Source organism: Bos javanicus, chromosome 6 (genome assembly GCF_032452875.1).
Source record: "Bos javanicus breed banteng chromosome 6, ARS-OSU_banteng_1.0, whole genome shotgun sequence".
In the NCBI taxonomy this organism is placed as follows: domain Eukaryota; kingdom Metazoa; phylum Chordata; class Mammalia; order Artiodactyla; family Bovidae; genus Bos; species Bos javanicus.
In genome coordinates, this window is record NC_083873.1 from 17,536,987 (window position 1) to 17,645,153 (window position 108,167).

The following is a 108,167-nucleotide window of genomic DNA, read 5'->3' on the forward strand; positions in this document are numbered from 1 at the left end:
TTTTTTTTAAGGTAGGCTGATCTCTTGCACTGTGCCTGGTGTGGCTTTTTCTCCCCGTGAAGGGCTCTAGGTCAGAACCTCAGGTTTAGAAAAGTGGCTTCCCTTGTGGCTCAGCTGGTAAAGAATCTGCCTGCAATGCGGGAGACCTGGGTTCGATCCCTGGGTTGGGAAGATCCCCTGGAGAAGGGAATGGCTACCCACTCCAGTATTCTGGCCTGGAGAATTCCATGGACTGTGTAGTCCATGGGGTCATAGAGAGTTGGACACAACTGAGTGACTTAAACTTTCTTTCACTTTCAGTGGACAGAGGCAGTGTGACTTTTCCTGCCTCAGCTTCCACTGCTCCCCAGACATGCCTTTTTAGGCTCAACTTGACTAATTGTGATTACTCTGCTGGTACAAAGAATTGTGTCTCAGGTAACTTCTTTCAGGTTTTGTATTTTTTCTGTCACCTCCCCATCTCCCGTCCCTCCCTCCCCCACCTTTTTTTTTTTTAAAGAAAAGTATATTATTTGATTTGCCTGTAGGCTCAGGCCAAGTCCACTGAGTGTCATGGTTCTTAACTTTTACACTCTGCACTTTAAAGCAATTAAATCATTGTCCTATCAACTTAGAGGCTCTGGCCGTCAAGGGGCGGTTTGAAGGAAGTGGAATCCGTTGCCCTGCCTGTGGGTCCCACCACCTCTGGGCCGGAGGCTGGAGGGGAGGCCAGGATGAGGCCACAGGCGCTTTGGTGCTGTGCTCTCTTTGAGGTGAGGTCCCCTCCTGCCAGGGGCAAGGGCAGCAATTGTTTGTGTCCTTGAGGAGGCAGGTCCCCATTGTGCTGTAGGTCCTGTGTCCTGACCACTGGACCACGGTCCTCAAGCACAGCCTCTTCTTGCTCACCGGCCTCTCTCCCTCACTTCTCCTTCCCTTCTCCAGTCCAGTCATACCTTTCTGTCCATAATTAAAACAAGAGAGTAATTAAAATAAATATGCACAGTAGACATGAATGAGAAAGAACCACCCAGCCTTTAACAGGAAGTGAAATGGAAGCAGTACACCCTAGAATTGGGAGCACTGGAGTGGAAGCGGGACTCATCCAGAGTGTGTGCAGGCGTGAGTGGTGTGGGCTCTGGCCCATGCCTCCTACAGCCACTGCCCCTGTGCCATCACCTCTGGCCAGTGGGTCCCCCAGAGTGCAGCCAGTTCTCTGGGAGTTGCTGACAACAGACCCTGGCATTTGGGAAGTAGGAAGACGTACTAGGAGACTGCTCACAGGGGGCCTGGAGTAAGTTTTATGTAAACACACACAAAGTGTCAGTGTTGTTGTTCAGTCATGCAGTCGTGTCCGACTCTTTGCAACCCCATGGACTACAGCACGCCAGGCCTCCCTGTCCCTCACCATCTCCCGGAGTTTGTGATGTCATCCATCCGTCTCATCCTCTGACATCCTCTTCTCCTTCTGCCCTCGATCTTTCTCAGCACCAGGGACTTTTTCAGTGAGTCAGCTCTTCACATCAGATAACCAAAATAGTGGAGCTTCAGCTTCAGCATCTGTCCTTCCAGTGAATATTCTGGGTTGATTTCCCCTCAGATTGACTGCTTTGATCTCCTTGCTGTCCAAGGGATTCTCAGGAGTCTTCTCCAGCACCACAGTTCAAAGGCATCAATTCTTTGACATTCTGTCTTCTTTTTGCTTCTTAGAAGAAATGTAGTAGCCCTCATAATCAACAAGAGTCTGAAATGCAATTCATGGATGCAATCTCAAAAACAACAGAATGATCTCTGTTTGTTTCCAAGGCAAACCAGTCAATATCACAGTAATCCAAGTCTATGCCCCAACCAGTAATGCTGAAGAAGCTGAATTTGAATGGTTCTATGAAGACCTATAAGACCTTCTAGAAATAACACCCCAAAGAGATGTCTTTTTCATTATAGGGAACTGGAATGCAAAAGTAGGAGATCAAGAGATACCTGGAATAATAGGCAAAATTGCCCTTAGAGTACAGAATGAAGCAGAGCAAAGGCTAACAGAGTTTTGCCAAGAGAACACACTGGTTATAGCAAACACCCTCTTCCAACAACACAAGAGAAGACTCTACACATGGACATCAGCAGATGATCAATCAATCAGATTGATTATGTTCTTTGCAGCCAAAGATGGAGAAGCTCTATACAGTCAGCAGAAACAAGACCGGGAGCTGACTGTGGCTTAGATCATGAACTCCTTATTGCCAAATTCAGACTTAAATTGAAGAAAGTAGGGAAAACTACTAGACCATTCAGGTATGACCTAAATCAAATCCCTTATGATTATACAGTGGAAGTGAGAAATAGATTAAAGAGATTAGATCTGATAGAGTGCCTGAAGAACTATGGACAGAGGTTCATGACATTGTACAGGAGGCAGTGATGAAGACCATCCCCAAGAAAAAGAAATGCAAAAAGGCAAAATGGTTGTCTGAGGAGGCCTTACAAATAGCTGAGAAAAGAAGAGAAGCTAAAGGCAAAGGAGAAAAGGAAAGATACACCCATTTGAATGCAGAGTAAGCCTTCCTCAGTGATCAGTGCAAAGCAATAGAGGAAAACGATAGAATGGAAAGACTAAAGATCTCTTCAAGAAAATTAGAGATAACAAGGAAACACTTCATGCAAAGATGGGCTCAGTAAAGGACAGAAATGGTATGGACCTAACAGAAGCAGAAGATATTAAGAGGTGGCAAGAATACACAAAAGAACTGTACAAAATATATTTTCATGACCCAGATAACCACAGTGGTGTGATCACTCACCTAGAGCCAGTCATCCTGGAACGCAAAGTCAAGTGGGCCTTAAGGAAGCATCAGTACAAACAAAGCTAGTGGAGGTGATGGAATTCCAATTAAGCTATTTCCAATCCTGAAAGATGATGCTGTGAAAGTGCTGCACTCAATATGCCAGCAAATGTGCAAAACTCAGCAGTGGCCACAGGACTGGAAAAGGCCAGTTTTCATTCCAGTCCCAAAGAAAGGCAGTGCCAAAGGGTGTTCAAACTACCGCACAATTGCACTCATCTCACATGCTAGCAAAGTAATGCTCAAAATTCTACAAGCCAGGCTTCAACAGTACATGAGCCATGAACTTCCATGATGTTGAAGCTGGATTTAGAAAAGGCAGAGGAACCAGAGATAAAATTGCCAACATCCATTGGATCATCAAAAAAGCAAGGAGTTCCAGAAAAACATCTGCTTTATTGACTACGCCAAAGCCTTTGACTGTGTGGATCACAACAAACTGTGGAAAATTCTGAAAGAGATAGGAATACCAGACCACCTGACCTTCCTCCTGAGAAATCTGTATGCAGGTCAAGAAGCAACAGTTAGAACTGGACATGGAACAACAGACTGGTTCCAAATAGGGAAAGGAGTACATCAAGGCTGTATATTGTCACCCTGCTTATTTAATTTATATGCAGAGAACATCCTGAGAAACGCTGGGCTGGATGAAGCAAAAGCTGGAATCCATAAGATTGCCAAGAGAAATACAAATAGCCTCAGATACACAGATGACACCACCCTTATGGCAGAAAGTGAAGAAAAACTAAAGACCCTCTTGATGAAAGTGAAAGAGGAGAGTGAGAAAGTTGGCTTAAAGCTCAACATTCAGAAAACTAAGATCATGGCATCTGGTCCCATCACTTCATGGCAAATGGATGGGGAAAACAGTGGAAACAGTGGAGAGACTTTGGTTTTTTGGACTCCAAAATCACTGCAGATGGTGACTGTAGACATGAAATTAAAAGACACTTGCTCCTTGGAAGAAAAGCTATGACCAACCTAGACTAGACAGCATATTAAAAAGCGGAGACATTACTTTGCCAACAAAGATCTGTCTAATCAAAGCTATGGTTTATCCAGTAGTCATGTATGGATGTGAGAATTGAACTCTACAGAAAGCTGAACACTGAAGAATTGATCCTTTTGAACTGTGGTGTTGAAGAAGACTCTTGAGAATCCCTTGGACTGCAAGGAGATCCAACCAGTCAATCCTAAAGGAAATCAATCAGCTCTGAATATTCATTGGAAAGACTGACGCTGAAGCTAAAACTCCAATACTTTGGCTACCTGATGAGAAGAACTGACCCATTGGAAAAGACCCTGATGCTGGGAAAGACTGAAGGCAGGAGAAGGGGATGACAGAGGATGAGATGGTTGGATGGCATCACCGACTTGATGGACATGAATTTGAGCAAGCTCCGAGAGTTGGTGATGCACAGGGAAGCCTGGGTTGCTGCAGTCCATGGGGTCACAAATAGTCGGACACAACTGAGCACCTGAACTGCCTTCTTTATGGTCCAGCTCTCACAACCATTTTTGACCATTGGAAAGACCACAGCCTTGACTGTATGAACTTGGTTGGCAGAGTAATGTCTCTGCTTTTCAACACCCTGTCTAGGTTTGTCATCGCTTTCCTGCCAAGAAGCCATCGTCTTCTGATTTCATGACTGCAGTCGCTGTCCGCAGTGATTTTTGGAGACCTAGACGAGAAAAGCTATTTCCACCTTTTCCCCTTCTATTTGCGACACAGCAATGAGGCTGGATGCTATGATCTTAGTTTTTTTAATATTTAGTTTTAAGCTAGCTCTTTGACTCTACTCCTTCACCTTCATCAAGAGGCTCTTGGTTCCTCTTCACTTCCTGCCATTAGAGTGGTATCATCTGCATATCTGAGGTTGTTGATATTTCTCCTGCCTGTCTTGATTCCAGCTTGTAACTCATCCAGCCCAGCATTTCTCATGATGTACTTGGTGTATGGTTTAAACAAACAGGGTGACAGCAGACATCCCTGCTGTACTCCTTTTTCTATCTTGAACCAGTCAGTTATTCCATACAGGATTCAGGCTGCTTAAAATCCCAAACAGTGCCTTGCAGTTTTGCTCTGTATGATCTATAGATACCTGTTACCTAAAGGGAAATGGAAAATTTGCAAGGTGTCAAGTGCTACATTCTCCAAATTAGATCCTACAGTCTGAAAGTGTAGATGTCAAAATAAATTGAGGCCATGCTCCTTGTTTTCCATCAGAAGACCAAAACACACAGTGTGCATGGTGGTTATACAGTGTTACCTGTGTTCTCCCTGTGGACAGTTAGTGTTTCTGTAAGTGTGAGGGGAGGCTGAAGAGACTGAGACAGACTGACTTTTGATGTCTTGCTTTATAGACAGGATCATATGATGAAGGTTTCAGATTCCTCATATGACAGAGTGGGAGAGTGTGCATGTGAGGTGAGGAGATATCTGTGTGGAAAAGACCTGTGGAAATTTTGCATTAATAAATAGCACTTGGACTCAATGGCAGAATATGCCACAAACTATGAAAAAGGGGTAAGTTGGGTGTTGAAGCTTACTGGTGAACATTCCCTTTAACTGGCCCTGGAGAAGAGAAAGGCTGGGCAAGAGGCCACTTCATTTTGGATACTTGGACAGGTTTCATGTAATGTGAGAGCAGGACAGGAAAACAAAAGTTGGAATCTCGTTGCAGCCACCAAACTCCAGATGGATTTCTGCAACACGTGGTCTTCTGCCATTTAAAAATCAAAGTTTACATTCTTAACATTTTCATTCTCCACTGTCTGAAATATGAAATATATAATACTGTTGCTGTTTTGCTTTTACTTGATTTTTTTTCCCCTCCTTCCCCTTTGTTTTTCAGTGGCATGCCCTCTCTCGTGAAGAGCAGGCTAAATATTATGAATTAGCGCGGAAGGAAAGACAGCTACATATGCAGCTCTATCCAGGCTGGTCTGCAAGAGACAATTATGTAAGCGCCTTCTGCACACCGACGGCTCTCTCTTCTCGCTCGTGCTCTCCCTGTGTTGCTCTCCTAAGGGAAATGTGTTGTAGAGTGGAACTAATGCTGGCATTGTTTTCTATTTTTGAAAGTTAATGAACTTTGTAATAAAGACTTCATGGTTATATTTCATTTTGAAAACTGCGCTGTCATAATTTTTTGGCTATATGCTAATGACATTTTTTAAGTAAGATTTTTTCATCAAAAAAATCCTAATCATTAAAATGTTGGTGAAAAGATTGTTTTTAAAGCCGCAGTCTCATCATGTAAATAATGATGAGATTATTATTATTAATAACTAGTTAACTATCTTCCAGTATATTTTCTGTGCATATTTTTCCATTTTTACTTGGATGTGTGTTTGAGGGAGGGTAGGTGGGTTTGTATATACATACACTTTTGTGCCATGCTACTTGCTCTTATATACAATACGCGTTTTTTCTGTTATGGCATAGTGTTTCTATGTATCAGTTTTAATAGGTATACAATATACATTGAGTGAATGTCACAATTAACCATTTTTCCCTGATTTTTAGATATGTTATTTGTTTTTAATAAGTGGAAATAATCCTGCGATGAACTGTGCATAATAACAGGGTTTTTTTCCCTGTATTTAGGACTTATTTTTATAGGATAGATTCAAAGTAGTGAAATTGTTGAGTACAGATTATAAAGGCTTTTGATATATATTAGATTTCTTTCCAAAAAGGATTATGTTATTTTACACTTATTATAGTGTATTCATGTGACTGTTTTGCCACAGACTAATTAGAGCTAGGTAAAAATCCACTTTTTTGTTTCATATTAACATACCCTGATGTCCATTATATATTTTATTTAGATGGAGTAGGTATTATCATAATTTTCAGTTCAGTTCAGTTGCTCAGTCGTGTCCGACTCTTTGCGACCCCATGAATCGCAGCACTCCAGGCTTCCCTGTCCATCACCAACTCCCAGAGTTCACCCAAACTCATGTCCATCGAGTCAGTGATGCCATCCAGCCATCTCATCCTCTGTCGTCCCCTTCTCCTCCCTCCCTCAATCCCTCCCAGCATCAGAGTCTTTTCCAATGAGTCAAGTCTTCGCATGAGGTGGCCAAAGTATTGGAGTTTCAGCTTTAGCATCAGTCCTTCCAAAGAACACCCAGGACTGATCTCCTTTAGAATGGACTGGTTGGATCTCCTTGCAGTAAGCACCTCATTTTTATTTCCAGTTGTTTTATTACTTTATAGTTTGAACATCTTGTTCTTGTCTTGATACAACAAAAACTACTTCTGAGAAAGAATATTGTAAGTGATATCAGTTGTATCCTATTTTATAGAGGGGAATGTTTTTGGTCACTTAAGCTCTTAATTTAAAAATTTGAAGATCATTTTCATGTTTCTTGTGAGGCTCGCATTCAAAGTGCCAGCTAGGACAGTCTTCTTATTAGATGTAGTTGTCCTTTTTAAGAACGGTGAATCCATGAATCAACATGTAGATTACCGTGTGGCCATTGCTGTGCATGATCCTGTGGGGCCACAAGTATGAGGTCATACATCCCATATAATGAGGCACAGAGACTTTGGGAACACAGTCTCCTGTAACATGTTGGAAGAAAAAGTCCCTACTGGTCAGGATTTGGAGCCTCCTCATTGGATACAAGTCTGACATAGGAAGTAAGAGTCCTGCTGTTTGTGACTTGGGAGCAGCAGCTTCATCGACTCTCCTGGATTGTGTCTTGGTTGTTTTAGTAACTGCTGCATGCCAATTGTCAAGAACTGTCTTAAATGCTTTGTGTGTTGTTTTCTAGTCCTTAGGATAATCCTGTGACATAAACAGTATTGTTACATTTTACAGATGAGGGAAATTGAAGAGTCAAGAGGTTAGGTAACTTGTCTGGGGCTATGTAGTGGCTAAGGAACAGCCAAGTCCCCCAGACTGCACAGTCTATGCCATTTCCCTCCCCCAGACAGACCAGCTTGGTCTTCCAGGGCCTCCTTAGGAAGACAGCTTGAGTTGAAGAGTTTCCTCTCAGAACTGGGCTTCTGTTCTCTGGACTATATTTTCTGGATAGAGCCTCTGTGATGCCCTTTAAGTGGGAAGATCAATCCCCCACCTAAACGGTTTCAGTCCTAAAGTATACTCCTTTAACCCTGTCCTGGGTCTCTTCTGGATGTGGTTGGCCTGTAGGGAAGAATGGTCTTCCTTCTTTGACCCCCTGGGAGAGCTTTGCTGTGCTGAGAATTTACATAGATTAAGTGTTGCATGTTGAATGTCTTTTTTTTCTTTTTATGTTATTGAAGTACAGTTGATTTACAGTGTTCATTTCTGTTGTACAGCAAAGTGATTCAGTTATCTGTGTGTGTGTATATATATATATATATATATATATATATATATACACTTTTTTATATTATTTTCCATTATGGTTTACCACAGGATACTGAATAGAGTTCCCTGTTCTGTACAATAGGAACTGGTTGTTTATCCATCCTCTACGTAATAGTTTGCATCTGTCCCAAACACCCAATCCTTTCCTTCCCCACCTCACCCACCTTGGCAACCAAAGGTTCCGTATGTCTGTGAGTTTATTTCTGTGTCATAGATGTGTTCATCTGTGTTGTACTTTAGATTCTACATACAGGTGATATCATGTCTTTGAATGAAGTTTCTGATCCTTAAAGAGTGAGTTGCCACTTATAAAAAGAGATAAAAGAAACATATGTTATTTTTCTCTCTCTACCCTCCTCTCCATGTGGAGAGATGGGAAGTAGTTTTTAAGGAAGACCAGTGTAATGTGAATTTTCCTTTAAAGATTTTCCTTGGCACAACTTTTAAAGGAAGTTGTTTGCACAGTTTGACTTTTAGGATCTCTTTGAATGAAGGGGAACCCCAGCTTTGTAACTTAAAATTTTTATAATAATCAAAATAAGCCTGTTAATTACTAAGGCAAACAGAAGTCAATCAAGTGGTATCAATTTAGCTAAAGATATTACGGAGTATTCTTAGAAGTACAAGAATACAGTCTAAATAAGATATATGCCCTGTAACTTAGCTTTTCATTGTCAGAATGCTATCCTAATGCTCACTGAGATCATATTAAATATATATCTCAATATTTAATATTAAAATGCCCTAAGGCATCACAGATTGTAAAGCTTCAATTTGTTTTTATAACTTTCATTTTTATAACTGGCTTTCATAAATCAACAGTGAACATATATTGTTAGGTGTATTGTTATATTTGTATTATTGGAGCTTCTAAATGTAGTGCTTAAAACCCCAGTACTATTTATGATTTTCATGAAAAGTTTATTTACTACACATGAAATTTTGTTTGTTTTTGTGTATTCTAACACAAATATATCCAAACTCCTTAATTTTGTCTACCATAAAGGTAAGTTCTCTTGAAGCACAGGTGTATTCCTAGAATATAGTACAGGTGATTTCACAAAAGCAACATTAGTCTGACATGTCAGGCCACAGTTGCCTGTTCTAAGCACGTGCTAGGCACGTGCTGGGTGGCAGAGACGAGCGGAGGGTCAGGCAGTGCTAACAGCCCTGTGATCAGCGGCCCAGGGACACAACTCATCATGGCCCCTGTGAGGAGTCAGGCTATGGTGGGAAGCTCTCAGAGAAGAGTCCTAAATGACACTGGAGATGAATCTTAAACGGGTGAATGGGAGCTTGGAGGAGGAGGAGGTGAGGAAGAAAGCTCCGTGTACGTGAAACTACCTTATTGCGCCTTCTGAAAACCATAAGTCATCGCATCTGAAAGGGAGACAGTAGATGCCTATGAGGAGCATGTGCTTCCTCTGTCCGCTCCCCTCTCCCTGGAGTACCTTAATCATCTTAAAGACGACTCCACTATTTTTGGTATGCTATTTCCCAAGGCTACTAATATCTGTTGTTTGCCTTAGTGTTTAAGAGGACAGTTTCAGTCAACTTTCCCAAGATCAGGTCATGTGACACGGAAAAAAACTATCTTGAGGTGCATAAAAATACATACTTTTATATATGTATAGAATATACTCAATATAATCTTATGGTTTTATTTTTTGTGAATGTGATTATTACAGCAGACAGAGAAACTGGATGTGATATGTGTTCTGTTATACTTATTTGAAAAGACCATCCTAATCTAGGTTGGCCATTTACTATTCATATAAGTGGAATACATACTGTGTCTATGCCTTGTTACAGTTATTTTTGAGGGGAAAGTAATTATGAAGGAAAACAGAAAATTAAACCAGGATAAATAGACCTAAAATGCAAATATGTGATTAAGATGATTTTGAAATGTATTTTAAATTGCAGGCATATTCATGTTATTATGTCTTTTGGGAAGCAAGGTCTTTAGCTGCCATAAATAAGTCTCTACAATTACCTTTTGAGTTTTCTCAGGTTCTGTCTTACCCTCCTACTGCTGTCTCGGTTATGTCGTGTCTGTGCCACAGGGGCTGAAGATCCTGTTAACATAGTGGATTTTTAATTACATGGTCGAATTCATAGTAAGGAAGATTTATCATCACCTCTACCAGAATTGGATTCTAAGTGCGATGGTTAGCAATAAAAGGAGTACCGGAGTACCTCCTTATGTGGGCTTTCCTTGAGTGGGAGGTGGTGTCTGTGGCCACAGCCCTTGTTGTTGTTTAGCTGCTAAGTCGTGTCTGGCTCTCTGCTACCCCGTGGACTGTAGCTGCCAGGTTCCTCTGTCCATGGGACTTTCCAGGCAAGAATCCTGGAGTGGGTCGTCATTTCCTTCTCCAGGGGATCTTCCCGACCCACGGACTGAACCTGCGTCTTCTGCGTTGGCAGGTGGATTCTTTACCCCTGAGCCACCAGGGAAGCCCACCACAGCCCTGGGACATCATTATCCTGTGTGTGTATGGTCACTTACAATATTAAATGTGAAGCCAAAAAGACAAAGGTCACAGATCAGAATTGTTCTCTTGCTCTCGGTTTCTAGGTACAGATGGTAAAGAAAGAGATATTGAGGTGTCTTAGCTCTCGGTTGACTGCCTGCCTGTCCTTTTGTATCACGTGCGTCCATGTGCTCACAGTGCAGTCTGTGACAGTGTGCCTGTCTTCTTCCAGGGTAAGAAAAAGAAGAGGAAGAGAGAGAAGCTACAGGAATCCACATCAGGTAGGCCCCGTGTGACTTCCCAGCCCGCTCTGCTTCTGAGGAACACCTTTAAAGCAGTCTGCATCTTTCTATACACTGCTTTATTTTTCAATTATACTGTGATTCCTAAACTCGGCTTTTCTTCCTGAAATTCTTTTAAAATGTTTGCAAGACCTTTCTTTTAAATGTGACTATGTGAAGGTACCTCTAAAAAGCTCCCCCAAACCCTGTTACCGGGAATCCTCGTTGTTAACTGTGATTGTTTTCTTTTTTCCTTAGTTTTGTTTTTGCTTTTGTTGTGTGTCTTCTCTTTGCTTTAACACTCCTGTTCTTCTAGTTGCATAATTCCTCACATTACAGTTTTTTATGATGACCCTGTGATATGCCACCTTGTATCCCCTGGAGAATCTTTTCTATGGTTTGGGGTTATTTAAAAATATAAAACATGATGCTAGGGTTTATCTTTCCTGTACAATAATTCAAGGCATCAATCAGTGAGGTCCTATTTATTTCCCCTTTTCTTTCATTAAAGATAAGGCCTCTACTTGTACTGCACAAATAAAAAATGGCTGGTATAAGAACCATAAAAAATAAAGAGGTCCACATTATATTGTAGCTACTACGTATTTGGAATGTACAAAAACCTCTTCAATAAAAATTTGTTAAAGACACAATTTTCTGCAGGTACAGGTCCAAGAATGACAGCTGCCTACATCTGAAACATGGTAAGAATGACTCTCTGGTCCTACTGACGTTATTTATAAACAGAGGCACTTGCTTGTGAATCTTCTTGCTTATACTGATGCCGTTCAGCATTGCTCCTTTAAAGAGGAAAGACCACCAAAATCCAAGCAGTGCTTTAAAACATCTGATGGTTTTTATACCGGCTATAGACTTGCAATATAGTATGTGTCTCTCTTCTTCCCTTTTTTGCCCCTTTAATCTTTCTCCATTCCCTTTCCCCTAACTCTTGTCAAACATTCCTTACTAACCAGTGGCAATCTGCCTGCTTAAAAGACAAATAACAAAACCCAGCAAAATGCCATCTTACTCTGCAAACCGGGGGCTGTGCTGGAGGAACTCTGGCCCACACTGGCCCAGGACTTGGAAGGTTTTGCTCTGTAGAGACTTTTTCTCAGTTGGGATGATATATAGAGGCTGACAAGTTACGTATTTATTTCTAGGGAGAAAGAGGCTTCATTTTTTTCTATTATTTAAATATATGGCTCGAGGACTTATTAACCATATTGTACTATCAAGTTCGTTACTGGTAACCATTGCTAAATCTCGCTTTCATCTTTATATCTAAATTTATTTCATTCCTGCTTATTGTAGTTATTTGATTTTTGACCATGTGACCAGCATCCCTGGTGGAAACCCAGCTTTGTAAACTGCCTCATTCTTTGCTAGGCTTCGATTTCATGGTGTGTCTGTGAATTCTCAGTTCTTCTCAAAGGCGCTCCCTTTGATTCTCTTCTCTCTCGGAACCCGCATCCAGTCCCTTCAACTCGGTCTTTGGGGTCTGTCTTGAGTCTTTCCTCTCACACTCAGCAGTCCACAGCCTCAGCTCAGGTGCTCTAACTTTCCATCTGGGTTACTGTACTAGCCTTTGGATAACTGTCCTGCTGCCAGACTTCATTTCTGCCAGTTCTTTGTGTTGCTCTCAGAGGGATTTGCTGAAACACGAATGGTCCACTTCCCTGCTTGAAAAGGGCCAGTGCCTCCCCGTCTGAAGGACACAGTGCAGACCACGTTAGCGCTGGCCTGCATCTACCCTCTGCTCGAGGTTCCGTGCTCTGCCTCTCCTCACCTCCAGCCATGCGTCCTATGCTCCATACAAGCAAAATCATCTGCATCCCCCAGACAGATGGAGGTTGCTGCACATGCTGTCCCTGTGCTCGGAAAGCCCATTTCCTCTGCCTGAGTGTGGTGTTTCTCAGGAGAAGAGCATTAGCTTGTGGGTCATTTAGTTCTTGACTAGAACCAGATGACCACTTAAACTTTTAGAACTTAATTTTGGTGCTAAAATTTCAATGGGCTTTCCTAGGAAAGCCTGCAGAGATTTTGGTACCAAATAGATATGAATTTTACATCCACTGTTTGCCCAGCTTGAGGTTCTTAATCTTCATTTCCCTCCACTCTAAAATGGGAACAGTAAGCGCCACCCCTTAGGGTTCTTTGCTTATCATCAGTGGCCTCCCTTCGTCCCTCCATCCCACACCAAGACCCAACTCAGCTGTCCTCTTCTCTGTGAGCCTTTCTTCATCTTTATTCAGAGTCCCAGAGTTCTTCACAATTTCATCATTGTTTTATGATATCAAAAGTCTTATAAAGTAGTAGTTAGTGGCAGGCTTTTCTCCAGGTATAAAGATCAGACCTTCATACAGGTGACCAAACAGGTATCAGCAAAATAATGTCACAGTTGATGTTCATATTTAATTTAGCTTAATAGCTATTACTGAGGACCTCTTCTGAGCTGGCCTTGTAGCTGGGTTACCAGGGGCACAGGCCCAGTCCCCGGGTACTTAGGGCATCATAGTTTAGAAATAGTTCTAGTAGTAAACACGTATGCTTTTGTACCTTTTTTGTCACGTTTTATTTTTTGAAGACTATTGTCCTTTTAATTACTGAACACCTGGGTATGGATAGCAGCCCCTTTAATGCTTGGTTCTAAATGGAAAACCCTCATAAGCACAACATGCTAAGGACTGATAATGGTCTGATTTACTCTGTCCTCTGTTTGCACCACCATCTTTAATGCTGTTTCTATTCAAAAATCATGCAGAAATGTGTTTCTATACTTCAGACTTTAATATTTGGTTTTGTGTCCTTTATGATTATATAGTATTTTAGATTCCAAGATTAGCTAAATGCCTTTTTGTCCTAGAATGTACCCCAAATATCTCCTTTTTAAAAAATAATGTTACAGTGATCATTATGCTTCCTTGTCACTTTTGTGTTTGCTTTTTTTTTTTTTTTTTTGAGGTCAAGGTGTCCCCTCTGCCCTGCTCCTGAAAAGCACAACAAAGCTTGCCTTCCCCCAGCCCCAAGAGAAAAATTCTTGGCTCTTGTCAGCTGGGCTGCACTTAATCAGAGTCTTGAGTGTTCCTCTCCCCTCTCGGTGCTGGATCAGTCATGCAGCCTTTGAAGTCCTGTCCTCCACACTATCCTATTTTAGAGAACTGCGCTGCCAGTCATTTGATAAGAGTTACTAAGCAGAGAGGAGGTCAGATTTGCATTCATAAAGATTTCAGCAAATTAGGAATGATACTACCCCTACTGTTTCCCCACCCCTTTCTTTGTTTTAAGAATTCAGAAACTTCTATGGGTAGCAGTTGACTTGTTTAGTTACTATCCAGCATTTATTGGGCACTTTATAAATGCCAGTTAGCTCTGTAATACCTAGAAATACACACCATTGAACGAGGCTCCGGAGGTCCCTGCTCTGTACTGCTTACATTGCTGGCAGGGCAACTGATTAAAAACAGAAACGTGGAAGTGCTGTAACACAAGTAAAGCGGAGTGACGGAGGGTCGGCTTTGGAATGATGATGATAAAGGGCCTTCTGAGGAGGTGACACTCAGTAATAACCGATTATTTTCCATGGAGGGTATTCTGTGTATTGTTCTAAACGGAAGACCAGGGCAACAGAGCATCCCGCTGTTAGAAAGAGCTTAGACTGGGAGTGAGGCCACCCAGGCTCTCACATTAGCCCTCTCTGTGCCATGTGATGACCTGGGGCATTAGGTTTAAGTCAGGAGCCTCCGGTCCCTCAGCAGAAGGCAGAAGTGAAAGAGGACTATTTCCTGGCCTCTAAGCTCCCAGCTGCCTCCAGTTCCAGCTTTTCCTGGTTTGCTTTGTGCTTCCGCGGGCTGCCCTGCCTCCCAAGTGTTAGTAAAGGGACTCGAAGTCTCTTTTCTGTTTACTAATCTGTCCTCATTCTAGGTCTGGGTGGAGCGGCTCTGTAGAACTAATAAGGCGCCTGTATGATCTTGAAAACAACTTGTGCACGGTGTGCTTGCTCTTCAGTCCTGTGCAGGTCACCTCCCCCCGCCCCCGGAATGAGCGACAGATGCACTGCCTCTCATTCGAGGCTTCGCTTCCCTACTGATGCCGCCACGTGGCCTCTTGTCTGCCAGACTTCAGTCCCACTTGTGCTGGCTCCACCTTAGAGAGGAGCCCAAGACAGATGGAGTCTTTGGTTAGGCTCGATCCTGCCCACAGTGTGTGTGAGGTCTCTTAGGGCTTGCTCTCAGCTCTGAAGGGAAATCCTGGAGTCAGGCTATCCCTGCAGGAAGGCAAAGTTGATGGAACGCAGTGCCCAGACGGGGAAGATGCTGTGACTCCAACGTGAAGAGGTTTTTGAGAGGGTTTCTCTCTGTACAATGAATTTACCATTACCCTACTCTCCTTAAAAGAAATTCCCATTAAATTAGATCACTGAGCTTAGAAGTCTGTGATGTACCTCAAATGGTAGGGAGCTCTCATTACTCTGAAATAGCATGGGATATGGTGGATTATAGGAAAAAGACTCCTCTGTGAACAAAAGCCGTCTGAGAACTTGTCTCTACTCCTTAAAAGACACGAGCTTCATTTAATGCTTTCACTTTGTCGGTGGGAAATGCCATTGGAGTTGCTTCATACACCCAGCTGTGTCCCCATCTGCCTATGTGTTTCAACTTTTGTGCATTATATAAAAATAGTCATTCTGGTGAAATCAAGTTGAAACAAAGAAATTAGCATTAACCCAGTCTCAACATCTTGTAGCCAACTTTAGGAATAATTAGAATTAGGATCTACAAAAGACATTCCTCCAAATCGGAGGTGATTTCCAAGCTGTGGGATCTTTGAAGAAATCCAAATTCATCCTTAGCTTTTTTTAAATTGACTCTTCACTTGCGGGAATGCCGGGAGCCCAGGGCCCCAGGCAGTGAGACTGCACACACACTCCCGTGAAGGCCAATGTCCTAAACGCCAACTGTTTGTTCACTTGGTGAACATCCAGTGAGGTCTACTTGAGCAAATCAAGAACTGCTTTAGGCAGTGGGGTGACTTGCTAAATGAACCCTGCCCATTCCCAGAGGAACTCTCTGTTTAAGAGGATACAGACGTATAAATGAATAATTACAAAATAATATGTGCACGGTAGAGAGGAAGCACATACAGCACACTGTGTTAAAGAGAACCAGAAGTGTTAACACACAAATCAGACGAGATCAAGGAAGGCTTCCTGGAGTAGGAAGTCACGCTTGAGCTGTCCAGTCATGGAAGAATTCTTGGGTTTGAAAGAACAATGATCAAGTTGTGAGTTTCCAGTATTCTGGTACATGTTCGATTTGAAATACGTAACATCTCAAGGTTGTCAGAAGTCAAAGATGATCATCAAATACTTGCCTTTCTTCCTGACTTAAGATTCATGAGGAATTGAAGCAGCAAAGAATTAAAAATTTTTGAAAAGGTGGAGAAGATTATTATTCTCCATTTACTAACTTAAAAAACATTACTGATTGGTTTACTAATATTTACTTTAGCAAAACATATAAAAAGTCCATTATCTTAAAATTATATAGATTGAAATTATGATATTTCAGTGTATTTCCTTTGATCATATAACACCAAAAGGCTAGTTTAAAAACAAGCTACCTTTAAAAAAAAAAAAAAAAGAGTTAAGCACACCAAGAGACACAGACAGGCACCCATATGCAGACACACTACACTATGATTTTGGCCTTGGAATAATCTTTACCTTATACACTTGCTAAACTGAGAATTTAAAATATTTTTTCCTAAATGAAAACTTTAGCCTTTATTTTCCTGGGCCAACAGGTGTGTGGGAGAAGTAATTTCTAGTATAGTAGACAGCACAATAGTTAATTGTGCAGTGCTTGGATTTATATCTTTTAAAAATTTTTCTAGCTTTCCATTTGATTGGACTGGAGTCCTCCTCAGAACTGACTGAAGGTCTTCCAGGAGACTTGCCTCAAGCCTGAGACTTGGCTGTGTGCTCCTAAGAGTCAGGGAGAGGTCTAAATATTTTCAGGAGTCTCCTTGAAAAAAACATTTACTTCATACAGTTTTTGAAGCTCACCCTAGTGAGTTTGACACTTTTGCCTAATCTTTGCCCTGAACTCTGTTCCCCGAGGACAGATGTAGTCACCCACATTAACTATCAGTGAGCCTCTGGTTCCCAGATTGGCTGGTCAAGTTAGAAAGCAAAGCCAACTGTTTACAGACTAGTAAAACTGGAAATACCTAGGAAACAGGAAGGCTTGTCCAAAGTCTCAAAGTAGAAATGAAGGCTTTGATAATGAGAAAGTGAAAAAACCAGGGGTGTGTTGGCGTTGGAATAGTCAAGAGGGGGGCAGGCAGATGGCCACCTCGGTGCACTATGCACCGGGGGCTGAGCTGTTAGTCTACCGCACGTGGTGATTTATCTCGGCGGCTGTACGCTGGTGAAGGAACAGGGAGAGGATCATGCTTACAGTGAAAGCTCTGAAAATCTCTGCAGTGCCACAGTGTCCTTCCCATCAGTTCTGTGCCGCTCTTGAATGGTCAGAAGAGCTAAAATCAGGTTTAAGTTGCCTTGGGAAACAAATAGGAAACTGACCCCTTGGCTAGCAGGAGTGATCACGTGCCATTAAAAAATGATAGTAGAGAGAAGAACAAGGCTCTTACAACCCTCGAGACACATGGTCTTCAGTATTGTTCATGGAAACCTGTGAAATTAAGATCCAAGCACTTAAGAATAGTTCACAGAATAAAATATTTTGGACAAATTTGGTATAACAGTTTCCTCACTGAGTTGTCTGAAACAGAATTTTCCTTCTGGCTAATGGAGTTTGCTAGCGAACTCTAGGTTTACCTGTTTAAGTATCAAAACATGTACTTTTTAACTCTTGTGAGTACTGCTCTTTGTTCAGCAGAGTACATGTTATTTAAATGTTTTTTAATACCTCATGCCATTATTCTGTAATGTACTGTATGGTATATGGCAACAAGGAATTGATGGTATCTGACACTTGTAAATGACCCCAAATAATAGGGGATTTCTAAAGATCTGCTCTTTTGAATTTACTGTCTTCTCATTCTGACTAGGGACTGTACCTCTCCCTGACAGTAGTAAATATGTTCCTTCAGATCCATTTTGTGGATTTGGGAACCAGAAAACAAAGCTTATTTGAATAATATATACATTAAATAGAGTCTGAGTTGGCGTATGGAAGGTGCTCTTATTAGGAAGGGTACATGTGCCTTTTTTTTTTTTTTTTTTTTTGCATGAATCTTTTGTTACTGCAGTGAGAGCTTAAGGCCCTTCCACTTCCTCAGCTGTGCTCTGTGGGTCTGAAGCTGCCAGGTCTTAGATCCGAGGAGTGAGTCTAATAATCTGAGGTGATCCTGCCTTAGCAAAGTCACTTTTTTTTTTTTTGACAGAATGAGGGGGAAGAAATGAAAGCATTTCAGTCAAACAGTAGTGCCAACTTTTTTGTTTAAGTCCTAAGTCAAATCTAACTTGAAGTTTTCTAAATTTTTAGATATATCCTCTGTAAATATAACAACAAAATTTTTGCTGCCCTTTGGTATTACTTTTCCCAGGTAACACTGCGTTTCTGTAGACATTGTAGAAGATATTTTATAATACATTTGATAAGAGAGACTTTGCAGAATTCTCTATTCTTAATTTTCCACCAGAAATTCTGTAAATAATACAGCAGTTGCTCTTACCCCCAAACGTGCCACATGGGGTCGGAACAACAAAAACGGAACTAACACTGCTGGACGGCGCGCGTTCCGTCCTGGATGCGCTAACAGAAGCCTCTACGCCCCGCTTTGTGGCAGCCCTGAATGGGGAGGGGTCTTGGCGCTGTGTGAGGGGTGAGAAGATGTCAGTAACTTGCCTAGGGCCGTGCGGCCGGCGTGCAGCGGTGTCAGGCTCAGACCTAGCTCTGTTTCTCTTTAGCTCACGTCTCCACCCACCACAGTAACCAGCACTCACTGCACCGTTCAGATGCTAGGCATGTAATCTGTCACGGGTGATTATCTCCTTTCACCCCCCTCAGCGTACATTATGAGGTGTAATGATGGACTATCGCTATTTCTATTTTACAGGTGAGGAGACTGAGGTTTTTACGTAACTTGCTGAGGATAACTCAGGTGATGTGATAGAGGCTGGGGTTCACCCAGCCCAGGACTGACTATTCTCAGAGCTCGTGCTCAGAACCCGTAACGCATTGTCACCTCCCTAGTGTACTTACGACTCACAGACGCCTACACGTACAGAAATGAGAGTGGAAAGAAAAAAGAGCCCGCTAGTTCTGTTGCCTCACTTTTAGAAGGTGAAGTTAGCATCTTTAGTGTAGGAGAGCTTGTAGAGAGAAAAGGTGAACTGGATAAAGAATTTAGAAATGGGTATGCGTCTCCATAGATACTGTCCTCCTGAAGCACTTTGATATACAGAAGTAAAATGGATTTTGAGGCTCTCTTATTCAAAACTTTCCTCAAGAATATTTCTGCAGTGTTTCCCGTGGAGGTAAGAGTCTAGGGTGGGATCTGTGAGGCCCCGCCAACCAATGTGATGTACTTCCTCACAAGGGAGAGGCAAAGGGCTGATGAGAAGAGAAGCCAGTAGCTGCAGATGGAAATAAGAAAGTCCCCTAGAGCAGTTTATTAATAGTTACAGGCCTGCCTCAGAGTCATCTTAACATTGCCAAAATCTGCTTGCCCAGATAATGATTCACTCTGAATGACCACAAGGGAAGAAACCACACAGATGCAGTGACCTTGCCTTGGTCTATATGACCTGCGTCCAAGCCCAAGGCCAGTGACCCCTCATGGCCCTGACCTCTCCCTCCTTCCTCCACGTTGTGGAATCATCTTGCATCAGAGCTTATAGCTGGGGACTGGGGGCCGGCTAGCTTGATGCTAGGACTTAAGGACTAACTCCACTGTAGAAAGAATAGACAGCACCAACCTTCCCAGCCACACATTATCGTTCTTTCTTTTTCTCAAATACTGGGTAATCCTTTCAAAGACCTGAACCTGCCTTCTGTAGGTGATACTTTAAATCTTAGAGATTTAATTTCCCAGTTAATTTCCCATGCTCTTTGTCCTCCACCCTGCTCTGAGAGCAGGTCATCTTGGGGTGGACAGTGGTCTAGATGTAGACCGCCACCACCTCCACTGTCATAATAGTGCTGTTGACTGGCTCATGGGTATGGCAGGCGGGCAGGCGAGAAGCAAAGGCGTGATAATTCCGCTCTGCACTACGGTGGAAAGAAATTGGGTTGAAGGCTCAGAAGCTAATTCTGCCCCCTATGGTGACCTTAGCCAAGGCCTTTCGCCTCACACAGCCCGGTCCTTCTCTGCAGATGGGCCGAAGTCAGCGGAGCCGTTGCGGTTGCATGACGCCGTGTCTGTCCCAGTGCCTGGTGCCGCCGGGCTCAGCCCACACTGTCCCTTCCTCCTCACCAGCTCCTGTGACCTACGGGGAACCAGGAGCCCCAGCGAATCTCTAGGGGTCCCTCAGACCAGTCACTGATGAGCAAATGCCTCCATCCCCTCTAGAAGGACAGGGCAGACCAGCTCTGCCATGCTTGCTCTCTGCTCTAGAAGTCTGCTGTGTAAACACATGCAGAGGGGCACCCGCCCCAAGAGAGCAGGCTTGTGTCGGTTTGCCCAGAGGTGAGGCGGGAAAACTTGGCCGTGCCCAGGGGGTGTGTGGTGTGCTGCGGAGAGGCAGGCGCTCTTTACAAAGTCTCTGCTCCTGTTCACCTTTCACAGACTCATCTCTGATGCTCTCTCCTCAAACTTCACATCATAACTAAAAACGTTTTAAAGTTCCTGCTCCTTGCTAGTAACATTTGGGAGGGGAAGGATCTCTTATTCCAACCACCTTTGTGTGTTCCTCACTGTTTCTGTACGAGGAGGTGCTGTTACATGACAAGGCATCTCTCAGTGTGTTGTGCCCACGTGGCAGCATCTGACCGGGTGGGTCCTCATCACGTGTCAGGCCTCCTCTTCTCCACCTTGGCCCTGCTGATGGGCTTGGTTCCTTGCCCCTTCTGCTGGAGGACAGACTTGGGGGAGGGCTGGGCCACAGAACCCCAAGGATAAGGGCTGACAAAGCACTTGGCTTCCAATAGAGGCTGATGTTTGCACTTAAGAAGACATCTCCCCTTTCCCTTTCTTCACATCTTTTGAGCCAAGGTCATCTCCCAGACACAGGTCCGTCTTGAAATTGAGATTTCCCTTTAGCACTTGGGCTCTTAATAAGCAACTCTGTCTGGGCTCCTGGTTCCATTTGGTTAGCAGGATATTCTGTCAAGACTGGAGTTCAGTCCAGGAGAGAGTGCTGGATTTCAGCTGGATGGTGGGGGGAGGGTGTTTTCTTGTGCCTCCTTCAGAGTCACTCAACAAATGGCCCACGTGGTGACTCCTCGCGGAGGGAGCCCAAGCCTGACATGTAAGATGGGGCTCCAAGCTCCCTTTGAAGCGGGCACAGTAATTGCAGCTTTGATTGCACCGACTCCGCTGCTGGGTTGGGCTGCACTGGGGCTTGCCTGGCCAGCCCAGCCTCAGCCACAGGCCCCCCAGTGAAGCCTTAGATGTGGAAGTCTCCAGTCTCCCAAGCCTCATGCCTGTGGTTTCTTGAAAAGAATCTTGATTTGACCTGTTTTATATATCTGTAAAGCAACACTGGAAGGCCCCCATTTTTCCCATTTGGGGTAAAACTGGTCTCCCCTGACAACCTTATATTTTAAAGGACCAACCAGATTCAAATAAGGTGTTCATTTGATAGACAGTCTCTTTACCACTTTATTTAAACACTAGTTACACTATTAGAGCATCCAAGGTGGGAAAGAGGCGCTTTTTGATTGGAGTTGTACAGAGCACCTCTGGAACCAGCTTTCCAGGAGGATCCTGTAAGAGGATACTGTGGTAATAAAATAATGGTGGGAATGTGTGACACTACAGAAAGAACTGGCTTTTTTAGGAAATGGACCTGGCTCCGGGAGTCAGGGGTGCCCAAGCACCCTGTGCCTAGGAATCTGTGGGCAGTGCCTCCACCCCTTGCCCAGGCTCTGCCCGTCTCCTTGGAAAGCCAGGCCCTTTGCAGCGCTTCCATCCTCCTGTGTGAAGCATCTGTACTCTGCTTAAACTTTTAAAAACCACAGAGCTGTAGCGTGGTTTTCCTGTCAATTGGACAAAGGGCAGTCTTGCAGGAGAGGAATTGAAACTGTCACTGAAGACCTCGCTGTGTTGAAGGCAGCATTCTGTGGCTGCTTTCCTCCCCTCGTGCTTCCACTTGCCTACTCACTAGCCACCAGATAAACATCTCTTCACAGTTGTGATGACGCGTCGTCTTGAGGGACAGCACTGGTGGTGGTGGCCGTAATCATAACGCTGACACGTAGCTGGTCAGAGCCCTAAACGCAGGGACTCACTGTGCTCCGCGCGTCCCTCCAGGGTACTGGCTGCGCCCGTCCTCACCACAGCCCATGGCACCGCTCCTCCCAGCCCCTGGGCTCGGACCGCTCTTCTCTGAACACCACCATGTGGATTGGAACGCACCATCCTGAGTTTAGTTTCTCATTATTAAACTATTTCAAAGTTTCCTTTTACTTCTCCTCCAAGGTTTCTTTCTACTCAAAAAGCATAAAGGAATGCACTCCACTATTTAATTTTTTTTTCCAAGGAAATGTTTGCTAATGAAAGGACGTTGCAGCACAGACGGTTGAGATTCGTCTGAGCTGCCAGGGGACCAGGTGGGGGAGGTGACCTCCCTGCAGCTGGAAGAGGCCGTCTCCCCAGTTGCAAAGGAGGGGCATTGGATGTGCTCCACAGAGGAGCTGAACTTGGGGGTGCTTTTGCTTTCCTTTCGTCTCTGATTCTGTTGCAATGTTTTATTTGTAATCACTCTTTGGGTCTAAGATTATTAAAACTTTTGGGATTTAGGGATTATCCTTTCTGAATGCTCTTGTCATTAGCAACATCTTTAAATACTTGTTCAGTGTACATCCCAAGCATAATATTAGAGATCCTAGTTGTTATAAAGGGAAAAAAAAAATACTGAGAATTGAAGCCTGAATATTGGAGAAGCTTATGCTCCTCAGACTGAATATGAGCGGACAGAAGACATCCCGGCCGCACGGCTGCTTGTTGTGGGAATGTGGGGCACTCACTCACTTGAGTGTGCTTTAGTCTCCTGTCAGGGTCGCAAGGAGTGTGGCACAACTGAAGTGACTTAGCACATACGCACGTGTGCAGAGTCCTACAACAGCTCCCCACAGTGGACTGAAAAGACCAAACACTTTAGAATGACAGACCCTCCAGAGCTGGCCGTGGCCCGCCATTACGGTTCATGTTTGGCCATTCTCTTCTGACGTTTTTCAGAGTTATTTTTAAGAACCGTGATCCAAAGTATTATGCGTATTTCCCATCATAACTCTGTACATATATATACGTTACATGGAACCAAGGTAAACACTTGAGTAAAGTACACTTATTCTCTAACGTAATCTCAGGATTTAGGGCTACCTTAGGGCAATCTGTCTTAGCTATCACCAGATCAACAAAGAGGATTAATTAAATGCAGAGCTCTTAAGACGTGCTGTATGCAGCTGAGGTTCAAAATCCGTAAAGGTCTGTGGCAAATGCGCATTAACAGCATTTTATTTGTTCCTTCTCGAGGTGGAAAACGAAGTTCATTCCCAACGTGCAAAGCCAAGGCAGCGACCCCGGGACCTCTCCTGGAGATGGAAGCTTGTTGAAAACCCAGTCTCCACGGCTTGCCCAGTCGACCCCAAAGGAGAAATGACACCAACTTCACCCTGAGGTCACTGCTAGAGACGCTGATCCATAAAGACAATCACTGCCAACCCCCTTTCATCTACTGCAAGAGCCAAGTTCCACAGTAAAGCATATAAGGTTTTTTTAAAAGAAAAAGCACGAGAATGCTAGCAGGCCCTGGGTCAGCTGAGCAGCTTTCCTCCCCCCTCCGCTGTGCACTTCCCAGAGCGTCCTGCATCCGTATCTGTAACCTTCTGGCAAGGACAGTAACCTGGCTGCTTCCGCCTGCCCCAAGCACCTGAGCACTGGGAGCAGCTGCAGCAGAGCCTCCAGCGTCCCCGCAGGAATGTGGGGAAGAGTTCCCTCTGTTTCCGGCTTCGTGTTTCTTCTTCTCCTCAAGCTTTTATTTAACAGTGCAAAAGGATCTGTCTTGTTTGCTTCTTTTTTTAAACTTGAATTTTTTTAAATTGACACTTCTTTTATTTTTCTTGTATATTTTGCTAGCTATGAGCTTTTTAAGTAAAATTCAAAGATCTGGAACTGTTTGAAATAAAAACGAAATGAAAAGAAGCCGCCTCCTTTTGAGAGAGATCTCGTCTGCTGAGTGGCTTCTTGTGAATTACCTGTAACAATAGTGGCCTCTCTGTCTTTGTAAGGTGTCTGATAGAGCTAAATAAACCTAACAGCCAGTCCACTCTGTGGGCAGCAGTTGGCAGTCCTCTTTATTTTTCTTATGATCTTTTTTTTTTTTTAATGGTAACCTTAACAGATACTTTGAGCAGACCAGTTTGCAGTGAATTTTCATTTCTTTCCTTCTCACCCCCTTGTTGTAAAAAGCCCAGCACTTGAATTGTTATTACTTTAAATGTTCTGTATTTGTATCTGTTTTTATTAGCCAATTAGTGGGATTTATGCCAGTTGTTAAAACGAGCATTGATATGTACCCATTTTTTTTTTTTTTTAATAACAAGGCACAGCCTTTGCCCCAAACTGTCAATCTAACGTTTGTCATTCCAGTTTGAGTTAACGTGCTGAGCATTTTTTAAAAGAAGCTTTGTAATAAAACATTTAAAAAGTTTTTTTTAAAGAGTGAAATTCCTGATGCTCTACAGTTGGTTATGGTGACCTGCATCCACAGGCCAGGCCAGGGCTGGGGCGGAAGGCCTGCCGGCCAGCCTCCGTGAGCAGGCCCATGGCCGCCCCCTCCGCGGGCCATGAGTCCTCAGAGGCCCTGCGTGCGCGGCCTGGACCACCGCCGCCGCCACGCGCAGGGCTCGGGGTGAGTCAGGGCCGCGGGGTTCAGCCGGGAGCCTGCAGGCACCCTGACGGGCTCTGCCGGCAGCGCTCAGCACCTCTGCAGCTGCTGCCCACGGTCAGACCCCCTGCTTCTCAAACTGGGCTCCCCCGTCAAGGGTCCCTGTGTCTAACTCCCACTCACCTCCCCAGATGGACAGTTTCCCAATTTGGAGTCCAGAATTCTCCCTCCCTTAAGCTTCTGATACTATTATACAGCCTGGTATCAGGTTTAGCAGATCCTACATATTTTAAGTTTAAAACATCAATAGTTCATGATCTTCCACAAAGGTTCCACAATCCATTGAGCTACTTTGAGAACCACTGACACCACTGGTCTAACTTCAATCTCCTGCTGAAATTCTAGTTCTGTTTCCTTTTTTCAACCTTCAATACAGCTGGATAACAGCTGGCTACCATACTTGTAATAACCCTCCACATACTATACTTGAAGATTGCCATTAAATCACCCCTCAAATTTCTCGTCTCCAGGCTAAGTAATCCCAATCCCTTGAACCTTTCATCATTGGTCCTTTAATCATTTTCATTACTATCCTCTGGACCCTCTCCAATTCCCCCTCATTTAGTCCTAAACTTGAACCAGGGGAAAATATCTATTATGTTCAGGGGATCTACTTGTTAAAGGTTTCATATTCATTTGAAATTCTCTCCATTTTCTTAACATACATGAACCAAGTGGTTGTAACTGTTTAAAGCTGCCACTATGTTCTCTCCAGAATTAACTAGAAAATGCTGTGGAAGTGACACTGTATTTTGGAGGGGAAAAAGGTAGAAGCAACACATTGTCCCTTCTGAGCTTTAGAAAGAAACTGATTAGCAGTAAGTCTGTCCACCAAGCAAGGAGAGCAAGGGTACAAGTGTGACTCGAGCCTCAGCCAAAGCCAGTTGAGTCTCCTCTCCCGGGTTCCTCCTCTGCATTTTTATGACACTAAAAATGAATAAACGATATTGAAAGAAATGGCTTGTTTGAATCTCCTGAGCCAGTTGTTTCTTCCACAACTTGGTCCCTCCTAGTTCCCTGGATTTCCTTCAGAATAACTTTTCCCAGGTAACATGGGTGCCCACCATGGCCCATTCTACCCAAATCCTGCTTCTGCGGGCAGGAGAGTCCAGAGTGCCCTGAGAGGCACACGCAGGCCAGGGCTTCTCTCCTGGGGCATCTGGGCAGAGGGACTCCTTTCCGGCCCCTGCTTCTCTTCAGTCTTGCAGTGAGCTTGCCTCCTTCCCTGCAGTGAGCTCGGAGCTGGCCTGGGCCAAGAGGAGGACAGGCCCGCCTTCCTGTGAGGGTTCAGCCTTTTTCAAGGTCGTGGCTGGTCCCGATGGATGGGTGCTCTCCTCCTGGCTTCAGTTTGTTTGCTTGCAGGGTTGCCAGCAACCACCTGTTTAGCTGGAAGAGATCTTCAACAGTTTCACTGTCCTAAATGTCACTTGTTTCCTCCATACTTTGGTCTAAGATTCCAACAATATGTCTGCATAGGTTTCCTTTTAAAGGAGAGAAGTCACGAGGGAGAGAAGAGAAAACAAATTCCACATGACACAGTAGTTGTACAAATTACTACATCTGCCACAGGATGTTACTGTTCATACACAGAAATTTTAAGAGCTGCCCCGTGAAACCTAGGGATACATACAGATACATGCACACAAGATTTGAACTACTTTTTAACAGAAATTGAATAGACTAACAAAGGTCCATCTACTCAAAGCTATGATTTTTCCAGTAGTCATGTATGGATGTGAGAGTTGGACTACAAAGCTTGAGCGCCGAATTGATGCTTTTGAACTGTGGTGCTGGAGAAGACTCTTGAGAGGCCCTTGGACTGCAAGGAGATCCAATCAGTCCATCCTAAAGGAAATCAGTCATGAATATTCACTGGAAGGACTGATGCTGAAGCTGAACCTCCAATACTTTAGCCACCTGATGCAAAGAACCAACTCATTGGAAAAGACCCTGATCCTGGGAAAGATTGAAGGCAGGAGAAGAGGACGACAGAGGATGAGATGGTGGGATGGCATGACCGATGCAATGGATATGAGTTTGAGTAAACTCCAGGAGTTGGTGATGGACAGGGAGGCCTGGCGTGCTGCAGTCCCTGGGGTCACAAAGAGTAGGACAGGACTGAGCGACTGAACTGACTGAACTAAGTTAAGCATCTTAATACTAATAGAAGAATGTGGTCCTCAGCAGTGTCATAGGCATAGTAAACCAGCGTTAAACACAAATGGTTGATGCACTCATCCAATACCTATTTACTTGCCCATGGGCTCTATTGAAATAACTTGCCCCCTAGGAAAATGTTTTTTGCTGTTGGTAAGCTTGTTCACCACCTGGATTTGTTATAACACAGGCATCCTTCTCTTCCAACAGTAAACTTTAAATATCAAGTTCTTATCATGGAAAGAGGTTCACAGTGGGGAAAGCCCAGGTTTGGAGAGCTGGATGGTGTCCTCCAACCCTCAGTTCACACCTCCTCTTGGGCTGAAGACCACCTCACTGACCTCTACAAACGGACAGTGAGTGGAAAATGAGAGATGCTCCACACACACAAAATAACTAGCAAATGAATTTTCTTTGAATTGCTTCATAATCTATTATTAAACAGGTTCCCCCCCCCCCAACCCCGCCAATGTAAAAAAATACTTATAAGCCATAGAACATGGGAACATATTTCTTCTATCCATGGAAGCAGTTAGTAACCAGACCTAACTATTCTCTTTTGGACCAAAGACCAAGGAAATACTTATACAAAGGGGGCAGAGTCTGGATTTTATTGGGTCATTTACACTGGTGTATTTATTATTGTTCTTTACCTATAATATCTTGAGATTATTATTAACCACCTAAGTTAATTTTTCGGAGAAGGCAATGGCAACCCACTCCTGTCCTCTTGCCTAGAAAATCCCATGGACGGAGGACCCTGGGAGGCTGAAGTCCATGGGGTCGCTAGGAGTCGGACACAACTGAGCGACTTCACTTTCACTTTTCACTTTCATGCATTGGAGAAGGCAATGGCAACCCACTCCAGTGTTCTTGCCTGGAGAATCCCAGGGATGGTGGAGCCTGGTGGCCTGCCGTCTATGGGGTTGCACAGAGTCGGACACGACTGAAGCGACTTGGCAGCAGCAGCAAGTTAATTTTTGATCTCCATTAAATATATGGAAAATCTGGTAGGAGATGTATTATTTGCTGAATGGAATGAGAAAACGGCCTACAAACAGACAATCACACAATGGTTTCTCTTTGTAGTCACAGAGGGATTAGTAGATTAGTCTCTTCTGTTTGTAACTTAATTGTCTGAGAATTTGAACTGAGTAGAATCAATGACTTATGTTCTACACTGTGATCATATTTTCTCCCATCAGGAAAATGGTATAAAACAAGCAAAGTAAAACAGAGCCTTATACAAAATGGCCTGTAGTTCTGACAGATCCCATCAACCTTGCTCAACTGGAGAAAGGCAACCCACGGTTTTAAAATCTAGCCCGCTCAAATACTCAGTTCTAGCCATCAAGCTGCACATAAAGCAAAGCCTGTGCAGTGCTCAGGGGGGCTTTACAAAGCCCAGAGGTACCTGCTGAACAGCTTCATCTGTTCCCATGCCAGCATCTAGCACAGACTGTGCCTGCTCCAATTCCAATGGTCCAGTTAGCTGGCATTCTTCCCTCAGTGCCTGATCTCAGAGAGCGCCAACCCATCCAGGCACCGCTTACAAAAATGGCCCATCTTCCAGAAGACCTAAACAAACCTCTTCAAAGAAATACAGATGGCCAATAGGCAGGCATGTGGAAAGATGCTCAACACTGCTAATTAACAAAGAAATACAAATCAAAGCTACAATGAGGTACCACCTCACACCACTCAGAATGGCCATCATCAGAAAGCCTACAAATAAATGCTGGAGAGGGTGTGGAGAAAAGGAAACCCACCTACACAGCTGATGGGAATGCAAGTTGGTGCAGTCACTGTGGAAGAGCGTGTGGAGGTTCCTTAGAAAATTAAAAACAGGATTACCATATGAGCCAGCAATCCCACTCCTGGGCATATATCCAGAAAAAAACTGGATAATTAAAAAATATACATGCACGCCTATGTTCACAGGAACATTATTCACAACAGCCAAGCCATGGAAACAAATGTCCAATGGCAGATGAATGGAGAAAGAAGATGCGATATACATATACAATGGAATACTACTCAGCCAGGAACAGAGCAAAATGCCATTTGCAACACACGGATGGACTTACAGGTTATTCATAATAATGGAATTCAGAAAGAGAAATAAAAATACCATATGGTATCACTTACGTGTAGAATCTGAAATATAACACAAAGGAACCTAAGAAACAAACACGCTCAGGGACAAGCAGAATAGACTAGTGGGAGAGGGATGTGGGAGAGGGATGGAGTGGAAGGTTAGGGTTAGGGGATGTAAGATTTTATACAGAGGACAGATAAACAACAAGGTCCCACTGTATAGCACAGAGAACTATATTCAATATTCTATAATTAACCATAATGAAAAAGAATATAAAAAATGTAACTGAATCACTTTGCTGTACAGAATTGTTCAGTCGCAAAGTCATGTTCAACTCCTTGCAACCCCATAGACCCTGGCCTGCCAGGCTCCTTTGTCCATGGGATTCTCTAGGCAAGAATACTGGAGTGGTTTGCCATGCCCTGCTCCAGGGGATCTTCCTGACACAGGGATCCAATCTGAGTCTTCCTATGTCTCTTGCATTGGCAGGGAGGTTCTTCATCACTGGGCCACCTGCAAGCCGACCCCCACCCACCCAAAGGGCAGCAGATTCTCTCTAAACATCCCCACACGCGTTGGTTCTCAGCCTAGGATGTGGGGCATCTGCTGAAGCTCTGCCAGGTGTGCAGGCCCCCTCTCACGATGACGGCTTCCCTCCCTCACCCATCACCTTTTCCCTGACGCCAGTTAAGCAGGAGCGTCACCTGGGGGCACTCAGGGCGGACAGCCTCTCCCCTGGACGCGGCGGGAGGATGGAAGGCCACAGGACCAAACGGGGCGCACCCGCTCTGGCTGCCTGGCCTGCCCGAATCCATGCCAGGCAGGCTGCTGCTGTACCTGCACACTTCCCTGCAACTTCAACACGAGCGGAAAAGCGCTGGAAATCCACCTCCCAAGAGCAGGTGGTGAAACCTCCACGGGGCTCCAGAGTTCAGCCCTTCAAACACCGCGACCAGAAAGCTTGGCTCAAACACGCCTTACTCCCCAGGTCTGTTGGGGATGCTTCTGTTTCCTGTCTTCTAAACCTCAGGGAGGCAAGTGATTATGAGTTCTCTCAGGTTTTCCCTTCCGGCACGTGCTCGCGCGCCTGAGAACAGGCTACGTGTTTCTGGCGGGCACGAGGCCTGGACACCCAGCCCCACCGCAGCCCTGTCCGCGTACGGCCTGCTCTTCGCTCTGCCTTGCTGACCAGTGGCCTTCGCATTGCTCCTGTTTGCATACCACCCCTGCCCTGATTTCCGTCTCTGTTAGGAGCCTTTTTCCCGGGGTCTTAAATCATCCTCAGTTTACCAAACACAAAACATCTAATACCTAGGAGACAGCCGCCTCGCCTGCTCGCTAGAAGCTTCCTGCGAGTTTCTCTTTCCGGGTCAGCCGGGAAGGGTCCGCACCCCGCCCATCGCATTGGGAAGCACTTCCAGAGCAGCAGCGGAAGTGGCCCCACGGCTTCACCTCTAGGACTCTCTTTTCACTAGACCCGTGGGACTATTCCCAATCGTCAGCCTACTCCCCCAACGGTAAAAGTTCAGGCTCTCTGTACGCCTGTAGGTTCGAGGTGAACCGTGGCTTCCTTTCAAATAGGGCGCAGAGGAGGAAGGTGGTCGCAATCCGTCTATTAAGCCTGGCAGAGAGCTCATCACCTAACATCCATCATCTCATCTCAGCCACTTCGTGGGACAGGACCCACCATTCTGCCAGCTCTCTCCAGAAGACAAGTAACCGCCCCCCCCCGCCCCCCCCGACCAAGGTTAGGCTGCATAGGTAAAAGAGTGGAGCTCAGCACTAGATCCCAAGTCTGTTTAATTCCAAAGCCCTTTGTGTTCATCATTTATACCAATTAATTCTGCAACAGCCATAGTTGGTCATTTTAAATAAAACATTAAATAGAATTAGATTTTTCTGTCTTTCAGGAGTTAAAATTTGTTCTGCCATAGAAATAAAAATGTGATTATAAAATATTGAGTGATTTTAAGAACAATTTACACAACCAAATGGGTTGAAAATGCAGCAATGCTTCCATTGTTCAAAGCATTTTTGATTAATATTTATGTACCATCAATGCCTGTTTACAGGAAAATTGGTTCCACAAAATTACAGCCACACTTTGTATTTTGGTAAGACTTAATTGGTTACTTAGATTGAAATGTTAAAGGGATTAAAATCAAGGTGGGTCAAGACAAAAGCTTGTTTCAAAGTGTGAAAAGTGTAATTTGCAAACTATGGAAGTGAAACTAGTGTATGTTGTATAGGTGTATAGTGTGTGTTGTATAGGTGGTGACTATACAGTAGCCGGTCCTGATTTGAAAGCAGAGGACCTGACTGACCACAAAGACCCTTCTCCCCTCGCAGCCCTTGGCAGGCAGTAGCTGTGCTCACCTGAGAAAGCAGAGACTGGAGCACGGGGCTGAGAAAGCCACTCTCCACTCCTGTATGTAAGATGTTCAAAATTCCTTCCCAGACCCAAACATGACACAGGCAAGAGAATTTTCGAAAATAACAAAATATTCAGAGGCCAGGTGTTCTGACTTTCTGGCAGGCAAAGGGCACACGGAGAAACGTCAGCCAGGGAGACGGCTGCAACCCCCCACCCTCACCCCAGGCAGGCTGATGGCCACATCCCTGAGTCTGCTCTTTCCTGGAATCCAGTGGTCAAGAGTGAGCCCTGCCATTTCCAGGATGAGGGCCCACATCCTGTGGGCAGTCCAGTCAGAGAATGAGAAGGAAAGGAAGCCCCTCCTAAGCCCAGGGCTCCTGTCAAAGGTCAGGAGCCAGCCTGAGAGTGAGCAGGGGGCTGTCAGACCACAGGGTAACCTTAAGTAATGGAAATGGTGAGGGTGTCACAGGTGCTTCCTTTTTTTCGTTAGGAAATATAAGAATAACCTACAAGTTTCCTAAACCAGGTTCTATGTGTGGTAGAAATGTATGCACATGGTTATTTTTCCATTATACTGTAGTTAGATTCAAGTAAAAAAATTTAATAAGCTCCCCTTTATCCATCATGAAATGTGTGGAGGACAGTCTCTTAACCATGAGCACCGTGACCAAGAATTCCAAACAAGGATGCCCATTTTAGGGACAGTACTGTAAGGAAGTCTGGATTTGAAATTTTCAAATTTGCTGTATTTTATCAAAACCTAGTTCTAATCCTGGCTCTGTCACAAAACTTCTGATCACCTTGAGCACATCACATCAGCTCTCTGTTAATGAGGCCACTGGACCTCAGGGTTTCTGATGTCTTTGCAGCCTCAAAATTCTATCTTGGAAGACACTTTCTCAAGCCAATGATTAAAAGAAGCTTATGTTACACTATTTCTTTCTGCTGGCAAAGAAGAAACAGATGTTCCTTAAAAACTGGTTTTTGTGCCTTTATTACTGCTTTCCTGGTAAGAAATCTGGAGTGACAGCTACAGGCAGGCTGTACATAAACACCTTCTCCGGCCACTCCTTCCTCACCACTGCCACTCAAAAAAGCGACCACAGGCCGAAGACGGCACAGCTTCCGCCTAAATTACCAGCCTTTACTTTTATAACCATTTAAACATATTATGATTTTAAATTATACATGTTTATTTCAATTCAAATTTTCACAGATTAAAAAAACTGCATTTTATTAGAGTCAATTTGCAGCAATGATTTCTCATGGGAAAAAAAAAAAGAGAGAGACAGACAGTAATCATTCAGATTTCGGATTTGAACAAAACATCTTCCTGCACTTGGAGATCTTCCCACTAATCCAGCAGCAACATCTCAATGATGAGTTGAATCAAGACATGATACCTGACATCATGCCCAAAGGAGGGTAAGGCTTGAGGCTGCAGGCAGGAGATAACCCGGTAAAGGCAAGAGGCAGGTGCTGCCTCACAGCCTCCACAGACACAACACAGTGTCAGTGGCTGGAGACTTTCCCGTGCGCTAACAATGGACACAGGATGCTCTCGCTATAAGTAAATGAATTCAGGTTCTGGCAACTCTTCATGAAAACAACAGGTTCAAAAGAAATGTCTGCTCCAAGGCACCAAGGGTGTAAAGCTTTTTAGAAGATACACAGAAATGAACAGACTGAAAAAGGGAAAGGGAATTAGCTTCTCAGTGGAGGAATCTGCCATTACTCTAACTCTTGTAAATGATTAATTCAGATAGATTACAATCAAAACGTACATCGAACAGATCGTGCTGTGGGAGGGAACATCTGACCAAAGACCATTCCCGCGGGCACTTGGGGAGCTGCTGGTATGTGCTTACGGGGCTTCGTCCTCGAGCCAGGGAAGCTGCTCACTTGTATTTGTAAAATCCTTCTCCAGATTTCTTGCCAAACTTTTTCTCTGCTACCAGCTTATTCAGGGATGGGCAGGGCTGAAACAGGGGGTTCTTTGAGTCCATTTCATGCCAACCTATTGAGAGAGGGAAAAAGAGCTTAGGATGAAGTGCTGGGTTTATTTTACATCTCAGCATTCCCAGGGTGAGTCTGTTGGCCTGAGTCGCATGAGTGAGGCCCGTGGGCCTCTCCCACGTCAGAGTAGGAACCCTTCTCCCCACGCTCTGCCTCCAGACTCGCAGAGGCAGAGGGAAGGCTGAACATGAGCCTCAAAGCAGGGTTGCACCACTGAGCCGTGTCTCGCTTGAGGCCCAGCTCTCCCATGGCCCTTCTGTTCATCCAACCCCTTCCTGGAAATAGCTGATGCCAAAGGTGCCCATTAATTTGGTGGCTGGACCCCTCAGTGACACAGTGAAATGATTTTCAGGCATGTTAAAAATCTGAATTTGCTGCTACTGGTATTTTATATCCTCATAAAGTTCTTGCTTCCACTAGAACCTCCCCTTGCTCCTTCCCATAGGTATTCTTCGTACAACTTGGTACTATGAGCTACATTCAACTTCAGTAGCCACTACAGTAAAATGAATACACAGTTTTAAATGGTTCCGCATCTTGAATGCAGTGGCTACACAGATCAGCATGCCTGACAGAATGACTGTGTACCAATGCCAGTTTCCTGGCTCTGCTATCACTGTGGCTGCTATGAGATACAACCCTAAAGGGAAACTAGTACACAGGCCCTGTCTGTGCTGTATTTCACTGAATGTGGGACTTCCTATGAATTCACAATTCTTTCAAAACAGAAAGATTTTTTTAAAGTTACCTTATGAGACTAGGCAGTCATGTTTTTCCTTCAGTCATGTTACTTGACTCTTTCAGCTGGTGGGACAGGACTTTGGAAGGTCTACTAAGGCTCCTTATCTATTTAAATAGGCATTTAATTTAATTCACAGTTGAAAGAGACTACCTCAACTCAACTCTAGACAGACAACAGGGAATTCCAATTCTTACCGTCTAGGATGAACTTCGTAGTATCCAGCCCAACATAATCGAGAAGCTCAAACGGACCCATGGGGTAGCCGGCGCCCAGCTTCATCGCCATGTCGATGTCCTCCTTGGATGCTTCACCTAAGCAGCAGAGGGCAGCACTGAGCCACCACCACCCTTCCCATGGTCACCCTGTCCGCGCTTAGTCCCTGAATTACCAGTGTTCTACATGTCATGCACATTCAAGAAAGTTCTGGAGTCAGGATTTCCGGCTTGGGTAAGATTTTTCTAAGAGGTAACAAGATTTTCAAAGCTACTACATGAAGTTACTCTGTGAGGTAAATTCTCAAGCATTACCATTCTGTTCGTGGAGAGAGAAGGCCCCAGAGGCCGGGAAACATTAGTTACTTTCTAATGCATTGGGATTCTCCTTCTCTGGAATAACTTACTAAAAAATCCTTTAAAGCTACAGCATGTTTGTGACTGATAAAGGGACTGTTTTTTAAAAAAGGAAACAATGAAGCTATATGTTTTTCTATGTATTGTATGTATACTTTTCTTTTTTACCTTTCTTGGTTTTGTAAGTAATGAGTCATTCCTTTGAAATCCCACGCAAATAAACTCTTTAGTCAAGATAATGTTTAAAGAAAAGCCGAAACCTGACTTAGAACTGCCACTCAAGTTTGAAAGTGTGTTGAGGAAACTAAGGCAAGAACCAAAGTGCTTTTTCCGTGGAATATTATCCTCCACATAATGTCTGTGGACCAGAGGTCTTTAGAGAGAGCAACCTGTCCCCTTTCTCCAACATCAGGAGCACAACTAGCCTGTAACGAGTGTCTGTCTAGAATTTTGTTCCAAAGCATAAAGAAATGGTCAGTTAAAACAAAGCTAAATTTAAAAAGTGATTAAAAAACTTGACGTCACAACCTAAATATTTCAGATATTTTAGGCATGAGGAACAAGAACTACTTAAACAGGCATAAACGTTCTATTTTTAAAAGCATATGAAGTACTAAGATAATGCCAAAGGATTTCAAGGTGGTTCAGGATGATTAAAATACCAACCAATTATTTCTCCTGGGTGACTTTATCGGTATTCCTCTGATTAGTCAACCAGAAGTTCCTTAGAATGATTTGAGTTTCAGGTCAGAAGAGAGCAAAAATGATCACACAGACATTAGCCTTATCAGGCAGCCTCACTCATTCATTCAACTTGTTTAATATCTGTTATGTATCAGGCACCAGAGACTTGGAATGAAACAAAGAAAGACAAGTACTGCAGTGTTCATGATCTAATGTGAGGATTCAGATGGGCAAACCAAAACTTTCATCTAACAAGTGCTGAAGATTCAGGAAGATTCACACAGCTATGTGGGCAAAGATGGAGAGGTTTACTCACAATGCTATGACTTCACCAAAACCACTACCCAGGAATGGGTCCTGATGGTCCTGAAGAGAATCCCCAGGGAAGAGCGGGCAGGGAAGGGCATTCCAGACAGCAAGAACAGCATGTGCAAAGCAGGAATGAGAAAGCACATGGCAGCTGATAAAAGAGTCTGCTGAGAGGATTTCATTAGGCTCCCAGGCTTCTGTGGTGCAGAGGCCGAACACTGAAGCAAGCCTAGCATGCTTTGGGGGCTCGCTCCTGCTGCTCCTTGCACTGGGATCCTGTCCTCAACATCTGCAGACCTCTGCTCAGGTGCCAGAGCATCAGAGACTCCCCTCCTCTCTGCACATAACCTAAGAGCTATCAAGACTCCAGGCTAGGACTCCTGCCACCTCCTAGACCCCCTATATTTATCTTTCTCAAGGATTACTGGTCACAGCCTAACATGTTATCTATTGGGTCACTCGCTATAGGCTGTCTCCCCTTATTAGAATATCAGCTTCCTGCGGATAGAAATCTCATAGCATAATGGTTCCAACTTACCTTAAAGCCATTTAATCAAATCAATATTCAGGAAAGACAATAAACCCTAGAGTCAAGAGTGTTATCCTAGATTCAGAGACTCACTTGACTATTTTATTTCTAAAAAATAATATGAAGACATAGCACATTATGGGGAAAAAAGTCTGAACAGTTTTACAAAGTCAGCACAATTCTAAAAATTCTGTTCTGAGTAATAGTGTAAAAGGGGAGGGGGGAGAGAGAGAAATATATAAAAGAGACTGGAATGCCAAGTGGGAGTTAAACATGGTATCATGCTTTAGATCATTAATTCCTAATTTTTAGAGTCAAGCACTTCAAATCTGATACCTTTTCCAAAAAAAATGTGCATACACACGAAATTCTGCATCAATCTTAGAAGGTTGATAGGGCCCCCCACCCCCACTCCCTATCCCCTAACTCTGGACAAAGAAAAGCATCCTCAGTGAACTCCCAGCTCTTCTACAGACCTGGGAACTGGGGACCTGCCCGAATAGGCTTCTTCTGCTGGATCATCAGCACCACCTACCGACCATTCTTGGCAAAACAACAAACCAGGGTCACAGGCAACAGGATCAGAACTTCAGCGCAGCCACCATTCCTTTATCCAACAGCAGCTACCTAAAGCCTGACTTACACAAGCACCTTGGAAATATGAAGATGAGGACCCAAACACTGAAAACGGAGTACAGTAGGAGAAGAAAGATGTGCGCCATGCGGCAGGCATGTGCCCTGAAGCAGAAGCAAAGCATAGAGTTATGACAACAACAAAGATTACATCCAGCTTGGAGCACTGGGGACGGTCCAGTGGGGCCTTGAGAGAAGGTGGGAGTAAGGCGTGAGGCAAGACAAGAAGGCAGAGGGTGAGGAGAAAGAAGGCTCCCTGGCGAGGGACTTATCCGGTAGGCTCCAACGGAACCACTGAACGTGTCCCGAGCACGGCAGGGACACTGTGAGCAGGAGGTCACACGGTGACTGGGGCACAGGCTCGTGACACTCCCAGGTGTCACCCAAGAAAAGCTAACCACACAGCCCCACCACCCTGCCAGAGCTGCCTCTGACCCGTCAGTGGCGTCCGACAGCAAGTGCTGTCTGCTGCGGCCACCAGCCTGCTCAGAGGTCTGCAGAGAGAGCCCTGACCCCAGGGATGAGATTACAGTGGGAACGCCGGCAGCACCAGGAGTGAGGACAGAGGCTGCGAGGCAGTGCGGAGGAAGGCCTGACCCAGGAGCAAGGAGGCCCACAGCCAGGGAGCGTGGTGAGCGGCAGCAGCGTGCCCAAGACCCCACGGACAGTTGGCAGATGCACCGCTAAGGGCCTGTGAACTCTGAAAGCTGTTCAGCTGTCCAGGAGGCCCGAGTGGACAGTGATGGAGCGGATTCTCTGTTCTAACACCCCACACATCCTTCCGACGACCCCCTACCACTCAAAGCAGCGCTCCGCCCACCTGTCTTAAGAGGCATGCTCACCTCAGGTATATCAAGTATTTGTTATGTGCCCCAAATTCACAATGAAACCCTACTCCCTAAATACAGTGGTATAAGGAGGTAGGACCTTGTAGGAATTGAAGAGTCACGGGGGTGGAGCTCGCAGAGCTCTTCCCAGAGTCACAGGAGAGCTGGTTTCCTCGCTCCGCTCTCTACCATGTGAGAACACGAGAAGTCAGCGGTCTGTAGCCAAAGGAGGGCTCTCACCAGACACTCGATCGTGCTGGCACCCTAGTCTTAGACTATTGTCTCCAGAAATGTGAGAAATAAATTGTGGTCATTTATATACCACCCAGTCTATATCGCTGTTTTTTTTTTAAGAGCACATAAGCTGACCAAGATAATGTCATACAGAGAAGTTCTCCACCATGCGTTCGGAAAGGGGTGGGCTCAGCTGCCCTCACGGTCCAACTCTGCTGCCGTGCAGAAATGGAATGCACTGTCCCCTCACCCTCCTGGACAACACGATATTGAGGAGAGCAGTTTGGAAAAGGCAGAAACTAAGTGCGGATCCCTTGTTGCCTGAGGAGCCGCACTCCAGGCAGGCTGGCACGGGGAGACTCGATGACAGGTGGGAGTCAAGTGACAAATGAACAGACACGGCAGGTGAAGGAGGGTAATCCATAACACTCTCAGATTTCAAAGGAGAACGGAGGCAGCTCAGTCAGTCACTCCAGCAGGTGAACGCAAATGGGATGGCAGGCGGGCATGTGAGCACGCTTGCCGCTGGCAGAACCGTGAGGTGGCAGAAGGGACACAGTAAGAAGCCTGAGGCTGAGGAGTCCAGACCACAGAGCGGCTTTCCAGGAAACAGCGCCCACCCACTCCAATACTCAGTCCCTCCAGCACACTGAAGCAGCACCAAGGGCAAATACAAGCACTTCCCCGTGGGGTCAGATCCCCCGCCCAGTTTCATCTCCCCAGTGGCTATGATGGTGAAGGTCAGAGGGATCCATCTGTACAGAAAAGGACCACTGATGATGGGAGGAAAGCGGAAGACAAGAAAGTGACTTTCAACTTACAGCCAGACACGCGGTTCAGGTGAAAATGTATCAAAAGTGACAGTATGTGTCAGTGAGAAGAACACCATTCAGAGGTGGATCACCCATATGCTATATTCTAAAACATTACATTACCAAGAAAACCCCTGTCTTTCAAAGGAGGGCAAAACGCTTCATGCTGTCTTTGAGGTGCAATTAGATGTATTTGTTGATAGAAAAACACAGAAGTATTGGTTTGATCTTGAAGCAAAAGTGAGGCAAATGCCTCCATAAAACACAGAGAAAAGTTTTAATATTTAAAGCAGATTTTGAGGAAGCAAATATGCTTTCATCTCTCTAGAAGAGCTGGTATAAATGCTTTGTTTCAAAAATGACATTCTCAGGAGCAAGCATTTGTGAATGAAGTAACTGAAAACAATTACAGTTGCTTTTCATTCAGTCCTATTAAGGCCTGTTTGCCTTTGAAGCAGAGATGAAACAATTACCTTCCACAAATGCCATAGGGAAGGTAGGCAGGAAGATACATGACATTTTCTAACCTTGGATCATGTCCCAAGTCTATTTCTACAACAGGGAAAATCATTCTTTGTCAATCTACCAGTATTGACGAAAAACCATTTTAGACAATTCTTAAGGTTAAAAAAAAAAATGCATCATAACATCATTCAGGAAGGACCGACACCACTGTCAGAAACATTCCTTGTCACATTACAATCTTGTTACTAATTTCCCATCTCCTGTCACAATTTTACAACCTTAGGGAATTTCAAAGGTTCCCTAGCCCAGTGATTTTTATATCACTGTCATCGTTTTAAGCAATAAACCTCTTAGCCAGAGATCCAGGATAGAAACCCACGTTGGCCTATGACTGCTCTGGCTGAGACTGTAGTTGGAGGTGGCTAAGGGGGAAGTCCCCAGAGTCACCCCCGAAGCCTCCAAGGGAATCGAGGGGGTCCTGGGAACACAGTGACAAAGGCGCCGGGCTCGGGGTGAGGCTGATTCACGGGAGTGGGAGAACAGAAGCTCCTCCCCTGCTCCACAGGGCCCAGCCCTCGCACAGAAGGCCTCCACGCCTGCTGCCCGCGGCCCGGGCGGGGACAGCTACCTCGCTCACACAGCCTGACTGCTTCCATGAGGTACGGCACCAGAAGACGGTTCACGATAAACCCAGGCGTGTCCTGTCAGAGGAGAGAGAAAAACGGATAACAAGTGAATTTCTGTGAACTTTATCTTTATGTAAAGTCACCAGCTTGCTCCTTCTCACCCTGGATTATCACACACATTTATCAAGCTGTACATTTTCAATGTTTCAAAGTGCCAAGACAGCCTCGTTTCTATGCCACATGAGAGTTTAACCAACTATTACAGTAACCAGAAGCCCCTACTGCACGGGTCCTGAAAGGAGTAAAGGCGGAGCCAGGGGGCCACTAGAAAGAGCACAGCTTTGGGAGCGGGTGGGTCTGGGCTCAGGTTCGAACACTCTTTGACCTTGCATCATTCTGAAACTCAGTTTCATCATCTGTGAAATGGGAGCAGTAATTTCTACCTCACTAGTTGTGAAGATAAATGAAAGCACGTAAAATGCTGCACATATAGCATTATTATGCTCCCCTCAAACAGTAGACCCTTTACTCCTCTCCTGCATTTCTTAACGAGTCTAGAAAAAGTCACACTCCACCCTGAACGTGCCTCGGGAGCACAACTTCCCAGCTGTTGAGGATTTCCTCAGGCTCTTTCTATGTGCACTCTGGCGCTGGGCACAGGACTCTGGAGCTGGGGACAGGGCCCGGGACAAACTAGCAGGTCCCAATGGACCGAGGGCCTCTCCCAGCTCACCAATCAAGACTCCTCCCAGGAAGACGCCTTTCTTCGTTTCCCTCCTCACTCAAACACTTAACCATCTCTCCTGGAGGGATGGTGGGATTGCGGATTCTGTCTACTGACCTCTCCTGGGAGCTTGTGAGGCAGGCTCGCTTGGTACCTTTTCAGTGGTTTTTATGGAAAGTTGATTTCCACTAAGTAAACAGAGTTCCCTCTTTTAACAAAAGGCTGATGACCCTCCTTCAGGAAAAAACCCTCACCGTGGCCTAGGCTGTGAGTCCCGTTTCAAGCACACACTGGGCACTCCATACACATCTGAACAGAGATGCCCAGCTCCTGTGTTACTCTACTCACCTGCCTGCATAATGTAGCACAGGGCCGTTCCTCCTTTCACTCTGGACCAACTGAAACCACCCCTACGCTACCTCTCAGGAATACAGAGATGCACAGAAGAGCTTTATCTGTCTAACCAAGACTATTCATATAATTATGTTGATTTATTAATAATAACCAGGGCAAACCTGTTTTTTAACTTCAAAAATTAACTGCAGAAATTCAGGACAGGGTAGGGTACCTGACTACAGGAGGCCATGCCATACACAAGGTTAGAAATCAGAAAGTAGCCTGGGAAAAGTCTTTTCTCCAATATACGGAGTGTTCATATATCGTTACAAGGCTGCTCTGGTGGCTCAGTGGTAAAGAATCTGCCTGCCAATGCAGGAGACATGGGTTCAGTCCCTGGGTTGGGAAGATCCCCTGGAGAAGGAAACAGCAGCCCACTCCAGGATTCCTGCCTAGGAAATCCCACGGACAGAGAAACCTTGTAGGCTACAGTCCATGGGGTTGCAAAAGAGTCGGACACAGCTTAGCGACTAAACAACAAAAAATCGAAGAAATATTCAGTAGAACAAAAGAGCACGTTACCAGTAAGGTTACAGGCAAGGGGCTTTGTCCCCATTATGATATTCAATGCTGTTGAAGATACAGAGATACGCTCATAACACTGGAATGTAAAGAGACGCGGCCCTTTGATAAAGCAATTTAACTTTATGTACTCATACACCTTACATTTTTCGTACACATTTACTTATTCATTAAACACACTTTATTTACTGTACTTATTATATAGCAGGAATTGTTTGTCCTAAGTACTTTACAGTCATTCACTTATTCCTCACAGTAACCCTGTAAGGTAAGTTCTGTTGCCTCTGTGTGAGGGAGAGGATGCCGAGGCACAGGGAGGTTACGAGACCCGCCCAAGGTTACACATCCAGTAAGTGCCGAAGCCAGGATGTGAGCCCAGGCAGGCTGGCTCAAGTCCACGGCCTTCACCTTTTCACACCACGCTTTGCCTGTGAAGTCTTCCTATGAAGAAAGACACGTTTTAGGCACACTGATGTCATTCTTCTATGTTGGGTGCTACTACACTATAATCCTGGAGGTCAGATCCACATCTATTTGTGTAAATCAAGTTTCAGTGGGGCGGACGCACACTACTGCTTGCAGGTATGGTCCATGCTGCTTTCCTGTGACAGCGGCAGAATCCAGCAGTTGCAGCAGAGACTGTACACCCTAGAATACTTCTATCTGGCTCTTGAAAGAGAAGCCTGCTGACGTTTGTTCTATGTGATTTCCTCTACTATCTGGATGCCACACCAAGGGCCTGAATAACTGACCCTGAGAGTTAGTCAGGGTCTAAAAGACTCCCTGAATGCCTAAGGTAGCACCTAAAAAGAGAGTTCTGCGACGAAGTAACAAGAGCAATTTCATGAGACCACAGTTCCCAGGCCTGCACCCGCCATGGCCATCCCGATGGAAAAATGGATCATCGCTCTCCGTGAATTAATGACTTTGCTGCTAAAGACCACCCCTGGCTTGTTCCTGCACTCTCATTTTACACCTAGCTTTTTCTCACACAATGGCTACTTTTTGCCATGAACAAAGCAAAAACTGGTAACAAAATACAACCATACCCTCTGGTTATTAATGTGATACATATTTTTTTAATACATAAGATTTAAAACCATAAAACTGAACCAACAAAAAATGAGTGTTAAAAAATGAGATTCCCTAATATAACACTCCAGTCCTGGAATGCAGGGGACTGGCATGTTTAAGTCTGCTCTCTTTGGCTGTTGGGGTCCACGTTGACAGATGACTTATTCAGATGATTCATAAACCACGGGAGTTTTCATGGATTAATTCAATATTGTGAGTTCAAACTTGAGACTATTTTGGAAAGTAAAAGTATGCTATGAGAAGAACCACCATGATATTTAAAAGATTACAGTCAACTAGCTATTCCACACCTGGGTATATATCTGAAAAAAAACAAAAACACTAATTCAAAAAGATATGTGCGCCCCAGTGTTCATAGCCAAGACATGGAAACAACCCAAGTGCCCATCAACAGACACCTGGCTTAAGGAGACATGGCATGTATACAATGGAATACTACTCAGCCATATAAAAAAGAATGAGACCCTGCCATTTGCAGCAACATGGATGGACTTGGAGAGCATTATGCTAAGTGAGATAAGTCAGACAGAGAAAGACAAATACTGTACATCGCTTACACGTGGAATCTAAACAACAACAAACTAATGAACAGAACAAAAGAGCAGACTCACAGATACAGAGACCAAATTAGTGGTTACCATGGGGTAGGGGTGGGGTGTGGACAGTACAGGGCTGAGAGAGGGAGACGCAAACTAACGGACATGAGACAGGTCAAGGACGCATCACTGCACAGCATGGGGAGCACAGCCAATATTTTGTAGTAACTGTGAATGCAAAGTAACCTTTACAAATTCCATGAAAAAATAAAAACTCTAAAAATGTAAAAAAATTAAATTATGGTCAAAACGATAAATGACATATTTACAAATAATTGGGCTTCCCTGGTGGCTCAGTCAGTAAAGAATCCGCCTACAATGCAGGAGACCACCTGAAACGTAGGAGACACAACCCCCTCCCGTATTCTTGCCTGGGAAATCCCACGAACAGAGGAGCCTGGCAGACTACAGTTCATGGAATCACAAGGGTCGAACACGACTTAGTGAGTAAACCACCAACCATCATAAAAATTTGTAATGGCATCTTGTGACACAACTGTCCTTTCAGAAAAACTACCAAGTCATGCAGAAGTGCCGTTCCTAAATCTGAGGGGAACTAAACAAGAACTACAGCAAATGCAGAGACTGAAGGTAATCAGAGCAAAGCAGGTGAGAGCACCAGGGATAACTTGACATCTAATCACCAGGACTCCTTGCTAGACGCAGCTCGCCCTCTACAGCCTGCAGACAGACCTGCAGGAAGAGTGCCCCTCTCCCACATCAGCCCACAGCAGGAGACTCCCTCCTGGAATAAGTCAGGGTCCCAGAAAAATCACCCCCTCCCTGCAGGAAGAGTGCCCCTCTCCCACATCAGCCCACAGCAAAAGACTCCCTCCTGGAATAAGTCAGGTCCCAGAAAAATCACCCCCTCCCCGGGCTACCCATACATTACCTTGCAAGCAACAGGATGCTTCCCCAGGGCTCTGCTGAAGTCTAGCAGAGATTCAAACGTCTTCTGGCTGGTCATTGGTGTTTTAATGACCTGGAAATGCAAAGTAGAGAAGAATTATAACCACAAAATCAGCAAACAATTTCAATAGAACGGTTCAAGGAAACATTGAGGGAAAACGGCCACACAGGTGGCAAAAATAATTTTTAGTTTCAGAAAAGAAGGATCTCAAGCCAGAAACAAAATGTCCACTTCAAGACAGTGGACTATGACAGAACACACAAAATCAAGGCTAAAAAACTGATATAAATGTGTGTATATGCGTGTAGGAGGTTTCACAGACTTGTCATTGTGAGACTTGGGTTCAAACCCCAATCACACCACTTACTGGCTCTGTGACTCTGGGAATGTTTCTAGAAATTGAAATAACATTGAAATCACTCTACCTACCCTCAAGGAGCTGAGGTGAGACTGGAATTAGATTAGGAAGTAAAGCATTAAGGGCAGCTCCAAGAAAATGCTCAGTAAATACTGGCTCTTTTTAGGGTTTTACTTGCCACTGTTAATGAGTTCAGGGAAGTAACTGGAAGTCTACTAGAATATAATGCTTGCCTTTAACACACTCTGCATGAAGACGCACCTTTTCCTAGTCCAAAGATGAAGAGAAGGAGCCCCAGGAAAACTGAGTGATGCGCCCAGGCCACCAAGGTCCTGTGGACTCTGAGGGGGCCCTGTAACCCCCTATTACACCACCCTCTCCCACACAGATGCCCCAAAGGCCAACAGCTCCCTCTGCCTCAGAACAGGCTCATCCCAGAGGGAGGCTTTCATACCCAGCAAAGGCAGGCCTATGGCTGGGGCGTGCCACCTACCCAAACCCCGGGAAGGCCCAGGCCACCCCCCGACCCTCTCTGTGAGGTGCACGGCAAGAGCACGCCTGCTGCCCCGCTCACAGCGGGCTGCAGGGCTCAACAGGGGTCGGCACCGGGCACCACACCTGGCAGTCAGCTCGCAGGAAAGAACTCGCCTGTCAGGAATTAGATTTCAGCATATGAAGAGAGACCCAGAAAAATTTATATAAGTTAAATATGTAATTGAAATGCCAGTTAAGGGACTTCAATGAGAGTCAAAGCCAACAGGCTTGGCTTCTACAGCAGACCCTTTATATAAGCTCAGGTGAGTCAAAGCAAGCCCTGGTGCCTCCGCTTTCGCATATGAAACAGGGTGACGACATCTGACACATCCCCTCTCTTCTAAGGGGACTGTGTGGTGTAATGAGATAGTGTCTGTGCAGGATGGAAAGCGCTATATGAATGAAGAGAGTCATTAGCATTATCATTCATGCTTTAACGTGATCACGGCTTGGGATGTGCTGGTATGCTATGGCATGGAGGGAAGCTAATGAGTGAAAACAGACCAAAGGCGCCATTAGGAGGGGGTTAAGGATGGCACGATAGGTGCTCTGCAGACACCACGAATCAAACAGCAACCTGAGGATTATTCAAGAGGAAGCGGAAACATCACCTCCATCTGGACCAAACAGACTGGGCCGTGACAAGGGCTGCTAGTCAGGGAGTTTTAAAAATAATTTGGTGACTTAAAGGAGTCAACAGTGAAGAGTCTTGTTTTGTTTTTAACAGGACGAATGCATACTTATTCATTCATCCAACAAACAATGTGCTGCAGATACTCTGTTTCAACACAGGGTCTGAAAAATTACACATATACACATATAAATGTGCCCAGTCCCAAGTACAGGAAAAGAGCCACTCAACTTACAGTTCATTTTGGTGTTTACCACCAGGGACATACACTCGAATGCTCAAGTTAAAAAATAAAAGTTGCATAAAGAGAGCACTTTTAGAAAACATTTTCTAGAAAATGTTAACATTTGTCAAACATTAACTGTTAATAATCAATGTACCATATTTCCAAAGACACAAATGGACACTATCAGGTAAATGCAGTTGAAAACATTATTAGAGTTGGAATATGTCTTTATCTTCAAAACACGTACGTACATGACATAGTAACCGAAAACGTGGAAAATTTCATTTCACTTCCTTGCTCTTTCCTGCATTAGGAAAAATGCTTTCTTCTATTCCCTGTGCCCCTTTCGTTCCTCAACTTCTTCAAAAACAGCCTTAGAGATTGGCAGTAAATTAGAAGCCAAGAAGCAATGTTAGTGGAAGAGAGAATTCCTATCATAGGATGGTTCAGAGTAGTCCCTGAAAGAAAACTGTAGGGAAATTCAGTCATCCTTAAACTAAATGCTAATGCTTATAGAGGGGAGGGGCTGAGCATCAGGAGGTGGCAGAAACAAGGGGACGCTGAGGGAAGCGGGCCTGGAGCAGGCAGCAGTGGGAGACCACATCTCCACTCTCCCCCAAGGAGCCCCGGCTAGTCTCTGCAGGTCTGCCCGGGTCCACAGCCCCCACACTTCGCACGGCAATAACTCCTCAAGCTCAGTACAAATGCTGTTTTAATAGAAGCTGCTCCTCGGACTCTGTAATTAGCCCCTCTATAAAAGGCAAGTTGCAGCGTTTCAGTGCAAATTATCTACTGTGACTCCACCTCCCTTGTACCCGAGTCTCGAGCAAGCAAGTGGCTGCAGCAGCCCAACAGCCCTCCCGGCCACTTCCCTTCGCCTCCTGGGGCCGAGGTCAGGAGGTTCGAGGCTCTGAGGAGCTGCTTCATAGCTGTGGTCACAACACAGAGGAGCTGCGCCTCTGTGGGGACAGTACAAAGGCCCCATCACCGGAGCTGACACCAGTGTGACCCAGCAACAGTGGACAGTGTAATACAGAGGCTCTGGGAGGAAACCAGGCTTCTAATAAAATTCCTCATCCAGCCTGGACAAGACAACACAAACGCGTGGTTCTCCCCTACGTGGGCTCATCAGGCCAGTGATCTTCAGTACCACCTTCCCAATCTGATGCTTCTCTCTGCACTGCTCATCAGCTATGGCATAAACAATAAGTGATATTCCACACAGGTAACAGCCCTCCTGGACACCACTGGTCAAAAGAGAGGTCTGCAGAGGAATAAAGCCCAGGGGCCTTCCTAGATATGAGGTGCTGTTTCTTCCTTTGGCTCTGAAAGGAGACTGGCTAGAGAAACCCAAGCACAAGCACAACCAACCTGCCAACTTCCCACTACAATTCCTGGTGGAGTGCAATCCCCACTCAGAAGCAGGGCTGAGAGCGGGCAGAGCAAGCACTCAAGCAGACCACACTGACCTCCACAAGCTTCATCAAAGGCACTGGGTTGAAGAAATGGAGCCCGGCGAATCGGTCCTGTCTGGTAGTGGAATTGGCTAGGCTTGTGATCTGCAAAGAGGAAGTGTTGCTGGCAAAGATTGTGTGTCTGTGGAGAGAAAGACATTGGGGTGTTGGAATGAGTCCCATCTTTGGAAGCAGTCAGGGAAAAGACACAACTTCATTAACATTAGGCTGAAATCAAGTGACCTGCTTCATTTAAATTCTAGTTACCTGCTCCAAAAGTCTGCTTAGTCTTTGCTAATCCTTCCTTAATTTTAGGCAACAAAGTTTCTCCTGGCTACTTGCATTATTTAGTTTATATGGTTCGTGAAGAACACAAGGAGGCAATAACGGCAGTCACAAGACGAAACTGCGAGTGAACAAGCGCTGAGGAAAGACAGGACGCACCACAGACCCTCAGAATAAACGAAAACTGTGAAGAAACACCCGAATCCTCCGTGAGAAACATCCGACATGAACTAAAATCATCTCCCCTCAAATGAAAAGCTTTACTTCCCCACTGATTGGGAATTGAAATGAAAACAGAAGGAAGCCAACATGGCCCAAAAGAAGTTTTAAGGCTACACTGGTAGGTTTGGGGAAGGAAGGATACGTGTATACACATGATAAACACGGCTCAACGCGTTCTAATTGCAGTGAAAGTGTCAGTCACTCAGTCGTGTCCAACTCTTTGCAGCCCCGCAGAATGCAGCCCACCAGGGTCCTCTGTCCATGGGATTCTCCAGGCAAGAATAATGGAGTGGGTTTCCACTCCAACCATTTCCTTCTCCAGGGGATCTTCCCAACCCAGGGATCAAATCCAGGTCTCCTGAATTACAGGAAGAATTTTTACCGTCTGAGCCACCAGGGAAGCCCTATTCTTATTATAAAATCTCCTTAAGAAGCAGTAGCATCTTCTTTTGTGTATATAAAATATTAAATTATTAATTTAAAAAACTCCATGCTGATTTCAACCAAATTTAATTTTTAAAGACCTCAGTAAAGTGGGGTGCCAAAGGCATGACAGGCAAATCTTTAGAGATGGGCAAGACTGATCAGCTTTCCTACAGCACCACCTTGTGGATAAATATACACTAACTCTACTAATAACAGCAACCACAAGGGCTTGGCCACAGCACAGGAAGGGCGGTGATCCCTTACAACCAGATTAGGGTGTTCCCGCTTGCCCAAAAGGCAGTACTCTAATCTGTCTGAAATCAGGAGGAGTGGGAGGAGAGAAGGGAAGGGAGAAGAAACCAGTAATGTGGGAAGAGCAGAGAAGAGTGAGGTTGCGAAAGCAGCTGCTGTGCTGATGGTGTACACTGGTGTAGCCGTGCGATGGAATACTACTCAGCCACAAAAAAGGAGAAAATCACGCCATCTGCAGCAACATGGATGGACCTACAGATCTTCATACTGAGCGCAGTCAGTCAGAGAAAGACAAGTATCACATGGTACCACTTCCATGTGGAACCTAAACTGTGACACAAACGAACCAAGCTAGGAAACTAACAGAATCATGGACAGAGAGCAGCCCAGGGGTTGTCAAGGGGCAGGGTCTGGGAGAGGGACAGGATGGAAGGGTGGGGTTAGAGATGTGAGATGCTACAGAGAGGATGGTAAACTGCACGGTGCTACAGTGCAGCATAGAGAGCTCTATTCAGCACCCTACGATAAACCATAATGGAGGAGAATTCGTGTATAACTGAGTCACCGAGCTGCACGGCAGAAGTCAAACACTGTAAACTAACTGTGCTGCTGCTGCTTAGTTGCTTCAGTCATATCCGACTGTGCGACCCTATGGACTGCGGCCCGCCAGGCTCCTCTGTCCACGGGCATTCTCCTGGCAAGAATACTAGAGTGTGTTGCCATGCCCTCTTCCAGGGGATCTTCCCAACCCAGGAATTAAACCCGGGTCTTCTGCAATGCAGGCAGATTCTTTACCACTGAGCTGGTATACTTCAACTTAAAAACACTGATAGAAAAACACTGACCCATTTCATGAGTAGGATTCACTGTATCTATGTACCACATCTTCCTTATCTTTCCTCTGTCAATGGGTATTTAGGTTGCTTCCATATCTTGGCCATTGTAAATAGTGCTGCAATGAACACTGAGGTGCATGTATCTTTTGAATTATGGTTTTCTCCGGATATATGCCCAGGAGTGGAATTGCTGGATCATATGGTAGCTCTATTTTTAGTTATTTAAGGAACCTCCAAACTGTTCTAGAATCCTCTTGCCAATGCAGGATAAACAGGAGATGGGGGTTCAATTCCTGAGTTGGGATGATCTCCTGGAGGAGGAAATGGCAACACACTCCAGCATGCTTGCTGGGAGAATCCCATGGACAGAGGAGCTTGGTGGGCTACAGTCCATGGGGTCGCAGAGTCAGACATGACTGAAGGGACCGAGCATGCGTACTGTTCTCCATAGTGGCTGTACCTGTTTACATTCCTAGAATGGTGCAAGAGGGTTCCCTTTTCTCCACACTCTCTCCAGCACTGACTGTGCAGATTTTTTGATGATGGCCATTCTGACTGGTGATACCTCACTGTAGTTTTAATTGGCATTTCTCTAATAATTAGTGATGCTGAGCAGCTTTTCATGTGCCTTTGGCCATCTGTATCTTTTTCTGAGAAACGTCTATTTAGATCTTTTGCTTATTTTCTGATTGGGTTGAATGGCTTTTTGATATTGGGCTTCATGAGTTGTCTTCCCTTGTAGCTCAGTCGGTAAAGAATCTGCCTGCAGTATAGGAGACCCGGCTTCAATCCCTGGGTCAGGAAGATCCCCTGGAGAAGGAAATGGCAACCTACTCCAGTATCCTTGCCTGGAAAATCTCATGGACAGAGCAGGAGCCTGGTGGGCTGCAGTCCATGGGGTCACAAAGAGTCGGGCATGACTGAGCGACTAACACTTACTTCTTGAGTTGTCTGTATACTTTGGACGGTCAACATTTCATAGGGCTTCCCTGATGGCTCAGACAGTAAAGAATCTGCCTGCAATGCAGATCTGAGTTTGATACCAGGATCGGTAAAATCCCCTGGAGAAGGAAATGGCAACCCACTCCAGTATCCTTGCCTGGAAAATCTCATGGACAGAGCAGGAGCCCGGTGGGCTGCAGTCCATGGGGTCACAAAGGGTCGGACACGATAACATCTTATGGAAGTACTTTTTCCTCATTCTGAGGGTTGTCTTTTCATTTTGTTCATACTTTCCTTTGCAATGCAAAACGTTTTACATTTAATTAGGTCCCGTTTATTTTTGTTTTTATTTTCATTACTCTAGGAGGTGGATCGAAAATGATCTTGCTGTGATTTATAGATCAACAGAATAGAACAGAAAGCCCAGAGATAAACCTACGCACCTATGGTCATTTAATCTATGACAGAGGAGGCAAAAATATACAGTGGAGAAAAGACAGTCTCTTCAGTAAGTGGTGCTGGGAAAACCGGATAGCTACATGTAAAAGAATAAAATTAGAATGCTGTATGCAAAAATAAACTAAAAATGGAATACAGACCTAAATGTAAGGCCAGATACAATAAAACTCTTAGAGGAAAACAGAGGCATAACACTCTCCTACATAAATAGCACTTCACTTTCAAGGCACGAGAACAGTGACCTTTCTCAACAACTTCCAAGTTGGCTGATTTAAAGGCCAGGCAAAGGGGCTTCTCCTTAAAGAAAAAAACCTTTTTAGCCAACACCCCTAACCAAGACAGTCTGGTTTCTGTCACATGGTGCTACAGCCCCTAAGAGAAGTGAAGCTGCTCAGTCATGTGTGACTCTTTGCGACCCCATGGACTGTAGTCCTACCAGGCTCCTCCGTCTGTGGAATTTTCCAGGCAAGGGTACTGGAGTCGGTTGCCATTTCCTTCTCCAGGGGATCTTCCCAACCCAGGGATCGAACCCAGGTCTCCTGCATTGCAGGTGGACACTTTACTCTCTGAGCCACCAGGGAAGCCTGTAAAGTACGTGAGCATGCTGATCAGCTGAGTGACACACGGGGGACAGAAAGACAGGCCTCTCCTCTTTGTCAGGGTCACCAGGCCACACCGCCCTAAGGGCCGTCAGGCCAGCAGGCCAGCATGCAAGTGTCTCTCTTTAGCCACTGCTCGCTGGTGACTGCCTAAGAATTACTGTTGTCATATAATCTTAATCTGACTTGAGTCCCAATCAAGACGGGTGGCGCATGGCCAAGCAACCCACAAGATGAGCATGAATGAACATGTCAGGAGCCAACATCACCAGGAGTCATAGGCAGAACTAGAGCTGCACATGTGCATGGCTCGCTGATGCCGCACAGACAGTCCTGAGCCAGGGGCCCTGCGTCTGACCTGCACGACGCTAGCTCTCCTCGCCCACCCTTCGCCAGGAAGCTGGGTAACAACTCCGTGCTCCTTAAAGGACCCCAATTGTTTTGACTTAACCCACAGAAGGCTCAAAGCAGGAGGACCCTGGAAAACCATGGAAACAGAAGGCATTCCCTTCAATTACATTATTCTGTTGGTTTCATCCAAAAGAGGGGACACACCAAATTGCCCTGAGGTTGCTCAGCAGACATCTAGGGACGTGACGGAGTGCCTCCACCCTCTGGCCTGGGAGGGGCCATGACACAGACGCTGCGAGAGACCAAGACCTGTCCCTGGATGGACCCTCCAATTCACGAGGGAAAAACTCTACCCTCCTCTGGGGACAAGGATCAGATTCAGGACAGCCCACACCTCAGGAAGCAAACTGGGGGTGGAAGATGGAGAACAAAGGAAACAGTGTTGGCTCTTCTGGAAACAGCTGTAGAGTAATAAAAAGAAGTCTTAGTGTCAGGAGACTCCTTCCCAGGAGGAAAGCCCAAGCACCAGGAAGGCAGCCCCCAGCACCAACGAGGTCTCCCAGACATCACGTACTCGGCGGCAAACTTGTCCAGCCTCTTGAACAGCTCGTTCTTCATCTGCAGATTCTCTACGATGGCCTCCACCACCAAGTCTGTGCTGTGGACCACAGATGCTGCATCCGTGCTGGTCGATATGCTGCTCAGGGTCTTCGCCACAAACTCATCAGCGCCCTAATGCCGTGGGGGAAGCAGAAGAGAATGGTCACTGGGCTCGCTGGAAAATGGTCAATGTGCCGCAGAGGGGGCAAGCGTGAGGGCGAGGACAGGGCAGGACACCCCAGACAACCTGAACGCGCCCTGGAATCCCGAGAAATAAACTCTCTACGTCTCTTCTTAGGGTAGATGGCATCTCAATGTGCTTCTGGACCCTAGGGCAAGAATCAGCCTGTGAACAATCCCAAGTGCTGGTCAGCACACTGTCGTGTGCCAGTCATAACCTTTCAAACTCTTAGCCGGCTCTGCTCAGGTTACTAAGCTGTTTGTTCACAGCGTCGGTGTTGGCCTGTTCTATCTGCTCTGTGTCAACAGACAGCCATGTACTGTTCCATGACAGTACAGACTTCTTGGAAGCCTGTGATCTGTCTTCCAGAAAAGGGTAAAAGTGGCTCTCAGCCCCATCCGTGAGTCTGAGAGGTGGTGCTGACTATTCCCCTCTAGCAGGAGGCAGGGAAGAGCTGCCAGACTGAGCAGTTGTTTACCAACCAACAGTCACCCATCATGTGCCGGCAACTGGTAGTTCAAGAGCACAGGCCAGATACAGCCCCTGCCCTAGAAGAGCGTACAGTCCTGTCTTTTCCTCGTTTGTACCTCCAGGTTTCCACAAACAGATCTCGATCAAGGCAGAGACAAGTGGTCCCCTTATTAGCTGCTATTTTACGTCAAGATATAATTTGCCCATGAGGATTCAAAACGGTCCAGAAAAGGCATCCAAGATCATCAAAGAATAAATAATTCTCAGAGCTGTTCCAATGGTATGTGGCAGCCTGGGTGGGAGGGCAGTTGAGGGGAAAGTAGACACATGTGTATGTGTGGCTGAGTCCCTTCGCTGCCCACCACAAACTATCACAACATTGTTAATCGGCTATATTACAATTTAAGATAAAAAGTTAAAAAGAAACTATCAGAGCTGATCAATAGAAATGTAATGCAAGATGGTAGCTGATTTTAAATTTCTATCAGCTGCATTTTAACATGTGAAAACAGGTAAAATTAATTTTATTTAACCCTAAGGTATCTAAGCTACTATCATTTCAACATGTAATCAATATAGAGATGTCTTGTGTTCTTTTTCTACTCAGTCTTTGAAATCTGATGTCTATCTTACAGTGCACCTTGGTTTGGACTAGCCACAGTTAAAGTGCTCAACAGCCACCTGTAGCCAGTGGCAACTGTCCTTATCAGAGGAGAGCTAGGTGAATACAGTTTATGTCAACTCAGTAAGAGGAAGCTGACCCTTCAGGCATGTCCCTGGCAGAGGCGGGAAACACCAGGAGACCAGACTCCTGAGGAGTCTGGAGCGAAGCACCTTGAGAACGGATGCCACCTTCTTACCCCCAGGGTGGGGCCCAGAGCCTCGGCCCAAAGAGGGACAACTGGCAGAAGTGTGCGGGGTAAAAAGTGCAGGTCATCTGGATCCGCGCACTCTGTCCTTGCTTCCCCTCGGCCCTCTTCAAATCCCGCCTGACCAGACCCTCGTCATAACATGCTCCTCTCTATCGCGACCAGTGAGGACATGTGAGGGAGAGCTTAACCTGCTGTGATACATACTGCTCAGATTTCTTTAGGGAGAACATAAAATGATCTCCTCCCCTGCTGCTCTGATTTTTAAAAGATGACTAGATTTTAAGAAGATGCAAACCCAAATCACAATGAGATACCACTTCATACCTCCTATGATGGCTGTTACAAAAATAACAATAATAATTGTAGGCCATGACGTGGAGAAATTGGAACCTCCTTGTACATTACTCGTAGGAATGTAAAATGGTCCAGCCATTGAGGATGACAGTTTGGCAGTTCCCCAAAAAGCTAAACCTAGGATTGCTGTATGACCCAGTGATTGCACTGCTAGGCACATACGTGAAAGAACTGAAAAGAGGAGCCCGAACAGACAGTACACTCATGGTCACTAGGGCACTATTCACAATAGCCAAAAGGTGAAAAGAATCAACAATATGGCTATTTACGTCTCCTGTTCTGTTATCAGTCCCCGTGGAATATTTAGTGATTATGTTATTATGCTGGCCTAAAGTTAGGCCTGTTTTATTGGCCTCAAGTTTCAATTCAAACATTTAAAAAGCAAACAAAGGCCAGAACCCTCTCACAAATGTGAAGTGGTCAGAGAACTGGTCTTGAAGATAATGATGACAAGAAATCACCTTGGGGTTTTCTGCAAACTTCTTCTTGGCCACTTTCCGAAGACTTTCCTCAATTCCCTTTCTAGATTTTTCCAGGATGTCCTCTGTTTGGTCCACCAACACTACTGTGTGGCCAGTTGCTGCAGCAACCTAGAACAAAACAAAAACCAAAAAAAAGCAAGAAAAAATAAAAATTAAAAAAAATTAGTAGACAGGAATTCTCTGCAGTCCAGTGGCCAGGACTTGGCACTCTCACGGCTAGGGCCTGGGTTCAGTTCCTAGTTGGGGAACTAAGATCCTGCAAGCCGCTCAGCGCCAAACAAACAAATAAAACCCAGTAGAGTTGCATATTCTACATGAACTCCAGCACTATTCTACTCAAAATACCACATAAACATAACAATAAGCCAACAGAAATTAAACACACACCTCTCCTCAGGCACTGCTTTAAATCCTTAACATGATGACAGTTCTCAAAATAACCTTACAAGAAGATCAAGAGATGAGCCCACAGTTACACAACTGGTGTCTGGAAAGGGACATGTGGAGAGGGTTCATGTCTGCACAGTTTAGGCACACACTCACACCTGCTTTCCTTCCCAGAGTCTGAAATTCTGGCACTGGCCAGGCAGAGGGTGCCTGTGAGACCAGCCCCAGTAAAAACTCTTGGCTCTGCATCTCTAGTGAGCTGAAGGGAGGTATGATGGCCACCGGTGGGGTACTCTGTCCACAACAGGGCAAGCAGAGGTGCTGGCTCGGGGACCTTCCGTTTTTGTCTCCGCTCCTCTGTGTGGCGGACCCTCTGGAAAAACACAAGTGATTTTCACCTTCCTCTTAACCTCTGACCTAGCTCATCCTTTGAATAGGCCAAACAGGATTCTTCAGATTCCTCCCTGCCCAGTCCCAATACACTTTCCCTCACTTCCACTTCCAGCATCACTCAGCCTTTTTTTCCCCTCAGGGGTTTGGGGAGGAAAATTCAAGCACTTTTGGAACAAGCGAAGAAGCTGAAGGCAACAGAGACACAGAAAGACAGCAGAGGTTCTTCGCTGGAGATTCAGCGGCTAGGACTCTGTGCTTCCACTGCAGGAGGCACATGTTCGATCCCAGGTTTGGGAACTAAGATCTCCGAAGCTGCAGCAAGTGGCCAAAGAAATAAAAAGACAAAGTTAAAGCAGTGTCCTTTTGTTTTGAAACTTTAAAATCCCAATGAGAAAACACGGGAGAAAAAAAAAAACACGCAACACTACAAAGCTCCGTATGTCAGACGTCAAAGAAAATAAAAGCCACATGGTGAAGAACTCTGTCAGGAATCAGGTCTCAGAAGGCTGGGTACACCTTCTGTACCCAAAAGGAGTACACCTGGAAGATGCCATTCTGCCAAGGAATAAGGCATTAGCCTTAAGGAGGTGGAGCGGAGCCAGCGAGGTAGGGGGGATCACACCATCTCCCTAGAAAGCCACTTGCAGAGTTACTGTAATCGTGTGTGACTGTGATAGTCACAGGGCATCTTTGGTTATGCTGCAGATAAGCTATGATGCCATCCCCTTAAAATTACTTTTTAAAAAAACTGCAAACAGAACCAATCCAAGAGATGAAGCAACCCTCAAAAATTCAAGTGAAGCAAGACAGACTTATAAGAACACTAAAATTCAACGGGAAAATCCATGGCCAAGAAGTATTTTCAGCCTAAATGAGGACTTATCCAAAGTCCTCTGATAAACACCCCCAGCTCCCCCACCCCCACTCCCGCCCATAAGGAGACACTGGGCAATTCAGTCCTTGCTTTTCTTCATCCTGCGTCTGCATGGGCACACTGGAGATGATACAGTATGCAGACACCAGCCAAACTCAGCTATTAAATCAAAGCCCTCTAGGCAATGTTCTGGAAGAACAAAGTGCACGTCAAATGATCCATGTCAAAGTTACTGTGTGTGCAAAATGTTTGTTTACTTTCCCATATCAGGGGCCAAGTGTCAGAAAGGTAGCAGACAGACCTTCCCAATGCACCACTGATCACATCTCACTCTGCAAAACGTCCCTCAGCGCACAGTGCCTCATCGGTCTTTAAAGAGGCTGCTCTTGTAGGAACTTAGCTTAACTGTTTTCCCTAAATCAATTGCCTCGAACATTTTCTACAATTGTGGGATCTTTAAAATGCCTAGATTAGTATTTCTGGAAAATTCTGAAAGAGATGGGAATACCAGACTACCTGACCTGCCTCTTGAGAAACCTGTATGTAGGTCAGGAAGCAACAGTTAGAACTGGACATGGAACAACAGACTGGTTCCAAATAGGAAAAGGAGTACTTCAAAGCTGTATATTGTCACCCTGCTTATTTAACTTATATGCAGAGTACGTCATGAGAAACGCTGGGCCGGAAGAAGCACAAGCGGGAATCAAGATTGCTGGGAGAAATATCAATAACCTCAGATATGCAGATGATACCACCCTTATGGCAGAAAGTGAAGAGGAACTAAAAAGCCTCTTGATGAAAGTGAAAGTGGAGAGTGAAAAAGCTGGCTTAAAACTCAACATTCAGAAAACAAAGATCATGGCATCTGGTCCCATCACTTCATGGGAAATAGATGGGGAAACAGTGGAAACAGTGTCAGACTTTATCTTTTTGGGCTCCAAAATCACTGCAGATGGTGACTGCAGCCATGAAATTAAAAGACACTTACTCCTTGGAAGAAAAGTTATGACCAACCTAGATAGCATATTGAAAAGCAGAGACATTACTTTGCCAACAAAGGTTCATCTAGTCAAGGCTATGGTTTTTCCAGTGGTCATGTATGGATGCGAGAGTTGGACTATGAAGAAACCTGAGCGCCAAAGAATTGATGCTTTTGAACTGTGGTGTTGGAGAAGACTCTTGAGAGTCCCTTGGACTGCAAGGAGATCCAACCAGTCCATTCTAAAGGAGATCAGCCCTGGGTATTCTTTGGAAGGAATGATACTAAAGCTGAAACTCCAGTACTTTGGCCACCTCATGTGAAGAGCTGACTCATTGGAAAAGACTCTTATGCTGGGAGGGATTGGGGGCAGGAGGAGAAGGGGACGACAGAGGATGAGATGGCTGGGTGGTATCACCAACTCGATGGACGTGAGTTTGAATGAACTCCAGGAGATGGTGATGGACAGGGAGGCCTGGCGTGCTGCGATTTACGGGGTCGCAAAGAGTCAGACACGACTGAGCGACTGAACTGAACTGAACTGAGAAAGCAATAATTGTATACTCTAAATGATTATCCCTTTAAACACTTTCTACTTCAGCTTTCCTTATCTTGGTTTACTCATAAAGCTTCAATAAAATACAAAGGAAATCTTACAGTATTGCTATTCCATGGGCAGAAAAAGATATTCTAGTTTAAACCCAAAGTACACATGGCTAGTGGGGAATTTCCTGGAAGTCTAGCAGTTAGGACTCTGGGCAGATTTCACGGCCATGGCCTTTGTTCAAAGCCTGGTCAGGGAACTAAGATCTCACAAGCTTGCACGGCATGGCCAAACAAACTACACCACCACCACCCCACCCAAAGGGGATACAATTAAGACTGAATGGAGAAAATATAGGTGAAAAAGATACAATTCTCGAAACATTATCCATTTTATGATGAAGTTCTTGGTTGCATAGCAATAAACTACCATTTCAGCACAACTTCAAGCAATTTCAATGAAAGCAGTATTTTCATTCTACCCACCTGTAGACAGCAACCCAATCCAACCTAAAGAACTTCCCTTAGAATCATTTGTTTGCAGACATACCCAAGAGACAAGGTTGGCAACATCTTGAGGGTAACTTCCTGTCTATTCATCTTCACAAACCCAGTGCCTGGTCCATGGTGGTGAGAGAGTAATAGGCAGGAAGACCAGGGGTCTCCAAACAGAGGAAATAGGCTGCAAGTGTCAGACATTTTTTTCTCTCTCTCTTAACCAGTAGGAGGAAACAAACAAGTGTTAGATTTTCTTCCCCTTCTCTACACAAATTTTAAAAGAGGGTTCTTCTGGGTTGCCATGACAACACATGGTTCTACCTGCACTTAACTTCTCAAACCTTGAGCTAACCAATGCGTTTTTCCTATGGAAATATTTGTCTTAAGCTATGTTAATGAACTATGTATTTACCATTGCCTAATGGCCCCGGACAACCCACCTTCTGCCAATGTTATGCCAAAACGCATGTTGTGGGTGAGGGGCTTGGTGACAGTCTCTGAGTTTTGAGACGTTTCCTTTCTCCAATTAGCAGACTGCTAGTAGCTATATAACATCCGGCTAAAGACTAGCAGAGGGGCACTCTTTCAGCCCCCTTCTGATGTCTACGTGAGAAGCTTTCTATATCTCTTTTATACTTTAATAAAACTTTATTACACAAAAGCTCTGAGCAATCAAGCCTCGTCACTGGCCCTGGATAGAATTATTCTCCTCCAGAGGCCAAGAATCCCAGTGTCTTTCATGGCTCAACAACAACCTTTCAGCGGGCACTCAATGTATATTTGCTGAAAAAGTAAATGAACAAACAAACCACAGGTAGCCCACTGCCTGCTATGTATTAGATAGATACCTGACAACATTTCCTGGGATGAGTCCAATGTTCTGATTTTATTCATCTACTCCAAGTGGGGCTGGTATTCCTCCCTACTGTTATGGGCTATCGTCAAGATAGAGTGAGGATGCAGGCAGCCTGTCCCTTGTCCCCATGTAATCCATGTCAGACCTGAAAGGTACATGACTGCCTCCCAGACTGGCTCAATAAGCAGATGCAACCTTAAGCATGGCCAGTAGTTAGATCTTCACTCATAGCTTCAGCTACATGCTGGTTTGAAGGCTAAGGCCAGAAAAAACATAACAAGAAGTGCTGTGTTTTTCTTGGAAGCCAAGTAATTGTACTGGGATATACAAACAATCTGGACAGTGGGGAAGCTTTCAAGTAGTTTGGGTGAAAAAAATGCAGATTATTTCAAAATGCTTTGCACCAAATGACTGAGGGCCACACAAAAGCTTTGGCTTCTCTGAGGTGAGCACTCTTGCCCCACCACCCCAACACCTGAGCTCCCCTGGAAACACCCTTACCGCAGCATGCTGGGCACAGCTCTGCATTCATTCCCGTCACTACTGCTCCCTCCTCTCGACTCAACAACCATGCAGGGCCTGTTCCTGGCCCCGGGACAAGGTGATGAACAAAACAAATCCCCTGCTCTCAGAGAGCTTCCACTCCTCATAAATCATCCTATTTGGTCTTCATAATAGCCTTTGGGGGAGACACTGTAATAGTAAGCGAACAAAGTCTAGACCTGAGGGGCTTTGGAGCTAGGCCTGCCCATATCCCGAGCTCACATGCTGGCTGTTGACCCTGCAAGGCGTGGCTGGGTCCGAGGGGAACAGTCTGAAACAGCTCTGAACTGGGCTAGAGCCAGACTCTGGAGCCTGTCTACCAACTATGAGACAGAAAAATTCCTTAACTCTCAAAGGCTGTCTCCTCATGTAAATTGGAGCAGAAAAGTTGCTGAGAGGATCAAAAGAGTTAATACATGTTGAGAGGATTAAAAGAGTTAACACAGTAGAATTGCTGAGAGGATTAAGAGTTAAAGAACATGTGATATGCTAGGCACCCAGAACAGTGCCCAGTATATCACAACAGCTTCATGATTTTATTCTAGGCAGGCCCCTTCTTCCTTCTGTAAGGGTCCAAGGCTTAATCATAGATCCAAGTACTGCCTCTAAAGGAAAATATTTTACTTTGCCTTTAAAATTACATCTTCTCACAACTTGCCCCCTTTCTGGTTTTCATTGCCCCTTTTCAGGTTTTCTTTTCTGTGTCCTTGCATTTTTACAAACAGGTTAGGAACCCTTTTCATTTAAAAAGCAGGGGGAACACCCACAAATTTCCTTAGCCACCTGAAGCTGACCTTTGCTTCACTACAAAAGCCCTTCAACCGCCAGGGGACACAGCTGTACGAGCACCAGCACTGCTGAAAGCAAGAAGGCATTAAAGGTCTTCCAGGCGCTAAAGCCAGCGCCTGTTCTTTGGCCTCATCTACTTTCCCACAGCCCCACTCGATGCCAGCTAAGCCTTCCTTTTTGAAATTCTCCCATTTCTTATCTCTATCTGTTCCTTTTAGCCATATTAATTCTCTCAATCTTCTCAAAGGTATCTTTCAAGGTTCTGCCTTCAGTATTCTTCTCTGTCTTTACATCTTTTCTTTCTGGAACCTTAATCATTCTCATAATTCCAGCTAGGTGTGACACCAGCACATTCTGTCCTAAGCTAGTCTATGCCATGTGCGTGCATGCTAGGTCGCTTCAGTCATGTCCAACTCTGTGACCCCATGGACTGCAGCCTGCCAGGCTCCACTGTCCATGGTATTCTCCAGGCGAGCATACTGAAGTGGGTTACCAGGCCCTCCTCCAGGCGATCCTCCCGACCCAGGGATTGAACCTGTGTCTCTTGGGTCTCCTACATTGGCAGGTGGGCTCGTTACCACTGAGCCACCTGGGAAGCCTGCAGTCAATGCCTTGTGACCCTAAAACCGGTTCTCTTGGCCTCCATTAATGTTGCCACTATCCTGAGGGTCACAAGAGTTGCTGGACAACACTTTTTTCTTAGCCTTGGCCCTAATTACATCCAAAGAAGTTCTATCCATCATTTAAGGCCCCTTTCAAAAGCTACCCTCCCCAAATGAATGTGCTTTTTCTTGTTTTAAACCTTAGAGCTAGATTTTTACTGCTGTTACTAGGCTGCCTGACACCAGTCAAAGGTGCCACGCGGCCTCTGCTCTTAGATCTGAATGCCTTAGTGGCGACACTGATCTGGTCCTTGTGTCCCCTGCCACTCATCACCTGTACGTGGTCTTGTCCGGTAACTCACTGCTCACCACCAGGTGCCGAGAGCAGGGTGACCCAAGCCTGTGCCCTCCCCCAGCCCCATCACAATGCTCCTTGGGCTGCTTCCCGGCTCCACAACCCGGCCCTGAGGTTCCCTCCCTCAGGAAGCGCCTCCACCTCCCTGATGCCAGCCCTCTCTCCCTCAGAGAACGCTCTCTCAACCTCTAGCACAGGTAGTCGCTCCTTTGTGCTCTACTGACTTACAGATATAGCAGGTCCTTCCTGCAGGACCCTAAACATAGGAAAAAAACAGTGTGGAGCTGGTGAGAGTCACAGCTACCAATGATCACTCAGTTATGTCAACAGCAGCCCAAACCCCAGGACATGAATATAAGAGAGAAATAAAAAACAAATGGTTGTAAGCGATTTCAAGTTGTAAAAAATCTCACGAATTTTAGAATAAAGGTCATAAACCAATGACGATGTAGGAGAAATTCCATATGTGAAAGATAAATTAGACATGGAAAAATTAACCAACACCAGCTTTTGATGATGAACTCAAAATACTGAATAATAGCTAGAGACCTTTTCAAAAGACCTGCCACATCGTCTACTTCTTCAGAATCTGAAGTAGCTGTGACCACAAAGCCAAACATAGGGTAGTTCTGTCATACTCTGAACTTCGGTCCAACCAAAATTTCCAGTAAATGCAAATTTCATACACATATATGTAGTGCAGTTACATACATACGCCTTTTTTTAAACACATACTTTTTAATGTCCCTTTTTCCTTACCTAAGAAGATATATCCCATATATCTATAACATCATATTTTAAGTGTGTAAAGGCCGTATCTTAAGGTAAGGTATTTAACCCACTAAAACCTTCATCTGTGTCAGGTGGCATCCCAGATATGGCAAGCAGGGCATCTGTGCCTTCATGACGTTAGCTGTTCACACTTGTGCCTCTTCTGGATGGTGAGCAATTCCAGGGCAGCAACCACATACTACCTCTCACCCACCTCAATGTCTGGCACAAAGGCACACTTAATCTTCATGAAAAGAATGGGTGAATAATAGATCTAGTTTTTAAAAGCTTCAGTTTGTGAACTATCTTAGGAATAAGTTCTCAAGAAATCATGACTGGTTTTGCTACTAGAAACTCTTTATAACAAATTTTACATAATCAAGTTATTAATAGAATTATGAAAAATCACACATATAAAAGGATAGACAGAAAAAAAAAAGAATAACTGGATTCTTTAGTCAATTACCAGATTAAAAAAAAATACCACAAAAATCTCTCTATTATTTTGGTGGGCAGATCAACCATTCTCTGGCACTGGTGGTGGAGATGCCAGGCAAAGGGGAACTAGAGGGCAACTGCCACGTAATATGACCACCTCTGTACTTTCAAAACTGGACTGACGCTTAATTTCCTCCAGCATGTCAATGTGTCCTGTACCATTTATCAAAGGGGCTGTGGGCAAAGAGACACGCAGACCCTGTGTGTGTCCGTCCATCTGTGAGGGACACGTGGGAGCCAGGGCAGGGACGGCGGCAGACACACAACACGGGCTTCCCTCCAGTGTAGCTTTCTTCTCTATCACAGCAAGGAGAGGGTGAGAGGCACCTTAGTTTCTCAACTACTGCAAGGTGAGAGAGAGGGAAAATTATTTACTGTTCAGCTTTATTAGCTACAGATAATCCAGATCATCAATTACTACAGCAGGAGAATCAGTGCAACCGTTTTCAGGCTTTTTAGCCATGAAATTATTCCTCCTAAGAATGTATACAGAAGAGCAATACATAAAGCATAGGTCAGGAGAGAGGGGTTTGGGAACCACCAAGGAACCGCACTGAACTCCTAACCCTAAAGTCCATCAGAGTACAGTGTCAAAAACCTCTGATCTGTAAAGTAATTAGCCTCCAATTAAAATTCAAAAAAAAAACCCTCTGATCTATTCAGACCTACTATGATGGCTATTATTTTAAAAAAAGAAACAAAACAAAAAACATAAGTGTTAGCAAAGATATGGAGAGACTGGAACTCCTGCACACTGCTGATGCAGTCCCTGTGGAATATGCTATAGGAGTTCCTCAAAACACTAAAAATAATGACCATATTATCCAGGAATTCCACTTCTGGATATATATCCAAAAGGACTCTAACACAGACTTAGAAGCAACACTCTCACATAGCTGCAGACCATGTTCATGGCAGCATCCCCAATAACCAAAAGGTGGGAGCAGCCCGAGTGTCCACTGATGGATGAATGGGCAGACAGTGTGCTACAGACATGCAACGGAATATGACTCCACTAAAAATATCCCGATGCAATATTATTCCTCAAACAGGAAAGACATTCTGACACATGCTACAACACAGACAAACCTTTAAGGTTTTTAGATGAAATAAAGCAGTCACAAAAGGACAAATACTGAGTGATTTCTCTCATACGAAGAATCTAGAACAGTCGGATTCATAGAGACTGAAAGTAGGATGGCCACCAGAGGCTGGGGGAGGAGAGATGGGCGATTATTATTTAATGGGCATGTACTTAAATGCCACTGAACTGTACAGTTTTTTATGTGCATATTTTCCGTTTTATTAGATAAAGGCCAAAGCATTTCCCAAACAGTTACACTAATCTATTGATACATTCCCACCAACAACAGGAAACATGAACTTCCTGTTTCTCCATATCCTTACCAACACTTTATCAGATTTTTCTAATTTTTCCAAGCTGATGTGTGTTATAGTATTTATTTGTAGTTTTTATTTTTTTTAATTTGTTTATTTTAATTGTAGGCTAATTACTTTACAACACTGTAGTGGTTTTGTCATACGTTGACATGAATCAGCCACGGGTGTACACGTTCCCCATCCTGAACCCCCCTCCCAACTCCCTCCCCATCCCATCCCTCTGGGTCATCCCAGTGCACCAGCCCCGAGCACCCTGTCTCATGCCTCGAACCTGGACTGACGATCTGTTTCACATGTGATAATATACATGTTTCAGTGCTATTCTCTCAGATCATCCCACCCTCGCCCTCTCCCACAGAGTCCAAAAGACTGTTCAATACATCTGTGTCTCTTTTGCTGTCTCACATATAGGGTTATCGTTACCATCTTTCTAAATTCCATATATATGCGTTAGTATACTGTATTGGTGTTTTTCTTTCTGGCTTACTTCACTCTGTACAATAGGCTCCAGTTTCATCCACCTCATTAGAACTGATTCAAATGTATTCTTTTTAATGGTTGAGTAATACTCCATTGTGTATATGTACCACAGCTTTCTTATCCATTCATCTGCTGATGGACATCTAGGTTGCTTCCATGTCCTGGCTATTATAAACAGTGCTGCAATGAACATTGGGATACATGTGTCTCCTTCAATTCTGGTTTCCTCAGTGTGTATGCCCAGCAGTGGGATTGCTGGGTCGTATGGCAGTTCTATTTCCAGTTGTTTAAGGAATCTCCACACTGTTCTCCATAGAGGCTGTACTAGTTTGCATTCCCACCAACAGTGTATCCACACCCTTTCCAGCATTGATTGCTTATAGATTTTTGGAGAGCAGCCATTTTGCCTGGCGTGAGATGGTACTTTATTGTGGTTTTGATTTGCATTTCTCTGAGAATGAGTGATGTTGAACATCTTTTCATGTGTTTGTTAGCCATCTGTATGTCTTCTTTGGAGAAATGTCTATTTAGTGAACTGTACATTTTTCAAGTAAGTTTTACTTTATGTATTTTTTTTTTACCACATACAACACACAAAAACCTTTAATTCAACATACCTTCATTTTACTGAGAAAAGCCACAGCAACTAAAGCAAAAATATTATTCACCTAAGATCACATATCTATCCAAAAGATAATTCTGTAAAAGGTACTTCTGTCTATATTACTAAGCTTTTCAATGGCTCCTGGTGATCACAAAATAAAAGCTCCTACACATGGCACGCAAGACCCTCCAGGAAAGGGAGCCACCTCCTCTCCAGACACACTGCTCACTGTTGCCAGAGACTGCCACAAGGCGTGGAGGTGCCTACAGCTGCTATCGCCTCTCACCTCCAGGCCTCTGTACTGTCCAACCTTCTCCCCAACTTCCCTCATTAACAAAGCCCAAGTATCACTTCCAGATACTAAGCACTGCCACCCCCAAGACCCTCTGAGTCCCAAGCAAGGAGTCCTCCACATTCCGGTAATACCCCTGCACCCACCACACTGTGTCACGATCATCCATTTAAGTGCCGTCTCCCCTACTCCTGTGCTTAGTGCTTAGTCTCTCAGTCATGTCTGACCTTTGCAACCCCATGGACTACAGCCTGCCAGGCACCTCTGTCCATGGGAATTCTCTAGGCAGGAACTGTCATTTCCTCCCACAGGGGATCTTCCCAACCCAGGAATCGAACTCAGGTCTCCCTCATTGAGGGCAGATTCTTTGCTGTCTGAGCCACCAGGGAAGCCCGAGAATCCTGGAGTGGGTAGCCTATCCCTTCTCCAGGGAATCTTCCCAACACAGGAATCAAACCAAGGTCGCCTGCACTGCAGGTGGATTCCTTTCCAGCTGAGCTACCAGGGAAGCTCCTCTTCCTGGATTCTGACTAAATGAGACCCACACCAAGACACACTAGAATTAAAATGTCAAAAGTTAAAGACAAAGATTAATGTTGTAAAATATTAAAAGCATCAGGAGAAAACCAACTTGCTACACACAAGGGAATCCCCACTAAGACCAACAGCAGAAACATTGTAGGCCAGAAGGGAGTGGCACAATGCATACAAAGTACTGAAAACAAAAACAAGAACTTCCAACCAAGAACATTCTCCCTGGCAAAGCTCAGAGTGAAGGAGTTCAACACTACTAAATCTGTATTACAAGAAACGTTAATGGGACTTTAAGCTGAAAAGAAAGGGCACTAATTAGTAACAAGAACACATATGAAAGAATAAATCTCACTAGGAAGGTAAACATACATAAAAAAGGTGGTAGATTAATCATTTATAAAGCTAGTATAAATGTTAAAAGACAAAAAAAGCAGTTAAAAAAAAAAAAACATGATTACTATAATTAGTTAAGGGGTTATTGTTGTTGTTCAGTCACCCAATCGTATCCAACTCTGTGCGACCCCATGGACTGCAGCACGCCGGGCCTCCCTGTCCCTCACCATCTCCCAGAGTTTGCCCAAGTTCATGTCCATCCCATCGGTGATGCCATCCAGTCATCTCATCCTCTGATGCCCTCTTCTCCTTCTGCCCTCAATCTTTCCCAGCATCAGGGACTTTTCCAATGAGTCAGCTATTCACATCAGATGACCAAAATACTGGAGCTTCAGCTTCAGCATCAGTCCTTCCAATGAGCATTCAGGGCTGATTTCCCTTAAGGTTGACTGGTTTGATCTTCTTGCTGTCCAAGGAACTCTTAGGAGTTTTCTCCAGCTCCACAGTTCAAAGGCATCAATTCTTTGGTGTTCTGCGTTCTTTACGATCCAGTTCTCACAACCCTACATGACCACTGGGAAGACCACAACCTTGACTATACAGACCTTTGTCGGCAGAGTAATGTGTCTGCTTTTCAACACACTGGCTAGGTTTGTCATAGCTTTCCCACCAAGAAGCGGCTGTTTTCTGATCTCATGGCTGCAGTCACCATCTGCAGTGATTTTAGAGCACAAGAAGAGGAAATTTGTCACTACTTCCACCTTTTCCCCTTCCATTTGCGATGCAAATAGATGCCAGATGCCATGATCTTAGCTTTTTTAATATTTAGTTTTAAGCTGGCTCTTTCACTCTCCTCCTTCACCCTCATCAAGAGGCTCTTAGTTCCTCTTCGCTTTCAGCCATTAGAGTGCTATCATCCACTTATCTGAGGTTGTTGATGTTTCTCCTGCCTATCTTGATTCCAGCTTGTAACTCATCCAGTTCAGCATTTCTCATGATGTGCTCAGCATACAGGTTAGACAAACAGGTTGACAGCAGACAGCCTTGTCATACTCCTTTCTCAATCTTGAACTAATCAGTTGTTCCATACAGCGTTCTAACTGTTGCTTCTTGACCTGCGTACAGATTTCTCAGGAGACAGATAAGATGGGCTGGTATTCCCACTCTTTAAGAGCTTTCCACAGTTTATTATGATCCAAACAGTCAAAGGCTTTAGCACAGTAGATGAAACAGAGGTAGATGTTTTTCTGGAATTCCCTAGCCTTCTCTATGATCTAGCAAATGTTGGCAATTTGACCTCTGGTTGCTCTTCCTTTTCTAAACCCAGCATGGACATGTGGAAGTTCTGGGTTCACATAATGCTGAAGCCTAGCATGCAAGATTTTAAGCATGACCTTACTAGCATGAGAGATGAGTGCAATTGTCTGATGATTAGCACATTCTTCAGTACTACCCTTCTTGGGAATTGGGATAAGAAAAGGTCCAGTCCTGTGGCCACTGCTAGGTCTTCCAGATTTGCTGACATATTGAATGCAACACCTTGATGGCATCATGCTTTAGGGTTTTGAATAGTTCTACTGGAATAGAATAGTTAAGGGATGCACAAGATAAAAAAGTATGAAACGTGACATCAAACACATAAACCAAGGAGGGTTACTAATGTTGAGCATCAAAATAGGATCAAACTTAAGTTGTTATTAAATCGAATAGAGACTGTTACACATACAAGTTATTATATGTTAGCCTGATGGTAACCACAAAGAAAATTAAAGTCAATGCAGGAAATTGAAGATATCTGAAATACATATAAGAATTCATAATCAGAATTCATAAACATTTCCTACAAATCAATTAGGGGAAAATGTACAACACAATAGTAAAATAGGAATGAAATCTAATCAGACATTATATAAGAATATATATGGCCAATAAACATATGAAAAGGGGTTCACCTCATTAGTAAACAGGAAATTCTAATAAAAATACAATGAAATATCACTAAACCCACTAGAATGACTAAAGGAACAACAACATAATCCCATAGAGCAAGGAGGACCTTCACACCCTGATGGCAGAACTCTAACCTGATATAACCACTTTGGAAAACTGTTCAGCATTATCTGCTGAAGTTGAATATATTCATCTTTTGTAATCCAGCAATTCCACCCAAGAGAAACATGCACGTATGTGTGTCAAAAGACAGGACCATGACTGTGGATAGCAACCGTGCTGTGCAGGTCGGCCCAGGCAGGGCTAGAATCAGCCTGAGCAGTTCTGCTAAAGCTCAAGCACCACGATGGTCCCTGTCGAGGCGTGAGACCTACTGCTTTACAGCGCTGCTCTGCAACATTAACAAGCTTGGGGGTGGTTTGTATCCACTTATCAACACTGTTCGTAAGAGTGATATTGACGAGTCACACCCGGTTTTCAAAATTACATTACTGAAGGTTCTTACTTAGGAAAGAATTTCACATGTCTTAGATGCAAGGAAACCAATCACACTCATTTTTCTCAAATTAATCAATGAATTATTCCGAACTTTCCGAGTGGAAGAGTAGATCACAAAAATAAGTGATCCTTTTTCATCTCCCATAGATATATTTTCAATAAATAAGGAGGACTTTCCCTGGCACTTTAACCTGAGTACCAATAATCTGAATCAACCCACGGAAGACCCATTGAGGACTCTAGTTTTATACGATAGTGACTACAAGACCTTGAGGACAAAAAGTCTGCAACGGGGGAAAAAAAATGTATTTGACGGCTATGTCCTCAACTCCAACTGACTCCTCTAGCTTTGGTGGAAAGCAGGCTTAGCCAGAGGGAAATATTTTTGGACAAGGATGCTTCAGAGCTATAAAAATAGGCCCAGTAAATAGCACACTTGTCAAAATGCCCAAGTACTCCAGTCCCAGGGCCAAGGAAACATGCCAAGCAGAAGTGTGCAGGATTTCTATATTTTTGCAAACATACCACTAGATTTGAAGCCCCTTCTCTGAATTATTACTTGAGTTATCAATTTGTGAGAATTGCAGCAACTGGTCCAGTGAGGGGTTCCATGTGCCTTTACACTACAGGAGGGCTACATTTCAACATTACACTCACTCTGAAAACCGCTGAGTTTTATGTACCCTCTGCCACAACCAAATTCTGACTTCTCGATACCCAGAGGAAGTGTTCACCCAGAATAAGTACACTGAGTCACTGCTCCCCTGAGGCTGCTGCACCTCTGCATTAAGACCTGCCCTTGGGTTCTCAGGACGTGATCCAGGGAGGAAAAAAATCATAAATCAGTTGCATCTCCCAGAGCTGGCAAGTCTGGGTTCATGATTATCTCCGGTTATGCAATGCCTTGAACTTTGCCATCAATACCAGTTGTGTTCACTTACTTTAACAATCAGAAAAAGGCATTCTGTTGAAGCATTCAAGCACCACCACAGCTGGTTTATCCTTAAAACCGTTAAGTTCATTGGTTCGCCTCTTTTTTTAACTTATATTTTTATACTTAAAAAACTATTTCTAAAAAGCCAAAGGAATGTGCCTCCATTTTTAAGTGAGTCTGTTAAATACACACTTTTTTAAAAAAATTCAGTAAGCATCTGGGTTTGGTGATGGAGAGAAAGAATAACTTCTCTTCCTGGACTCTCCACACCATCTCCCACAAATTCTGGAAAGGAGATGGGATAGATGGACACATCAGTGGTATCAACTAGCTCTCAATTATATTAAGAATCTCTGAAGGACATTGCCAGGATGGATACTTTCTGAGTAGAGAAGAGAGCTGCAGATCCTAACTATTCTCTAGGAAGATTAATATGGCAATGGTTATTAGGAGGGTTTTTTCTTCTGTTAGATTCTGCTGAAATGAACCAATTAAGATGCTTCCTCAACAATTCAGGTATCAATCCTTGTTCTAGGAATTAGAAAGGAAAGAACAGGGGCAGGAGCATTCCTCAGAGCCTTCTGCAGAATGGTGGACATTCTGACAGCAACCCCATCTTCAGAGGTGGCCACAAGGTCAACCACAGAGGGAGGAAGCTCTCTGGGAAAGCTGGAGAGAACAAAGAAGTCATGCCAGGGGAGTCTGAGTCTATTATGGGCAGAAAGATGGTAGCAGAGTATGGAGATGATCAGCTAAATCTGGAGCTGAAGAAAGGACAAGATGCTAACTGCTGACTCCAGACACCCACAGATCCCCTTGCCCATGGAGGCCACCCTTCTCCCCAAAGACAGTAGAGGCCAAAAGGTACACGCAGAACGGTGGTCATCTCAGCCACAGGAATCTCCAGCCAGCAGAACGGTAAGTCAAAGACCTGAGTTCCAGCCTCAGCTCTGCCGCTGACCCTTGAACCCAGGTGACAGCTCTGCTGGGATGATTATTATAACGGTCACAAGAAATGACAGAGACATTAAAGTACTCAGAACAGAAAAAAAGGGAACAAAACACACATACATCTGTAGTGTTTTTTAAGTGCCAGGCTCAGATTTAAATGCTCTGAGTGTGAACTTACTGTAATAACCAAATACGAGTAAAGAAAGCACTAAGGTTATCTCTCAACAACCCACACAATTAGTCTTAAAATCTTTAGAATTGTTTGAACTCTCCCAAGCTGACTATCAGATCTTTTAGCATTGCTAAAAGAATCTAAAATAAGAGAAATCCTCACCAGATTAGAGCTGATGGATCTACACCAAATAAAAGCAGCTAACAATTATTAAACAGCTTCCACTGAACACATTAGTACAGTTCTAAGCACTTAGCTCATTTCCTCCCTCAGAACACTAAGAGAAGTAACACTATTTGTTGATAAGGGAAGAAGCGGAGAGAGGTTAAGAGACTCGCTCGAGATTCTCACAGCCAGGAGGAGAAGGGCTGGAACCCAAATCCAGCAGGCACCTTACAGTGCCTTTCAATCACACTTTCAATCACACTCAGCAGAAACCATCACACACTCAGCATATCCTGGAGGAAGATACAGCACAGCGACCAGCAGCATTACTTGCCTGTGGTTCCAGGAGAGCTAGGCAGTGAGGTATGTGCCTAAGGCAGAACTGGGGAGAAGAGGGAGGAAGAGAAAATGAAATTAGAAACTCAAGAAAGGGGCAGATAATTGTGAGGTGCATCCAGGACACAGCAGAGAAAACCCAAAACCTGACCGAGGTACCATTTCTGCTCTACAATGTCCAAACATATTCCATGGCATTCATTTTTCTGCCTGTCAGCCCTACCTCTTCTAGAGTATCCCCAGCCGCACCCCAAGTCCAAAGACTAACATGTCGACAGAAGCTATTTTACTGTCCCCAATACATCATGGAGATCAGAGAACAGCCCAATTAAGAACCGAGCGTCAACACAGGAAGTGAGGAAAGAACTTCACGACAAACACACCCCATGCGCCTGAGGACAAAGTTAACACCTGGGAATAAAACTATTCCCTCCATAAAGAAGTCTGAGTCCCAAAGGAGAGCTTAGAACTTAATGATGGTGCCAGGCTCCTGAGATCTTAAAACTTCTCCTAGGCCCCTGCTCTGCTTTCAAGCAAATTTCAACAGAAGCAAACTCACTGAGGCAACAGGGAAAAAGTAAAGCTAAATAACACAAAGCAATTCTGATGATTCTTCTATTCAGCATCAGAAAAGTCAGAGTTGGGGGGCAGGAAAAAGAGATGGGTGAACCAATGCAGAGCCGAGAGGAGACTTCCAACCCACTTGAGTCCTCAGTAATACAGCGTCAGGGAAACATATATCTGTAGTTTAGAATACGGCTCCCCCAACCCCATCCTGTTTTAACAGCCTAAGGAGTTCTCCCCAGAAAAAATGTGCACTTTTTGCTCTTTAAGAGGGACCAAAAAAAGTCTTTGGGTGCAAACCCAGCTCCAACCCCCTTCAAGATGCCAATTCTCACTTCCTCAAAGTATGGCATACTAAAAGCAAGGTAAATCAGAAAGCCAAGAAGTCCACTCCTGAAATGTCATTCCCAGAAATCCCACTCACTGGCTGCCCACCGGTAACTAAATGAAAGCCATAAACTCTCTGAGCTCCTTATATGAAAAAAAGGCAATGCAGGAAGCGAAGCTTAAACTCATTCTACAAATTGAAGAAATGCACAGCTAATAACTTTCTTCCTTTTCCACTTCTTTACAAAGCAAAACACAACCCATCCCCTACTCAAGGGTCAATTACTGGTGGAAGTTTCTTTGCTGGCCTAAATATCCAGCTGAAGATAAACTGGCAATCAGACCCAAGTAAGAATAATGTGTGAACACACAAAACAAGTTAATCTTACTTAAATATTAACCATGAGTCAGTTGTGTGTGTGTGTGTTTAATTTAAAACAAGCAAAAAAAAAAATGACAGGCAAAGAACTCTTGCACAAAACAAATATACATATGGTCTGTACTCTGATCAACTTCATATTATTAAACACAGAACTCACTTGTCTTAAATTGCTTAATTGCTTGAGAAACGTGTCAGGCTCCCACAAAATCTAGGGTTTGTTTTTTTTTTCATCCTACTCAACATGAACTGGAACACATGCCAAAAATGACAAAATTTTAAAGTATTAAAAATGTAAATAGAACTACACCTTGATTAAAATTTAAACTACTTCAGAAAGAGTTCTGGAGAATGAAGCTAAATGCAAATTAAGGGCGTAATTTAGGTGTTACTTTGTGCTTATGCTTTTAAAGCTTTACTGAAGAGGATAAAAAACGCCTTCCCTCTTTTCAGAGGTCCCCGTAACAAACTGCATTGCCAACTGGCATTCACCTTGAAGATCAAACAAGAAGGGACAGAAGCACAACCAACACTCTCCATCTGAATATTACAGTCCTACCACAGCAGCAAGATCAGAGATGGGAATGCTGTGAGGGGACAATGACAAAAGGACAAGGCTAACGCCATAAAGGTAATAACCCTCAAGACAGCTAACATTCGAGTTCCTACTAAACGCCACTGTGCTAAGGGCTTGATGTGTGCTAATCCATTTGATCCCTTCACTCTCCCGGAGGCTGCTCCTACCTCAGAGATTAGTAAAATAAGGCACAGAAGCACGTTTCCCATATCAGTACTGCCAATGTGAGGCAGGCCAGTACAGGCCATCCCAGCTCCCCACAGTGAACTGAATACAATCTACAGTCAAGATGTAGCAACTAAGAAGTCTATGGCACTAAATAAGCAAAACAGATTTAGCCAGTACCAAAAGCTGTAGGTCAAGGAGCATCAAGAATGAGGCACCACTGCCTCAAATGGCATGATCTAGGGTAGAGTGCAAAAACAGATCAAAGCCAACCGACTGGCAGAAAGTGGCACAGAGATATTCTTCAGCAAAGGGTGGTTCCCCTCCACAGGATTAAAACTGCTACCCACAGTGGCTGAGGCTCTTTTAAACCTTGTTATGTAAGGACAGAATTACTTAAATCTTTGGTCTTTATCAACTTCTTGAATGACAGTTCCATTATATTTCCATTCTGAGGGGTAAACAGCTTTCTTTTTAACACCTTAGGTTTCAAAAGGCACACCTTGGTCCAACTATGCAAGGATGTGATCTACAAGTCTGAACTGCACAAGCTCCTCCCTTCTTTCTCAGATGAAAGCTCCAACATCATACTTATAATTTAAGGTTCTACCTGTGTGCATTTTTGTACTACATAACACTCTTTTTTGGCCAATAATGGATACAACATTCCAAGAACTGAGCAACTTGAATTTGTACAAAAGCTGAAGTGACACTTTCAACTTAGCTTCTAATCCTCTTCCACTGATGTCTTGACGGGACCATCAACTATAGTTTCTAACCCATTTCCTGTATTGTTATTGGGAGCTTAAGGCTCTAATCAGAGAAGGCGATGGCACCCCACTCCAGTACTCTTGCCTGGAAAACCCCATGGACGGAGGAGCCTGGTGGGCTGCAGTCCAAGGGGTAGCTAAGAGTTGGACAGGACTGAGCGACTTCACTTTCACTTTTCACTTTCATGTATAGGAGAAGGAAATGGCAACCCACCCCAGTGTTCTTGCCTGGAGAATCCCAGGGAGGACGGAGCCTGGTGGGCTGCTGTCTATGGGGTCGCACAGAGTCGGACACGACTGAAGCGACATAGCAGCAGCAGCAGCAGCAAGGCTCTAATACCTTGCCACTAAGATGCTGTTTACAGGTTTTAAGCAAATATAGTATTTTATACCTGCCCAGGATAAATCTCTCTCTCATGGCACAGGGAGCTTTGGGTGGAGCAGGGATATACAAAGGCATTCAACCTAAACTTTCTTTTGAGTATCATGTAGTATATAAAGTGTAGAACTTTCAAGGTTAAAGGGACTTACTCCTCCCACCTCACATATAATAAAGATTCCAGAACCCAGCACCAGGCATGTACACAATAAACAGGGTGATCTGAGAAGAAACAGGAGCATCTCAGGGTAAAACATTAATGAAATACAGATTTCAAGAGAAATTGCTCTCAAATTAATATGTTGCAAAAAACCTGCAGTGTAGGAAACTTTAAGGTATTACTAATAAAATATTTTTCTAAAAAGGAAGCACAGAAAACAGACGCTGTAGCTAGAAACAGACAATAAAAAAAAAAAAAAATTAAACTCTTATCATGATCACTCCTCCAAGAAAAATTAGATAAATGCTCCCCGCCCACAATACAAGTAGCAAAGGGCTGAAATGCTGAGAATATTATCAGCTAAGCTATGAAAATCACGGCTACCTGATCCGATCTAGAAAATAACCGTTAAATATCAGTAAGTAAAAATACAAGAATCACAGCGTGTGTGTGTGCGCGCGCGCCTGCTCAGTCGTGTCCGACTCTTTGTGACCCCATGGACTGCAGCCCGCCAGGGTCCTCTGTCCATGGAATTCTCCAGGCAAGAATCCTGGAGTGGGCTGCCATTTCCTCCTCCAGGGGATCTTCCCAACCCAGGACCTAGGTAATAACTGCACACCTGACCCTGAATCACAGCTCAGCTGGAACCGGGCAGAGTCCTGCAGATGCAGCGAGATTAGAGGCTTCTTCAGAGCCCTCAGTCGCCCCCTCCCCCAGTCTCCCCAGCGCCAGAGGGCACTGGGTCAAAGACATCTCGTGCAGCTGTTAGTGAAGTCTCAGGGCCTCACAAGCTCCGATTGGGTAACTTTACAAAATGCTACAAAAGTGCTGACTACTATTCTTTTCAGCAAGCAAACACTCGGAGGGGAGAAAGACCATTTAGGAGAGCAGAAAACTGCTCTGACTAACGACTGCAGAATAACTGATAAAATTAAAAGTGATCGCAGTCCGGGTCTCGGGAAGCAAACCCCGAAACTGAGGCTCGGCCCAAAGACACTAGACCTTGGGAGGAGTGGAGACCCACAGGCCCAGAAATTTCAAACTACACGGGGGAGGGTCGGGATGAAGACTCCCGTGGCGCTGGCCTCGGGCCGGACACTCCACTCCGTGTCACGGCCCGCCAGCGCCTTCCTATCAGGACGGGCAGAGAAACGAGCGGGCAGAGGTGCCCGCGGACGGCCCACCTGGGCAATGCCGGCGCCCATCAGCCCACCGCCGATGACAGTCACGTGCTTGACGAGGATTTTTTTCGCCGAGGCCGCGGCGCTGGAGGAGGAGGACATGGAGCGCACGAACTGCCTGGTCACGAAAGCCATGGAGCAGATGGCGAAAGCAGCGACAGGCACAAGACCTGGCTAAGTAGCAACCTGCACGGAGCCCAAGAAACAGCAGCGACCCGACGTCAGGGGGCGGAGGCCCAGGCGCCCAGGAGCCCGCGCGCCCTGGGCGTCGCCGTGACGTCACCGACGGCTGGGCGTAGCCTCGCGGCCCGCTTTCCCCATTGGCCGAGGCCCCAGGGACGGCGTTCGAACGTCCGTGCGCGGCGTCCAAGCCCCATTGGGCTGGTTCGGGCAGCCGCCCGCGTCTGGAGAATCCGAAGACCTGAACTCAGTCACCGCTACCAGGCCAGACGCGGAGGGGCGGTTAGCGCTCGGGTACCGGCCCAGTGTTTCCTCGGAAAAGCCACGGACCCCTTGTAAGTCGAAGTCGGTGGTGTTTCCTTGTTGACTCCTCGCTGTTAGCCCTCGTGTAAAACTCGGCGCCGAATAAATACGTGCTGTTTTGCAGTGGTGATGGGGGAACCAAAAATGAGCACCTTCCATTCACGTCAGCAAATAACCAAGTCTAGGGAATATTCTGTCAGATCAGACCAGTCGCTCAGTCGTGTCCGACTCTTGCGACCGCATGAATCGCAGCACGCCAGGCCTCCCTGTCCATCACCAACTCCGGGAGTTCACTGAGACTCCTGTCCATCGAGTCAGTGATGCCATCCAGCCATCTCATCCTCTGTCGTCCCCTTCTCCTCTTGCCCCCAATCCCTTCCAGCATCAGAGTCTTTTCCAATGAGTCAACTCTTCGCATGAGGTGGCCAAAGTACTGGAGTTTCAGCTTTAGCATCATTCCTTCCAAAGAAATCCCAGGACTGATCTTCAGAATGGACTGGTTGGATCTCCTTGCAGTCCAAGGGACTCTCAAGAGTCTTCTCCAACACCACAGTTCAAAAGCATCAATTCTTCCGCGCTCAGCCTTCTTCACAGTCCAACTCTCACATCCATACATGACCACAGGAAAAACCATAGCCTTGACTAGACGAACCTTTGTTGGCAAAGTAATGTCTCTGCTTTTCAATATGCTGTCTAGGTTGGTCATAACTTTCCTTCCAAGGAGTAAGCGTCTTTTAATTTCATGGCTGCAGTCACCATCTGCAGTGATTCTGGAGCCCAGAAAAATAAAGTCTGACACTGTTTCCCCATCTATTTCCCTTGAAGTGATGGGACTGGATGCCATGATCTTCGTTTTCTGAATGTTGAGCTTTAAGCCAACTTATTCACTCTCCACTTTCACCTTCATCAAGAGGCTTTTTAGTTCCTCTTCACTTTCTGCCATAAGGGTGGTGTCATCTACATATCTGAGGTTATTGATATTTCTCCTGGCAATCTTGATTCCCGCTTGTGTTTCTTTCAGTCCAGCGTTTCTCATGATGTACTCTGCATATAAGTTAAATAAACTGGGTGACAATATACAGCCTTGATGTACCCCTTTTCCTATTTGGAATCAGTCTGTTGTTCCATGTCCAGTTCTAACTGTTGCTTCTTGACCTGCATACAAATTTCTCAAGAGGCAGATCAGGTGGTCTGGTATTCCCATCTCTTACAGAATTTTCCACAGTTTATTGTGATCCACACAGTCAAAGGCTTTGGCATAGTCAATAAAGCAGAAATAGGGAATATTCTAACCCAGTTCGTATTGTTCCTGCTAAAAACGGAAGGAAATAAAGTGCTCACAGCCAAAGCAATGTCTACTGACACATGAGTTTTAATGTAAAAATCAGGCCCACTAAGCGAAAGAGAGATTTAACCTTTAATTGCCCATTTCAACTTTACATCTTTATCAATGCAGGGAGCGAACATGTGGACAGTTTAGTCAAAGAGCAACCTTTGTAGTGTAACTGATAACAATAGGCCAGTTTTCTCATGTGAGTAATTTTTAGTTACTGTGCCTTAGTAATACAGAATTTTTAAATTTTATTTTTAAATATTTTATAACGATTCGCCAACCCACCATCCAAAGTCGGCCTCTTCCTATTGGAAGTAACTTACATAGTGAATCCCTTGTTCACCATTCCTTTGCTTTCATCTCATTTCTAATTCTGTAAAAATACGGGAGAAGTGCTTGTGTTGAGCACTCCGTTAGGCTTGGGACATTTCTAAGGAGATCATTATTGGCTGAAGACACTGTCACATCCAAATAAAGTCTGTTAAGTGCCATAGAGTGTGTGTGTGTGTGTGTGCATATGTTCATTGCTCATTCGTGTCGGAATCTTTGTGACCCTACTGACTGTAGCCTACCAGACTCCTCTTGCAAAAACCAACAAGACTAGAATTGAAACGAGTAGATTACACAGAAAACCTAGTAACTTGAACAGATGAGTTAATTTATGAAGAAAAAAGCATTCCAGGCACAGGAAGCAGTACATGTAAAGGTAGAAATGTAAAAAAATATTGCCCACACGAAAAGGATGAGGAATTAGATATGTTTAGGGGTGAAGCTAGGATGGTAGAATAGGAGGATGCACAGATGATTCTTTCAGTGGATTTTCGTTCTTATTTCAAAGTTGTGTCTAATGCTAAGCCAAACATATTGTCATCACCACATATATTTTTTTAATGAGTTTAAATGCTAAGTCACTTCAGTTGTGTCCAAGTCTTTGTGATCCTATGGACTGTAGCCCACCAGTCTCCTCTGTCTGTGGAATTCTCCAGGCAAGAATACTGGAGTGGGTTGCCATGCCCTCCTCTAGGGGATCTTCCCGACATGGATGAAATTCATGGATCTCATTAGCAGGCAGTTTCTTCACCACTAGCGCCACCTGGGAAGCGCTTTATTGTGTGTAATGTAAAACATAATGCCCAAGTAATTGGTACGTTTTCAGATCTCTGAAATGGCAACCCACTCCAGTGTTCTTGCCTGGAGAATCCTAGGGACAGAGGAGCCTGGTGGGTTGCCGTCTATGGGGTCACACAGAGTCGGACACGACTGAAGCAATTTAGCAGTAGATCTCTGATTTCCTTTCCTCAGAAAAGAAAGAACCACTACAGTATTTTTCAGCAAATCTGAGCCCATCTGTATTATGTGAAGAAAGGAGCACTGGAGTGAGCATCAAGAGTCCTGCTCAGTCCCTGGTGTGGAGTATGACCATCTGCAGACAACCTGGGCTTCAGGCACCTTTCCAGCTGTATTACACTCAGAGTGTAACCCTCATTTACACTCCTCTGAACCAGGAAGGCCACACTGACCTCTATTCCTGCCCAGTCCTGATCAGATGACAGTTACAATAGAATCATTCTTCTTTTTGCCAGAAATGCAATTCTTTTCCTAAGTGCAACCTTGGGCTTCTGGGCACCTGGTAACAATTTCTGTAGTCCTTGACTTGCACCTTCACCCTGTTCTTGGGGTGGTGCTTCATTTCTCTCTGCAGGAAGAGTGGTATACTGGGAAGCATGGCCCTAGTCACTGATTAATTCAGAAACAGCAAAGGAAAGGGTATCCCTTTTTACAGGTAAGGAAACTGAGGCCCAGAGAGGTTCAGAAACTTAACTGAAGTCACACAGCTTAATGAATGGCACAGTAGAATTCAACCCCAAGACAGTCTCTTTTGGGGAGACTCATGTTTTTGACCACTATGTTTTTTGCCTCCCTTCATAGCAACCCTAAGGTGACCACTGCTATACAACTCCAAAGGTGAAGAAACTGAGGATCTGAGTGATTAAGGCATTTGTTAAATGTCACTCAGATTAATCACTGGCTAGGCTCGGATTTGAATCCATTCTAACATCACTCCTTTCATAATTTCATACTCCTTAGAAAGTGCTGCTGCTGCTAGAGGAGAAAAAAATGGGGGAGTGGGCTCCAGTAACACATAGGTATGTCTAGATTTGGAGCTTTAACTGTTATATTAATGTAATCATTAAGGTTAAGCAGATTAATATTTTTAGACCTTCCTGCTAATTAGCCCCGGTACTGTAAGTTTTGCACAGTGATTCCAGTATTTACACCTGAACACTCTATACAGCCATGTGTTTTATGCCATTCTGATTTCTAGCATGTGGACTTGTGCCTCTCAAACGGAAACATCCATTAATAATTCTCTGCTGATCACCTCTACTTGGAAACCCCTCAGCTACTTCACTGTAACTTACCAAATTTGAACCTATTATTTTTCTCCTCCCACAATGCTTTTTGCCTCCTCTTGCATTCATCATCTCAGTTCATGATGACCCTGGTCATCCACCAAGAGCGTTTTCCTTTTCCCTCACCACCATGTTGGTTGGTCAAATGTCATCGATTCCACTCATTGATTCCATCCAGGATTCCTCCCTTTTGTCCCCCTCTGCATTTATTCATACTGTCTCCCGAATAGAGGCTGAGCCCATTCCTAACATGCCTTGATGAAACTAATGTCTATTCCTCCCAGTTAATGTTTCACATTCTTCTCAGACTGATTTCTCAAGTTATAAACTGGATCACTGCACTCCCATCCTTTTAAAAACTTTACCCACAGGATAATCACCTAACTTCTCAAGTCCTGGCCCCAGTACTCTAAACTCACTTATTTCTTTCTACTCCTTCTCAAATACTTTAAATCCTAGCCACAAAGAACCAAGTTGATTTCCTAGCTTATAAATTGGAAACTGTCTGATATAAAGGTCCTAATATTTATAAATGAGTTGAAGGGTAAAATATATTTTGACTAACTATACTTCTGAGATTTTCAGAGCCAGGTATTTATTTATTTATTATTTTATTGAAGGGGAGGAAGCAAGGGTAAAACAAGCATTTAACAAGTGCTTAATTTGCCAGGCTCTGTGCCAAGCTTGTGACGTGTATCTTCCCATCCACTCCCATCAGTCTAACGTTACTGTTTCATAATGTATATGTTTATTTATACTCATTCATTATATTCATATAATTAAATATAATACATAATTATACTCATAATGCATATGTATATTTCATAATGTGTATGTTTCACATACGGGACAACTGAAGCTTAGAGCAGAAAATAACTTGCCTGATGTGTGATAGGGAGAGAGCACAGAGCCAGGTGTTGAGCCCCAGGCTACCCGAGTGCAAAGCTGTTGCTCATAACCGATGTCCTAACCTACTTCATCATGATGGATATGTTACAGCAGAGTAGTGAGGATGATTAGAAGGTTTTCAAGCAGAGAACATTTATAAGGACATTTCAGACAGAAAAGTGTATATGTAGCCTGTAAAGGAACAAAGAATAGAGAGTGGTCTGGAAATACAGTGAATGCAGGATGGATAACAAAAGCCCGGGGAACTTTCAGGTGAATGAAGATGAGATTGGAAAGGTAGGCAGGGGCCAGATCAGAGTGGATGTTTTTATGAGAATCGTAATCACAGTCATGTTCTTTTCAGTTTGTTTTGTTTAGAAATAACTGAACTTATAGAAAAGTTTCAAGAATAGTGCAAAGAAACCCATATACCTCTTACCCACATTTGAAAGTGAAAGTGAAGTCGCTCAGTTGTGTCCACCTCTTTGCGACCCCATGGATCGTAGCCTACTAGGCTCCTCCATCCATGGAATTTTCCAGGCAAGTGTACTGGAGTGGGTTGCCATTTCCTTCTCCAGGGGATCTTCCCAACCCAGGGATCAAACCCAGGTCTCCCACATTGCAGGCAGACGCTTTACCATCTGAGCCACCAGGGAAGCCCAACCCACTTTTACCTATTGCTAATATTTTATCAAATTGCTTTATCTTATCAATTGTCTATATCTATTTTTCTATAATAGATATTTTATATACATATGATGAATAATTTCTGAACCGCTTAAAGGTAAGTTACATACATCATGGTCCTTTATAATATTTCAATGCATGTTTCCTAGGGATAGGGTGATTCTCTTATATAACAATAGTAATCAACTTTAGTAAATTTAATATGATACAACATTTCTATCCATTTGGGCACCTGTAATCCAATTTAGTTAATTGACCTAGTAATGTCCTTTATAGTTCTTTTTTCTTCTAGTACTTAATCCAGTCTAGAGTCACATATGGCATGACTCTAGACTATTTCTGTCTCTCTCTCCCCCTCTTTACAATAACAGCTTTATTGAAGTTTTAATTTGTTTTTATTTTTATGTTGAAGTGCCGGCTTTCCCATAAACATGAGTTTGTATACAAGGAAACCATAGAAAGGACCAAATATCCTTGGAAGGTATCTTTTAAAAACTATAATAATCATCAAATCACTACAAGTCTTTGCATTTCAAGTAGGAAGAGGATTGCTAAACAAACTCAGATTGGAAAAAAGCACAAGAAGAACAAATGCTGCCAAGTGGGGTACAATGGGAGAAGAGAGTTTTCAGTGGCGGAACTTCCATCTTTAGCATCATGTATTAGAAATGCCAAATTGATATATTTGTTGTGGAAAATTGTCTTTTAAATGAGGCACAACCTAAAGAAAGAAAACTGAGTAATAAATCTGAATAAGAAGGAACTATAAGATATAGGTCATTTAGTAGTATTCTTCTCATTGTTGCATTAGTAATTTAATTTTAAACATGTTTGAGAAAAATAACCACAGTCTTCTGGTCTGTTTGACATTCTACTATATTTTCTTGGGCTGTTTCTCAGTATATTTGTGCTGTGTTGTGCTCAGTCATGTCTGACTCTTTGCAACCCTGTGGAATGTAGCCTCTAGGCTCCTCTATCTGTGGAATTTTCCAGGCAAGAATACTGGAGTGAGTTGCTATTTCCTTCTCCAGGGGATCTTCCTGACCCAGGGATTGGACCTGTGTCTCCTGCGTTGGCAAGTGGATTCTTTACCACTGCGGCACTTATACCCCTTGTCAATATTTCTTTGAAATAAAACTACAACTCGAGATGAGGCATCCTTGCAAGTCATATTTTACATGATGAACATGCTCCTGTGATGTATCTGAGATTTGCTTCATAATAAATCAGTACAGAATGAGGCTGGTGGGAAGTGGGATAGTGTAGATGAAACAAGATTTGAGCTTAACTTCTGTATGTGTTTCAAAATGTCCATAATTTTTTTATGCTTGGAAAAGTCGCTTCCCATTCCCATATCAGATATTTCAGAAATACATAAAAATGTATTATTTTTACTTATTAGACCTCTTGGGATGAATTTGGGTGTTTGGAAAAGAGGGAAGAGTTGTTTAATTTTCTAAGTAATTAACCAGTTGCCCTTCCCAGGTTGCGCCAGTGATAATGAAAGCACCTGACAATGCAGGAAACGCAAGAGATGCGTTTGACCCCCTGGAGAAGGAAACAGCAACTCAGCCCAGCATTCTTGCCTGGAAAATTCCATGGACAGAGGAGCCTGGCGAGCTACAGTCCACGGGGTCACAAAGAGTGGACACGACTGAGCAGGCATGCAGCAACAGCCAATGGGCCCAGCACTGCTTTTTAAAGTATTTTGTTCTTTCATACTGTGATGCCAGAGGAGACTCTTGAAGAGTCTCTTGGATAGCAGAGAGATCAAACCAGTGAATCCTAAAGGAAATCAACCCTGATACTCATTGAAAGGACTGATGCTGAAGCTCCAATACTTTGGCCACCTGATGCAAAGAGCCGGCTCATTGGAAAAGACCCTGATACTAGGAAAGATTGAGGGCAGGAAGAGAAGGGGGCAACAGAGGATGAGATGGTTGGATGGCATCACTGATGCAATGGGCATGAATTTGAGCAAATTCCAGGAGACGGTGAAGGACAGGTAAGCCTGGTGTGCTGCAGTCCATGAAGTCACAGAGTTGGACACAACTGAGTGACTGAACAACAGCGTGATGCCACTTTTATACACTAGAGGATATGCTGTTTTGTTTCATTGATTCGTCTGAATATTCTGGCGTTAGTACAAAACTGTTTAGTGATTCATTACTTTAAAAGTAGTATCCAGGGACTTCCCGGTGGCCCAGTGGCTAAGCCCCCACACTTCCAATGCAGTGGATACAGATTCCATCCCTGGTCAGGAAATTAGGATCCCACATGCTGGCTGTGCAGACAAAATAAAAAGACAATGAAAAAAACAACAAAAAAAAGATAGTATCCACAAAGAAATAAATCCTTGTGTATATGGTCAAACAATTTTGGACAGAAGTATCAAGATCATTAATTGGGGAAGACAGCCTTTTCAACAAATAGTGTTGGGAAAACTGTTATCCACATGCATGAAAGTTAGACCCTTACCTTACACCAAATACAAAAGTCAATTCAAAATGGATCAAAGACCCTCACATAAAACCTAAAACTATAAAACTCTTAGAAGAAAACAGGGCGAAAGCCTCATGACATTGGATTTGGCAATGATTTCTTGGATATGACACTGAAGACACGGGCAACAAAAGAAAAAATAGACTGACTGCTGCTGCTGCTGCTAAGTCACTTCAGTCATGTCCGACTCTGTGTGACCCCACAGACGGAAGCCCACCAGGCTCCCCCGTCCCTGGGATTCTCCAGGCAAGAACACTGGAGTGGTTTGCCATTTGGACTTCATCAAAATTGAAAACTTTTGCATCAATGGTCCTCTGGCCAGAGGTGGAAGAGATGATGGAAACTGAGGATTTTAATAAACAGGGTAACTGTAAATAACGAGGAGGTCTCTGAAGGAAATAAACTGGGTGATAAATCAGGAAGTATTTTATCCACTTATGGTATTACAACAAAAACACCATAGACTTGAGATTTTTACAAATAAATTTATTTCATATGGTTCTGGAGGCTGTTGTTTAGTCACTAAGTCGTGTCTGACTCTTTTGTGACACTGTGGCCCACCAGGGTCCTCTGTCCATGGGATTTCCCAGGCAAGAATGCTAGGGTGGGTTGCCGTTTCCTTCTCTAGGGGATCTTCTGACCCAGGGATCAAACCTGCATCTCCTACATTGATCGGCGGATTCCTTACCACTGAGCCACCCTTCTGGAGGCTAGAAGTCCAAACTCAAGGCATCTGCAGATTCGGTGTCTGGTGAGAGCCTGCTTCCTGGTTCATGGACGGCTATCTCTGCACTGCGTTCTCATATGACAGAAGGGACCAGGCAGTTCTTGGGGCTCTTATAAGGACCCTAATCATTCATGAGGGCTCCACTCTCATGACATAATCACCTTCCAAAGATTCTACCTCCAAATACCATCACACTGGGGATCAGATTTCAACTAATGAATTCTTGGCAAGGAACACATACATTTAGTCTATACCAGAGAGTTCTCAGGAAAGGCCACTTTAGATTGGACCCTAGTGGAAGCCGTGCCTGCAGAGGTGACCTCTGAGCTATAACCTGTAGGAGGAAGACTGGGCCATGGAAAAAGGCTGGCAGTGGGCTCATCTAGAGGAAAAATCCATAGGGTGGGGTATTTTAAAAACTCGTTTTCCTGAGCTAAGAAGTGTAATTGAGATAAGCACTTGATACTTTGCCACCATGGGCTTGTACAGATTCATCCATCCTTCAAACCATGCAGGATTTTGATGTGGGAAATAAGAAACGTGGGCTTTAAGACAGCCCTGAGAGTAACTGTGTAAAAGAGAGCATATTTTAAAAGAATTATCCTCCTGCCTGGAGATCATGCTTACATGTGGCCATCTCTCTCTTTCTGAAGGTCTGTTCCCTCTTCCACTTCCTAACTTGACATCTGGTAAGACAGAATTTTGCTTAGCAACTGAAATAAAACCCCCAAAACCCAGAAGTGACACTTAGTTAAAATTAAAAGTTTAATAAAAACATCAAAAATTATGTTCACGATGAGGACTAAAAGTAGGTATCAGGCAGAATTACCAAACAAAGTACTATTCTTTTTACACTTCAAGTAAATCATAAAGTACAAAATCGTAAAACATCAACACATGGGAGGAAAGCACTAAGTCTTCGCAGTGATTTGCCATAAACAGATGTTTTTAAAGTGCTACAGTTTAAGGCATTGTTTTAAAGTTTAATAAACATCTTATTTCAACATACTCTCACAGAATAGTTTTTTTTCTCAAATTAGCTGCAAACTGTTTAGGGAATACTGAAAATGTATTTATAAATCGAGGAGTAATAAATTTGCTAATGCAAAGTTAATAGTGCAATTCCAAAGCATATGCAATTTCAAATGAGGAACAAACTGCCCTGCTCATGACGCAGGGTAACCCACACCATCCATCCAAGATCTGCACAACAAACTCTCCATTCACTCACAGTGCCTAGGCATTTCATTCATTAGGTTTTCTATTTTAATTAACAAAAAATGCTCAAGGCACCTAAAGATTGGCCTGTATGTCATTTATCCATGTTGAAAATGCAGAGAGATAGGCTGCTATGGGATCTAGTGGAGGAAGTACCAAGAAGTGGTACAGGAAGAACTCTCCTGTTATAAACTGGTAGGTTTGAAACAAACAGTAGTACTTCTTCTTAATAACTACACGAAGTCCTTAGCTTCTCTAAGCTTGAGCTTCATAGCTACAAAATATCATCCTGTGACTGGACAGTCTGTAAGAATTACATAAGTATTCAACTGAAGCATAAAATATGTTGCCAGAATGAGGAAGGCTCAAAAAGAACAGCTGCTCATATTATATCACGATTCCTTCTATATATGGAATATAATGGGAGAATAAAGGAAAGGCCTAGCCACTTTTGGGGCATGTTCTCTGTGGATAGGTCTGCTTTTCACTGTCTAGGACTGCTCAGACATTTATCATCCTGGCTTCGTGGCAGCAAAAAAGGCCAGTAGCACCCCCATGATTATGATAACGAAAAACACACCCCCATATTTCCAAACACCTCCTGAAAGAGGGCGTTAACCTTTTTCGAGAACTGCTCTTTCAGAAGGAGCTTATTTATTAAGAAACAATTTAGTTATCTTAATAAGCAAAAGAATGCCTTCCTGTCTTTGTGAGTCTTCAAGGATGAGATATGTTAGGCCTAGTGGCAGGAAGGAAGAACAGGAAAGGAACGTGCAGTACAGCTCAAATCCTTCCCTTATTAATCCTAGTATCAAAATTCCTGAGCTCACTATTCAGGGCTCAAGTTAAAAGCTAGAGCTACATCCTTGTGGGTAAAGACAGCAGAAAGGAATCCTGCCATGAAGCCACTTCTTCATCTAGGCTCACTGTTGATGTAGTTGAAAGAGAAGGCAAACATACATTCAGACCATATCCATTCCTCAACATACTGAACAAGGGTTCTCTTCATCCTATGTCTACAAAAAGTAAAAACTAAAATCGTAAAAGGGTAATGATAACAAGTCCCCTAAAACTGACATAAACTCTGTTCCAAGATAAGTTCTAATTCATTGTCACTCAAGCCCACATCCTTCTCTGATGAAGTATTAAAGTCTGAACACCACTTTCATGTTGCCATGGGTCTTAAACAGGTAGGTCTTCCTTCTCCCGGATTTGTTCTCCAGAACTTAACAGCATCTTAGTGATGTCAGTAAAAATATGGGGCATTTGACCATCGTTCAAGCCGAGATGAGTGTCTGCAGTAGCTCAGTGGTAAAGAATCTGCCTGCAATGCAGGAGCCGCAGGAGACCCAGGTTTGATCCGTGGGTCTGGACGATCCCCTGGAGAAGGGAATGGCAACCCATTCTAGTATTCTTGTCTGGAGAATCGCATGGACACAGGAGCCTGGCAGGCAGTCCATAGGATCACAGAGTTGGAGACCACTGAAGTGACTTAGCATGCACACATGCATGCCAAGATATGAGGCAGGTTTTGTTACCACTGCCTTCCATGTGGAAAGACTGAGGCACTGAGAGGTGAGATGAAATGCCCACTGGTGGAGCCCACTGGGCATAAAAATCCATATTGCCTGCTTCCCCATCCACTACTTTGGTCGCAATCCCCCAAGTCACATGCATTACTGAAATGGCTGAAGTTTCCTGCAGAGGAACCCCCCCTCAAAAGCAAAAGTCCCCATGTTCGACCCTCTTTCCAATCTCTCTCTGATCTGAGGCCAACCTAGATTTTCAGAGTTGCCAGATCCACTGTCAATTACAGAAGGAAGGCTGTTTAGAAGGATGTGTATTTACATTCTCTGCACCATCTCTTCATGGAGATGTTCTTTATCTCTTTGAAGTGATTATATTAAATGGATGTGGGGCTAAAGTTAGACCATATTTCCCAGTCAGGATTGGCTTTGAATCCTTAGGCAAAACAAACGTGAAACTCTGCATTAGGCTCACGAACATCAGGAACAACTCCATCTTTGCCAGCTGCTCTCCCATACACACCCGCTTCCCTAAAAATAAGACCAGAAAAAAGGGATTACAAGACCACCCCTTTTCCCACCTCAAAAGGGATACATTTATACAAAAACTCTAAATTGAGTGTTTTAAAGGCAGACACTGAGAAGTTTGAAATAAAATTGCCACATATACCCCAGGGCTTCCCATAGTCTATTAGAATTTTTACCAAGTTCACATTTTAGCTGACTCCTCACAAAAATCTATGCTCATCCTAGATAGAAACTGGAGATGGACCCAACAAGGCGGGCTACCTCGTCTCCTCCTCCATACCTACTTATCTCTTTCCCTGCTCTTACCTGGAAGATTGAAGAGAAGAGACATCACGTGAGAATCTCCGGAGCATTCCTTTTCTATAGAAAGAAGCCTCCTTGCCCTCATCTAGGGACCTAAAAGAGTAACTGCTGAGATCAGAGATCCCACCCTCTTACCCACCATTCAGGCAGGTCGAAAGCTGCTCTTAACTCTAATAGTTCTCTGGGACTTCAACAATCACCTGGACAATGCAAAAAGGAAGATTTCTAGTCACGTTTAACGATTTAAAATCAACTGCTTTCATTTTTTTTAATATGAAATGAACATAGTGGAGATGCATTATCTAAATTATTTCTCTCATATATTGGCTTGTCAAGAAAGACACATTTTTAAAACAATATCATGAAATAATAAAAGATTCTTCTGGTTCTACTTCTTTCTTAATTATACCATTAAGAAAATAAAAGTTTAACTGACCTATCCCAAAAGGAATAAACGTTTCCTTTTTAATAAGTTGTCCTTGATCATCCAGAAATCGATCAGGGTAGAAATCATTTGGTTTCTCCCAGATGGCTGGGTCTCTGTGTACTGACCATAGGTTGGGTAATATTATTGTGCCTTTAGGAATGGTAAAACCTTGGAGCACTAAAACAGAACAAAACCACAGAATCATTCAACATGCTTTTACTAATAGCTCTCAGTAAACATCACTGTTTGAAAAAAAAGAGCTAGTTATGTATCTAGGTTCTTAAGCTGCTGAGAGTAAACTTTCAGGTACTTTGAGGGCAGGGAAAAGACCTCATTAACTGTCATCGTCTCCACACGATCCCTAGACTCAGCCTAAGACAGAGCACAGGAGCTGCTCTGATGCATGCTGAGTTAATAAACCCAATCAAACCATTAAAAATTATAATTAAGAGAAACATTAAAATAGAAATCATGTGGCATGTCAAGTAAACTGTTCCAAAAAATTATAAATTCCTCCCTGGTGGCTCAGTGGTAAAGAACCCACCTGCCAATGCACGAGACACAGGTTTGATCCCTGGGTTGGGAAGATCCCCTGGAAGAGGGCATGGCAACCCACTCCTGTATTCTTGACTGGAAAATCCCATGGACAGAGGAGCCTGGCAGCCACACTCCATGGAGTCACAAAGAGTCAAACATAACTTAGCAACTAAACTCAGATGGTAAAGAATCTGCCCACAATGCAGGAGACCTGTGTTTGATCCTGGGTCGGGAAGATCCCCTGGAGAAGGGAATAGCTACCCACTCCATTCTTGTCTGGAGAATTCCATGGACAGAGGAGCCTGGCAGGCTACAGTCCACAGAGTCGCAAAGAGTCAGACATGACTTGAGCGACTTTCACTTCTCTTCACTTCAGACAACAGTAATTCTTATATATAATTTACAGCTCACAGTCTTTTATGTCCACACAACAATGCAATGAAGAAGGTAAACTAAAGGGATATAACAGGACATCAGCACTGGCTCTCACCAGCTGTCAAGATCATATGTACTTTAAACAATGCCCCAAAGATGCCGCACATACTTTGTATCTAATTTCCACCCAACTGTTGAGTGATCCAATGTCATTTATAAGTGATTGCCTCCTACAATTGTCTTATAAGTAGATGCAAGGCCATTTCATCACAGGCTGTCTCCAGAGGACAACTCCTGGCTATGAAGGACATTTACAGTCTGAGAGCCTGTATGTCACTGTAGATGAGAGGCTGAAACATGTGCCCTCAGAATCAGATGGGCTCTTCTAATTCTTCACCATTTGTGCTTCAGTTGCAGAATTGTTAAAAACGATGCAGGATAATTCCCAGTTGAACTCCTTAATTCCAAATTTAGGCTAGCTCTTCGGACCTCCAAGAACAGGAGGACTGAGAGGGACCTTTGTTAACTATTGTATCTGCCAATACAGCCACCTTAAAGGGAAGAATTTGCCTGACCAGTGTACATGAGCATGCTCTGAAGCCAAGAGAGATGTTTACCAGTCAGCCAGTGCTGGAATGCCAGCCAGTACAGCAAACAGGGACAGCAAGGCTGAAGCATCCCCTGGACATTTGATTATCCATGACCATGCCAAACCCCGGCTGCACCCTCACCTCAGGTCCTCTGGGTGAAGGGGCTGGGTTCCCCTCAAGGGCATTCCGAGGAGGAAGGCCCTGGACTTGCCTGTTTTCTCTGAGGTCATGTGAGGGATGGAGAGCGGCACCACAGTGCTCAGCCTCTGCACCTCCATGATGGTGGCTTCTGTGTAGGGCATCTGCGCCTTGTCAGTGAGGGAGGGGGCGCGGTCAGCACCAATGACCCTTGCAATTTCTTCATGAATCTTTTCTATACAAAAAAAAAAAAAAAAAGGAAAGCAGAATCCAAAGGATAAGCCAGGAGAGACTGCCCTCCCATGCACACTTCCCATCACCACACCTGCCCAGCTGGGAAGTCGGCAATAGAAGCTGACTTAGCCTCCATGAAATGAAGCACCGCTCAGATATCCCAGTAGAGGCAGCTGGTCCCAGGGACTCTGTACCAGCCTGGGACGCTTAATGGAGCATGGCACAGCAGACAGAGGGGCCAAGGGGAAGGTGCACTGGATTCAGGACCAGTCTGAATCACTCTCTCGTATCAGCTTAGAACTGGCTCTCTAAACTTTTACCTGTGATGACGTGTGACAGCTCAACATGACCCCCCGTGACCCCACTTCTTGGTGGTCACATCTTTGTGCTGTCCCCTCCCACTTTATACCAAACTGGTCTCTGTTACCAATAGAATAGGGAGAAGTAGTGGTATGACCATTCTGAGCTTGGGTTAGAGTTGACCACCATGGCTTTTGTCTGGACCACTCACTCTCGAGTCATTCATTCTGGGAGAAGCTGGCAGCCAAGTCAAGGTCTGAAGGGTAAGGCCCGCCAGCAGTCATGTGGGTGAATCATCTTGCTAGAGGATCCTCTAGTCCTAGTCAAGTCTACAGGTATTTGTCACCCCCGGCCACCATCATGATTATAATTTCCTAAGAAATCCTATGCAGAACATCCAGCCTAAGCTGCTCCAAACTCCTGATCCTCAGAAACTATGTGACATAATGAATGGTTGTTAAGATGCTAAATTTTGGGATAATCTGCTACTCATCCATAGTTAATGAATGTAGGTAGGCAAAATCCCACCTACAGTAGGCAGACAATGGTCCCCCAAGATGTCCATAATCCCTTAGAACCTGTGAATATGCTATCTTATATGGTAAAGGGACTTGGATTAAACGAAGGACCTTAAGCTGGGGAGATTATGCTGGATTTTCTCGGTGTGCACAGTCTAATTACATGGGTTTTAAAATTGGAGAACTTTTTCCAGTTGAGTTTAGAATCAGAGGGAGATATGACTACGAAAAAATGGTCGGAGAGATACAAGATTGCTGGCTTCAAAATGGGAGCAATGGGGCCACCAGCCAAAGAAGCTGGAAATGGCAAGGAGATGGATTCTCCTCCAGAGTGTCCAGCAAGGCACGCAGCCCTGCCAATGTCTTGATTTTAGCTCACTGAGACAGTGTCAGACTTCTAAGGTACAGAACTCTAAGATAACAAATTTGTGTTAAGTCACTAAGTGTGTGGTTATTTGTTGTAGGAGCAATGGAAAATGAATACACTTCTTCCCCCTGTCCTTCCACTGTGAACTTCCACTGATATTCACTACCTACTGGTATTGATGTGGTGGAACTAGCTCTGTGACCTTGTGAAAATCACAGAACTCTGGGCCTCTGGTCTCACTTTCAAAAAAGATGGATGGGTTCAGATGATTATGATTCAACTCTAAAAGAGTCTTCTCTAAAGTTCTTTCTTCATCCTAGATTTCACACAGAATCAGACCTGTAGAGATTTAGAGCAGATGCATGCAAGCTGTGGCCTTAGTGCCACTGTCTAGAATCTTGGAGTTTCACTGTTAACACCTTACCAATTCCCTATGAGATGCAAGCATTTCCATTTTGTTTTCCAGCCTGAAGATGTTGCTTATTGATAGGAGCCACAGGATCACCAAGGTTGTTGATCCTGATTTAAATATCCTGGTTTTGCCATGAATAAAGAAAACATCTGTTTATTACCTTGAATGTTGGGGTGCAGTGCCATATACAGGAGGCACCAAAGCAAAGAGTTAGTTGTGGTATCAGTGCCAGCAATGAAGAGATCGCCGATGATGTAAAATAAGTAATCTTCATCAAACCCACTATTGCTGTTATTTTTCTTCTCCTCCTCCACATGGAGAAGATACATGTCTATGAAGTCCTGAGGGTTCTCTACATCCAAAGACTCTCGATGATCTTTGATGATTTTTTTAAGGAAAAGGGTTAAATCCTTTTCAATCTGTCTTAATTCCTTAAATGGTCCAAAAGGAAGGTAATAAAGCCAGGAGCATATGTTGACCAGGAGGAGCTGGGTGTTCAGACAAACTTCTAATGCTCGTGACATAAAATTAAGCATTTGCTTAAATTCACTATTGGTGTAATCAAAGCGCCGACCAAAGCACAAGGAGCAAATGATGTTAGAGACGGCGTTGTTGACAATGGGGAAAGGATTGAAAGGGGCGTCTCCGTGCTTTTGCATTTCCTCTTTCACATATCTGAACTCCTCAATAATCTTGGGCTCCAAGCTAAGCTTTCCCAAGCCAAAATGACGAAGAGTTGAATGAGAGAACTTCCTCTGTTGTCTCCAGACTGGACCATAATGTGCAAATACAATCCCTGCAAAAAGAAACCAAGGAAAGAAGGTGAGGGACAGCAAAGCTTGATTATTAACACTGAAGAGGACCAACCATAAAGTGGACCTGTACTTCTCAAGTCACTTGTGCAAAGCTCATATACGTATAGATAAGGACCACCAGCCAAGAAGAATGACTGGCAAAATTTAGTTATCCAGATAGTGTATGTTTCTAATAACAAAAATTATATCTAATTGCACTAGAAAACTTTGCTAAAAAGCTTATTATTATAACTCCAGGTGAAATAAGAGAAAACAAGGTTCGATTTCTAGAGTTACCTAAATTTCAAAATCTTATTTTCTTAAAGTGAACCCAGACTGAGAAAATATCTCAAGCTGCTGCTGCTAAGTCACTTCAGTCGTGTCCGACTCTGTGCGACCCCATAGACAGCAGCCCACCAGGCTCCCCCGTCCCTGGGATTCTCCAGGCAAGAACACTGGAGTGGGTCGCCATTTCCTTCTCCAATATCTCAAGCTAGGTACACGCATATTCTAAACATTATAAACACAAGAAGCACAGTAACAGAGCGCACATGAGGGCAGGGATAATATCTGAGTTTGCTCCTCATTAAAATCCAAACTTCTGACATAGGGCTACATACAGAGGAGGAGCTTGTTAAGTATTCGCTGAATACATGAATGACCCAACTGAATTAGAACGGTGCTCACCAAAGCTTGGATCAAAGAACGGGCAAGTCATCTAAAATGTCTGTTGTTGCAAACAGCCCTAATTTAAAAGCCTCTGAACTCTAGGACATTCACAACCACAGCTTATTTGATTCTCACTTACGTTATACATCTTTCACCATCAACCCCAACAGAATTGCTCTCAGATTTTCTATCAAATTGTTCTCAAATATTCTTTGCTTCCTGTCACTTATTTCATCCTCCTCTTTTCCATGGTGTGCTTTATTGTTTCAGCCAGCTCTTCTTCCTTCCTATTTTTCATCTACTTCATTCCTGCTACCTTCAAGGACATGCTTCATTCACTTAACAAATATTTCTGAATGCCTACTATGTACCAGACACTGGGATGCTGTGAATACAGCTGAGAATGAAATAAAGACCTCTCTCAGTGGTTAAGTCTGTCTATGTAAAATGATTCTTAATTAAAAAAAAAAAAAAAACGCCATATGGTCTGTTTTGAATGATCAGGTTCATATTCCTGACCAGGATCTTCCACACATCTGCTCAAATACGATATTCTTTCTAGGCCTTCTGTTTAGGTGTTTTATGACTCCCATTTGTCATCAACTACAAGTTTTTGTAGGGGTTTCCCAGGTGATGCTAGTGGTAAAGAACCTGCTTGCCAATGCAGGAGACATAATGAGACATGGGTGTGATCCCTGGGGTGGGAAAATCCCCTGCAGGAGGGCAGGGCAACCCTCTCCAATATTCTTGCCTGGAGAATCTCATGGACAGAGGAGCCTGGCAGGCTACAGTCCATGGGGTCAAAAAGAACTGAACACAACTGAAGTGTTGCAGCACAGCGTAGAAATCTTTTTGGACCTCCTGTGTTGAACCCATTTCCCTGGAATCTATGTCTTTTTCTTCTTTCACTACTGAATTTTGTTGAAGCCTATCCTCTAGTAGTTTCCTGGGAAAGGATACATCAGAGACAGATTTTCTAAAGATTTTCAGCACATGTATTAATTGTACCTTTCCCCCTCCATCAGAATTTTGAAAACATTGCTAATAGTACGTTGATGTGTCCTAAAATACACACACCTTCAATGTGACTGCTGCTGCTAAGTCGAGTCAGTCGTGTCCGACTCTGTGCGACCCCAGAGACAGCAGCCCACCAGGCTTCCCCGTCCCTGGGATTCTCCAGGCAAGAACACTGGAGTGGGTTGCTATTTCCTTCTCCAGTGAATGAAAGTGAAAAGAGAAAGTGAAGTCGCTCAGTCGTGTCTGACTGTATCGACCCCATGGACTGCAGCCTACCAGGCTCCTTCGTCCATGGGATTTTCCAGACAAGAGGACTGGAGTGGGGTGCCATTGCCACACTGCCATACTCCTCTCCAAAGTGGAGAAGACCCCAAAAGTGTGCCTACCAGAAGTATATTAACGATCTCTTGTCAAATAGTTGCCATCACTTGGCAGTTATCGACATTTTATTTTTGCCAGAGGGCTGAAATGTATCTCATCTGATTTTTATTTGCATGTCCCTGACTGTTACAGTGAGTTGGAACAGCTTCTCATATGGCTTTTGCCCAAGTTTCCTATTCTGTGATTTGTGCTTATAAACTGTGCAATTTTCTTCTTCTTATATATTCTACATGCAAAGCAGATACTGTCTTTCACCACGTGAATTGCTTTTTTTCATGTTTTCATGCTACTACTTGATAAACTAGTTTTAAATATGAAGGTAGTTGCATTTACCAATCTTTTCTTAGTGGTTTGTGCTGTGTATCTTATTTTAAAAATCTTTTCCTACCACAGGTTCATAAATACAACTATTTTCTTGTAAAATTAAAACATTTTGCTTTTTGACATTTAAGTCTCTATAGCCTACCTGGAGTTTATACTTATGTTAGGTATTCCTGAAGAAGGCAACGGCACCCCACTCCAGTACTCTTGCCTGGAAAACCCCATGGATGAAGGAGCCTGGTAGGCTGCAGTCCATGGAGTCTCGAAGTCGGACACGACTGAGCGACTTCACTTTCACTTTCATGCATTGGAGAAGGAAATGGCAACCCACTCCAGTGTTCTTGCCTGGAGAATCCCAGGGACGGGGGAGCCTGGTGGGCTGCCATGGGGTCGAACAGAGTCGGACACGACTGAATCGACTTAGCAGCAGTAGCAGTAGGTATTCCTACTTGTTGTGAAGAAGGAATCCACTTTACCCCCTATTCTGAAAATCTGTTATTCAAGCACCATTAATGGAACAGCTTCTCCTTTTCCCTACTGATCTACACCACTTCCTCTGTCATACATTTGCTGTATGCCGGCAGCTCCATTACAGGTTTTCTAGTCTGCTTTCTTGTATATTGTTGCTGTTGTTTAGTTGCTAAGTTGTGCCCAACTCTTTGGGACCCCATGGACTGTAGCCCGCTAGGCTTCTCTGTCCATGGGATTCCCCAGGCAAGAATACTGGAGTGTATTGCCATTTCCTTCTCTAGGGGATCTTCCCAACCCACATTTCCTACATTAGCATGGAAACGTGGGTAATCAAACCCACGTTTCCTGCATTAGCATGCAGATTCTTTATCACTAAGCCACCAGGGTAGCCCACTAATTTTCAGACCTTTATCCTAAGAAAGGATAGTGAAGGCTCTACAAGGGTTTCCCAGGTGGCTCAGTGTAAAGAATCTGCATGCCAATGCAGGAGACACCCCTGGGTTGGGAAGATCCCCTGGAGAGGGGAATGGCTACCCACTCCAGTATTCTTGCGTGGGGAATCCCATGGACAGAGGAGCCTTGGGCTACAGTCCATGGAGTTGCAAAGAGTCCAACACTATTGAGAGACTAACACTTTCACTTTTCAAGGCTCTACAGTTGCCTTTGAGATCCACTTAAGCTGCGGTCCACAAGTATTGTTTGCATGTCTTTTCAATACATTTGAAGTATAAAGTTTTTCTTCTGTTATTCTCTTTTGCCACCTAGGTTAACTGGCTTATGCTGATTTTTTACATCGATGAGGCCAGCTTTTTAGTCTAGAATGTGATCAATTTTAATAAATCTCCAAATAAAGTAGGGAAGAATTTTTATATAAGCAATTGTTGGGTATAAGGTCCTCTTTTTTTGAAATTTAAAAAAAACTTTTAATTTTATATTGGAGTTATCAGTTCAGTTCAGTCGCTCAGTCATGTCTGACTCTTTGCGACTCCATGAATCGCAGCACACCAGGCCAATGAACAATGTGATAATTTCAGGTGAACAGCCAAAGGGACTCAGCCACACATATACATGTATCCAATACAATTGAAATGTAGCATTGTAAAATTGTCACTTTGAAACTAAAGAAGAAACCGAAAAGATAGTGATTTTTGCATATTGTTACATGACCTTATGAAATCTTTTTTTCATATGAAGGACAAGAGCACTAAAAAATGATTCATTACAGGTATAAATACACCAAGCCTGCCACTGTAAGGTCCTTCCCAACAAAGAAAGCTGCTAACTGTTAGAATCACATCTTCTTTATCCTTACCAAATGTTTATCTGCCTGATCTCTCAACTATTCAAATACTTATGTTAAAATATTTTGCTCTAATGGTACTTATCAATTTCTTTTTGCAATTATGTAAGTTTTTGTTGTGTGTATATATATATATTTTAAGAATTAAAATATATAATTAAAATACACAAAAATTTTATGTATCTATGTTGTATATGCCAGACAACATTGTCAGCTACATTCAAATTTAGAAATATTTTATCTTCCTGGTTAAAAAAAAAGGGTTCCTGTTATCATCATGTAATGCCTTCCTTATTCTTTCTTTCTTTCGTTTTGGGGCTGTACTGGGTCTTCGTTGCTGCACTCCGGCTGTCTCTAGTTGCGGCAAGTGGGGGCTGCTCTCTAGGTGCAGTGCACAGGCTTTTCATCTTGCATGGTACAAGGTCATATCTCTCTGCCCTCATTCCCCTCCCTACTTCAAATCACTGGCTGACCAAGAGGTCACTAAAATCCAAAGCTCTTCAAAAGCATCTATTTTCTGCAGGGAAGGTGGTGGTGATAAGGAACTGGTCTAACTACAGTTTATATGCACTTCTAGCAATTGCTGTTTTCAGCTCTCTGGCTCATCCCTATCTCCTGCAATCACTGGTACCTCCGATTCCTGAGCCTTTCTGGGATTCCTTAGGAAGAACTGGACCACACTCCATTAGTACCTCCCCCTGCAGAAACCTAAGGGTGGTCACCCACCACTCTCTGAAGTCATTTGCCAATCCTGTCTCCGTTTTTTGTCTTCAGATGTTGTGGTACGGGGTTATAGGAACATTTCATCATGGATGGGGTAGGTGCTTCTGTGAAAAATTCCTCTGGTGTAGTGTGTGATTTTCAAGAAGGAATAAAAATTTATTAACTACCCCTGAAACTTGACTCTCTTTGTTTACTAAACCCCCATAAACTATTTTCTAGGGAACCACAGCTTAATCACACTTCCTGTCTTGAACCATGCCCAATCTTTTGCTGCTGTCAGCATTCAGAGGCTGTGTTATTGGGCTCCCTTCTCTTTCCTTGGAAAGATATGGTCTCTCACTCCAACTTCAGGATTTTATCCTAATTTTAACTGCCATCTAATTTAAGATGTCACATTGTCACATATGACATCTCTGGTCTGTCCTATTTCTCAAGGGATTTTATTCTTTTGTTAGGTCTTCAGTCTGTGTCACCTACTCATCATCTTTCAAACTCTCACCTTTAAACTTATATTTAAATCCATACATTTGGATTTTAGAAACATTTTATCTAGCAAAATGCCCTCTATTAGTTTTTCCAATATTTATTTAGAGTCCCCTATGTGCCAGCTACTAAGGGCATATGGATTTAAAAGACACAGTCGCTGTTCACGAGATGCTTTCAGTTTTTTTGAGGAACTGGATAAATCAACAACTCTACTGTTTTATGCTGGACTCTACTGAAGTTGCATAGCATATTGAAATGTTGTCTGGTGGGCTGCACTAAAGTTGCATAAGTGGTATGTATGGTATTGAGTGTTGCATTGTTGGGCTGTACAGGATTGAACGCTGTATGTTGGACTATACGGAATGTTCCGTTGTTGGGATACATTGTATTAAATGTTGTATGTTGGAGGCTACTGAGGTTTCAGTGTAGACAAGGGAAAGAGCACCCTGTCAGCTGAGTGAAAGCAGTACTTCTCAGACAGGACATCTGGGTGATACTTCATTTGTAAATAAGGATGTATATGAAGGCACATTTTAGAAAAATAAAGAACTTGGGGAAAGTTAAAAAGGGGCTGGTTTATCTTTAGGGAAAAATTCAGGTTTAGATAAGGTGGGGAAAAGGAGGGAACCCTCTCAAGAGAGGCTGGTCCTTGGGCATTGGGTATTGACAGCAACTTGACAGATATGAGGACTTCCCCAGTAGCTCAGATGGTAAAGAATCTGCCTCACATGCAGGAGACCTGGGTTTGATCCCTGGGTCAGGAAGATTCCCTGGAGTAGGAAATGGCAACCCACTCCAGTATTCTTACCTGGAGAATTCCAGGGACAGAGGAGCCTGGCAGGCTACAGTCCATGGGGTTGCAAAAGTCGGACACAACTGAGAGACTAACACTTTCACTTCGACAGATATGAAGTGCAAGACGTAAGAGGTGTCCAAGGAGACAGTGTCTGAGAATGTCAGGGATGAGAGGCATGGACAGAATTCATGGCATCAGTGTTTCAAACCTTGTAAAATACCCTGGTCGGGAAGCCAGAATGGCTTAGAGTCTTAGAGTGTTTGGAAGAGGTTCAGGCACATCTTCCAATTGTTGACACCTCCATTCTTTTTTTTTCTTTTTTTTTTTTTTTGACATTGGTGGCTCAGAGGTTAAAGCATCTGCCTGCAATGAGGGAGACCCGGGTTTGATCCCTGGGTCAGGAAGATCCCCTGGGGAAGGAAATGGCAACCCACTCCAGTATTCTTGCCTGGGAAATCCCATGGACAGAGGAGCCTGGTGGCCTACAGTCCACAGGATCGCAAAGAGCTGGACACGACTGAGTGACTTCACACTATTTTCTTATGTATACAATGGTTGTCTACAAAGACTTCATCTCAAGGGGATAAAAACCACTGAAAAATAAAAATGACTGCAAAGCAAAATCAGGACTCTGGTTTGGAAATGACAAAACATACCCTCAAGCTAGTTTGGCAAAAAGGCCAAGTAGGCTGTGGACGGAATAAAAAAGCAGAAAGAGCTGGGTGTCACCACCTCAGAGAGGACTAAACATCACAGAACTCCTTCTCTCCGCACCCCCTTTCACTTCTTTCTGCCTGCCTGCCTTTCTTCTTTCTTACTGTGAACCAGCTTCTCCAAGAATCAGGAGCTACCCTGAGATGCCCATTCTCCCATTTTCACCACTACAGAGAAAAGCCCTTCTAAAACCCTCTATTCTCTAGTTATAACCTGAAAAATGCCGAAGAAGGACTCAAGTGTTTCAGTCAGGTATTCCATGGTGATACCACTTTGGAATAATTTACATTTATTAGTTTTGCCTTGAGGTTTTCAAACTATGCCATTCTGGTAAGTAAAGTACTTCTTGGGTAGACTTGGCTCTGACTTAATAAACTTCTTTTATTTGAAGTACAGTTGATTTACAATATTATATTAATTTCAGGTATACAAAATTAGTTTCAGGTATACAAGATGAGTCTGTATTTTTAAAATATACTCCATTTAACATTATTATTAATATTGGCTATATTCCTTGTAATGTACAATATACCCTTGTAGCTTATTTATTTCATACCTAGTAGTGTGTACCTCTTAACCTGACTTTGTAGCTTTATTAACTATTCCTGCTCAGGAACAGAATCAGATGGATCAATAGGTTTGATGGGCATAGCTAACGTAGAACATCTTTATGGCCTATCTAGCTGACTATAGTTTTTATGTTTAAAAACAACATCAACTTGTCTAAGCACAATCATTTGAAAAACTCAAATAACTTTCCTACATGCTAGAACTCGTTGACAATGTGTTAAGTGAACAATTTCTAGCACATCACTGTTCATGAAACATTCCTTCTCTGCTAGTCTCACCCACTTTAGTAGCAAAATTCTTTAAAAACAATTTCTTGTAAGAAACATTTAATAACACTATTGGTCTCCAGTTCCTAATATCACCTTCTCTTATACCCTACACATCCTCCTTCTGGCTTTTATATTTTACATTTTCACATTTTATAATGTTTCTGTTGGAAATGACACTGAAGGGAGTGAGCAGGGAGTGAGGAATGCCTGGGCATTCCTCAAATCTTGCTGAGTCTCTCAGCCTTTCACTCCTGTGGCCAATCTCCTTCAAGCTGACCATGCCATCCACTTCTAGATCTATGAAGTCAACCCAGAACTCATCTGCTCCTTTATCCCTTGATGGTCATCTTGAGATAAATTTACCTCCTCCCATTTTATTCTTCACCTTTGAAACAATTCCATTAAAAGATTCCTTGACTATCTACATTTTCCTGTGCAGATGGCCTATTGTTTATTCCAAGTAAAATCCATAAGCATTTCCCTTGTTACATATGGTTCTTGCTTTACCTTCTCCTGTCAATCACCTTCACTAGCAACAGAAAATTCTTCCAGCACATTTGCCCAACATACATCCACCAGAACACCAGAGCAGCATCACCTGAGAAGTCCTAGCTGTGTCTTGGGGGAATTAATACTTTTAGGTCAGACACTGCAGCAGCAAATTATCCTGGGCACCCAAGACTTTCCCCATAAGGAGGGATCTAATAACAAACTGTGATCCAACTAATACTTAAAAACTGCCTTGTTATATATAACAACTACCTTATATATGTAATAATAACTGCATTATATATAACTACCTTATTATGTATAATAATAAATGCCTTACAATATATTTATGTATAATAACTACCTTATTATATCTAATAAGGCAGTTTTTAAGTATAGTTGGATCACAGCTTGTTATTAGTCCCTCCTTATTTAGGGAAGTCTTGAGAGCCAGGGATAATTTGGTGCTTCACTTAAAGTATTAATTCCTCCAAGAGACAGAGCCTATTGTACAGAGTGAGTGAGTCAGAAGGAGAAAGACAAACATTGTATATTAACGCATGTATATGACATTACTTTGCCAACAAAGGTTCGTCTAGTCAAGGCTATGGTTTTTCCTGTGGTCATGTATGGATGTGAGAGTTGGACTGTGAAGAAAGCTGAGCACCGAAGAATTGATGCTTTTGAACTGTGGTGTTGGAGAAGACTCTTGAGAGTCCCTTGGACTGCAAGGAGATCCAACCAGTCCATTTTGAAGGAGATCAGCCCTGGGTGTTCTTTGGAAGGACTGATGCTAAAGCTGAAACTCCAGTACTTTGGCCACCTCATGTGAAGAGTTGACTCATTGGAAAAGACTCTGATGCTGGGAGGGATTGGGGGCAGGAGGAGAAGGGGACGACAGAGGATGAGATGGCTGGATGGCATCACTGACTCGATGGACGTGAGTCTCAGTGAACTTCGGGAGTTGGCGATGGACAGGGAGGCCTGGCGTGCTGCGATTCACGGGGTCGCAAAGAGTTGGACACGACTGAGCGACTGATCTGATCTGATCTGATCTGATGGCATCTGGAAAGACGGTGCTGATGAGCCTATCTGCAGGGCAGCAGTGGACACAGACACAGAGGACAGGCTTGTGGACACAGTGGGGGAAGGGGGACGCATGGAGAGAGCAGCATGGAAACACACACGCTACCATATGCAAAACAGAGCCGGTGGGGATTCGCTGCTGACACATGGAGCTCAGCCCAGGGCTCTGTGACAGTCTAGAGGGGTAGGACGAGGGGGCAGATAGGAGGGAGGTTTAAGGGGGAGCCTGTGACTGATTCATGTTGATGTATGGCAGAAACCAGCACAGAATTGTAAAGCAATTATCTTCCAATTAAAAAAAAAAACACCTTCCTTATTATGGATTATTGACCAAACTATACATCCACCAAGAAGGACCTCAACGAAGAAAATCTAATTCTTACCTTTAAAAAATCAGGAGGAAAAGACAGACAAGCAACAAAAGTGACAATACAATGTGGTCAGTACAACAGTAGGTGCTTGGTGCATGCATTCATTCATTTCTTGACTACTTACTCTGTGCCAATTAGTGGGGGTGCAGTGGTTAAAATGACCTAAGTCTTTACCCTCACAGAGGTCACGTTCTGGAGGGAGGTGGGGTTGGTAATAGGCTAAATGCTTTCAAAATGTTCAATGAATGAGTTTGGTGAAATATGAATGAGATTCAGTTATGATATTGGACAGTGTCTAAACTAGAAGTGAAAGGTGACACTTGACTTAAGAGATGATAAAGAGTCAGCCAAGTACAAAGTTATTCCAGGCCCAAGGATAACAAAACCCAGTAGCCTGAAGCAGTCACCAACTTGCCAGGAAGCAGCTTAGTGTGTCCAGAGCAGACACTGTACTTGAAATGTACAAGGAAGGTATGAGTAGAAAAACATAAAGTCCAAAAGGCAAACAGACGCCAGACCCTTTAGGGTACAGAACGGGGTCAGAAGCAATTGGTTTCAGTGGCAGAGTGACATGATTTGTTCTGATTCGTAGTTTTTTGTTTTTCTTTTAAGAGATCCCTTTGATTGATGTATATATGAATGATTGGACAGAAGCAAGCAGGCTAGTTAAGAGGTTTCTGCAGTAAGAGATGAGAACTGACTGTAGCTTGGATAAGCTGGAGATGGGTAAAAGTGAATGGATACAGCACATGGATGTATCTGCAGTAGGAACTGATGAGACTTATTGACTGATAGGGAATGGGATGAGAGTTTAACTGAAAACAGTGGTATCACAGAGAAAAGAGTATCGCACCTCTGCCTGGGAGGGTAGAGAAATATGTCATAGAACACATCCTCAGAGAGGAGACATTGAAGCAGGTATGAGGAAACAGAGCGCAAGTATTGGTGAGGATGTGGAGAAACTGGAATGTTGGCCGTTGCGGGTAGGAATGTGGGCCATTGCTGGTAGGAATGTAAAATGGCGCAGCTGCTATGGAAAATGGTATGGCAGTCACTCAAAAATTAAACATAGAGTTCCCTATGATCAAGCAATTCCATTTCTGGATTTACACCCAGAAGAACTGACAGCAGCACTTTGAGCGGTTATTTGTGGATACACCATGTTCACAGCAGCATTTTTCACAATAATCTAAAGACAGAAGTACCCAATAGTCCATCAAGGAGGAATGGATAAACAAAGTGCAGTGCAAATGTTAAATGGAACAGCAGTCACTCTTAAAAGGAAGAAAATCCTCACACGTGCCACAAGATGGATGACCCTTAAAACATTGTATGAGGTGAAATGTATCCGTCACAAAAGGATAAATACTGCATGATTCCACTTAAATAAATTACCTAGGATGGAAAATAGAATGATGGTTGCCAGAGGTTAGAGACTTTAATGTTTCGTGGGTGTTTAGTGTTTATTTAATGGGTATGAAGTTCCAGTTTTGAAAGATGAAGAGGGTTCTGGAGATAGCGGAGATACTTTCACAATGTTATTGACTTAATGACGCTGAACTGTATGCTTAAAAATGATTAAGATGGTAAATTTTATGCTATCTGTACTTCACCTCATTAAAAGAGAGAGAGAGAGAGAGAGAAGAAAAGCAGGCAGAAGTTCTCCAGGTGGCCATGAGATCGGAAGAGAATTCCAGGTAGAAGCAGCAGCCTGTGTGAAGGCGTGCAGAGGGTGAGGTGTGGACTATGACATGTGTAATTTGTTTTTCAGTAATATCAAAATTAATGTTTTAAACATTAAAATATTAAGATCGTCTTTACTATTCATTTAAAATCCTGATGCAAAAATCTGGCTTAATCAGGGTCTAAAAAGCCTGAATCTCTTTATGCCACATTCCAAGAAGGGGAAGCAGCAGTTCATTTACTTAACAGTTACTGGCTCCTACTTCCAGGTGGCACAATGGTGAAGTATTTGCCTGCCAATGTAGGAGATGCAAGAGACAAGGTGTTCAACCCCTGGGTCAGGAGATTCCCTGGAGAAGGGAATGGCAGCCCACTCCAGCGTTCTTATCTGAAAAATTCCAGGGACAGAGGAGCCTGGTGGGCTACAGTCCATGGGGTCGCCAAGAGTCAGACACGACTGAGCACACACACACTACACTACTGTGCTACTGCACGCCAGGAAGGACGAGGAATTACTCTGTCCTCCTGGATGTCAGTCTAGTGGTGAAGACACAACTTTGGGCCCAAGGTTAGAAAATCCTGAAGCCTCAGGACTGATAGCGAAGGAAAAGTACTTTTGCAATTAAACAATAACAAGGGAGCCTAACTTACCTGCTGCAGAAGTGAGGGAAAAAAAAACAAAACTCCCTGCAGCAAAGACATTGAAATTAACATCTGAGTTAAGGATAGGATTGGCACAGATGGAAAAATAGTCTGGGACCCGTGCCGGCCAATACAACAGAGGGAACACTGATAAATAAAGGGCAACTGTGATATTCGACTGCAGCAGATAAGATGTTTACCAACCCTCAAAACTGCCCAACTTAGACTTCCATAAGCAGGAATCAGAGAGGCTCTGAACCTGATGTATTAGGTTTGTCAGTTGGCTCCTATCCTGTGGGAAAATAATCACATTAAATTCTTGCACTCAGAAGGCCAACGGTGTAAATATCCCTCTCTTTTTAACCAGGCCAAAGTTCCTCGTCGGGAACACAGCCTGAAGAGTGAGGCCCCGTTCTGGGAAGGAGTGAATACTCCTGGGGCGGATGGAGCCTATCCCAGCTGGATGGACGGGATCCGGGAGTGGAAGGAGCGCCTCCCTCCACCTCCGGATGCAGGTGCGCGGCGGGCCGGGTGCGCGGCCTCAGGGGCACAGAACCCACAGCCTCTGCGCACCTGCAGCCCCAGCCGCGCGTTCACAGGGCCCGTGACCCCGAGGCGCGGCCCAGCTCACCCTTTCCCTTGGTCATGATGGAGGTCAGCGGCACCCGCGGGCGGTCGCTGAAGACCTCGGCCTGCTGCACCAGCGCCTCCCGCACGCTGTGGAAGTCGTTGAGGACCACCACCAGGTAGTGGCCGATGAAGAAGCTAAAGATGTTGCCGTACACACGGCCCAGGTCGGCCAGGAGCAACTGCACGCCCTGGCCCGAGGCATTCATTCCTCCGTTTCTCGCTCGGCGATACGGCCAGCTCTTCCTTCGGAGAAAACGCGGCAGCAGCACGAAGCCGAAGTTGCCCACCACGGGCCAGGGCGCGGGCCCGGGGGGGATGCCCCGCTCCGGGAGCCGCCACAGCCAGCTCCAGCCCAGCAGCGCGGCGAGGACGAGCAGCAGCAGCGCGCCGCCCGTGGGGTCCAGCCGCAGCAACCCCGGGGGCGCGTGCAGGACGCGCAGAGGCCAGGCCGCGTCCTCGGTGGGGGGCTGGGGAAGCCCGGGGGAGGCCATGGCCTGTGCACCGGTGTCCGCAGCCTCTTGCCGCAGACCCCACGAGAGTCTCCCAGACACTGGTGCCGGGCCCCAGGGCCAACTCCCCTGGGCGCCCAGGGGCGGGGAGGAGACGCGGATGCCACTCCGGATTGGCTGCACCCACCGCCTCCGCCTGTCCCTCCAATCAGCGTCGCCCGAGCTGAAACGGGGACGCGCTTGCAACCGCGCTGTTGAGGTCTGCGGACCCGGCTGGGCTCGCGCCCCTCCGCTGGGTCGGACTTAGCAGTGACCTACGCCTGAAAAAAAAGATTCTCGCACATATTTACGCTCTGATTGGTTATCGGACTTCCTGTGTCCATTGTCAGTTGCGTGCTTAAACCGTGCCAGGTCAATAGGCCCCTCTTATGACTCAGCCTAAACATTAGCACTTTTACCCTGAGCTGGGAGAGAGGTCCTCGCCCCGTCTCCTGGAGCAAAAAGACAGGATTGCTGCTTTATCTAAATCGGGATTCGGAGAAAGAAATGACCCTTTCTTCCACCCAGAAACAGCAGGGTGATGGAAAGGCAATGTGTAGAATTTGTAGATGTAGGTGACCAACGCTTTGGAAAGGATGGGTGGGGAATAGTCGTGAGAGGGCGGGGGAGGGCGGGTGATGGAATAAAGCGCGTAGAACTTGCGGCAGGCGGTGGTAATATCTCTTTTGTGCGGAAAGTGAAAGCTCAGCGTGCGTTTCAGCGTGTGGCCGAGGTAAAGCACGAGACCTAATCCAGAAATTTGCTTGGAGGGTTTAATTAGCTAACAATATAAAAAGCAGGTTGTGCGAGGAGGGGTGACAGTATCGTTCTAGCTATGGTACCAAACCAGAAATGCTGAGGTTGGCATATTAAGAATTGTGTAATGCTTTCCAAGTCTGTCTTTAATTTTCCATAATTATGGCTCCTCCCTTTTTTCTGACAGCACACAGGATATAATTGCATTCACATTGTTTTCCTAAGTAAGTCTCTTCTGTGATGCAGCTAGGAAGTATTATGGGCTGAATTGTGTTCACCTGAAATTCATATATTGACGTCCTAAGCCCAAGTACCTCAGAATGTGACTGTATTTGGAGACAGGGCCTTTAAAGAGGTAGAGTAAAATGAGGTCATGTAAGTGGGCCCTAACCCAGTATGACTGGTGTCTTTTTAAGAAGAGATTAGGACAGCAACAGACACAGAGGGAAGACCGTGTGAAAACACAGGAGGAAGATGGCCATCTACAAGACAGGGAGAAAGGACTCAGAATGAGATCAACCCTACCAACACCTTGATTCTTAGATTTCTAGCCTCCAGAAATTGAGGAAGTCTGTAGTACTTTGTTATGGCAGCCCTTGCAAACTAATTCAGAAAGGGAGCCCTTGTTCATAATACATACTATGGATAAATTATTTTAACATGAAACATATAGCTCATCCAGTGCTTCTTAAGGATGAATTTTCCCAAATGATATTCAGGCCTTTCTTGTCAGAAAAAGGAATACTGTCTACTTCATCCATCCTATTTTAAATAGAGGAATAATATAATAATCAGTAGCAGTAAAGGAAAGGAATACCAAAAGATCTTTGGGGTGGGGAGAGAGGGAAAGGAAGAGGAGAGGAGTATTAAGGGAAACATTTTTAAATGGAATCC

General features: G+C 44.2%; 3 protein-coding genes across 10 annotated transcripts in view; 1 reads left to right on the forward strand and 2 right to left on the reverse strand.

Moving 5' to 3' along the window:
- Positions 1-24,780, forward strand: part of LEF1 (lymphoid enhancer binding factor 1) — a 116,892-nt gene extending 92,112 nt beyond the window's left edge. For 5 of the 8 annotated variants that reach the window (XM_061419422.1, XM_061419424.1, XM_061419427.1 and 2 more), the window contains 3 exons: positions 5,672-5,779; positions 10,889-10,937; positions 23,604-24,780. In XM_061419422.1, the coding sequence (XP_061275406.1) occupies positions 5,672-5,779; positions 10,889-10,937; positions 23,604-23,683 (237 nt within the window). In that variant the 3' untranslated portion in view covers positions 23,684-24,780. Of the gene's footprint in view, positions 1-5,671; positions 5,780-10,888; positions 10,938-11,600; positions 11,642-23,603 lie in introns of all 8 variants that reach the window. The other 3 variants (XM_061419425.1, XM_061419423.1, XM_061419430.1) reach the window with 1 other exon arrangement.
- An 8,035-nt stretch (positions 24,781-32,815) lies between these two features.
- Positions 32,816-76,395, reverse strand: HADH (hydroxyacyl-CoA dehydrogenase). Its single transcript, XM_061419432.1, has 8 exons — positions 76,114-76,395; positions 54,850-54,978; positions 52,485-52,642; positions 47,554-47,680; positions 44,318-44,407; positions 40,095-40,167; positions 34,599-34,715; positions 32,816-33,663 (listed from the first exon to the last, which is right to left on the reverse strand). The coding sequence occupies exons 1-8, from the start codon at positions 76,243-76,245 to the stop codon at positions 33,545-33,547; spliced, it is 945 nt and encodes a 314-aa protein (XP_061275416.1). The 5' UTR covers positions 76,246-76,395; the 3' UTR covers positions 32,816-33,544.
- Positions 76,396-85,885: 9,490 nt separating this feature from the next.
- LOC133249277 (cytochrome P450 2U1) lies at positions 85,886-106,688 on the reverse strand. The gene is made up of 5 exons (XM_061419431.1): positions 106,031-106,688; positions 92,778-93,413; positions 90,860-91,021; positions 89,156-89,323; positions 85,886-88,419 (listed from the first exon to the last, which is right to left on the reverse strand). Exons 1-5 carry the CDS (start codon positions 106,518-106,520, stop codon positions 88,244-88,246), a joined length of 1,632 nt encoding a protein of 543 aa, XP_061275415.1. The 5' UTR covers positions 106,521-106,688; the 3' UTR covers positions 85,886-88,243.
- Between the last annotated feature and the right edge of the window lie 1,479 nt (positions 106,689-108,167).

Bases quoted from the DNA above. Each gene is read 5' to 3' on its own strand.
- HADH (XM_061419432.1), bottom strand. From the start codon at position 76,245: ATGGCTTTCGTGACCAGGCAGTTCGTGCGCTCCATGTCCTCCTCCTCC. The intron at 54,979-76,113 runs GTGGGCCGTCCG...GTTTTGTTCTAG, and splicing joins TGGGCGCCGGCATTGCCCAG to GTTGCTGCAGCAACTGGCCA. The intron at 34,716-40,094 runs GTAGCTGTCCCC...TCTGCTGCTTAG, and splicing joins AGTCAGGCTGTGTGAGCGAG to GTGAAGCATCCAAGGAGGAC.
- LOC133249277 (XM_061419431.1), bottom strand. From the start codon at position 106,520: ATGGCCTCCCCCGGGCTTCCCCAGCCCCCCACCGAGGACGCGGCCTGG. The intron at 89,324-90,859 runs GCAAGTCCAGGG...GTTCTGTTTTAG, and splicing joins CATGACCTCAGAGAAAACAG to TGCTCCAAGGTTTTACCATT. The intron at 88,420-89,155 runs GTCAGTTAAACT...TCTTATTTTTAG, and splicing joins GTTTATTCCTTTTGGGATAG to GGAAGCGGGTGTGTATGGGA.